This window comes from Eleutherodactylus coqui, chromosome 1 (assembly GCF_035609145.1).
Source record: "Eleutherodactylus coqui strain aEleCoq1 chromosome 1, aEleCoq1.hap1, whole genome shotgun sequence".
In the NCBI taxonomy this organism is placed as follows: Eukaryota; Metazoa; Chordata; class Amphibia; order Anura; family Eleutherodactylidae; genus Eleutherodactylus; species Eleutherodactylus coqui.
Window position 1 is genome coordinate 531,790,709 of NC_089837.1, and position 135,231 is coordinate 531,925,939.

The 135,231-nt window shown below is 47.9% G+C and overlaps 3 protein-coding genes across 4 annotated transcripts; 1 reads left to right on the plus strand and 2 right to left on the minus strand.

The window, feature by feature from the left end:
- Positions 1-22,297: 22,297 nt before the first annotated feature.
- CHRNA10 (cholinergic receptor nicotinic alpha 10 subunit) lies at positions 22,298-76,278 on the minus strand. Its single transcript, XM_066588517.1, has 5 exons — positions 76,088-76,278; positions 46,059-46,204; positions 43,917-44,071; positions 38,840-39,372; positions 22,298-25,142 (listed from the first exon to the last, which is right to left on the minus strand). The coding sequence occupies exons 1-5, from the start codon at positions 76,131-76,133 to the stop codon at positions 24,508-24,510; spliced, it is 1,515 nt and encodes a 504-aa protein (XP_066444614.1). The 5' UTR covers positions 76,134-76,278; the 3' UTR covers positions 22,298-24,507.
- Positions 76,279-108,353: 32,075 nt separating this feature from the next.
- Positions 108,354-127,967, minus strand: PGAP2 (post-GPI attachment to proteins 2). Of its 2 annotated transcripts, XM_066588519.1 has the most exons (6): positions 127,893-127,967; positions 127,449-127,629; positions 125,761-126,001; positions 125,585-125,691; positions 122,993-123,101; positions 108,354-115,492 (listed from the first exon to the last, which is right to left on the minus strand). In XM_066588519.1, exons 2-6 carry the CDS (start codon positions 127,620-127,622, stop codon positions 115,362-115,364), a joined length of 762 nt encoding a protein of 253 aa, XP_066444616.1. In that variant the 5' UTR covers positions 127,623-127,629; positions 127,893-127,967; the 3' UTR covers positions 108,354-115,361. The 2 variants fall into 2 exon arrangements, with proteins under 2 accessions (XP_066444616.1, XP_066444615.1); XM_066588518.1 differs by having other exon boundaries at positions 125,585-126,001.
- A 94-nt stretch (positions 127,968-128,061) lies between these two features.
- On the plus strand, positions 128,062-135,016 carry TAF10 (TATA-box binding protein associated factor 10). Its single transcript, XM_066588520.1, has 5 exons — positions 128,062-128,303; positions 132,281-132,438; positions 133,467-133,531; positions 134,236-134,350; positions 134,725-135,016. The coding sequence occupies exons 1-5, from the start codon at positions 128,120-128,122 to the stop codon at positions 134,812-134,814; spliced, it is 612 nt and encodes a 203-aa protein (XP_066444617.1). The 5' UTR covers positions 128,062-128,119; the 3' UTR covers positions 134,815-135,016.
- The last annotated feature ends 215 nt before the right edge of the window (positions 135,017-135,231 follow it).

Consider the following 135,231-nt stretch of genomic DNA (forward strand, 5'->3'; position numbering starts at 1 on the left):
ATGGTATATATTAAAAAGAAAACCCTGGCTTGGCACGTCCTGAACTTTGAACTCTGGGCACAGAGTAGTGGAGCAGGCATGGCCCCCATCTGCACTGGGGACCCCCCCCAAAAAAAAACTTTAGGTAGTTTGGTTATATGCCGGTTGGCTCAGTCTTTATCTTCGTATGTTTTGGTTAGTTATTTATGCTATTGTTTAATTTTCTTTGTGTGGTTTCAGGGGGTTCGGCTGCACCTGTAGTTTTAGTTTTCTGTAGTGATATACTCTTTCAAGTGTTTTTGTTATATATTGAGTATGAGAGGGTGTATGAGTGTACAGTGGGGGGGGGGGGGGTGGGTTGGGCGTCATCTTGCTATATACAGTTGTGTTATTGTTAATGTTTGGTATTGTTGTTGTGTTTTATACTTTTCTAATAAAAGATCTACAGGATGTAACTGAGGATCAGTACAGGATAAGTAATGTATGTACACAGTGACTCCATCAGCAGCAGAATAGTGAGTGCAGCTCTGGAGTATAATACAGGATGTAACTCAGGGTCACTACAGGGTAGGTAATGTATGTACACAGTGACTCCACCAGCAGAATAGTGAGTGCAGCTCCGGAGTATAATACAGGATGTAACTCAGGAGCAGTACAGGATAAGTAATGTATGTACACAGTGACTCCACCAGCAGAATAGTGAGTGCAGCTCTGGAGTATAATACAACATGTGACTCAGGATCAGTACAGGATAAGTAATGTATATACACAGTGACTCCACCAGCAGAATAGTGAGTGCAGCGCTGGAGTATAATACAGGATGTAACTCAGGAGCAGTACAGGATAAGTAATGTATGTACACAGTGACTCCAGCAGCAGAATAGTGAGTGCAGCTCTGGAGTATAATACTGGATGTAACTCAGGATCAGTACAGGATAAGTAATGCATGTACACAGTGACTCCACCAGCAGAATAGTGAGTGCAGCTCTGCAGTATAATACAGGATGTAACTCAGGAGCAGTACAGGATAAGTAATGTGTGTACACAGTGACTCCACCAGCAGAATAGTGAGTGCAGCTCTGGAGTATAATACAGGATGTAACTCAGGGTCTGTACAGGATAAGTAATGTATGTACACAGTGACTCCACCAGCAGAATAGTGAGTGCAGCTCTGGAGTATAATACTGGATGTAACTCAGGATCAGTACAGGATAAGTAATGCATGTACACAGTGACTCCACCAGCAGAATAGTGAGTGCAGCTCTGGAGTATAATACAGGATGTAACTCAGGGTCTGTACAGGATAAGTAATGTATGTACACAGTGACTCCACCAGCAGAATAGTGAGTGCAGCGCTGGAGTATAATACAGGATGTAACTCAGGAGCAGTACAGGATAAGTAATGTATGTACACAGTGACTCCACCAGCAGAATAGTGAGTGCAGCTCTGGAGTATAATACTGGATGTAACTCAGGATCAGTACAGGATAAGTAATGCATGTACACAGTGACTCCACCAGCAGAATAGTGAGTGCAGCTCTGGAGTATAATACAGGATGTAACTCAGGAGCAGTACAGGATAAGTAATGTATGTACACAGTGACTCCACCAGCAGAATAGTGAGCACAGCTCTGGAGTATAATACAGGATGTAACTCAGGATCAGTACAGGATAAGTAATGTATGTACACAGTGACTGCACCAGCAGAATAGTGAGTGCAGCTCTGCAGTATAATACAGGATGTAACTCAGGATCAGTACAGGATAAGTAATGTATGTACACTGTGACTCCACCAGCAGAATAGTGAGCACAGCTCTGGAGTATAATACAGGATGTCACTCAGGATCAGTACAGGATAAGTAATGTATGTACACAGTGACTCCACCAGCAGAATAGTGAGTGCAGCTCTGGAGTATAATACAGGATGTAACTCAGGAGCAGTACAGGATAAGTAATGTATGTACACAGTGACTCCACCAGCAGAATAGTGAGTGCAGCTCTGGAGTAGGGTGCATGCTGATGAAGCTCTGCAAGTTCCACAAAGTGGTCTGAGAAGTCTGTTTTGGCTTGTTTGGATCCCAGGAAAAGTGCACCTTTCTGGGTTTCTCTGGAAATGGAGTCTCACACCTCTTCCCCCTGGGGCCAATCGGGGGGAGGGTAGTGATGGCAGTGGCGGCATCAGCAACTTTGGAAAAAACTTTGACACTGGTGCCAGGGAATCCAGTGATGTCAGCAGCATGTAAGAAGGCAGGAGCTACTGGTGAAGGTAAGAAGAGACTTGGACCTGGTTGTGGCTGCAGCAGTGTGGCTCCGTTTGTCAGCTCAGCGGCTTCCGACTGCGCAGGGAGCGAGATTGTGACCGCAGCCAGACCCGCAGGAGAGCAGGTGAGCCACAGACACTGGTAAGCACGGGGAAGTGAAGTGACAAAAAGGAGGAGGAATCCGTGATTGAGCTGGCCTCCAGGCTGGCTAAGAATGTCACGGACTATAACTTTGCAGGGAAAATGTTGGTTGTACAAAAGGGGAAGCTGCGCGATGCCAAGATGGTCATGGAGCAAAAAGCTTCCAAAGACAAATAGGCAGAAGCCAGGAGGGCTATGAAAAAGTGCAAGGACTGCATTAAGATGTGGGAAGCAGTGAGGGCAAAGATCCAGGAGGAGAGCGGGCCCTTCAAGGAAAAGATACTAAATGACAACCGGTTTGCAAGATGGCAGCAAGGTGCAGTGGCCAGGAGCAAACCAAATCATCAGGTGTTGGTGAAGCCTCTGATGAAGAGGTCTACGAGGATGTGCAGGAGACTTTGGTGGAGCAGCCCATATGTTCTGAAAAGCTAGCAACAACACAGAGTGGCACTACAAGTCCCAGAGACCTGCTGCCTAGGAGATTAAACTGCCACCTACCTCGGGGGAATCTGAGGTGGAGGGAAGAACAGGAAGGCTGCAGATACAGAAGACCCCACAGCCGGAAGCCTCCGTGCATATGGGGGGCTTTAAGTTGGGCAATGAGTTGTCAGAGGAGGATGTGGGGATAAAGAAAAGAAACCGGAGAAGCTGCAGGAAAAGCTCGTCTTTGTTTCAGTTCCTGGGAGCTCTGGTCTGGCTGCAAAGTCGGATCAGAGTTCTGACCCCAAGAACCCTTCTGACTTGGGCTCTGAGGTGGGGCTGGGGAGAAAAGGGCCGAGCTGGTCAGCCCCCCTGTCCCTGTGTTAATTAGTAATGGGAGCAGGGAGGTCAGTAAAGGCCAGTGCAGCTGGAGGTCGTGGGAACGGCAAGGGTGGCAGCGGTGCCACTAATGCAGCAAGTGGTGCCTGTGATGCGGAGGGGGCTGCAGACCTAAAATCTCGGGTCTCCCATAATCAGGGAGCAAGTCAGGCCGGATCCCGCGCCTCCAGTGATGCGGAGGCAAAAAAGGAAAAATAAAAACAAAAACAAGAACACAAGCAAAAATCCAGAGCAATTACCATGCACCTCCGGAGAGGCCAGGACCCATGAATCACATGATCAAGCAAAAGACAGTAGTGGATGTGAGGGACCGTGCTGAGGGTACTCGTTCCTCTGTAGCGGCACCTAGGTACTCCTGGCAGATGTGATGCCACACAAGTGGATGCAGGTTTGGCTGGAGGCTCAGGAGATAAGGTGGTTACGCCAGAGGGGTCGCAGGTTCCAGTCACCCCTCCAGCCACAACAACACTTGGTAGGAGTTATGCCAGTGTCGCCGCTGGAGGGAGGGGGTCCTCCTTGACTCTGGGCTCTAGGGAGGGCATTTTGCAACAGCGCCTCCTGGGGGCTTTACGGAAGGGGGAGAGTTCGATTACAGTTGGAGGAAGAGAGGTGGACCTATCTCTCTGGGTAGAGAGACACAGGTTAGGGGCCTTAAGAGAGCAAAGGGGGAGAACATATGGTTCCTACCAACACCCGGGCAGGACACAGGTCGTAGGAATGTGGTCCGTCTTTGTTGAAAGGGCAATTATACATGCCCCCCAAGGGCGAGGGTAGTGGAGCTTCTGCCGAAGATGGGCTTCAGGGCGGTTGACATCTTTGCCCTGATCCATCCCTTTGGCACGTCTGAGTTTGACATCAGCTTCGTTCGCCCAGAGGGTCTAGAACTCTTCTGGGGGAATTACGAGCTGATGAAAAGCGAGCCCGGCTGGCGAGACTTTGCCATCCAGGTGGTGTCTCGTCAGAACGTGGCCATTTTGACCTATAATGAATTGGTTTCTTGCTTTGACATTATGACGTGGCTCAGTCGGTACGGAGAGGTGACGGAGATGCCCAAGAACAACAGTGATGAGCACGGCATATGGTCCGGGGCCTGGACATTCATGGTCAAGCTGAAGCGTTCAGGTAACTCAGTGGCACACATACCTTCTGCAGCCTTCCTCGGCAGGTATTGTATCTTGGCCTTTTACCAGGGGCAGCCGAAGCTCTGCCACAGGTGCGGCGACCCCTGACACTTGAGCGCCGCTTGTAAGACCTTGAAGTGCGCTCTGTGTGGGGGTCTGGGTCATCTAGCCGCCTCCTGTGCGGAGATTAGGTGTAACCTGTGTGGTGATCTCGGTCATCCATTTAGACGCTGTCCGCATTCCTTTGCCAATGCGGTCTTAGCCCCTAAGGATGGGGGTCATGATGTAGCCTCCGGGGGCGCTGAGCCTTCTTCTCATGGAGGCATAGTTCCTTCCTGGGTGGAGGCTCTTCGGGAGCCTGGAAACAAGGACGATGGGGTCGGGCAATCCCTTGCTTATGGACACAGTTGTGTCTAAAAAAAAGAAGCAAGGGGCTTTCCTCTGACCCCGAGGAATGGGGTGTGAGGAAGAAAGCCATCCAATTTAATCACTCATGATGGCGGCACCCACTTCGCTGACGCTGGCATCGATTAATGTTGCCAGCATTAAGTCAGATACGGCTAGATTTGCGGCCTTTGATTTTCTGGGCCACATTGAAGCCAACATTTTAGTTTTACAGGAGACCAGGCTGTCTGATTTGGCAGCCATACATAAGGCAAAAAGGGAGTGGAGGTCAGGCCCTTCCTACTGGCCTCTTGCGGCCGAGCCGTATAGCGGAGTGGCGGTACTTTTTACCGCAGCGGTTGAATGCCGATGAGTTATTGAATTAGAAATGGGAAGGTGCCTGATCTTAGATGTCCTCATGAAGGGACAAGAATTAAGACTTGTTAACATCTATGGTCCCCAGTCAAAAAAGGACAGGAAGAGTCTCTTTATGAGGATTAAGCCGTACCTTTTTACTAGCCGCCAAGTTGTCTTTGGAGGTGACTTTAATGCAGTCACAAGAGCCCGCGATAGGGGAGGCTCTGGAGACAGGCGGTTGACTTTTGTTAGCGTCGCACTTAATAGTATAGCTAGCGAAGCTCGCCTGGTGGATGTCCACATCCGGCACACCCCAGGCCACGAGGGGTTCACCTATTATAGAGGTCAGAGCAGGTCTAGAATAGACAGGTTTTATTTGAAGGAGGAAGCCATCTCTTCACCAGTGTCCGTTGTTGAGGTGGAATTCTCCGACCAGTCTAATATTGTTTTCTCTGAATGTTGCAGAATTCGTCACTCCTGGAGGAAGCAGAGATAAGACAGTCCTTTGAGGATTTTCTGCAGAGCCAGGTATCATTACTGGATCTCTGTAACAGTAAGTCAGAGTGGTGGGAGATGTTCAAGAGGAGGGCGGCGAGGTTCTTCCGTGAGCACTCCAACCTCAGATGCCTGGACAGGTACGCCTGTACAATGGCCTGAGGAGGAAACTTGAACATCTTGTCTTGACTGGAAATAAATGCGAGGAGATCTCCAGAGTGAAATGTTTCCTCAAGACGCCTCCTTGATTTTGAGAGGAATTTTGGGAAGTTCCGCTTGCTCGACCCTTACAGTGTCCGGTAGGCAGTGGAGCAGGGTAGGGCTGGTCACTGGGAGGTGTATTTGCTGTCCTTGTATCAGGCCTAAGCATTTGATCGGGTTAATCATGAGTACCTCTGGTCAGTCCTACTGAGATACAGCCTCCCAGTGGGGTTTGTCATTTGGCTGCAAACACTGTATGCAGGGGCTGAGACTTTCCCACTGGTGAACGGTTGGCTTGGCCACCCTTTTGGGGTGGGGTCTGGTGTCCATCAGGGCTGTCTTCTAAGTCCCCTGTTGTATATGTTTACAATAAATGGCTTCCTTAGGAGGGTTGATCTTGGACCTATAGCAGGGGATGGGATGAACCAGGCGGTGTCGGGGGTTTCTCTGAGGGTGGTAGCGTACGCCGATGATGTCACACTCTTCATGTCCTCGAGAGAGGAGGCAGAGTTTGTTGTGTCGGAAGTGGACCGCTTCTCGGAGGCATCTGGGTCCAGGGTCAACTGCGATAAGTGTGAGAGTCTCTGGTTAGGAAGGGGGGATCCTATGTTTATTTACCCTTCCGGTGCCCCATACTTCAGCAAAAGTTCTAGGTAATTGGGTAGCAAAATTGGGTAGACAGGCTGGATGGTGCCACTCAGAAGGTGAATCAGTGGAAGGGTTGGTCTTTGACCCTTCGGGAAAGAGTTAGCCTGATCAAAACATACCTGCTCCCGTTATTCATGTACCTGGGCAGCGTATGCATTTTGTCAGAGCCTCTCTGGACCTGGGTCTACAACCTGTTCTTCCTAATGTTGTGGGGGAACAGGTTGAACCTGATCAGGAGAGATGTTACATACCGCACAAGGAGACTAGGGGGGTTATCTATGGTCAACCCCGTGGTTTTTCTTGTAGACAGCTTTTTTAAGATCAACATAGGCAACCTCTGGCAAGAGAGGGCTCCTCCGTGGGTCTACTCCTGCAGGGGATGGTTTCGGCTCTTCTTCCAGGAATGGGAGGCAGGAGGGCGAGTGAAGGACCTTCACACGCAGCATGGATATCTCCTGGCTTATACTACCTTGGCTCTGAATGTGATAGGAGGCAACTCGATGAAAGGGTCCTGTTGACCAATTTCCAGAAGCCCCTGGCGCTCAAGCACTGCCCAAGTCGGGACCTGGAGGGAGGGTTACGTTTACTGAATTCAACCCGGGTCCCCTTGAAGTTTTGGGACTTGGCTTGGCGCTGCTTTCATGGGAGAATGTATGTAAGGGGTAACTTGAAGAGCAGGCCTCTGATTGACAGGGGTTGCCCCCGTCAGGAGTGCAGCGACGTGCTGGAAAAAGCATGGAGCATTTCCTGCTTCAGTGCCCCTTTAATGAACTCTCTGGTGCCCCTTATTGTCAGAGTACAACTTGCTGCGGTTGTGTGTCCCCTCACAGTAAACTGATGATGAGCCTCGTTCATCGCAGCGTGAGGCCCGTATTTAATGATGATGGGTAAGACTAGCGAGTGCCACGGCTCTGATCACCAAAGAGACAAGTCTTCTGCCTTCTTGCTCCAGTGATGTTGGATGTAGAGCAGACGAATGTTACATCAATGATGGATGGAGGAGCTGAAGGCAGAGGGATCAGGGTAATAAATGAGTGACTGGCTTGGGACGGTCTCCGAGAATCACCTTAGTGCCTCCCCAGAGTTATAAAGCCCCTCTGTGGCTCCACTAAGTGACAGTAATTAGGGTACAATACAGGATGACATTATTCTCCTCTCCACGTCTGCTCCCGCTGTGATCTTAGTGTTCTTGAGCTGCGGCCACCATTAAGGGCTCATGTCCACGGGGAAAAGAAGAATTAAAATCCGCAGCGGATTTTAACTCTTCTCCCGCGCGCGGATCCGCACCCCATAGGGATGCATTGACCACCCGCGGGTAGATAAATACCCGCGGATCGTCAATAAAAGGCATTTAAAAAAAAATGGAGCATGAAAAAATCTGGACCATGCTCCATTTTCGTGTGGGTCTTCCGCGGGGACGGCTCCCGCGGGCTTCTATTGAAGCCTATGGAAGCCGTCCGGATCCGCGGGACACAAAAATCACATTTTACTCACACGCTCCGGTTCTTCTCTCCGGCGCCGCGCCATCCTCTCTCAGCCGCGGCCGGATCATTTTGCTTCGGCCCGGCGCATGCGCGGGGCACGTCACCGACGTCATCGTGCACATCCGCCGAGCCGAAGAATGAAGATCCGGCCGCGACGAGAGAAGATGACGCCGCCGCGAAGAGAAGAAGCTGAGCGGATGGGAGGTGAGTTTATTCTCATTTATTCTTATTTTCAGCGCTCACGTCCGCAGGGCAGGAGGGACCCGCTGCAGATTCTACATGTAGAATCCGTAGCGGGCCCGATTTTCCCCGTGGACATGAGGCCTAAGGGTTAGTGATCACCACACATGCAGGGAGTTGTAGTCCTGCCGATGCTGGAGGCCGCGGCTTCACACGTTGCGGTAAGCTGCGCTCCACGCGCTCTTCAGTTCTACTCAACGTCTAACGTCCATTTCCTGCGTTGTTACAAAACCTTCCTGTCATAATGGAAATCTCTGTGTTTAATTATTTACATCTGAGCTTAAAACTTGTCACCTCCAGAGTCCACGTGAAGCAGCTCCAGGCGGCCGCTCATGAAATATAGATGGACACTCATTAGTGGGGGGTTTGGGCGCGTCACGGACAGCGTACGCCACAACTGCTCCGCGGCCCTGCTATGATGGACAAAAATGCAAGTGCTGTAAATGGAGTTCATCGTGGTGTGTGCGCCAAAGACGGGACCGCCTAATGGTCGGTATTTATATCTGCTGCAGAGGAGAACACCGTGTCCTCCACCTGTCCTCGATTCAGCGGGACGGTCCCAGAATAATGGGGGGGGGGGGGGGGGGTGCAGAGAGGTAGTAAAATGTAAAACACACCTTATAGCCACCGCTTTGACTCCCCTGCAGGCTCCCAGCAGCTCACTTCTGGTAAACGCTGCAGCTAACCACCGTCTTCAGCCGTACCAATGCTGGGAGCAGCCTGCAGCGATCATGTGATCTCACTTCCAGAATGGGGAGCAAAAGAGGCGAATATAAGCTGCTTTTTTATTTTACTGCATAAAAGGGATATTTTTACTGAGCAGGGGCATTATTACTGTGAGGGGGACAATAAAAGGGCACTATTACTGTGAGGGCATTAGTGAGGGGCACTATTACTGTGAGGGCATCAGTGAGGGGCACTATTACTGTGAGCGGGTCACTGAGGGGCACTATTACTGTGATGGGGTCCCTGAGGGGCACTATTACTGTGAGGGCATCAGTGAGGGGTACTATTACTGTGAGCGGGTCACTGAGGGGCACTATTACTGTGAGGGGGTCACTGAGGGGCACTATTACTGTGAGGGGGTCACTGAGGGGCACTATTACTGTGAGGGGGTCTTTGAGGGGCACTACTACTATAGGGAACACTGCGGGGCACTAATACTGTGAGGGGGTCACTAAGGAGTGCTATTATTGTGAGGGATTCACTGAGGGGTCCTAATACTATGAGGGGGTCACTGGGGGCCCTAGTACTGTGAGGGGGTCACTGAGGGGCACTATTACTGTGAGGGGGTCACTGAGGGGCATTATTACTGTGAGGAGGTCACTGAGGAGCACTATTACTGTGAGGGGGTCAATGAGGGGCACTAATACTATGAGGGTGTCACTGAGGGGCACTAATACTATGAGGGTGTCACTGAGGGGCACTATTACTGTGAGGGGGTCACTGAGGGGCTCTATTACTGTGAGGAGGTCATTTAAGGGCACTAATACTATGAGGGTGTCACTGAGGGGCACTATTACTGTGAGGGGGTCACTGAGGGGCTCTATTACTGTGAGGAGGTCATTTAAGGGCACTATTACTGTGAGGAGGTCACTGAGGAGTACTATTACTGTGAGGAGGTCACTGAGGGGCACTACTACTATAGGGAACACTGCGGGGCACTAATACTATGAGGGGGTCACTGAGGGGTACTATTACTGTGAGGAGGTCATTTAAGGGCACTATTACTGGGAGGGGGTCACTGAGGGGCATTATTACTGTGAGGAGGTCACTGAGGGGTACTATTACTGTGAGGGGGTCACTGAGGGGCACTACTACTATATGGAACACTGAGGGGCACTAATACTATGAGGGGGTCACTGAGGGGCACTAATACTATAAGGGGGTCACTGAGGGGCACTATTACTGTGAGGGGGTCAATGAGGGGCATTACTACTATGAGGGTGTCACTGAGGGGCACTAATACTATGAGGGTGTCACTGAGGGGCACTATTACTGTAAGGGGGTCACTCAGGGGTACTATTACTGTGAGGGGTCAATGAGGGGCACTACTAATATAGGGGTCACTGAGGGGCACTATTACTGTGAGGGGGTCCCTGAGGGGCACTATTACTGTGAGGGGGTCAATGAGAGGCATTACTAGTATAGGGGACACTGAGGGGCACTAATACTATGAGGGGGTCACTGAGGGGTATTATTACTGTGAGGAGGTCATTTAAGGGCACTATTACTGTAAGGGACACTATTACTGTAAGGGGGTAACTGAGGGGCACTACTACTATATGGAACACTGAGGGGCATTACTAGTATAGGGGACACTGAGGGGCACTAATACTATGAGGGGGTCACTGAGGGGCACTATTACTGTGAGGGGGGGTCACTGAGGGGTACTATTACTGTGAGGAGGTCATTTAAGGGCACTATTACTGTAAGGGGGTAACTGAGGGGCACTACTACTATATGGAACACTAAGGGGCACTAATACTATGAGGGGGTCACTGAGGGGCACTATTACTGTGAGGGAGGGGGGTCACTGAGGGGTACTATTACTGTGAGGAGGTCATTTAAGGGCACTATTACTGTGAGGGGGTCACTGAGGGGCATTATTACTGTGAGGAGGTCACTGAGGAGTACTATTACTGTGAGGGGGTCACTGAGGGGCACTACTACTATAGGAAACACTGAGGGGCACTAATACTGTGAGGGGGTCACTGAGGGGCATTATTACTGTGAGGAGGTCACTGAGGGGTACTATTACTGTGAGGGGGTCACTGAGGGGCACTACTACTATAGGGAACACTGAGGGGCACTAATATTTAGAGGGGGTCACTGAGGGACACTATTACTGTGAGGGGGTCAATGAGGGGCACTACTAATATAGGGGTCACTGAGGGGCACTATTACTTTGAGGAGGTCACTTAGGTGCACTATGACTGTGAGGGGGTCACCGAGGGGCACTATTACTGTGAGGGGGTCACTGAGGGGCACTACTAATATGGGGGTCACTGAGGGGCACTATTACTGTGAGGGGGTCACTGAGGGGCACTATTATTGTGAGGAGGTCTCTGAGGGGCACTACTGCTATAGGGAACATTGGGGCACTATTACTGTGATGTGGTCCCTGAGGGGCACTATTACTGTGATGGGGTCACTGAGGGGCACTATTACTGTAAGGAGGTCACTGAGGGGCACTATTACTGTGAGGAGGTCACTGAGGGGCACTATTACTGTGAGGGGGTCAATGAGGGGCACTACTAATATGGGGGTCACTGAGGGGCACTATTACTGTGAGGGGGTCACTGAGGGGTACTATTACTGTGAGGGGGTCACTGAGGGGCACTATTACTGTGAGGGGGTCACTGAGGGGCACTACTAATATGGGGGTCACTGAGGGGCACTATTACTGTGAGGGGGTCACTGAGGGGTACTATTACTGTGAGGGGGTCACCTAAGGGCACTATTACTGTGAGGGGGTCACTGAGGAGCACTATTACTGTGAGGAGGTCACTGACGGCCACTATTACTGTGCAGAGATAACTAAGGAGCACTACTACTATAGAGAACATTGAGGGGCACTAATACTGTGACAAGGTCACTAAGGGGCAACTATAACTGTTAGGAGATAACTGAGGGGCACTATTATTGTAAGGAGGTCACTGAGGGGCACTATTACTGTGAGGGGGTCACTAAGGGATACTGCTATGGTGAGAAGGTCACTGAGGGGCACTATTAATGTGAGGAGATCAATAAGGAGCATTATTATTGCGAGGGAGTCACTGAGGGCACAATCACTGTGAGAGGGTCACTGAAGGGCACTATTACTTTGAAGGGGTCACTAAGAGGCACTATTTCTGGGAGGGAGTCACTGAGGGGTACTATTACTGTGAGGGGGACACTGAGGGGCACTATTACTGTGAGGGGGTCACTGAGGGCACAATCACTGTGAGAGGGTCACTGAAGGGCACTATTACTTTGAAGGGGTTACTAAGGGGCACTTTTACTGTAAGGAGGTCACTGAGGGGCACTAATACTATGAGGGTGTCACTGAGGGGCACTATTACTGTGAGGGGGTCACTGAGGGGCTCTATTACTGTGAGGAGGTCATTTAAGGGCACTATTACTGTGAGGAGGTCACTGAGGGGTACTATTACTGTGAGGGGGTCACTGAGGGGCACTACTACTATATGGAACACTGAGGGGCACTAATACTATGAGGGGGTCACTGAGGGGCACTAATACTATAAGGGGGTCACTGAGGGGCACTATTACTGTGAGGGGGTCAATGAGGGGCATTACTACTATGAGGGTGTCACTGAGGGGCACTAATACTATGAGGGTGTCACTGAGGGGCACTATTACTGTAAGGGGGTCACTCAGGGGTACTATTACTGTGAGGGGTCAATGAGGGGCACTACTAATATAGGGGTCACTGAGGGGCACTATTACTGTGAGGGGGTCCCTGAGGGGCACTATTACTGTGAGGGGGTCAATGAGAGGCATTACTAGTATAGGGGACACTGAGGGGCACTAATACTATGAGGGGGTCACTGAGGGGCACTATTACTGTGAGGGGGGTCACTGAGGGGTATTATTACTGTGAGGAGGTCATTTAAGGGCACTATTACTGTAAGGGACACTATTACTGTAAGGGGGTAACTGAGGGGCACTACTACTATATGGAACACTGAGGGGCATTACTAGTATAGGGGACACTGAGGGGCACTAATACTATGAGGGGGTCACTGAGGGGCACTATTACTGTGAGGGGGGGTCACTGAGGGGTACTATTACTGTGAGGAGGTCATTTAAGGGCACTATTACTGTAAGGGGGTAACTGAGGGGCACTACTACTATATGGAACACTAAGGGGCACTAATACTATGAGGGGGTCACTGAGGGGCACTATTACTGTGAGGGAGGGGGGTCACTGAGGGGTACTATTACTGTGAGGAGGTCATTTAAGGGCACTATTACTGTGAGGGGGTCACTGAGGGGCATTATTACTGTGAGGAGGTCACTGAGGAGTACTATTACTGTGAGGAGGTCACTGAGGGGCACTACTACTATAGGAAACACTGAGGGGCACTAATACTATGAGGGGGTCACTGAGGGGTACTATTACTGTGAGGAGGTCATTTAAGGGCACTATTACTGGGAGGGGGTCACTGAGGGGCATTATTACTGTGAGGAGGTCACTGAGGGGTACTATTACTGTGAGGGGGTCACTGAGGGGCACTACTACTATATGGAACACTGAGGGGCACTAATACTATGAGGGGGTCACTGAGGGGCACTAATACTATGAGGGGGTCACTGAGGGGCACTATTACTGTGAGGGGGTCAATGAGGGGCATTACTACTATGAGGGTGTCACTGAGGGGCACTAATACTATGAGGGTGTCACTGAGGGGCACTATTACTGTAAGGGGGTCACTGAGGGGTACTATTACTGTGAGGGGTCAATGAGGGGCACTACTAATATAGGGGTCACTGAGGGGCACTATTACTGTGAGGGGGTCCCTGAGGGGCACTATTACTGTGAGGGGGTCAATGAGAGGCATTACTAGTATAGGGGACACTGAGGGGCACTAATACTATGAGGGGGTCACTGAGGGGCACTATTACTGTGAGGGGGGTCACTGAGGGGTATTATTACTGTGAGGAGGTCATTTAAGGGCACTATTACTGTAAGGGACACTATTACTGTAAGGGGGTAACTGAGAGGCACTACTACTATATGGAACACTGAGGGGCATTACTAGTATAGGGGACACTGAGGGGCACTAATACTATGAGGGGGTCACTGAGGGGCACTATTACTGTGAGGGGGGGTCACTGAGGGGTACTATTACTGTGAGGAGGTCATTTAAGGGCACTATTACTGTAAGGGGGTAACTGAGGGGCACTACTACTATATGGAACACTAAGGGGCACTAATACTATGAGGGGGTCACTGAGGGGCACTATTACTGTGAGGGAGGGGGGTCACTGAGGGGTACTATTACTGTGAGGAGGTCATTTAAGGGCACTATTACTGTGAGGGGGTCACTGAGGGGCATTATTACTGTGAGGAGGTCACTGAGGAGTACTATTACTGTGAGGAGGTCACTGAGGGGCACTACTACTATAGGAAACACTGAGGGGCACTAATACTGTGAGGGGGTCACTGAGGGGCATTATTACTGTGAGGAGGTCACTGAGGGGTACTATTACTGTGAGGGGGTCACTGAGGGGCACTACTACTATAGGGAACACTGAGGGGCACTAATATTTAGAGGGGGTCACTGAGGGACACTATTACTGTGAGGGGGTCAATGAGGGGCACTACTAATATAGGGGTCACTGAGGGGCACTATTACTTTGAGGAGGTCACTTAGGTGCACTATGACTGTGAGGGGGTCACCGAGGGGCACTATTACTGTGAGGGGGTCACTGAGGGGCACTACTAATATGGGGGTCACTGAGGGGCACTATTACTGTGAGGGGGTCACTGAGGGGCATTATTACTGTGAGGAGGTCACTGAGGAGTACTATTACTGTGAGGAGGTCACTGAGGGGCACTACTACTATAGGAAACACTGAGGGGCACTAATACTGTGAGGGGGTCACTGAGGGGCATTATTACTGTGAGGAGGTCACTGAGGGGTACTATTACTGTGAGGGGGTCACTGAGGGGCACTACTACTATAGGGAACACTGAGGGGCACTAATATTTAGAGGGGGTCACTGAGGGACACTATTACTGTGAGGGGGTCAATGAGGGGCACTACTAATATAGGGGTCACTGAGGGGCACTATTACTTTGAGGAGGTCACTTAGGTGCACTATGACTGTGAGGGGGTCACCGAGGGGCACTATTACTGTGAGGGGGTCACTGAGGGGCACTACTAATATGGGGGTCACTGAGGGGCACTATTACTGTGAGGGGGTCACTGAGGGGCACTATTATTGTGAGGAGGTCTCTGAGGGGCACTACTGCTATAGGGAACATTGGGGCACTATTACTGTGATGTGGTCCCTGAGGGGCACTATTACTGTGATGGGGTCACTGAGGGGCACTATTACTGTAAGGAGGTCACTGAGGGGCACTATTACTGTGAGGAGGTCACTGAGGGGCACTATTACTGTGAGGGGGTCACTGAGGGGCACTATTACTGTGAGGGGGTCACTGAGGGGCACTATTACTGTGAGGGGGTCACTAAGGGATACTGCTATGGTGAGAAGGTCACTGAGGGGCACTATTAATGTGAGGAGATCAATAAGGAGCATTATTATTGCGAGGGAGTCACTGAGGGCACAATCACTGTGAGAGGGTCACTGAAGGGCACTATTACTTTGAAGGGGTCACTAAGAGGCACTATTTCTGGGAGGGAGTCACTGAGGGGCATTATTACTGTGAGGAGGTCACTGAGGAGTACTATTACTGTGAGGGGGTCACTGAGGGGCACTACTACTATAGGAAACACTGAGGGGCACTAATACTGTGACAAGGTCACTAAGGGGCAACTATAACTGTTAGGAGATAACTGAGGGGCACTATTATTGTAAGGAGGTCACTGAGGGGCACTATTACTGTGAGGGGGTCACTAAGGGATACTGCTATGGTGAGAAGGTCACTGAGGGGCACTATTAATGTGAGGAGATCAATAAGGAGCATTATTATTGCGAGGGAGTCACTGAGGGCACAATCACTGTGAGAGGGTCACTGAAGGGCACTATTACTTTGAAGGGGTCACTAAGAGGCACTATTTCTGGGAGGGAGTCACTGAGGGGTACTATTACTGTGAGGGGGACACTGAGGGGCACTATTACTGTGAGGGGGTCACTGAGGGCACAATCACTGTGAGAGGGTCACTGAAGGGCACTATTACTTTGAAGGGGTTACTAAGGGGCACTTTTACTGTAAGGAGGTCACTGAGGGGCACTAATACTATGAGGGTGTCACTGAGGGGCACTATTACTGTGAGGGGGTCACTGAGGGGCTCTATTACTGTGAGGAGGTCATTTAAGGGCACTATTACTGTGAGGAGGTCACTGAGGGGTACTATTACTGTGAGGGGGTCACTGAGGGGCACTACTACTATATGGAACACTGAGGGGCACTAATACTATGAGGGGGTCACTGAGGGGCACTAATACTATAAGGGGGTCACTGAGGGGCACTATTACTGTGAGGGGGTCAATGAGGGGCATTACTACTATGAGGGTGTCACTGAGGGGCACTAATACTATGAGGGTGTCACTGAGGGGCACTATTACTGTAAGGGGGTCACTCAGGGGTACTATTACTGTGAGGGGTCAATGAGGGGCACTACTAATATAGGGGTCACTGAGGGGCACTATTACTGTGAGGGGGTCCCTGAGGGGCACTATTACTGTGAGGGGGTCAATGAGAGGCATTACTAGTATAGGGGACACTGAGGGGCACTAATACTATGAGGGGGTCACTGAGGGGCACTATTACTGTGAGGGGGGTCACTGAGGGGTATTATTACTGTGAGGAGGTCATTTAAGGGCACTATTACTGTAAGGGACACTATTACTGTAAGGGGGTAACTGAGGGGCACTACTACTATATGGAACACTGAGGGGCATTACTAGTATAGGGGACACTGAGGGGCACTAATACTATGAGGGGGTCACTGAGGGGCACTATTACTGTGAGGGGGGGGTCACTGAGGGGTACTATTACTGTGAGGAGGTCATTTAAGGGCACTATTACTGTAAGGGGGTAACTGAGGGGCACTACTACTATATGGAACACTAAGGGGCACTAATACTATGAGGGGGTCACTGAGGGGCACTATTACTGTGAGGGAGGGGGGTCACTGAGGGGTACTATTACTGTGAGGAGGTCATTTAAGGGCACTATTACTGTGAGGGGGTCACTGAGGGGCATTATTACTGTGAGGAGGTCACTGAGGAGTACTATTACTGTGAGGAGGTCACTGAGGGGCACTACTACTATAGGAAACACTGAGGGGCACTAATACTATGAGGGGGTCACTGAGGGGTACTATTACTGTGAGGAGGTCATTTAAGGGCACTATTACTGGGAGGGGGTCACTGAGGGGCATTATTACTGTGAGGAGGTCACTGAGGGGTACTATTACTGTGAGGGGGTCACTGAGGGGCACTACTACTATATGGAACACTGAGGGGCACTAATACTATGAGGGGGTCACTGAGGGGCACTAATACTATGAGGGGGTCACTGAGGGGCACTATTACTGTGAGGGGGTCAATGAGGGGCATTACTACTATGAGGGTGTCACTGAGGGGCACTAATACTATGAGGGTGTCACTGAGGGGCACTATTACTGTAAGGGGGTCACTGAGGGGTACTATTACTGTGAGGGGTCAATGAGGGGCACTACTAATATAGGGGTCACTGAGGGGCACTATTACTGTGAGGGGGTCCCTGAGGGGCACTATTACTGTGAGGGGGTCAATGAGAGGCATTACTAGTATAGGGGACACTGAGGGGCACTAATACTATGAGGGGGTCACTGAGGGGCACTATTACTGTGAGGGGGGTCACTGAGGGGTATTATTACTGTGAGGAGGTCATTTAAGGGCACTATTACTGTAAGGGACACTATTACTGTAAGGGGGTAACTGAGAGGCACTACTACTATATGGAACACTGAGGGGCATTACTAGTATAGGGGACACTGAGGGGCACTAATACTATGAGGGGGTCACTGAGGGGCACTATTACTGTGAGGGGGGGTCACTGAGGGGTACTATTACTGTGAGGAGGTCATTTAAGGGCACTATTACTGTAAGGGGGTAACTGAGGGGCACTACTACTATATGGAACACTAAGGGGCACTAATACTATGAGGGGGTCACTGAGGGGCACTATTACTGTGAGGGAGGGGGGTCACTGAGGGGTACTATTACTGTGAGGAGGTCATTTAAGGGCACTATTACTGTGAGGGGGTCACTGAGGGGCATTATTACTGTGAGGAGGTCACTGAGGAGTACTATTACTGTGAGGAGGTCACTGAGGGGCACTACTACTATAGGAAACACTGAGGGGCACTAATACTGTGAGGGGGTCACTGAGGGGCATTATTACTGTGAGGAGGTCACTGAGGGGTACTATTACTGTGAGGGGGTCACTGAGGGGCACTACTACTATAGGGAACACTGAGGGGCACTAATATTTAGAGGGGGTCACTGAGGGACACTATTACTGTGAGGGGGTCAATGAGGGGCACTACTAATATAGGGGTCACTGAGGGGCACTATTACTTTGAGGAGGTCACTTAGGTGCACTATGACTGTGAGGGGGTCACCGAGGGGCACTATTACTGTGAGGGGGTCACTGAGGGGCACTACTAATATGGGGGTCACTGAGGGGCACTATTACTGTGAGGGGGTCACTGAGGGGCATTATTACTGTGAGGAGGTCACTGAGGAGTACTATTACTGTGAGGAGGTCACTGAGGGGCACTACTACTATAGGAAACACTGAGGGGCACTAATACTGTGAGGGGGTCACTGAGGGGCATTATTACTGTGAGGAGGTCACTGAGGGGTACTATTACTGTGAGGGGGTCACTGAGGGGCACTACTACTATAGGGAACACTGAGGGGCACTAATATTTAGAGGGGGTCACTGAGGGACACTATTACTGTGAGGGGGTCAATGAGGGGCACTACTAATATAGGGGTCACTGAGGGGCACTATTACTTTGAGGAGGTCACTTAGGTGCACTATGACTGTGAGGGGGTCACCGAGGGGCACTATTACTGTGAGGGGGTCACTGAGGGGCACTACTAATATGGGGGTCACTGAGGGGCACTATTACTGTGAGGGGGTCACTGAGGGGCACTATTATTGTGAGGAGGTCTCTGAGGGGCACTACTGCTATAGGGAACATTGGGGCACTATTACTGTGATGTGGTCCCTGAGGGGCACTATTACTGTGATGGGGTCACTGAGGGGCACTATTACTGTAAGGAGGTCACTGAGGGGCACTATTACTGTGAGGAGGTCACTGAGGGGCACTATTACTGTGAGGGGGTCACTGAGGGGCACTATTACTGTGAGGGGGTCACTGAGGGGCACTATTACTGTGAGGGGGTCACTAAGGGATACTGCTATGGTGAGAAGGTCACTGAGGGGCACTATTAATGTGAGGAGATCAATAAGGAGCATTATTATTGCGAGGGAGTCACTGAGGGCACAATCACTGTGAGAGGGTCACTGAAGGGCACTATTACTTTGAAGGGGTCACTAAGAGGCACTATTTCTGGGAGGGAGTCACTGAGGGGTACTATTACTGTGAGGGGGACACTGAGGGGCACTATTACTGTGAGGGGGTCACTGAAGGGCACTATTACTTTGAAGGGGTTACTAAGGGGCACTTTTACTGTAAGGAGGTCACTAATGGATACTACTATTGTGAGGGGCACTATTACGGTGAAGGAACACAAAGGGATTGGTTTAGTGAAAAAGCAGTGTGGCCTGGAAAAATCCTTGGCAAGATATATGGTGGTATACAACCGTGGGAGCTCCTTCATACATTCATCATGGCGAGCAGCAGCATGGAATTAAGGCATTCAGAGGTAGCAATAGTACCCAGATCCTGGTGATGAGGGCACCCAAGCCCCATCCACCATATAGGGAGACCCCATTATTATACATACCTTTTATTAAATTACTTAAAAGAAAAGAACAAAACACACACAGACAATCACAAGAGGAGTTATGATGTAAATAGACACCTATAACTAGTAATCAGAAGGATGTTCGAAACGTAAATTTTACGCTCGACTTGTAGAGCAAAAACACTTGCCACTCGTGTAATGTGAACAATGACAGATTAGAGTCATACGATAAGACTCTGTTGATGTAAATCATTGGTCATAGTCCAAGTGAAGGTGATTCAGTCTAATAGGAGGACGAATCCCATACTTGGTCAGGTATAACACCGTGCGTCAAAGGATGGAAATGACTAACACGTGAAAAAATTAGCTCATCAAGAGCGCGTCACCCAACGCGTTTCCCCCACCTAGTGGGTTCTTCAGGGGTTACAGTACGCTAATCCCAACTGATGTGTCAGGTCGTGGCCAAAGTCTACTTATGGAGACCACATAGACGTCCCGAATATAGAAGGCACGCTAGTGGTCGCCAAAAAATGGTCTGTTTGCGTCCATTTACGGATGCTAGGCACCGAAAAGATAAAGGTGCGTTGTAGGTAAAAACAGACCAAAAAAAAAAAAAATAATAATAATTGACCCTAAGCGTGACAAAAAAAAAAAAAATAAAAAAAAAAAAATTATTTTTTTTTTTTTTGTCACGCTTAGGGTCAATTATTATTATTATTTTTTTTTTTGGTCTGTTTTTACCTACAACGCACCTTTATCTTTTCGGTGCCTAGCATCCGTAAATGGACGCAAACAGACCATTTTTTGGCGACCACTAGCGTGCCTTCTATATTCGGGACGTCTATGTGGTCTCCATAAGTAGACTTTGGCCACGACCTGACACATCAGTTGGGATTAGCGTACTGTAACCCCTGAAGAACCCACTAGGTGGGGGAAACGCGTTGGGTGACGCGCTCTTGATGAGCTAATTTTTTCACGTGTTAGTCATTTCCATCCTTTGACGCACGGTGTTATACCTGACCAAGTATGGGATTCGTCCTCCTATTAGACTGAATCACCTTCACTTGGACTATGACCAATGATTTACATCAACAGAGTCTTATCGTATGACTCTAATCTGTCATTGTTCACATTACACGAGTGGCAAGTGTTTTTGCTCTACAAGTCGAGCGTAAAATTTACGTTTCGAACATCCTTCTGATTACTAGTTATAGGTGTCTATTTACATCATAACTCCTCTTGTGATTGTTTGTGTGTGTTTTGTTCTTTTCTTTTAAGTAATTTAATAAAAGGTATTTTTTAATTTTATCAGTTTGGAAGGTCCTAGTGGTAAACTTTCCATAGGTCTAACTGGGACCCTATTGCCCTTGTAAACTTGTTCCATTATTATACATGGCACATGTCAGGTACGGGCTTGTTACACATTTTGCATTGGGGTCCGGGAGTTTTGCACCTACGATGGCAGCTGAAATATATCCTCCCACCCCCACCCTTGCCTGCTAAACAGCCTATATGCATCTCCAGCTCCTGATCCTATAATAGGGACAAACAGCAGCCATATACCGTCCATACATTTAGGGTGCTTCCACACGGGCGTCAACGATATGGATGCGAGAAAATCGCAGCAATATTCCAGCTGTGCGATGTCGCTGCGTTTTCTCGCTGCAATATCGTGATTTTGCGTTGCTACAAAGTCGTGCAACTTTATAGCGCTCTTTTGCCGGGATTTCCGAGGTGTTGGTGGGGGCTTGAAATATAAGCCCTACCCCAAAAATAAGCCCGTGTGCATCTAAGAAAACAAAAACTAATTCTACATCACCTATCAGGCGCTGTCATCTCCAGCGTGCGTCTCCCCTGAAGATCCAGGACACTTTTCTGTAGACAGCATGCAGCCTAACGAATGAATGAATGGCTGTGATTGGTTCATCTAGCACTGGCTCTGACTAGCTGAGCCAGCACTCAAGAACCAATCACAGCCAGCGGTTCCTGGAGGCTGGGATTTTAATCCTCCAATCCCGGAAGGGCTGCTTGCTGTCTACAGAAAAGTGTCCCGGAGCTTCAAGAAAGACGTGCGCCAGAGATGACAGCGCCTGACAGGTGATGTAGAATTTGTTTTTTGGATGCACATAGGGCTTATTTTTAGAGTAGGATTTCCTACTGCCAAAGTTGCACCGCACCAAACCGAAACATGGCTTGTGGTGTAGAACCCATGGGAAAGCAAGGGCTTCACATACATGCGATCTGTCGCATTGCAACAAAATTGTGGGAGAAAATGGCCGGTGTGGAAGCGGCCTTGTATTAACAAACCCGCACATTATTGGACCTATTTTGGTCCCACCTGACTGACCAGGAGGAGAACAGTGAAAAGTATCCTGGTGGTCAGCAGAAGTATAATACGTTATGTCAGAAATGTGGACGATATACCGTACATTGTTAGTATTTAATGCGTCCAAAAACTTCATTGTGTGGAAAGGTGGAAGAGGATAGACTCTGCAGGCTCTGCAGGTAGGGCTGGCGACGCACAATGGAAGGACACAAGCCGTCGCTCACATATCGGAGCCTTGAACTATGTTTTTTTATTATTTCATATCACTATGAAGTCGTCCGATCACATGACTGCCTCATAACATGCACATTTATATGGTCAGAATGGCATGAAATACAGCAAATGGTCCAGAAGGACGAATGATCAGCGATGATCTGAAGCTATTCTAGATGTTTTCAAACGAACAACCAAGTCATGGAATGAGTAGACACCAAAATGGTGCAACGAACTGAGATCCTTCTCAATGTACAGTGTATCCTGGGTGGTAATTAGTATTACTTATCTTTATACTCCAGGAGATGAGGGGGTTAAAGCCCTGGGCAATGACAATAGCTGATCTAGAATGAATGATAGAGACTTGAGATGCCCAAACACAATAGATGAAAGTCATCTGATTTTACCACGCCGATATTTTGTTCCTGTGGGAGATAAGATACTGCCGGAAGAGTCTGGAGGAAGACAGAGGGATTCAGAGTAGGACAGAAGAGTCTGGAGGAAGACACAGGGGTTCAGAGAAGGACAGAAGAGTCTGGAGGAATACAGAAGGGTTCAGAGGAGGACAAAAGAGTCCAGTGGAGGGCAGAGGGGACCATACGTGGAGAGAGGGGTCTGGAAAAGGATAGAAGAGTCTAGAGGGGGACAGAGGGGTTGAAAGGAGGAAAGAGAAGTCTGAAGGAGGAGAGAAGGCTATGGAGGAGTAGAGAGATGTTTGGAGAGAAGTGAGGAGTCTCGAGGAGGAGTGAGGAGGGGGACAGAGAAGTCTGAGGGAGGACATAGGGCTCTGAAGGAAAGAAAAGCATCTGGAAGAGGACAGAGGAATCTGGGGGAGGACAGAAGGGTCTGGAGGAGGAAACAGAGGTCTTGTGGAGGACAAAGAGGTCTGGAGCAGGAAAAGAGGTCTTGTGGAGGACAAAGTTCTTGAGGAGGACAAGGGGGTCTGGAGGGTGAGAGGGGAGTCCTCAAGACAAGTATGTAGGGGGAGAGAGGAGTCGGAAAGACAGGAGGAGAGTCTGGAGGGGAAGAGAGAAGTCTGGATGTGGAGAGAAGAGTTGGAAGAAGGACAGGGATGTCTTGAGGGGGACAAAGGGGTCCAGAGCAACACTAAGAAGTCTGAAGAAGCATAGAAGGGTCTGGAGAGGGGAGAGAGAGGTTTGGAGGGAAGCGAAGAGTCAGAAAGAAGTATGGAGGGGGAGAGAGAAGTGTGGAGGAGAAGAGAAAAGTGTGGAGAGGGAGAGGGGAGTCTAGAGGGGAGACTAAGATGTCTTGTGGCGGACAAGGGAGTCTGGAGAAGAACAGAAAGGTCTAGTGAAGGAAAGAGGAGCCTCAAGAGGGACATAGGGGTCTGGAGGGGGTAGAGAACGGTCTAGATCATTGTTCCTCAACTCCAGTCCTCAGGGACCGCCAACAGGTCATGTTTTCGGAATTTCCTCAGTATTGCACAGGTGATGTAATTATTGTGGGTGCCTCAGACATTGCACAGGTGTTCTTGCCATAGGATATCCTGAAAACATGACCTATTGGGGGTCCCTGAGGACTGGAGTTGGGGACCCCTGGTCTGGATAGTAAGAATGAGTTTGGCAGAAGCCTCTTGTTGATTCCTCATGATAATGAAGGAGTAAGGAGGAGTATAGGTCAGCTGAACATGCATTAATATGACAGCTATCTAAACTGTTTGGGCAGCTTGAGACAACTAGTCAAACCCTTCAAGTTCCACAATGACTGAAGAATGTGCGGTTGGCTAAACCTTTCTATGGATGATGCATCCAAGATGGCCATAATGAGTATTTGTTCCAGGAGAACAATACAATAATGATCTAAAGATCTTCTAAACAACACGACAAGACACAATATAACCGATATACTGACAGTGACTTAGGTTCCATTGTCCATCCCTCTCTTTTCTATAAACAGTTCCAGTAAGATAACTTGGTGAGACGTTGGAGGCAGCAAGATCCATCCATTCTGCAATAGACCCCAACAACCAACGAAGACATAAAGTAACCTGCCCTTCAGCTCAAGAACTGTTTGCTTGCCTGAGTCTTTTCTATAGACAAGGTATCTCCCATGGCTTTAGCTATGATTAGCCTCCGTCCAAGAGAACATTATGGTCTGATTGAAAGGGCAATGGTCTGAAGCTGGATCTAATTGTAGAGACCTAGCCAGGCATGTGTCGATCCACAGTGATGGCTGGAGAACTCTTAACCATCTTAGATTGCTTTGCCCATAATTAACACACTCATGAAAAACACCATGATGAAGAAAACCCACATGAAGAACCGGTCCATGACCTTGGCCACTTTCTTCCATTCCCCAGTCCGTTTCTGCGCTGCTTTTTGCTCTCTAAAGCAGTTGGCCATATATTCAATGTTTTTAAGAAGGCGTTCGTTGTGGCACAGACAATGGATCTTGCTGCACTCTCCGCACCCGGGACTTTTCCCAACCCCACACTGATCAGAACCGTTCTCACACTTTCCAGACTCCTTCCAGGCACTGTGGTCATCGCTTGAAGCGTTTTCCTTGCCCCAGTCCAAGTCTTCCTTTGTAGCTGTGTTCTTGAGGCCGCTTTCTTTACAGTTTTTCAGTATGGCTGCGGGGTCCTCCCGTTTGGCTTGTCCGTTCATGACCTGTACTTTGGGTGGTTTCTCAGCCTCAGGAGTCGGTCTTCTGCAGCTTTCTCCCACCTCATAGACAAAGAATATCCTTGACATGTATTGCAAGATGAATTTCTTTGCCCACTTTGGGACGGGTTTTGCTTCTGGACCACAGTGGTGAATATTCATGATGAAGATCGTCAGGGCTGTTGAGGCCGTGATCATCGTCATGGTGGCGATATAATACTTCCCTACGGAGGGAAAAGAAGAAATTATGTAATTAGAAAGATGTAATTACTGGACAAAGTACAAAGATACCCAAGAAGTTACACATAAAAGACATTGATAAATACGATATATTGCAAAATATCTTTTGTTATAATATATGAATGTCCCTTGTATCAGGACACAACAAAACCCATATGTACAAGGATATAACTACTATAATACTGCCCCCTATGTACAAGAATATAACTACTATAATACTGCCTCCTATGTACAAGAATATAACTACTATAATACTGCCTCCTATGTACAAGAATATAACTACTATAATACTGCCCCCTATGTACAAGAATATAACTACTATAATACTGCCTCCTATGTACAGGAATATAACTACTATAATACTGCCCCCTATGTACAAGGATATAACTACTATAATACTGCTCCTATGTACAAGAATATAACTACTATAATACTGCCCCCTATGTACAAGAATATAACTACTGTAATACTGCTCCTATGTACAAGAATATAACTACTATAATACTGCCCCCTATGTACAAGAATATAACTACTATAATACTACCCCCTATGTACAAGGATATAACTACTATAATACTGCCCCCTATGTACAAGAATATAACTACTATAATACTGCCCCCTATGTACAAGAATATAACTACTATAATACTGCCCCCTATGTACAAGAATATAACTACTATAATACTGCCCCCTATGTACAAGAATATAACTACTATAATACTGCCTACTATGTACAAGAATATAACTAGTATAATACTACCCCCTATGTACAAGAATATAACTACTATAATACTGCTCCTATGTACAAGAATATAACTACTATAATACTGCTCCTGTGTACAAGAATATAACTACTATAATACTGCCCTCCATGTACAACAATATAACTACTATAATAATGCCCCCTATGTACAAGAATATCACTACTATAATACTGCCCCTTATGTACAAGAATATAACTACTATAATACTGCCCCCTATGTACAAGGATATAACTACTATAATACTGCCCCCTATGTACAGGAATAGAACTACTATAATACTGCCCCCTATGTACAAGAATATAACTACTATAATACTGCCCCTATGTACAAGAATATAACTACTATAATACTGCCCCCTATGTACAAGAATATAACTACTATAATACTGCCCCCTATGTACAAGAATATAACTACTATAATACTACCTCCTATATACAAGAATATAACTACTATAATACTGCCCCCTATGTACAAGAATATAACTACTATAATACTGTCTCCTATGTACAGGAATAGAACTACTATAATACTGCTCCTATGTACAGGAATAGAACTACTATAATACTGCCCCCTATGTACAAGAATATAAGTATTATAATACTGCCCTATGTACAAGAATATAACTACTATAATACTTCCCCCTATGTACAAGAATATAACTACTATAATGCTGCCCATATGTACAAGAATATAACTACTATAAAACTGCCCCTATGTACAAGAATATAGCTACTATAATACTGCCCCCTATGTACAAGAATATAACTACTATGATACTGCCCCCTATGTACAAGAATATAACTACTATAATACTGCCCCTATGTACAAGACTATAACTACTATAATACTGCCCCCTATGTACAAGAATATAACTACTATAAGACTGCCCCTATGTACAAGAATATAACTACTATAATGCTGCCCCCTATGTACAAGAATATTACTACTATAATACTGCCCCCTATGTACAAGAATATAACTACTATAATACTGCCCCCTATGTACAGGAATATAACTACTATAATACTGCCTCTGTGTACAAGAATATAACTACTATAATACTTCCCCCTATGTACAAGAATATAACTACTATAATGCTGCCCATATGTACAAGAATATAACTACTATAATACTGCCCCTATGTACAAGAATATAACTACTATAATACTGCTCCCTATGTACAAGAATATAACTACTATAATACTGCCTCCTATGTACAAGAATATAACTACTATAATACTGCCCCCTATGTACAAGAATATAACTACTATAATATTGCCCCCTTTGTACAAGAATATAACTACTATAATACTGCCCCCTATGTATAAGAATATAACTACTATAATACTGCCCCTATGTACAAGAATATAACTACTATAATACTGCCCCCTATGTACAAGAATATAATTACTATAATGCTGTCCCTATGTACAAGAATATAACTACTACAATACTGCCCCCTATGTACAAGAATATAACTAATATAATACTGCCCCCTATGTACAAGAATTTAATTACTATAATACTGCCCCTATGTACAAGAATATAACTACTATAATACTGCTCCTATGTACAAGAATATAACTACTATAATACTGCCCCCTATGTACAGGAATATAACTACTATAATACTGCCTCCTATGTACAAGAATATAACTACTATAATGCTACCTCCTATGTAGAAGAATAACTACTATAATACTGCCCCCTATGTACAAGGATATAACTACTATAATACTGCTCCCTATGTACAAGAATATAACTACTATAAAACTGCCCCCTATGTACAAGAATATAACTACTATAATACTGCTCCTATGTACAAGAATATAACTACTATAGTACTGCTCCCTATGTACTAGAATATAAATACTATAATACTGCCCCCTATGTGCTAGAATATAACTACTATAATACTGCCCCCTATGTACAAGAATATAACTACTATAATACTGCCCCCTCTGTACAGGAATAGAACTACTATAATACTGCCTCCTATGTAGAAGAATAACTACTATAATACTGCCCCCTATGTACAAGGATATAACTACTATAATACTGCTCCCTATGTACAAGAATATAACTACTATAAAACTGCCCCCTATGTACAAGAATATAACTACTATAATACTGCTCCTATGTACAAGAATATAACTACTATAATACTGCTCCCTATGTACTAGAATATAACTACTATAATACTGCCCCCTATGTACAAGAATATAACTACTATAATACTGCCCCCTATGTACAGGAATAGAACTACTATAATACTGCCCCCTATGTACAAGAATATAAGTATTATAATACTGCCCCTATGTACAAGAATATAAGTATTATAATACTGCCCCTATGTACAAGAATATAACTACTATAATGCTGCCCATATGTACAAGAATATAACTACTATAATACTGCCCCCTATGTACGAGAATATAAGTATTATAATACTGCCCCTATGTACAAGAATATAACTACTATAATGCTGCCCATATGTACAAGAATATAACTACTATAATACTGCTCCTATGTACAAGAATATAACTACTATAATACTGCCCCCTATGTACAAGAATATAACTACTATAATACTGCTCCTATGTACAAGAATATAACTACTATAATACTGCCCCCTATGTACAGGAATATAACTACTATAATACTGCCTCCTATGTACAAGAATATAACTACTATAATGCTACCTCCTATGTAGAAGAATAACTACTATAATACTGCCCCCTATGTACAAGGATATAACTACTATAATACTGCTCCCTATGTACAAGAATATAACTACTATAAAACTGCCCCCTATGTACAAGAATATAACTACTATAATACTGCTCCTATGTACAAGAATATAACTACTATAGTACTGCTCCCTATGTACTAGAATATAAATACTATAATACTGCCCCCTATGTGCTAGAATATAACTACTATAATACTGCCCCCTATGTACAAGAATATAACTACTATAATACTGCCCCCTCTGTACAGGAATAGAACTACTATAATACTGCCTCCTATGTAGAAGAATAACTACTATAATACTGCCCCCTATGTACAAGGATATAACTACTATAATACTGCTCCCTATGTACAAGAATATAACTACTATAAAACTGCCCCCTATGTACAAGAATATAACTACTATAATACTGCTCCTATGTACAAGAATATAACTACTATAATACTGCTCCCTATGTACTAGAATATAACTACTATAATACTGCCCCCTATGTACAAGAATATAACTACTATAATACTGCCCCCTATGTACAGGAATAGAACTACTATAATACTGCCCCCTATGTACAAGAATATAAGTATTATAATACTGCCCCTATGTACAAGAATATAAGTATTATAATACTGCCCCTATGTACAAGAATATAACTACTATAATGCTGCCCATATGTACAAGAATATAACTACTATAATACTGCCCCCTATGTACGAGAATATAAGTATTATAATACTGCCCCTATGTACAAGAATATAACTACTATAATGCTGCCCATATGTACAAGAATATAACTACTATAATACTGCTCCTATGTACAAGAATATAACTACTATAATACTGCCCCCTATGTACAAGAATATAACTACTATAATACTGCTCCTATGTACAAGAATATAACTACTATAATACTGCCCCTATGTACAAGAATATAGCTACTATAATACTGCCCCCTATGTACAAGAATATAACTACTATAATACTGCCCCCTATGTACAAGAATATAACTACTATAATACTGCCCCTATGTACAAGAATATAACTACTATAATGATGCCCATATGTACAAGAATATAACTACTATAATACTGCCCCTATGTACAAGAATATAACTACTATAATACTGCCCCCTATGTACAAGAATATAACTACTATAATACTGCCCCTATGTACAAGAATATAACTACTATAATACTGCCCCTATGTACAAGAATATAACTACTATAATACTGCCCCCTATGTACAAGAATATAACTACTATAATACTGCCCCTATGTACAAGAATATAACTACTATAATATTGCCCCCTTTGTACAAGAATATAACTACTATAATACTGCTCCCTATGTACTAGAATATAACTACTATAATACTGCCCCCTATGTACAAGAATATAACTACTATAATACTGCCCCCTATGTACAGGAATAGAACTACTATAATACTGCCCCCTATGTACAAGAATATAAGTATTATAATACTGCCCCTATGTACAAGAATATAAGTATTATAATACTGCCCCTATGTACAAGAATATAACTACTATAATGCTGCCCATATGTACAAGAATATAACTACTATAATACTGCCCCCTATGTACGAGAATATAAGTATTATAATACTGCCCCTATGTACAAGAATATAACTACTATAATGCTGCCCATATGTACAAGAATATAACTACTATAATACTGCTCCTATGTACAAGAATATAACTACTATAATACTGCCCCCTATGTACAAGAATATAACTACTATAATACTGCTCCTATGTACAAGAATATAACTACTATAATACTGCCCCTATGTACAAGAATATAGCTACTATAATACTGCCCCCTATGTACAAGAATATAACTACTATAATACTGCCCCCTATGTACAAGAATATAACTACTATAATACTGCCCCTATGTACAAGAATATAACTACTATAATGATGCCCATATGTACAAGAATATAACTACTATAATACTGCCCCTATGTACAAGAATATAACTACTATAATACTGCCCCCTATGTACAAGAATATAACTACTATAATACTGCCCCTATGTACAAGAATATAACTACTATAATACTGCCCCTATGTACAAGAATATAACTACTATAATACTGCCCCCTATGTACAAGAATATAACTACTATAATACTGCCCCTATGTACAAGAATATAACTACTATAATATTGCCCCCTTTGTACAAGAATATAACTACTATAATACTGCTCCCTATGTACTAGAATATAACTACTATAATACTGCCCCCTATGTACAAGAATATAACTACTATAATACTGCCCCCTATGTACAGGAATAGAACTACTATAATACTGCCCCCTATGTACAAGAATATAAGTATTATAATACTGCCCCTATGTACAAGAATATAAGTATTATAATACTGCCCCTATGTACAAGAATATAACTACTATAATGCTGCCCATATGTACAAGAATATAACTACTATAATACTGCCCCCTATGTACGAGAATATAAGTATTATAATACTGCCCCTATGTACAAGAATATAACTACTATAATGCTGCCCATATGTACAAGAATATAACTACTATAATACTGCTCCTATGTACAAGAATATAACTACTATAATACTGCCCCCTATGTACAAGAATATAACTGCTATAATACTGCTCCTATGTACAAGAATATAACTACTATAATACTGCCCCCTATGTACAGGAATATAACTACTATAATACTGCCTCCTATGTACAAGAATATAACTACTATAATGCTACCTCCTATGTAGAAGAATAACTACTATAATACTGCCCCCTATGTACAAGGATATAACTACTATAATACTGCTCCCTATGTACAAGAATATAACTACTATAAAACTGCCCCCTATGTACAAGAATATAACTACTATAATACTGCTCCTATGTACAAGAATATAACTACTATAGTACTGCTCCCTATGTACTAGAATATAAATACTATAATACTGCCCCCTATGTGCTAGAATATAACTACTATAATACTGCCCCCTATGTACAAGAATATAACTACTATAATACTGCCCCCTCTGTACAGGAATAGAACTACTATAATACTGCCTCCTATGTAGAAGAATAACTACTATAATACTGCCCCCTATGTACAAGGATATAACTACTATAATACTGCTCCCTATGTACAAGAATATAACTACTATAAAACTGCCCCCTATGTACAAGAATATAACTACTATAATACTGCTCCTATGTACAAGAATATAACTACTATAATACTGCTCCCTATGTACTAGAATATAACTACTATAATACTGCCCCCTATGTACAAGAATATAACTACTATAATACTGCCCCCTATGTACAGGAATAGAACTACTATAATACTGCCCCCTATGTACAAGAATATAAGTATTATAATACTGCCCCTATGTACAAGAATATAAGTATTATAATACTGCCCCTATGTACAAGAATATAACTACTATAATGCTGCCCATATGTACAAGAATATAACTACTATAATACTGCCCCCTATGTACGAGAATATAAGTATTATAATACTGCCCCTATGTACAAGAATATAACTACTATAATGCTGCCCATATGTACAAGAATATAACTACTATAATACTGCTCCTATGTACAAGAATATAACTACTATAATACTGCCCCCTATGTACAAGAATATAACTACTATAATACTGCTCCTATGTACAAGAATATAACTACTATAATACTGCCCCTATGTACAAGAATATAACTACTATAATACTGCTCCCTATGTACAAGAATATAACTACTATAATACTGCCCCCTATGTACAAGAATATAACTACTATAATACTGCCCCTATGTACAAGAATATAACTACTATAATGATGCCCATATGTACAAGAATATAACTACTATAATACTGCCCCTATGTACAAGAATATAACTACTATAATACTGCCCCCTATGTACAAGAATATAACTACTATAATACTGCCCCTATGTACAAGAATATAACTACTATAATACTGCCCCTATGTACAAGAATATAACTACTATAATACTGCCCCCTATGTACAAGAATATAACTACTATAATACTGCCCCTATGTACAAGAATATAACTACTATAATATTGCCCCCTTTGTACAAGAATATAACTACTATAATACTGCCCCCTATGTACAAGAATATAATTACTATAATGCTGTCCCTATGTACAAGAATATAACTACTCTAATACTGCTCCTATGTACAAGAATATAACTACTATAATGCTGCCCATATGTACAAGAATATAACTACTATAATACTGCCCCTATGTACAAGAATATAACTACTATAATACTGCCCCCTATGTACAAGAATATAACTACTATAATATTGCCCCCTTTGTACAAGAATATAACTACTATAATACTGCCCCCTATGTATAAGAATATAACTACTATAATACTGCCCCTATGTACAAGAATATAACTACTATAATACTGCCCCCTATGTACAAGAATATAATTACTATAATGCTGTCCCTATGTACAAGAATATAACTACTACAATACTGCCCCCTATGTACAAGAATATAACTAATATAATACTGCCCCCTATGTACAAGAATTTAATTACTATAATACTGCCCTTAGTACAAGAATATAACTACTATAATACTGCTCCTATGTACAAGAATATAACTACTATAATACTGCCCCCTATGTACAGGAATATAACTACTATAATACTGCCTCCTATGTACAAGAATATAACTACTATAATGCTACCTCCTATGTAGAAGAATAACTACTATAATACTGCCCCCTATGTACAAGGATATAACTACTATAATACTGCTCCCTATGTACAAGAATATAACTACTATAAAACTGCCCCCTATGTACAAGAATATAACTACTATAATACTGCTCCTATGTACAAGAATATAACTACTATAGTACTGCTCCCTATGTACTAGAATATAAATACTATAATACTGCCCCCTATGTGCTAGAATATAACTACTATAATACTGCCCCCTATGTACAAGAATATAACTACTATAATACTGCCCCCTCTGTACAGGAATAGAACTACTATAATACTGCCTCCTATGTAGAAGAATAACTACTATAATACTGCCCCCTATGTACAAGGATATAACTACTATAATACTGCTCCCTATGTACAAGAATATAACTACTATAAAACTGCCCCCTATGTACAAGAATATAACTACTATAATACTGCTCCTATGTACAAGAATATAACTACTATAATACTGCTCCCTATGTACTAGAATATAACTACTATAATACTGCCCCCTATGTACAAGAATATAACTACTATAATACTGCCCCCTATGTACAGGAATAGAACTACTATAATACTGCCCCCTATGTACAAGAATATAAGTATTATAATACTGCCCCTATGTACAAGAATATAAGTATTATAATACTGCCCCTATGTACAAGAATATAACTACTATAATGCTGCCCATATGTACAAGAATATAACTACTATAATACTGCCCCCTATGTACGAGAATATAAGTATTATAATACTGCCCCTATGTACAAGAATATAACTACTATAATGCTGCCCATATGTACAAGAATATAACTACTATAATACTGCTCCTATGTACAAGAATATAACTACTATAATACTGCCCCCTATGTACAAGAATATAACTACTATAATACTGCCCCTATGTACAAGAATATAACTACTATAATGATGCCAATATGTACAAGAATATAACTACTATAATACTGCCCCTATGTACAAGAATATAACTACTATAATACTGCCCCCTATGTACAAGAATATAACTACTATAATACTGCCCCTATGTACAAGAATATAACTACTATAATACTGCCCCTATGTACAAGAATATAACTACTATAATACTGCCCCCTATGTACAAGAATATAACTACTATAATACTGCCCCTATGTACAAGAATATAACTACTATAATATTGCCCCCTTTGTACAAGAATATAACTACTATAATACTGCCCCCTATGTACAAGAATATAATTACTATAATGCTGTCCCTATGTACAAGAATATAACTACTCTAATACTGCTCCTATGTACAAGAATATAACTACTATAATGCTGCCCATATGTACAAGAATATAACTACTATAATACTGCCCCTATGTACAAGAATATAACTACTATAATACTGCCCCCTATGTACAAGAATATAACTACTATAATATTGCCCCCTTTGTACAAGAATATAACTACTATAATACTGCCCCCTATGTATAAGAATATAACTACTATAATACTGCCCCTATGTACAAGAATATAACTACTATAATACTGCCCCCTATGTACAAGAATATAATTACTATAATGCTGTCCCTATGTACAAGAATATAACTACTACAATACTGCCCCCTATGTACAAGAATATAACTAATATAATACTGCCCCCTATGTACAAGAATTTAATTACTATAATACTGCCCTTAGTACAAGAATATAACTACTATAATACTGCTCCTATGTACAAGAATATAACTACTATAATACTGCCCCCTATGTACAGGAATATAACTACTATAATACTGCCTCCTATGTACAAGAATATAACTACTATAATGCTACCTCCTATGTAGAAGAATAACTACTATAATACTGCCCCCTATGTACAAGAATATAACTACTATAATACTGCCCCTATGTACAAGAATATAACTACTATAATATTGCCCCCTTTGTACAAGAATATAACTACTATAATACTGCCCCCTATGTACAAGAATATAATTACTATAATGCTGTCCCTATGTACAAGAATATAACTACTATAATACTGCCTCCTATGTACAAGAATATAACTACTATAATACTGCCCCTATGTACAAGAATATAACTACTATAATACTGCCTCCTATGTACAAGAATATAACTACTATAATGCTGTCCCCTATGTACAGGAATATAACTACTGTAATACTGCCCCCTATGTACAAGAATATAACTACTATAATACTGCCTCCTATGTACAAGAATATAACTACTATAATGCTACCTCCTATGTAGAAGAATAACTACTATAATACTGCCCCCTATGTACAAGGATATAACTACTATAATACTGCTCCCTATGTACAAGAATATAACTACTATAAAACTGCCCCCTATGTACAAGAATATAACTACTATAATACTGCTCCTATGTACAAGAATATAACTACTATAGTACTGCTCCCTATGTACTAGAATATAAATACTATAATACTGCCCCCTATGTGCTAGAATATAACTACTATAATACTGCCCCCTATGTACAAGAATATAACTACTATAATACTGCCCCCTCTGTACAGGAATAGAACTACTATAATACTGCCCCCTATGTACAAGAATATAACTACTATAATGCTGCCTCCTATGTAGAAGAATAACTACTATAATACTGCCTCCTATGTACAAGAATATAACTACTATAATACTGCCTCCTATGTACAAGAATATAACTACTATAATACTGCCTCCTATGTACAAGAATATAACTACTATAATACTGCCTCCTATGTACAAGAATATAACTACTATAATACTGCCCCCTATGTACAGGAATATAACTACTGTAATACTGCCCCTATGTACAAGAATATAACTACTATAATACTGCCCTCTAATGTACAAGAATATAACTACTATAATACTGCCCCCTATGTACAAGAATATAACTACTATAATACTGCCCCTATGTACAAGAATATAACTACTATAATACTGCTCCTATGTACAAGAATATAACTACTATAATACTGCCTCCTATGTACAAGAATATAACTACTATAATGCTGCCTCCTATGTAGAAGAATAACTACTATAATACTGCCCCCTATGTACAAGGATATAACTAATATAATACTGCTCCCTATGTACAAGAATATAACTACTATAAAACTGCCCCCTATGTACAAGAATATAACTACTATAATACTGCCCCCTATGTACAAGAATATAACTACTATAATACTGCGCCCTATGTACAAGGATATAACTACTATAATACTGCTCCCTATGTACAAGAATATAACTACTATAATACTGCTCCTATGTACAAGAATATAACTACTATAATACTGCTCCTATGTACAAGAATATAAATACTATAATACTGCCCCTATGTACAAGAATATAACTACTATAATACTGCCCCCTATGTACAAGAATATAACTACTATAATACTGCCCCCTATGTACAAGAATATAACTACTATAATACTGCCCCCTATGTACAGGAATATAACTACTATAATACTGCCTCTGTGTACAAGAATATAACTACTATAATACTGCCCCCTATGTACAAGAATATAACTACTATAATACTGACCCTTATGTACAAGAATATAACTACTATAATACTGCCCCCTATGTACAAGAATCTACCTACTATAATACTGCCCCCATGTACAAGAATATAACTACTATAATACTGCCCCCATGTACAAGAATATAACTACTATAATACTGCCCCTATGTACAAGTATATAACTACTATAATACTGCCTCCTATGTACAAGAATATAACTACTATAATACTGCCCCCATGTACAAGAATATAACTACTATAATACTGACCCTTATGTACAAGTATATAACTACTATAATACTGCCCCCATGTACAAGAATATAACTACTATAATACGGTCTCCTATGTACAAGGACATAACTACAGCACTATCTTAGAGCTCACACATAATATTGCCTTACAATACTCTACTTACTATTCTCACACAACTTATTTAGAGTACTATAAAAGGCACAAATCATACTGCTATACTGTGCTTACATGAAAAATTTTACACTGAAAACTTAACAGTACCTTTTTTAAATAATATCGTACAATCCCAAATAGCACTAGCGTAATTTTTTCTTTATTGCCTACTTAATACCTCCTTACAGTACTACCCTGAGGCCAAAAGGGAAGAAGGTGGATCCAGGAAACTACAGGCCTGTGAGCCTGACTTCTATACCGGGAAAGATCTTTGAACAAATTATTAAACAGCATGTATGCAAGTACTTGGATGAGAATGGAGTAATTAACCAGAGTCAGCATGGGTTTGTAACAATCAAGTTATGCCAGATGAATCTAATTTCCTTCTATGACAGAATCACTGACCGGGTTGATCAGGGAAATGCGGTGGATATAGTATATCTTGACTTTTTAGTAAAGCATTTGACAAAGTATCTCATACCATACTTATTGAAAAAATGACCAAATCTGGGATTGACAAGGCAACTGTTAGGTGGATTCACAAGTGGCTGAGTGATCGTACTCAAAGAGTGGTCATAAATGGCTGCACATCCAAGTGGAAGAATGTATCAAGTGCGGACCACAAGGTTCTGTCCTAGGCCCAGTGCTGGTCAACATTGTTATAAATGATCTGGAGGAGGGAATTGAGGGGAAAGTGATCAAATTTGCTGACGACACAAAGCTAGGAGGGATAGCTAACACTAGGGAAGAGAGAGAGAGGATTCAAAAAGATCTAGAAAAGCTTGCACAGTGGGCGGCGACTAACAGAATTGTATTTAATAAGGAGAAATGCAAAGTCCTACATCTGGGCAAGAAAAATGAAGAAAACACATACAGAATGGGAGGAATTGGGCTAAGCAGCACATGTGAAAAAGACTTGGGTATACTAATAGATCACAGACTGAACATGAGTCAACAATGTGATGCAGCAGCCAAAAAGGCAAACACAATTCTGGGATGTAATAAGAGAAGCATATAGTCTAGATCACGTGAGGTCATTATCCCCCTCTACTCTTCCTTAGTCAGACCTCATCTGGAATACTGGGTCCAGTTCTGGGCACCCCACTTTAAAAAAGACATAGGCAAACTGGAGCAAGTTCAGAGAAGAGTTACCAAGATGATGAGCGGTCTGCAAATCATGTCCTATGAGGAACGGTTAAAGGATTCTATGAGTACCAGATTGTGCCCAAATACTTCTGTTTTGTCGGTGACTTGTGCATTTTGTCTTATGTCCCTCCTTGGTCTCGTTTTCGTATCTGAAACCCAGTTTTCCTTATGGTGCTGGATGTATCAAGGCTGCACAAATGGCACACTGGGCAGATGTTGTTTTGTATTTCGGTCTTCACTAATTTAGTCGCCCCCTATTTCCAACATCATCATTGATGTAGAGTGTGGCACTTTTATACTCACCGATAAGTGGCACATTTTCGGATGGTGGCATACTCTCAGCCACAAGCAGCTGAAACACAGTAAGGGCCAACAGCACAGTGACACCCAAGGACACCTTCTCCCCAGAGTCGGCTGGAAGGTAGAACCCCAGCGGTGCTAGGAAGGAGATCATCACACAAGGAAGGAGAAGGTTGAAGATGTAGAAGGAAGCCCTCCTCTTCAGCATCAGAGTGTATGTGACGTCGGGGTATGGCTCCGAGCAGCAGCCGTAGGTGATCACATTCTTCTTTGCCGGCATTCCCAGCACCTCCCACTCAACGTTCTCCACAAAGTCCGTCAGATCTCCGGTGTCCAGATGGTTCAGGATGTCAATCTGGTTACCGTTATACGTCCAGGAGCCAAAGGTTAGACGACATTGCTGACCATCAAAGGGGAAGAAGGAGACGTCCACTTTACAAGAGCTTTTGGTGATGGCCGGAGAGTCCCACATGATCTGCCCGTCATATCTGATCACCACGTTGGTCTCCATTGAGCCGGTGAACTGATCGTCCGCACTGGAAAACAAGGGAAGAGCATGATAATTCCTAGCATAGGATTAGTTTACTTAAGGTGACCAAATTTTCCCAGGGTCATAGCAGGACAATAGGGGTGTGGTCAGGGGCGGGGCTTATCATGAAATATGATTTTACATCCATCATTATAAAAAGTACAGGGCCGGTTCAAAATAGGCAGAGAGAAAATTCCCCATCCATAAATCTATCAAAATCCGCAGCTGATTTCCTACTACATGGCGCTCCCGCTCACCTCCTCTGAAGGCCTCCCGCTGTCAGTACTCCCCGGCTTGAGGTATGCTGTCATGTGTAGTAATAGTGTCCCCTATATCAGCCCCACTACTAATAGTGACCCCACAGTATCCCCAGTAGTAATAGTGTTCCCCATATTGGCCCCAGTATTAATAGTGACCCCCACAGTGGCACCAGTAGTTAAAGTGTCTCTTATATCAGCCCCAGTAGTAATAGTGACCCCCACAGTATCCCCAGTAGTAGCCGTGTCCCCTATATTGGGCCCAGTAGTAATAGTGACCCCCACAGTGGCCTCAGTAGTAATAGTGACCCCACAGTGGCCTCAGTAGTAATAGTGTCCCCTATATTGGCCCCAGTAGTAAGTCTCCCCTATATCATTCCCAGTAGTAGCAGTGACCCTCATAGTGGCATCAGTAGTAATAGTGTCCTCTATATCGGCCCCAGTAGTTATAGTGTCCCCCACAGTGTCCCCAGTAGTAATAGGGTCCCCTATATAGTTCCCAGTAGTAATAGTGACCCCCACAGTGGCCCCAGTAGTAATAGTGTCCCCCACAGAGGACTCCGTAGTAATAGTGTCCCCTGTATCGGCCCAAGTAGTAATCCTTTAATTAATAGTGTCCCTTTATTGGCCCCAGCAGTAACAGTGACCCCCACAGTAGCCCCAGTAGTAATAGAGCCCCCTGAGACTGATATACTTACCTCCTCTGTTCTGCTGTGGGTGGTAGTGTGTGAGCCGGGACGCTTCCTCCATTCTCCTCTCTTCCTGCAGAACCAATGAGGAGGGGACAGGGGAGAAGGATCATGGGTGCACACACTGACATCAGTGTGTGCGTCCCGCAGCAGCACCACAGAGTGATTACCAGCTGGGGATCTGCGGCTCCTCGGCTAGTAATCGCCTTGATGGTGATCAGATGTTCAGAAAGTGGGATAGATGTCCCAAAAGCTGGATAAATGGCTGTCCCACTTGGGACTCTGGGCAAAGCACGACACAGGGTGCCAAAATGGGACTGTCATGCCTACATCAGGATGTCTGGTCACCTTAGTTTACTGATCGTGTGGGACCTCCTGTCCCATGCTCAAGAGCGGTAGTCATAATTCTGCTGGTTTGGCAAAAACTTCCCATTCTGCAGTGGTAAGGTGTGCGATATCACCAGGTCCGTACCTACAGAGCTCTCTGATGTTTTACATAGAAGGTTCTAGATGCGTCTGGAGAAATGTTTACAAAACACCCAAGAAATTGTCATAAATCCTTCTACTGTCCAGACTTTCATCTTAGGACCTATAGGAAGCCTCATCACATGCAGGACCATTAGAAGGGCTACACGTGGCATACCAGGAGGAGACCACCGCTATCCAGGAGGAGCAGTCAGAGAATACAATAGGCTGGAAGACGTCTCTAAGAAGCTAGACTTTCATCTGGGGACCCATCGGAAGCCTCACTACTACTGAGGTCACAGTGACCTTTGGAGAGAGGGGCACATAGGACGTCTACATGCCAGGCGGAGACCATTAGAACGAGGGGCACATGACATCTACGTGTGGGGGAATTAGGAGGAGACCTCTGCTGTCCAGGAGGAACAGCTGGGAAACACAAGATTCTGAAAGACGTCTCTAAGAAGCCAGAACTTTCTGGGACCTACAGAAGGAGGTGACCAATAAAAGGGCATACAATATGTCTAAATGGGGGGCATGCCAGGAGGAGACCACCACTGTCCAGGATAAACAGCCTGAGAGGAGAAGATGCCTGAACCTACAGGAAGCTCTCAGCAGGTCACGGTGCAGAAGGTCTATACGTCAGCTGGAAAAATCACAACCATTCATAGCTGCATAAAAACGCTGCCCCCCAAAAAATAGGACAAACGCGACCAAGAAAAGAAAAGATAGGTCTTGCCCTATCTGTCGACCGATATATGCTGGCGGCTCCCATAGACTTCTATGAGACCTGCAAAAAAAGGAGGGAGTTTAGCAGCGTCCAGCACAGCGAGAAGCTTACAGGTGCCTCTAATCAGAGTCCTTCCCAGACCGAAGACACAAGATGCTGGAAGACATCTCTAGGAAGCCCAGTCTTCAGGACCTCCAGGAGTCTCTCCCCCACCACTGCAGGAGCCGACCAGCAGAGAGAGGGGCACACGGGGCATCTACATGGGGGGTGCCAGGAAGAGACCACCACTGTCCAGAGGAAGGACAAGGGAAGACTAAAGATTACCCATGAGCACCAGGGACATAACAGGACTTCTGGAACAAAGTAAACAAGGCAGAGATGGAGGTAGGTGGCTACAGGACAGAAGAACCTGAAACCTGCAGTGTAAAGCATGGCGGTGGAGAGTTTTGCATATAGCCACATGACCAGCAGGACAGTGACTGCAGCTCTGGGTGTGACTGGAGTGTAGAGGGTTTTATAGTCACTCAGTGCTATAAATGTTCCTAAGACCTGGGGTTGGGGTCAGCTGCAGTCAGAGACCCCCGTACCGCGGCAGTGACCCCTCGCCGGGGGTGTGTGAGCTTTGTTATTAGATGTAATGCTGTAATTCGGTCGCAGTCACCTCTGCTGCAGAACATGAGCCGCCTCAGCCGGCAGCTGCGCCTGCGATTGTGTTACACCTTCTCACCGAGCCCTGAAATCCCTGCAGCCCTGAGCCATGACACGCGGCGCAGCCCTCCCGGGTCACTGCAGGTCTCTGCATCCATCAGCTGCCGACAGGCACAAGAGGGGCTTAAAGGGGCAGGCCTCTGAAATAGAAGAATATTAGTACCTGTCCCTGGGAAAGCTGAGTGACTCCGAACAGGGCGGCCGGCGCAGAACGCTGACGACTCACCGCCCAGCTTCTGGTTACATCACTGCGGGTCGGTGCTGTAATCTGCTGCGTCTAAGTTATACCTGTTTCTGGAAAAGCCGGGTGATAACTAACATGTCCCAGCTTTCCCGGACTCCTGAATGACAAGTGCGCCTGTGGGGTTGGGTCCAGAAGTGTTAGGAAAGCGATGGCGTTTTCGCCGCCTCACCGGACGTGGAGTTTCCTCCCCTGAGATGCTTCGCCTTTTCTTGTCCTCCGAGTTTGGGGCGCTTTCAGCGTTCAGTGATGGCGGCCATTCAAAACGATTCCATTTCTTCGCCTTCAGACGCTGCCGGAGCGGGTGCTGGGGGGAGCTCTGCTTTACCAAGGAGAGGGTTCTGCGGTCGTCCACGTTAGTTCCCTCCGCGCCCGTCACGGTCCGCTGGGGCTCTCCAGGCGTTTGCTGATGCATCATTATTTTTCCCGCTGCTCAGTGATACAAGTTTTGCGCTCTTTTGCACCGCTGGAGTCTTTCTGTTTCTCTTAGACACAATGGCGCTGGAACTGGTCGCCCGCTGTTATACCATCCGTGCGGAGGAACGGCGAGTTGTGCGTTCGGACACGTTAGTTGGAGCTCCAGCGTTGTATTCAGCTGACTGTGCAGCCTGTTGGTCGGAACGATTCCTGACATCCTCCTCCGACCCCTTTCAGTGAGGAGCTGTTTCCGTCTGCAGGATCCCATCTCGCTGGATGTTTTCCTCAATCGCGCCATTCTCTGTATACTCTCCACACCGTTACATGAGAAGCCCCCCGTGGTTGGCAGTGAGCCCCTGGCTAGTCCAGCACTGATGACCGGCCTCGTTGGAAGTCGCTCCGATCGCTGGATCTTCCATCCAATGTGGATTCACACTGAAACTGATCCGCGGAAAACTAGTCACGTGATTTTTATGCTCCGGGGTCACGGGGAGAATTACCATACAGGGAAGCGCCAATCGTCAAAGGGGCGTGGCTTTGATAAAGGGGCCATTCCGTGTATAATGAAATAATGAGATCTTCCGCCATGGCGGATCATGGAACTGCTGAGCAGTCATTGGCTGATTACTTCTGAGCAGTCATTGGCTGATTACTTCTGAGCAGTCATTGGCTGATTACTTCTGAGCCTGTCACCATGGAGGAGGGTGTAATAAATGGCAGAATTCCTAAAGGTTGATGTGAGATTCTTGTTGCCCCCCTCGGGTTAAAGCCGGAGTCTTCACATCCATCACATACTGATACTTTGTATCCATTGTGGCGGTCACATGTTGTATCTGCATCCGAATACTTCTGGACCCGACTGTATGCGACAATCACACTCGCTATTCAGGACCACCCAGAGCGGTAATGGCGGCCATATTGCTTGTCATCCGGCCTTCCCAGACATAGATATAACTTCGAGACGACTCAAGGACCGATATATACTGGGGACGAAGAATGGCCGGCAGCCGGCGAGTGCTGATGAGCCTCAACCTCCATCCGACCTACTTGTTATATAGGACTATATCAGGTCTCCATACATAACTGCTAGGTATACGGATGGTATCGAGTCCATCATAATCGTCCTTGTTCCAGCGCAGGTAGGCGTCAAACCACACCTGGCGGATCCACAGGTACGCCATCAGGATCTGATTCCGCTCGTCCTATGGAAGAGAGAAGAGTCAGAGACACATCTCATGCGAAAGACAGCCACAACCGCGGACGTGATGAGTCTGCTACTCTAGTCACAACCAGAGCTGCATCCAAAAACTGGTGTTGTCCTGCGTGGTATTCATCAGCAATATATTAGCAGAACCATTACAGACATCCCATAATGAACCACTGAGGGCAAACGTAGAGCTGAAGGGGCCGCAGTGCAGTGATGAATTTGGGGACCCTTGTGCAGGAGGGGGCTGTGTTCTTCCTGTATGGTCTGTATGCCTTTGTGTTCTGCCCTGTGATGTGTTATATTCTGCAGCAGTCGGCTGTGAGCATACATCTACAGCTGCAAAGGTAAACGCAGCTCTGGATGTGACTGGAGTATGAGAATAATAAGAAAACACCCCCCTCAACATTGAGATTGCAGCACCAAGACGGAAAGGCGAAAGGTTGAAGATGTCGCTAAGATATGCAAATGTACAAATTTTCAAGCGCTTAGCTCCAGTCAGTGGCATGTGGGCGGGGCTTCAGTGGACTGGCGGGTTGGTACGATGCCTCCTGGTTGTCAATTTGCCAGTCCTTGCCACTGAGAGAGATGGAATCCTTGAGCTGTTGGAACTTGGACTATACTTCTGGCCAAGATGTCTCGCGGAGTGCACAGAGGCGATCCTCCGCACGGACGGCGGGCGGCGAGCAGTGGCTGCACAAACCATCAGAAGGCGCTTGTACAGCATTGGCCAACGAGCTGGATGTCCAGCGGCAGGGGATCCACTGACGGTGCAGAGCAGGACGGCCATGCGGCAGGGGATCCACTGACGGTGCAGAGCAGGACGGCCGTGCGGCTGGGGATCCACTGACGGTGCAGAGCAGGACGGCCGTGCGGCAGGGGATCCACTGACGGTGCAGAGCAGGACGGCCGTGCGGCAGGGGATCCACTGACGGTGCAGAGCAGGACGGCCGTGCGGCAGGGGATCCACTGACGGTGCAGAGCAGGACGGCCGTGCGGCAGGGGATCCACTGACGGTGCAGAGCAGGACGGCCGTGCGGCAGGGGATCCACTGACGGTGCAGAGCAGGACGGCCGTGCGGGCTGGGATGGAGGTCCGTCCTCTTCAGCGATAAGTCCCGCTTATGTCTCGGAGATCTGGAGACCACATGGGCAGCGCCTTGAAGACGCCTTTACGGGGGAGCGTCACCCCAGTCCTTCTCCCGGGAGTGTGGATGGGCATAATGGACCGGACCCCTCTAGTCCTCGTTCCAGGCGCACTAACAGCTCAGCGTTGTGGTGATTTGGTCGTGATACCAGCGGTAGCGCCATTTCTTCAAAGTGTTTCAGCAGCCGATTTCCAATACAACAACGCCAGGTCACATGTTGTTTTTGCGACTGTGAGCAGCCTGCGTGGCCCAAACGTGGCACCGCGGCGGGCAGCGTCTTCGGACTCGTCTCCCATCGCACACATCTGTGACGTCATTGGTCAACAACTGCACAGGGAGCCGCCAGCTTCCTGATGATTCGCGCGCCCAAGGGCATTCAGCATGGCACGACATTCCTCAGACTCGCATCAAGGACCTCAGTGATATCGCGCCAAGGCCGGTATTCCTGCGTGCGGCGCTCATACTCCATACGGAAAACATCGAGATGTGTAGAATTTCTTGTTTCCATTTCCCCTCATTTGCATATCATTAGCATATCTATCCATCCTACAATTTCCATAATTCCAAATTTCCTTCTTGGTGTAATTTCAATGTTAAAGAGTGCAGGTAACAGCAGCAGCTCGATTCCAGCTCTGGCTGTGACCACAGTGCAAACGTATGATGCAAACCTGAAATTGTGGCAGCAGCTCTGGGTGTGACTAGAGTATAAGACATGACATAACAGTAGAAATGTCATACTTGTTATTGTCATAGTCCTGTACTATTGTATAGTACGCAGCACATAAGGGGCAACATTCATAGAGAGGGTACGTGAGGGATAACGCTGTCGTGGGCATACCATGTCGATGATCTGTGACAGGGTGACCTGCAGCGTCACATTCATAGCCTTGTCCATGTCTTCCACCGGCCGTAGAGCATTGGAGTAGTTGGCAAACAAATCGTTCATTAGTTTGTAGGCAAATTTCCCCTGAGCCCCCAGAACTCCTGAAATGAGAGAAAACACTCAGTAAGTGGAAGACAGCGAGCTGAGGATGCCCACCGGGTCCAATATGACTACACGGTACCATGCTGTACACTGAAGCCTGGCACCAACAGACAACCAGCCTCCCAAGCCGCAATGTGACTTAAAGAAGGCAAGTGCAGGCCAATTAATGACATGGAAAGAAAGTGAGAATAACCCGGGGTACATATAACACCCTGAGAATACCCAGGGGCATATATAACACCGTGAGAAATACCCTGGGGCATATATAACACCATGAGAATAACTTGGGGAATATAACATCGTGAGAATAACCTGGGGCATATATAACACCGTGAGAATAACCCGGGGTACATATAACACCCTGAGAATACCCAGGGGCATATATAACACCGTGAGAATAACATGGAGCATATACACCATGAGAATACCCCGGGGTACATATAACCCTGTGAGAATAACTTGGGGCATATATAACACCGTGAGAATAACCCAGGGGATATATATATCACCCTGAGATTAACATGGGGCATATATAACACCGTGAGAATAACATGGGGCATATATAACACCGTGAGAATAACCCGGGGCATATAACACCCTGAGAATACCCCGGGGTACATATAACACCCTGAGAATACCCCGGGGCATATATAACACCGTGAGAATAACTTGGGGCATATAACACCGTGAGAATAACTTGGGGGCGGCAGTGACGTTAGTAAACAAAAAGAAAAAAAACTGGGGGCTCCACTGACGTTATAAGACCACCTGCACACAGCCTGGGTCGGATTCTGCATGTGGGATCCTGCAGCGGAATCCATCTCTGACCTCAACCGGCGACCCCACGTACTTTCTCTTTCCAGTATTGCGGATAACTGCAGGAACTCGCTGGGCCAATGACACGGGCACCCACAGCCTATACGCAATGTCAATGTCAGCGTTTTAAATCGCTTGCGGAAATTGCTAGGTGCCCATGTGAGCAGACATGCGAATGTTCTATTTTTTCAATGCGTGTGGAATGTAGCGGATCCGTGACGATCACGAATTCCACAATGTAAATCCAGTCGTGTGTAGCCAGTCTAACATTGTGAGAATAAACTGGGGGCACCAGTGACATTATAGCACTGTGGGAACCACTAATAATATAACATGGTAACACTGTAACATAGTGTGGAAGCAGCGGAGGTAATTGCTGAACCACTCGCCAAAATATGTGAAAAATCCTGGAGAACAGGAGAAGTCACAGAAGATTGGAAAAGGGCAAATGTTGTCCCTATCTTCAAGAAAGGGAAGAAGGTGGATCCAGAAAACTACAGGCCTGTGAGCCTGACTTCTATACCGGGAATGATCTTTGAACAGTTTATTAAACCGCATGCATGCAAGTACTTGGATGAGAATGGAGTAATTAACCAGAGCCAGCATGGGTTTGTAACAAACAAGTCATGTCAGACTAATCTAATTTCCTTCTATGACAGAATCACTGACCGGGCTGATCAGGGAGATGCGGTGGATATAGTATATCTTGACCTTAGTAAAGCATCTGACAAAGTATCTCATACCAGACTTATTGAAAAAATGACCAAATATGGGATTGACAAGGCAACTGTTAGGTGGATTCACAACTGGCTGAGTGATCGTACTCAAAGAGTGGTCATAAATGGCTGCACATCCAAGTGGGAGAATGTATCAAGTGGGGACCACAAGGCTCTGTCCTAGGCCCAGTGTTGGTCAACATTTTATAAATGATCTGGAGGAGGGAATTGATGGGAAACTGATCACATTTGCTGACGACACAAAGCTAGGAGGGATAGATAACACTAGGGAAGAGAGAGGAAGAGTATTCAAAAAGATCTAGAAAAGCTTGCACAGTGGTCGGCGACTAACAGAATGGTATTTAACAAGGAGAAATGCAAAGTCCTACATCTGGGCAAGAAAAATTAAAAAAGCACATACAGAATGGGAGGAATTGGGCTAAGCAGCAGCACATGTGAAAAGACTTGTGTATACTAATAGATCACAGACTGAACATGAGTCAACAATGTGATGCAGCAGCTAAAAAGGCAAACACAATTCTGGGATGTATTAAGAGAAGCATAGAGTCTAGATCACGTGAGGTCATTATCCCCTCTACTCTTCCTTAGTCAGACCTCATCTGGAATACTGCGTCCAGTTCTGGGCACCCCACTTTAAAAAAGACATAGACAATCTGGAGCAAGTTCAGAGAAGAGTTACCAAGATGGTGAGCGGTCTGCAAATCATGTCCTATGAGGAACGGTTAAAGGATCTGGGAATGTTTAGCAGAAGAGAAGGCTGAGAGAAGACTTAATAGCGGTCTACAAATATCTGAAGGGCTGTCACAGTGCAGAGGGATCAGCCCTATTCTCATCTGTACAAGGAAAGACTAGAAGCAATGGGATGAAACTGAGAGGGAGGAGACACAGATTAGATATTAGACAGTGAGGGGGATCAATGAGTGGAACAGGTTACCACGGGAGGTGGGGAGTTCTCCTTCAATGGAAGTCTTCAAACAAAGGCTGGACAGACATTTGTGACATTCTATGTAAGGCCGAAAAAATACACACTTACATCCAGTTCAGCCTATTACCCCCCCAATGTCGATGCAGGGGAAGGCAAAAAAAAACCAATTGAGGTAGAAGATAATTTTCCCTATTTAAGGGGAAACAAACTTCCTTCCCGACTGCCATCTGGCAATCAGAATAATCCCTGGTATTATAACACTGTGGGAATAGAGTAAGGATAACCTGGGGGCTCCTCTGGTGGGAAAACACTAAGGGGTCTGAGTGAGAATAAACTGAGGACATTACTAACATAACACAATAGACACTCTGTGCCTCCCGTCGAGCGGGGGAGGGTTAGCCCTACCACACTTCTATTACTACTATCTGGCTAGCCAGCTGGTGTATGCGGGGTGGTGGCTATCCTCGTCAGACTACAACCCGGCAGTGAGTCTGGAGTGGAGAATGGTGGACCCTGCTCCGAACCTACGGGGGCTGCTGCTGAGCGGCCCCTCATCTTCGACTGCTCCCCTGCCCACTCCCATGCTGGTAACATTGGAAATCTGGCATCGGGTCACAAGACTGTCCACTGAGGGGGAGACTGCGCGATCCCCACACACTCCTCTCTGGAATAACCCCAAACTGCCACACTTCCAGCGCCTTCTGGAGGCGTTGGGGTGTCAATGTCCTCTCGGATATAGTCAGCGAGGGTACGCTCTGCACCTTTCTACAGCTACGAATAGCCCATGGCCTGCCTGAAAACTCCAACTTTAGATATTACCAGCTGCGAGACGCGGCCAGGGCTCCGTTTGGAGGTCTGTCTATCCCACTATCCATGACACGGCTGGAGGGCCTGGCGCAGATGTGCAATCTTGTCAAACCGCTGTCGAGCTTCTACGCCCATATAGCGCAACATCTGGCCCCGCTGGGAGAGAGGGCCATGCGGAGATGGGAGGGGGATATCCCTGACCTGACCGAAGGGGAGGATGAGGATATACTAGGTGGATCCGGTCCCCCCCTGGTTAGTGCGAGAGACAAACTCATCCAAGTCAAGTTCCTACACCGTATATATTACACTCCTTCTAAATTGTGTACTATGGGGCTGCTCTCTACTGCAACGTGCCCGCGATGCCTGGCTGCGGATGGGACGGTCATGCACGTGTTCTGGGAATGTGCAGTCCTGCAGGACTACTGGAGAGACGTGCTTGTCTTCATGGAAACGCATCTGGGGGCACCGAGGATCATGCATCCTGGAACGTGCCTATTTGGGCTTGTTGGAGACCTGCCGGTGGCCGCAGCAACACGTACACTGTACAAGCTGCTACTTTTCTATGCCAAAAAAGTCATTTTACTTAACTGGAAGCACCCTGGGAGGCCGACCAGGAATGCATGGGTTCGGGTGGTCAACGCCGAAATCCCGATGTACAAACTGACATACATGGCCAGGGGGTGCCCTGAAACGTTTGATAAGATTTGGGGTGGTTGGATGAGTTGCTCTGCGACGGTGTCGGGAGAGCCTAGTTAGGTGATAGAGAGGGAGTGAGGGACACAATGAAGGACATCTGTTCAACTTGTTCCCCAAGTTAAAACCCTATTCTTAGAACCGTTTTTCTGTTTTCACAATTTTCCATAAAAGAGTCGCGCCAGAGGGTTGGGGGGGGGGGGGGGTCTCCCTTTAAATTTCCTTTATTTCTTTTCTCATTTTTCTCTTTTCCTGGTTGATTATAGCTAATTCATCTCAAGGTTAAATTGTTGTTTAGCAATAACTGATAAAGTTTAAGTTTAAAAAAAAAAAAAAAAAGCTCAGGCCCGGCACTATGTATCAAGAAGAAATGAGCGTGTATATACAGGTAACGCCTACTCTTATCCTGTTTTATCATGCAATGTACTGCCCACTGAATCTGACGCCTGTGGTGTCCGCTGCCTATGCTTGTATGTTGGTTAATCAACTTCTGGCTAAATAAAGTTCCTTTTAAACATAACACAATAGACAGAGTGAGAATAATCTGGAGTCACCATTGACTTTGTAAGACTGTGGGGACCAAGTCAGAAGAATTGGGTTTGGGGGGCGGCAGCACTGGCCGTGTAACACTGTGGAGCTACAGTGACATTTATCGGAGGTCAACACTGACATTGTAACACTATGAGAACACAGTGACAATATCCCGGGGGCACCACTGACATTTTAACGTGGCGGTAAAAGCGTGAGAATAACCTGAAATTCTCAGTGACTTTGTAACACTATGGAAACAGTGAGAATTGAGCCAGAGTCATCAAAAACTTTGTAAGACAGGGAAAAGGGTGAGAAGAAATAGGGGGCACCTTGACATTACAGCACTGTGGAAGTAGATTGAGGATAACTCTAGGGCAGCAGACATTTAAGGAACAGGGTGAGGATAATCTGGGGGTGATCACTTACATCATGACACTATAAGGACCGAGTGGGGATAAAGGGGGGATATAACTGTATGGGAAGGGCAGCGCTGACATTGTAACACTTTGGGGACAGCATGAGAATGACCTGGGGGCACCACTGACATTAAAAGACTGTGAAAATGATCTGGGGGCACCACTGACATTAAAAGACTGTGAAAATGATCTGGGGGCACCACTGACATTATAAGACTGTGAGAATGACCTGGGGGCACCACTGACATTATAAGACTGTGAAAATGATCTGGGGGCACCACTGACATTATAAGACTGTGAGAATGACCTGGGGGCACCACTGACATTAAAAGACTGTGAAAATGATCTGGGGGCACCACTGACATTATAAGACTGTGAGAATGACCTGGGGGCACCACTGACATTATAAGACTGTGAGAATGACCTGGGGGAACCACTGACATTATAAGACTGTGAGAATGACCTGGGGGCACCACTGACATTAAAAGACTGTGAAAATGATCTGGGGGCACCACTGACATTATAAGACTGTGAGAATGACCTGGGGGCACCACGGACATTATAAGACTGTGAAAATGATCTGGGGGCACCACTGACATTATAAGACTGTGAGAATGACCTGCGGGCACCACTGACATTATAAGACTGTGAGAAAGACCTGGGAGCACCAATGACATTATAAGACTGTGAGAATGACCTGTGAGCACCACTGACAATATAAGACTGTGAGAATGACCTGTGAGCACCACTGACATTATAAGACTGTGAGAATGACCTGGGGGCACCACTGACATTATAAGACTGTGAGAAAGACCTGGGGGCACTACTGACATTATAAGACTGTGAGAATGACTGGGGCACCACTGGCATTATAAGACTGTGAGAAAGACCTGGGGGCACTACTGACATTATAAGACTGTGAGAATGACTGGGGCACCACTGACATTATAAGACTGTGAGAATGACTGGGGCACCACTGGCATTATAAGACTGTGAGAAAGACCTGGGGGCACTACTGACATTATAAGACTGTGAGAATGACTGGGGCACCACTGACATTATAAGACTGTGAGAATCACTGGGGGACCACTGACATTATAAGACTGTGAGAAAGACCTGGGGGCACCACTGACATTAAAAGACTGTGAAAATGACCTGTGAGCACTACTGACATTATAAGACTGTGAGAAAGACCTGGGGGCACCACTGGCATTATAAGACTGTGAAAATGACCTGGGGGCACCACTGACATTAAAAGACTGTGAGAAAGACCTGTGAGCACCACTGACATTATAAGACTGTGAGAATGACTGGGGGCACTACTGACATTATAAGACTGTGAGAATGACCTGGGGGAACCACTAACCTTATAAGACTGTGAGAATGACCTGGGAGCACCACTTACATTATAAGACTGTGAGAATGGCCTGGGGGAACCACTAACCTTATAAGACTGTGAGAATGACCTGGGAGCACCACTGACATTATAAGACTGTGAGAAAGACCTGTGAGCACCACTGACATTATAAGACTGTGAGAAAGACCTGGGAGCACCACTGACATTATAAGACTGTAAGAAAGACCTGTGAGCACCACTGCCATTATAAGACTGTAAGAAAGACCTGGGAGCACCACTGACATTATAAGACTGTGAGAAAGACCTGGGAGCACCACTGACATTATAAGACTGTGAGAAAGACCTGGGAGCACCACTGCCATCATAAGACTGTAAGAAAGACCTGGGAGCACCACTGACATTATAAGACTGTGAGAATGACCTGGGGGCACCACTGACATTATAAGACTGAGAATGACCTAGGGGCACCACTGACATTATAAGACTGTGAGAATGACCTAGGGGCACCACTGACATTATAAGACTGTGAGAATGACCAGGGGGCACCACTTACATTATAAGACTGTGAGAACGGCTTGGGGGCACCACTAACCTTATAAGGCTGTGAGAATGACCTGGGGGCACCACTGACATTATTAGACTGTGAGAATCACTGGGGGACCATTGACATCATAAGACTGTGAGAATGACCTGGGGGCACCACTGACATTAGAAGGCTATGAAAATGTCCTGGGGGCACCACTGACATAACAGTATGGGAACAGAATAATGATAACCTGGAGTCATCGCTGACTTTGCAGGACTTTGGAAATGAGTGAGAATGACTGGGGGACCACTGGCATTATAACACTGTGAGAATAGCCTCAAGTAATTACTGACATCAGGTAATCACTGACCAGAGATTGGAGCTGCAGGAAGATCATTTGCATATTCCCTGTGCATTCCGGTAAGAGTGAAGAGTCACTGTAAGCGGGACGATTGCTGGGATTAGCTGGGTCCAGCTGCTCACAGGACATCACCAGACCAGAGATTGGAGCTGCAGAAGATCATTTGCATATTGCCATTGAAGTTGTACACTTAGTAGTATCTTATAGGTTATGTATCTTCACTACAAGTTTGAAAACAAGAAATGATGAGGACAGCGCCTTGGTATCGCATAGAGTCTTGAGAGCGGTATTAGCGGATCCTCCCTTAATCCACCAAAGTGGAGAGCCGTATGTAAAGAAGAGAACCCCCCATCCGAGGTGGGGGTGAAGAAATTAGAATAACAGGAGAAAGGATTACAATGCATTCAGATTGTTAAAGTCAAGGGAATCAGAGGTTACTCACTCAGAGAGGGGAAGACAGACAGCTGAATATACATTCCCCTCTAGGAATCCAGGTCCGCCTATCACAAGGATGATGTATGGAGTCCACGTCTGCTTTAAGGGGATGACGTATCCAGGAATTTAATGTAGACAGGTATACAAATCATAAAATACAGGCCTCTGAATGGGGCCCCGAAAAGCAACGCGTTTCGGCTCTTAATAGTGGAGCCTTTTTCAAGCATAAGCATAAAGAGATCGAGAATCACTTATGACACTGCAAAAAAGGACCTTGCAACTATCTGCAGAGACTTTGAAAACCTCGGTAGGAAGGCGAAGGAACTAGGAGCTCAAGTGGTCTTCTCATCCATCCTCCCAGTGGATGGCCAGGGAATAAGAAGATGGTAAAGGATTCTAGAGGTGAGCAACTGGCTACGTTGATGGTACCATCAGCAAAGATTTGGATTCCTAGACCATGGCGTAAATTACATATATGATGGACTGCTTGCTAGAGACAGGTTGCACCTTACAGACGGGTAAGCATATATTTGGTGGCGCCTCGCTTCACTCATTAGGAGAGCTTTAAACTAGAACAATATGGGAAGGGAAGTGAAAGGCAAAAATATACAGCTAATATATACATTTGAGACCCTCGTTATTAGAAGTGGGAAGAAAGAACAAAGACAGAAAATTCAGAAGGCAAGTAGAGGTGCAAGAGACCCCGATCACAAACTAACATGTTTCTACACAAATGCCCAGAGCTGGGAAACAAACAAGGAGAATTGGAGCTCCGAACACAGGAAGAGAAATATGATGTCATCGGCATCACGGAAACTTGGAGGGATGATACACATGATTGGATACAAGGCTTGAAGGTTACAATGTATTTATAGGAAACAGACCTAATAAAAGGGGAGGAGGGGTTGTGTTGTATGTTAGGGAAACATTCATCTCCACCGAGATTCAAGCTTCAGAGCCTGGAGTTCTGTAGAAACTGTTTGGGTAAGAATACAAGGAGAGAACAACAGAAAGGACACCATTGTAGGCATTTACTATAGGCCACCTGGACAAGCAGATGATATGGAGGAACTCTGTCTACATCAGATGGCCAAGGTCTCAAAGAAGCACAACATAGTGATCATGGGGGATTTTACCCATCCAGACATTTGTTGGGAATCTCTCCGGTAAAAGTAATGGATCCAACAGATTCTTATCCGCTCTTGGTGACAACTTTATCTTCCAGAAGGCAGAAGAGAAAACAAGGGGATCTGCTATCTTGGACCTAATTCTTACCAACCAGGAGGGAATGGTTGAGGGAGTAAGGGTGGCCGGGACCATAGGAGGCAGTGATCATGATATCCATGGATGTTGGATAACAACGGGAGGAAGACATGAGAAGACTCAGACCTCAAGGGTGGATTTCAGAAAGGCAGATTTCAATGAACTCAGAAAGAGGAAGAATCCAATGGCCGAATGTTCTTAAGGACAGAAATGTCCAAGAAGGTTGTGAAATATTGTGAAATGAGATTCTCAAGGCACAATCGTTACCAATCCCTAAGGGCACCTGCACACCGGCGGAAATCCTGCTGCGGGATTTCCGCCGCTCAAAGCCTGCATAGGATTCTGTTAACAAACGCAATCCTATGCAGACGGCCGCGGTTTGGCCGTGCGAAAACTCGCACGGCAAACAAACCGTGGCATGTCCTATTTCTGTGCGGGGCTTGCAGACTCGCTGCCGGATCCAACCCGCCCGTCTGCAGGCGGCCTAAAAGAAGGAAAAATGGGAAGCATTTAAAGAGACTAGGATGGATGAACACAGAACTTGTACACATGTTAAAGAGGAAGAAAAATATGTTTATCAAATGGAAAGAGGGGGGGGGGGGTCTCTAAAGAAGGATATAATGGGGTCTGCAGAAACTGTAGGGCAAGTGACAGAAAAGCTAAAGCTGATAATGAACTGAGGCTTGTAAGAGAGGCCAAAAGCAATAAAAAAAAAAGGTTTGGGGGTCAAAAGCAGAAGAAAAGTCAAAGATGCTATAGGATGCTTACAAGATGAAAATGGTGAATTGGTTAAGAATGATGCTGAGAAGGCTGAACTATTAAATTCCTATTTTGTATCGGTTTTCTCTCGGAAAGTAGATGTAACATCAGCTGATCTTCCCTGTGCTACTGGGGGAATAAAAGAATGCAGGCTATCTGTAAGCAGAGAGATGGTGAGGGAACACTTAGCTAACTTACATGAATTCCAAAAATTTTGGAGAACAGGAGAAGTCCCAGAAGATTGGAAAAGGGCAAATGTTGTCCCTATCTTCAAAAAAGGGAAGAAGGTGGATCCAGGAAACTACAGGCCTGTGAGCCTGAATTCTATCCCAAGAAAGATCTTTGAGCAAATCATTAAACAGCATGTATGCAAGTACTTGGATAAGAATAGAGTAATTAACCAGAGCCAGCATGGGTTTGTAACAAACAAGTCATGCCAGACTGATCTAATTTCCTTCTATGACAGAATCACAGACTGGGTTGATCAGGGAAATGCGGTGGATATAGTATATCTTGGCTTTAGTAAAGGATTTGACAAAGTATCTCATACCATACTTATTGAAAAAATAACCAAATCTGGGATTGACAAGGCAACTGTTAGGGGGATTCACAACTGGCTGAGTGATCGTACTCAAAGAGTGGTCATAAATGGCTGCACATCCAAGTGGAAGAATGTATCAAGTGGGGACTACAAGGCTCTGTCCCAGGCCCAGTGTTGGTCAACATTTTTATAAATGATCTGGAGGAGGGAATTGATGGGAAACTGATCAAATTTTCTGATGACACAAAGCTAGGAGGGATAGCTAACACTAGGGAAGAGAGAGGATTCAAAAAGATCTAGAAAAGCTTGCACAGTGGGCAGCGACTAACAGAATGGTATCTAACAAGGAGAAATGCAAAGTCCTACATCTGGGCAAGAAAAATGAAGAAAGCAGCACATACAGAATGGGAGGAATTGGGCTAAGCAGCAGCACATGTGAAAAAGACTTGGGTACACTAATAGATCACAGACTGAACATGAGTCAACAATGTGATGCAGCAGCCAAAAGGCAATCACAATTCTGGGATGTATTAAGAGAAGCGTAGAGTCTAGATCACGTGAGGTCATTATCCCCCTCTACTCTTCCTTAGGCCTCATGTCCGCGGGGAAAATCAGGCCCGCCGGTGATTCTTCATGCAGAATCCCGCAGTGGGTCCCTCCTTTCCCGCGGACATGAGGCCCAAAAAGAAGATTAACTTACCTGTCTGGACGCTGCGGATCTTCCCTCCGTCACGGCCGGATCTTCTTTCTTCGGCCCGGCAGCGTGCCGCGCGCATGCGCCGGGCACTCCATTTTTTTTTTAACTCCTGCTCTCCCATGGCGGAGAGCAGAAATTCAGGTGCGGATCCGAACGGCTTCATTAGGCTTCAATAGAAGCCTGCGGGAGCCGTCCCCGTGGGTGACCCGCACTAAAAATAGAGCATGCCTCGGGTGTTTTTCCACACACGCAATCCGCGCCTCAGGGGAAAATGACATCCACAGGTATTTAACTACCTGCGGGTGTCCAATGCATCCTTATGGGGCACGGATCCGCGTGCGGGAGAAACGCTGCAGATTTTAAATTACATTTTAGCCGTGGACATGAGGCCTTAGTCAGACCTCATCTGGAATACTGGGTCCAGTTCTGGGATGTATTAACCCTTTCCAATCCATTTATTTTTTCTCACCCATTCTCCCCAGCTCCAAATAAATTGGAGCTGGGAGAATGGGTGAGAAAAAATACATTTTCCCTGCACCCTCCTGATCTGACAGAGTTCAGGAGGGTGCAGGGAGGGACCTGCTTACCTGACCGGCGTCTTGTGCATTCTCCTTCTGCCTCCCGGCTCGGCGATCATGTGACCGCTGGGGTCAGGTGACTCCTGGCGGTCACATGATCGCCGGGTCGGGAGACAGAAGGAGAATGCACAAGACGCTGGTCAGGTAAGCAGGTCCTTCCACGGTGCAGGCTCCCGGCTCGGCGTTCATGTGACAGCCGGGGGTCAGGTAACACCGGCGGTCACATGATCGCCGGCCGGAATCTATGCATTGCATAGCGCTAATTGAGCGCTATGTAATGTATAAAGAAGTGGGCAGAAAGGGTTAAAAACCCTTTCTGCCTTCTCCTCGGGGGTCCTCGATGACGACCAGTAAAGGAGTGCATCTGCACCCGATGTGCCTGACGATCGGGTGCAGATCCACTCCTGCACTGCAGTGTCGGGCCTGCCCCGACATCGGAGCTGTGGAGGAAAATGATGATGTCGGGGCAGGCCCAACATTGGACTGGAAAGGGTTAAGAGAAGCATAGAGTCTAGATCACGTGAGGTCATTATCCCCTCTACTACTCCTTAGTCAGACCTCATCTGGAATACTGGGTCCAGTTCTGGACACCCCACTTTAAAAAAAACATAGACAAACTGGAGCAAGTTCAGAGAAGAGTTACCAAGATGGTGAGCGGTCTGCAAATCATGTCCTATGAGGAACGGTTAAAGGATCTGGGAATGTTTAGCAGAAGAGAAGGCTGAGAGGAGACTTAATAGCCGTCTACAAATATCTGAAGGGCTGTCACAGTGCTGAGGGATCAGCCCTATTCTCATCTGCACAAGGAAAGACTAGAAGCAATGGGATGAAACTGAAAGGGAGGAGACACAGATTAGATATTGGACAGTGAGAGGGATCAATGAGTGGAACAGGTTACGAATTCTGCATTGAGCAAGGTGTTGGACCCGACAACACTGGAGGTCCCTTCCAACGCTACCATTCTATGATCTATGACGTGACTCTGAAGACAGTGTGAGGCCTCGTTCAGACAGGAGTCATTTTCGGCTATCTGCATGAAAATCGCGTATTCACTGGAGCAGCATATTGTTTAAAAAAAGCACAGCTGCTCCAAGAGAAGATTGCGATCTCCTGCCGCAGCAAGGACAGCGGTGTTGGGTGATTCCTTCAGCCCAGCAGGGATACGAAGGTGTCACATCCAGGACCTCCACATCTTCTCAATGCCGCCGGCCCCATTGCAGACAGTAGGAGAAGATCTCGATCTGACAGCCGCGGTGGGGATGAATAGAATTCCCAAAGGATGCGAGGCTGTTTCCATGTGAAAACGCCTTCCATCCAAGGGTTTTCTGAAGGATGATGAGAGCGATATTGTGCTGTGAATCACGGACGGATATCACTCGTCAGTGTGAAGGAGCCCAGAGAGATGAAGCCCCGAGGGGCTTCGAGATTTCCCCATAGCACAGAGAGAGAGAGCGGGGCTATGCGGGATTAAACCACAGCCCTGCTGTCTGTCTCCCTGCTATGGGTTAATCCCCCATAGCCCCGCTCTCTTTCTCCCTGCTCTGGGGGTCCTCAAGGGATATCTGTATAGTGGAGAGAGAGGGGGCGGGGCTACAGGGGATCCTCAAGGGATATCCCCATAGCACAGAGACAGAACAGGGATAGAGAGAGAAGGCAGGGCTAGAGGGCTTCTCCTAGGGATTCCCCCATAGCAAGTTCAAAGGAGGCTAAGCAAGAAAGGCGAGACTAGAAGGCGGATCCCTCTAACTCCACCCCCTCTCTCTCCCTGCTATGGGAAAATCTCTTGGGGAGCCCAATGCTAGAGAGAAAGGTGGAGGTAGTCCCCTACTGCCCCCTGCTGCTGGGGAATTCCTCAGATGCAGGGTTGGAGGAATGCCCCACTGCTTACAGCGGGACATTTAACACTTGCTGCCCAGAAGCACATTTTAAATTGCCCGCTGTTAACTCCTGTTAGTCCCCGTGGAAGATGAACAGAAGCCTCAGGGCTTCCCTTCATCCTAGTGGGGACTAATAGCAGTTGACAGTGGGACATTTAAAATGTGCTTCTGGGTGTAGCGGCCCTACTGCAATCCCCCTTATGACTAATCTTTTTTTTGGAGCATCGGACACAGCTAAACTCCAGCTCCCATAGGGGTCTATGGAGGCTCCTGCGCATCACGCACCACAGATAGGTCGGGTCCCGTCTCTTCTCGCAGCATGGACCTTAGATGCGGGCACTGCAGTCACGCATGTTCTATCTTTGGAAGGTGCAAGTTTTTTGCGCATCTAAAACGCCTTCATTTGAATGTTTCTATAGATGCGATTTTTTTTCACGCACCTAATATGCATGAAGACCAGAACGAGGCCTGAGAATGACCTGGGGCATCCCGGGCAATGTACCACTATAGGAACGGACATTACCTGACCACCGTTCTTGCTCTAATGATTGGCAGACACTACCGTATTTCGGACAGCACAGGCGGGCGAGGAGAACGGGCACATTAACACTTGTGAACACGGACAGAAGGTCCACGCGAGAAAACTCATGGCCTGTCCTACGAGGGCACAGCTATGCGTGTCAGCGGCATCATACGTGTACATCGGGCGTATGCTGTCCAGTGAGCGTTGTGTCCGAGCCTCCTGGGAGTAAGTCGCTCTCACAGCTTGTGCCCTGGAGCCTCCTGGGAGTAAGTCACTCTCACAGCTCGTGCCCCGGAGACTCCTGGGAGTAAGTCACTCTCACAGCTCGTGCCCCGGAGCCTCCTGGGAGTAAGTCGCTCTCTCAGCTCGTGCCCCAAAGCCTCCTGGGAGTAAGTCGCTCTCTAAGCTCGTGCCCCGGAGCCTCCTGGGAGTAAGTCGCTCTCTCAGCTTGTGCCCCGGAGCCTCCTGGGAGTAAGTCGCTCTCACAGCTCGTGCCCCGGAGCCTCCTGGGAGTAAGTCGCTCTTACAGCTCGTGTGCTGGAGCCAACTGGGAGTAAGTCGCTCTCACAGCTCGTGCCCCAGAGTCCCCTGGGAGTAAGTCGCTCTCACAGCTCGTGCCCCGGAGCCCCCTGGGAGTAGGTCGCGCTCACAGCTTGTGACCCGGAGCCCCCTGGGAGTAGGTCGCGCTCACAGCTCGTGCCCCGGAACCCCCTGGGAGTAAGTCGCTCTCACAGCCAGTGCCCCGGAGCCTTCTGGGAGTAGGTCGCACTCACAGTTCGTGCCCCGGAGCCTCCTGGGAGTAAGTCGCTCTCCCAGCTCGTGCCCCGGAGCCTCCTGGGAGTAAGTCGCTCTCCCAGCTCGTGCCCCGGAGCCTCCTGGGAGTAAGTCGCTCTCACAGCTCGTGCCCCGGAGCCTCCTGGGAGTAAGTCGCTCTCCCAGCTCGTGCCCCGGAGCCCCCTGGGAGTAAGTCGCTCTCACAGCTCATGCCCCGGAGCCCCCTGGGAGTAAGTCGCTCTTACAGATCGTGCCCCGGAGCCCCCTGGGTGTAGTTCGCTCTCACAGCTAGTGCGCCGGAACCCCCTGGGAGTAAGTCGCTCTTAGAGCTCATGTCCTGGAGCCTCCTGGGAGTAAGTCGCTCTCACAGCTCGTGCCCCGAAGCTCCCTGGGAGTAAGTCGCTCTCACAGCTCGTTCCCCGGAGCCCCCTGGGAGTAGGTCGCTCTCACAGCTCGTGCCCCGGAGCCTCCTGGGAGTAGGTCGCTCTCACAGCTCGTTCCCCGGAGCCTCCTGGGAGTAGGTCGCTCTCACAGCTCGTGCCCCGGAGCCTCCTGGGTGTAAGTCACTCTTACAGCTCGTGCCCCGGAGCCTCCTGGGAGTAAGTCGCTCTTACAGCTCGTTCCCCAGAGCCTCCTGGGAGTAAGTCGCTCTCACAGCTCGTGCCCCGGAGCCCCCTGGGAGTAAGTCGATCTCACAGCTCGTGCCCCGGAGCCCTCAAGAGCTGAGTCCTTCCATGCTGTATTATAACCAGCTGATCAGCAGTGGCTCTGTGTTCACACCTCTGCTTGCTGTCTGTGAACATTCCTTACAAGTACCTACCTTGTCCTAGTCACAGAAGGCTGGGGTCAGCCCGTTTAGCACACAGACATGATACACTGCAGCAGACCCTCAGCTCCCATTCACTTAGGCTGCTTTCACACGGGCGATTGCCATTTTGCCGCGAGAAAATTGCGTCTTTGCTCCCGCGGTTTTTGTGCGTAAGCGATGCTTTTTTAAGAATAATCTCACCTTGTACCGCTGCCGCCTGCGATAGAATGGCGCGTTATTTATCGCAAAAGTCAATGGGTCTTTCTAATGTTAAAATCGCAGATCGCAGAACGATAGAGCGCCGCGGTTGTTTGTTCTCTCTACATGAGTGAAGACATCGCGGATGAGAAGGAAACCCGCGCAGATCATTGGTTTCTGTTTTATTTCGCATCGGGCGAAAATTGCGTGATTTTCTCGCCCGCGTGAAACCCCCCTGAGGCCTTTCAGACGGGCTACAAGACCGTGTGATTTTCCGGTTTTGTGACGGCGCTACAAGCGCAGGTTTGTGAGGCCGCGCTTTTAACATTAGAAACTCCTATTAACTTACTTGCAATAAAATTGCGCTACAAATTCACAGCGGCGACGCGACGCGCGATGTTCAACAGGAAAAAGCATCATGGACGCTACCAAATCGCGGGGACAAAGCTGTGGTGTCGCAGCGATCTTGTAGCGGCGCTGGCGCCCGTGTGAAAGAGGCCTAACAGCAAGAAGAGATATGGACAAATAACACTTGGCGGCCGGGTGCTTCCGTTACATGTGGCAACATGGCGGCCGTCAGCAGACGCGGCCATCTTGTAGGATTAGTACAGTGTAGTTACGGAGACGCTGCTCTCCCATAATCCTCGCTGATTACCATCAATATCAGAGACACAAAATCCAATTAAAAGGAAATTAATTGAAGGAAGAGAAGATAACGATCCGGCAAATCCAAGATCAGAAAGCATCGGCAACATCGCTTAAAGGGGCCGCGCCACTTCTTGGTGCCACTACCCCCGGTAAGGGGCTGCTACCATGTTGCTGCAACCCAAGGAGGGGCTGTTTAACCCCTTAGTGACATGGTATGTTGGGCTGAAATAAGGCAATGTACATGTAGTTCAGCCTGTTTCCACCCCCCACTTGTTGATCCAGAGTAAGGGCTCCTGTCCACGGACGATAATCCGGCCGCGAGTAACGCAGTGCATGCTTTCCATAGCGTGTATAATGTATTGTAAACCTTTTATTACAGTGTTAATCATCCAGCATAAATAAGATGAGAATGTTTGTATTTTGGAATGGTTACATTTTGTACGTCCCTGTAGGAGACTTGAACCTGCGATCCTCTGATTGCTCTGATAATACCTGCAGGACTTCTGTACTGCACTGCATTATCGCTAATCCTAGTGATCACAGCTTGGCAGACCCAGTTGCTGTGCCAACCCATCGACGCTGCACAATTACATGGCGGATACAGCGCCCTCCCTCTGTGAAGCCTTCACATGCCACGATCATGTTAGGGGTTAACAGCGGGGGTCAGTGTCCTCACTGATTTCTGCTGTTGCACCGAGAGGCGGGCTGTCAGTCCCAGACGGCTCGGTTTCTGAGCCCATGCCATCCATAGGGCATAAATGGATGCCCGTTTGTGGCAAACTGCTTTCCACCCAAGACATACATTTACGTCCCCGGGTGGGCAGTTCAGTCCTCATCTTAATCCTCACAATTTTAAGATCTCTGCTTGCTGTAAGTGAATGAGATTATGTACAGAAGCTGAAATCCTGTCCTGCTCCAACAGCAGAGGTGTTGTTAACGAGACTCCATCTTTTTGTCCCCGTCACTGAGGGCACCATAGAGCCGGTCACACTGATTACAGAGATATGTCTGCTGTGGGGATCTGTGCAGTAATTTAGGAGAAACTTGCATTTTATCAGTAGCAGCAGATGCATAGAGTACAGGAAGTAGTCCTGGATATTTAAGAGCTGCCGGCTAGCTCCACCCACCCTACCCTCCAGCCAATGATGGACTGCTGTCTGCCCAGTACCCCGTATACTGAGACAGCTGCCAGTCATTGGCTGGAGGGCGGGTGAGTGTAAATAGCCTGCAGCTCATGAATATCCTCCATGCATCTGTTCCCATTAATAAAATGCAAGTTTCTCCTAAACTCCTGCACAGGTACGGCGCCCTCCGTGAGAGGTGCAAAAACCTGGTGACGGGACTCTTTAAGGAGGTCACAATGAAGCCTTCCATTGCAGATCTTGATGCAACTTTATGGTGAATCCACAACAAATTCTTGAATTCCAACCTAACGGTCATCCCTAAGGCCTACAGGGACCCTCTCTGTCCCAAGAACTGCAGGCCTATCTCATTGCTAAACATCGATGCAACATTTTTACATCAATTTTAGCGGCCCGTCTGAACCAGTTTCTTCCAAGCCGCATCCATAAAGACCAGGTGGGACCAGGTGGGGTTCATCCAGGTAGACAGGCCTGGATAACGTAAGAAAGGTGCTAAATATTATTGACTACTCCAAAGATATAAAATCCCTGTCACGTTATTAGCCCTGGACATTGAGGAGGCTGTGGACTCCCCTCCGGGGACTATTTATTCTTCATCTTGCAGCGAATGGGCTTTGATGGCGCCTCCACACATGCCATCAGGGCCCTCTATGCCACCCCTCCACTCTACTAAAGCTTCCTTCAAGCAAAGAGACTCCTATCTCAATTAGGAGGACAAGGCTGTCCCCTCTCACCAGTGCTATTGGCGTTGGTGATAGAACCTCTTGCACTAACTATCTGCCAAAATCCCAATATAAAGGAGTTACAGTGGGGGGGGTACAAATTGGGTTAATTCGCAGACGATTTGCTGCTCACATTAACCCGGCCGTTGGCTTCCCTACCCAACCTGATGGGACTACTGGACAGATGGGCGTCTCTTACGGGGCTTAAAATAAACTCGGACAAGTGCGACATGGCTTACATAAACTCTCCGCCCCCTAACAAAACTGATCGACTTAAATTTGGTTTCCAGCATCAACCCCAATATATTCCCTGCCTGGGAATCAACCTAACTACTTCATTAGCCAACCTATATAAATGGAACTACCCCCCTCTGATACAAAAACTGGCATCAGAACTGACTAGATGGGATGGGATCTATTATCATGGGGTGGGATCTATTATCATGGGATGGGATCTGTTATCATGGGGCAGGATCTATTATCATGGGATGAGATCTGTTATCATGGGATGGGATCTATTATCATGGGATGAGATCTGTTATCATGGGATGGGATCTGTTATCATGCGATGGGATCTATTATTATGGGATGGGATCTATTATCATGGGATGGGATCTATTATCATGGGATGGAATCTATTATCATGGGATGGGATCTGTTATCATGGAATGGGATCTGTTATCATGGAATGGGATCTCTTATCATGGGGTGGGATCTCTTATGGGGTGGGATCTCTTATGGGGTGGGATCTCTTATCATGGGGTGGGATCTCTTATCATGGGGTGGGATCTCTTATCATGGGGTGGGATCTATTATCATGGGGTGGGATCTGTTATCATGGGGTGGGATCTGTTATCATGGGATGGAATCTATTATCATGGGATGGAATCTATTATCATGGGATGGGATCTGTTATCATGGGATGGGATCTATTATCCTGGGATGGGATCTGTTATCATGCGATGGGATCTGTTATCATGGAATGGGCTCTGTTATTATGGGATGGGATCTCTTATCATGGGGTGGGATCTATTATCATGGGATGGGATCTCTTATCATGGGGCGGGATCTATTATGATGGGATGGGATCTGTTATCATGGGATGGGATCTGTTATCATGGGATGAGATCTGTTATCATGGGATGAGATCTATTATCATGGGATGAGATCTATTATCATGGGATGGAATCTATTATCATGGGATGGAATCTATTATCATGGGATGGGATCTGTTATCATGGGATGGGATCTATTATCATGGGATGGGATCTGTTATCATGGGATGGGATCTATTATCATGGGATGGGATCTGTTATCTTGGAATGAGATCTGTTATCATGGGATGGGATCTATTATCATGGGATGGGATCTATTATCATGGGATGGGATCTATTATCATGGGATGGGATCTGTTATCATGGGATGGGATCTGTTATCATGGGATGGGATCTGTTATCATGGGATGGGATCTGTTATCATGGGATGGGATCTATTATCATGGGGTTAGATCTATTATCATGGGATGGGATCTGTTATCGTGGGTGGGGAGCATCCATGCAGTGAAGATGAACCTACTACCTCGTATATTATACCTGTTCCGGACACTCCCCACCCCGTCCCGCGCCCAGTCCTAGCAAACCTACAGCGACGCATATTTCAGTTTATCCGGGCTTCAAAACACCCCAGAATTAAGAATACCCTCATGCACTGTCATAAAGGTAAGGGTGGTCTCTCCGTACCTAGTTTGTGGGGATATTATGTGGCAGCACAGTCGGCCCAATGGATAACGACATTAGGGGGGTTAGAGCCCCACTGTGGGTAGAAATAGTCATCCAGATAACCCCACAGACCTTCCCTAACCTGATGTGGTCAGATAACCCCATGAGCCCAAATCTAATGGATAAGAGTCCGCTCCCTTATTACTCCTTGAGAATATGGAGAAACATCTGGTTTGAGTATAAACTACCTGCTAGACCCTCTAGGATGCTTCCTATCATCCCGAATGGGAGATTTCCACCGAGCCAGGATCTGGTTCATTTCCAATGCTGGAAGATTACTGACCTGACAGACCTTCACCATTTTGTAACGGGGTCCCATCTGTTAACCATAGACCAACTTCAGGCTAAAGTTAATCCCCCCGCAGTGGAAATCTACCGAGTCAACCAGATTTTCCATTTTCTGCATTCGCTGAACTTACCACAGGCAATTCCCGAGAGGATAATGCTTAAAAGACTGCAAAAACAACTCCTTGAGAAAGGGAACCCTGTCTACTAAATAATCCTAATACAGAGGGTAAGCTTCCTTCATGCAAAAGTGGGAAACAGAGTTGCAAATCCACATCTTAGAGGAAAGATGGCACCACTGCTGTGAAACTATTACTAAAGGGGAGTCATCAGGTCCCCCTAATGGAGACATCCATCAAGATCCTACATCGATCACACCTGGTACCAGTCAGGATTAATACATTTTTCCCCTCAGTTTCGCCCTTGTGTTTCAGAGGATGTACAGAGCTGGGATGCCACGTACTATATGGTGGAGGTGCCCGGTGGTAGCCAGACTCTGGTCCCAGGTTCACAGGCTATTGCATAAGATGTTTATAGATACCAGAATCACCAACACTGTTCCTACTGGGAGACCGTCCTCCAGGAGAAGTATCAAGCCCACAAGTTAATCCAACATACATGCATGGCGACCAGGATCCATATAGCAGCTAGATGGAAGCGGCCCACCCTGTCATTTAGTGAAGTGCGGGACCGGATCTCACAAATCGCCTTGTACGAGAGGCTACACGCCATACAATCGGACACCCTAGTGAAATATGGTGAGCAGTGCGGACCCTGGCTCCAGTTAAGAGACATCCCAGGCCTTAGGAATAGTGATTGACTGAAAAAAGTGAAGACCGATGTTTTAGTTTATTTGGTTCGTTAACATTTTATTCCATATTCAGGATTATTTGACACCGCAAAATCTGCTGAGAACGAGAAAATGTCTGTCAGTTGTATTCACAATGGTAATGGGTAGACTACTGTTATTCCTTAGACCCATCATAGCGCCCCCTGCGTGGGGTGATGTGAAGGCATGAATGACACGTCTCAATTTTGATATTTTAATAAAAACTGTTGAAACTAAAAAAAAAACTCCCTAATGGCAATCAGACTGTTCCTGGATCAACCTCTAATAGTTCCTACCTGTCTGTAGACCCGGATCACCAACCCGCTGGTCACCTAATGTCTATATCCTGTAATATCCTTCCACTCTAGAAAGACATCTAGTCCCTCTTACACTCCTCTATGGATCCTGCCATCACCACTTCCTCAGGCAGAGAGTTCCACAGTCTCACTGCTCTTACAGTAAAGAACCCCCTTCTGTGTTGGTGATGAAACCTGCTTTCCTCTAGACGTAACAGATGTCCTCTTGTTACCGTTGCAGTCCTGGGTATAAACAGATCTTGGCAGAGATCCTTGTATCGTCCCCTCATGTACTTATACATGGTTATTTGGTCGCCCCTTAGCCATCTTTTTTCCGGGGTAAATAGTCCCAGTTTTGGTGCCTCTCTGGGTATTCCAGTCCCTTCATTCCATGTATTAGTTTAGTTGCCCTTCTTTGAACCCCCTCAAGCACTGTGACATCTTTCCTGAGCACCGGTGACCAGAACTGTACGCAGTATTCCATGTGAGGCCTGACAAGTGCCTTATATAGTGGGAGGATAATGTTCTTATCCTTCGCCCCTATACCTCTTTTAATGCACCCCAAGACTTTATTAGCTTTTGCAGCAGCTGACTGGCATTGGTTACTCGAGTTAAGTCTACAGTCCACTAGTACCCCCAGGTCCTTTCCCCAGCAGTACCCCATTTAGTGTATATTGGTGACATCCATTTCCCCAGCCCATGTGCAGAACCACATGTGTAGCCAGCGAGCAACACATCTGAATCTCTGCCCCCTTGTGAAGATCCTGCCACACTGCCTAGTGGGCAGCCCAGCAGTCCCTTGTATTACACATGGGTTGGGGGGGGGGGGGGGTGAACTGGTGGGAGGTCTCTACCACTACCCTCCTCATTGTATGACATCTAGCTGGAGAGCAGCGATTGACCCCCCCCCCCCCCCACACACACCCGCCGCTCCATAGAAGAGTTCCTTTATTGTTATTATTTGTTTATTATTCTCTTAAGTTTGCCAAAACTTTTCTTCAATCTGTTAAACTGATTTCCTGATGCGTTTAAAAGTCTACAAAGCCAAACAGACAGAGCGCTCATGGGTAGTGATGGCAGGGGAGTGGCTTCATGGGGAGTGACGGCAGGGGAGTGGCTTCATGGGGAGAGTTGGCAGGGGAGTGGCTTCATGGGGAGTGGCAGGAGGGGAGTGGCTTAGTGGGGAGTGGCTTCATGGGGAGTGGAAGGAGGGAAGTGGCTTCGTGGGGAGTGACAGCAGGGGAGTTGCTTCATGGGGAGTGATGGCAGGGGATTGGCTTCATGGGGAGTGAAGGCAGGGGAGTGATGGCAGGGGAGTGGCTTCATGGAGAATGATGGCAGGGGAGTGGCTTCATGGGGAGTGACGGCAGGGAAGTGGCTTCATGGGGAGTGACAGCAGGGGAGTGGTTTCATGGGGATTGATGGCAGGGGAGTGGCTTCATGGGGAGTGACAGCAGGGGAGTGGCTTCATGGAGAATGATGGCAGGGGAGTGGCTTCATGGGGAGTGACAGCAGGGAAGTGGCTTCATGGGGAATGACAGCTGGGGAGTGGCTTCATGGGGAGTGAGAGCAGGGGTGTGGCTTTATGGGGAATGATGGCAGGGGAGTGGCCTCATGGGGAGTGACGGCAGTCGAGTGGTTTTATGGGGAGTGATAGCAGGGGAGTAGCTTCATGGGGAGTGATGGCAGGGGAGTGGCTTCATTGGGAATGAGTGCAGGGGAGTGGCTTCATGGGGAGTGAGGGCAGGGGAGTAGCTTCATGGGGAATGATGGCAGGGGAGTCGCTTCATGGGGAATGATGGCAGGGGAGTCGCTTCATGGGGAATGATGGCAGGGGAGTCGCTTCATGGGGAATGATGGAAGGGAAGTGGCTTCATGGGGAGTGATGGCAGGGGAGTGGCTTCATTGGGAATAAGTGCAAGGGAGTGTCTTCATGGAGAGTGATGGCAGGGGAGTAGTTTCATGGGGAATGATGGCAGGGGAGTGGCTTCATGGGGAGTGACAGCAGGGGAGTGGCTTCATGGAGAATGATGGCAGGGGAGTGGCTTCATGGGGAGTGACAGCAGGGAAGTGGCTTCATGGGGAATGACAGCTGGGGAGTGGCTTCATGGGGAGTGAGAGCAGGGGTGTGGCTTTATGGGGAATGATGGCAGGGGAGTGGCCTCAGGGGGGGTGATGGCATCGAAGTGGCCTCATGGGGAGTGACGGCAGTCGAGTGGTTTTATGGGGAGTGATAGCAGGGGAGTAGCTTCATGGGGAGTGATGGCAGGGGAGTGGCTTCATTGGGAATGAGTGCAGGGGAGTGGCTTCATGGGGAGTGAGGGCAGGGGAGTAGCTTCATGGGGAATGATGGCAGGGGAGTCGCTTCATGGGGAGTGATGGAAGGGAAGTGGCTTCATGGGGAGTGATGGCAGGGAAGTGGCTTCATGGGGAGTGATGGCAGGGGAGTGGCTTCATTGGGAATAAGTGCAAGGGAGTGTCTTCATGGAGAGTGATGGCAGGGGAGTAGTTTCATGGGGAATGATGGCAGGGGAGTGGCTTCATGGGGAATGATGGCAAGGGAGTGGCTTCATGGGGAATGATGGCAAGGGAGTGGCTTCATGGGGAATGATGGCAAGGGAGTGGCTTCATGGGGAATGATGGCAAGGGAGTGGCTTCATGGGCAGTGATGGCAGGGAAGTGGCTTCATGGGCAGTGATGGCAGGGAAGTGGCTTCATGGGCAGTGATGGCAGGGAAGTGGCCTCATGGGGAGTGATGGCAGGGTAGTGGCTTCATGGGGAGTGATGGCAGGGAAGTGGCCTCATTGGTAATGAGTGCAGGGGAGTGGCTTCATGGGGAGTAATACCAGGGAAGTGGCTTCATGGGGAGTGATGGCAGGGGAGTGGCTTTATGGGGAGTGACACCAGGGAAGTGCCTTCATGGGTATTGACGACAGGGGAGGGGCTTCATGGGGAATGATGGCAGGGCTGTGGCTTAATGGCGAATGACGGCAGGGGAGTGGCTTCATGGGTAGTGATGGCAGGGGAGGGCCTTCATGGAAAGTAACAGATAACCTAATGTCTATATCCTGTAATATCCTTCCCCCCTACAGAGACATCTAGTCATCTTTTATACTCCTCTATGGATCCTGCCATCACCACTTCCTCAGGCAGAGAGTTCCACAGTCTCACTGCTCTTACAGTAAAGAACCCCCTTCTGTGTTGGTGATGAAACCTGCTTTCCTCTAGACGTAACAGATGTCCTCTTGTTACCGTCGCAGTCCTGGGTATAAACAGATCATTGGAGAGATCCTTGTATCATCCCCTCATGTATTTATACATAGTTATTTGGTCGCCTCTTAGTTGTCTTTTTTCCGGGGTGAATAATCTCAGTTTTGGTGCCTCTCTGGGTATTCCAGTCCCTTCATTCCATGTATTAGTTTAGTTGCCCTTCTTTGAATCCCCTCAAGCACTGTAACATCTTTCCTGAGCGCCGGTGACCAGAACTGTACGCAGTATTCCATGTGAGGCCTGACAAGTGCCTTATATAGTGGGAGGATAATGTTCTCGTCCCTCCCCCCTATACCTCTTTTAATGAACCCCAAGACTTTACTAGCTTTTGCGGCAGCTGACTGGCATTGATTACTCCAGTTTAGTCTACAGTCCACTAGTACCCCCAGGTCTTTTCCCTAGCAGTACCCTATTTAGTGTATATTGGTGACACACGTTCCTCCTGCCCATGTGCATTGCCTTACATTTATCCACATTGAACTTCACCATTTCCCCCCCCCCCCCCCCCCCAGCCCCCGGCTTATCTCGGTCCGTTTGTAGCCGCACATTGTCCTCCGTTGCTTTGATTATATTGCATAATTTTGTATCATCTGCAGATATTGATATTTTACTGTGCAGACCCTCTATCAGGTCGTTGGTAAATATATTGAACAGAATGGGGCCCAATACAGAACCCTGTGGCCCCTGCTAGCAATGGGGACCCAATCAGAGTATGAACCATTTATTACCCCCCTCTGCTTTCTATCTCTGAGCCAGTTCTTTACCCAATTACACATATTTTCACCCAATCCGAGCTTCTCATTTTGTATATCAGCCTATTATGCGGCACGATGTCGAATGCTTTAGAGAAGTCCAGATATACGAGATCAATAGACTCTCCTAGGTCCAGCCTAGAGCTTACTTCATTGTATAAGCTGATCAGATTGGTCTGACATGATCGACCCTTCATGAATCCATGCTGGTGAAGAGTTATTCCCTTGTTCTCCTTGAGGTGCTCATCGATGGCGTCTCTCAGAAACCCTTCGAATATTTTTCCCGCTACTGAAGTGAGACTTACCAGCCTGTAGTTACCAGGCTCAGTTTTGGTCCCCTTTTTGTAAATTGGAACCACGTTGGCAATGCGCCAATCCAATGGTACAACACCGGTCTTGATAGTATCCACAAATATTAGATATAGCGGCCTAGCTATCACATCACTTGGTTTGTTTAGTACCATTGGGTGTATTCCATCTGGGCCTGGCGATTGATTGATTTTTAATCTTCTTTAACCAATTCCGCACCTCCTCCTGCGTTAGGTATGAGATATTTTGTGAGAGGTTCATTTAGTGATGGCAGGGGAGGGGCTTCATGGAAAGTAACAGCAGGGGAGTGGCTTCATGGGTAGTGATGGCAGGGGAGGGGCTTCATGTGAAGTGACAGCAGGGGAGTGGCTTCATGTGAAGTGACAGCAGGGGAGTGGCTTCATGGGTAGTGATGGCAAGGGAATGGTTTCATGGGGAGTGATGGCAGGTGAGTGGCTTTATGTGAAGTGACAGCAGGGTGTAACTTCATGGGTAGTGACAGCAGGGGAGGGGCTTCATGGGGAGTGATGGCAGGGGAGGGGCTTCATGTGAAGTGACAGCAGGGTGTAACTTCATGGGTAGTGACAGCAGGGGAGGGGCTTCATGGGTAGTGACAGCAGGGGAGGGGCTTCATGGGTAGTGATGGCAGGGGAGTGGAGTGGCTTTAGATAAAGTGGCTGCAGGATGATTTAGGCCATGAGCCGCTCTTGCTGCTTGCAGTCTCAGCTGCTATTCATGTAGCAGTAACTTACATTAGATGTTACGAAGTCTCAGCCATCTCTACTGACAGCAGTGGGAATAACAGCTTAGGCTTTAAGGTGGACCTGAGTTTTCATCACATTTTGTACAACCCTCCAGCTTCTCCTCAGCCTCATCTGCTGCTGTTTGCACCGTTACATGTCTGTTACCTCTGATTTTTAGGTGGTCTTCCCCATTTTTCTGTTGCTCTGCTGTTTGCAGTCTACTAATAGGAAGGGGGCGTATAGAAAGCCTAGCATTCTGCCAGTAGTTCACTGCCCTGACTTCCTTGCCCTTGCTTCCCATGTTGCATTGTACTGTCTCTAGTCCAATCAGCCGCCCCTCTGGTGAGTAAATCCAATATAATGTGTCCACAGACGTTGTGATAGCAGGAGAGGCAGAGACTGTGGATATTATCACAGTGTCTGCAGATCTGTCAGCCTGCACAGGAGCTGCCTTTAACTATAGAGACCTCCCTATCTCCTTACTACTTCAGAAGCTCTGTACCTAACAACAAACAGTGGATTGTAGAGAAGCTAGAAAGGAGACTCCTAGTGGCGGCCACTTAAACCAGTTTTACAGTGCTAGAGCCACAACTTGTTAATGCAAGTATATTGCAGGAATGATGTGTATGTCGCCCGCTTGTTACGTAATATGTAGTGAAAGAGCCCAATGAGTTCTGTTGGGCCGCTCACACCTGTGGGGTTTTTCATGCACGTATTACGCACGTTACAGCAAATCCTATTTCGGCGCATAATACACACCCTTATAGGCTTTGGGGATTTAACATACATGTTCATGTGTACTTGCTGTGTACTGCGTATGTTATGTGTGTAATACGCCCATCAGAGCCCTAACACAAGCCAGTGGATGAACAGAGGTGGACTGAGCAGTTAGTGCCCATTTAAAGGGGCGGTCCACCAAGAGATAAACCTTGTGTAGTGAGGGGTTCTGTGACTTTCTTCCAGTCATCTAGTGTTTCGATGCTGCAGAGATTTGCTTGCTGTCAGTGAATGGAAACACTCCTGTTCAGAAGGTTATATGGCAGCAGATCCCCCCCGCACACTATATGTTACTATAGGGCTTGGTTAGCTCGGGTCGTCCCCCGTACTGTCTCGGCGCTGTGCAATGGGCTTGTCTGTAGGGCGAGCCTCCCGCCCTCGCTGCCGTCAGCCTGATTATATAATAAGCCTTATATAGTACAGATATACGTAAGTGCCGCCAGATCTGGGTCAGCGCTCTCTCCTACATGGATGCTGTCAATAAATGATTAGCTCAGCGCCGCTCTGTGCCGGGGGGACGCAGGAGGGCTCCTGGTTTGCAGATATTCCCGCCGGGGGAAGAACGATAGGTGGGGATCCACATCATCTGCAGAGGGCACCGCAGCACCGAGTATTTCAGCAAATAACCGTGGGGAATAGAATGTCAGAACCCAAGTGAAGACTGACACGGGGAGCGAGTAATGGGCCACTCAGGGTCTCCTATGGACAAATAACGGTGGTTGTGTAGCGGTTGAGCGTTACGTGTTGAATGCCCCCCCCCCCACCCCCTCCGGTCCTAAATGTTTAATGCCGCTGGTTTACATTGCCAGGATCACCTCTCCCAGACTCACTTACAGATCAAGACAACGCTCGCAGTTATCAGGCGGCGATGGAGGGCGGCCGCCGCGCTCGATTAAATTACAACTAATTCAGAGATGTAGGGGTGATTGCAGGAACCCAGAGACACCCGAGCCGCCGGGAGAGTCTTCAAGGGGGGATCTGTTACAGGTGACAACACACACATATACCCCCGGGGGGCAAGAAATACCACCACCACCTGTAGAGTGAGCGTGTGAAGTATACGAGACCCGACAGATACAGGACGGGCACCCGCAAGGAAAGGGTTAATGCCACTTAACGGGGATCCTGGACCCTTAAAGGGTCAGATACCCCCAAATTATAACAGTGCTGGGGCGTAATAAGAGGAGCCGCTGATATCAGTCACCTCTATGATAGAAACCGATAACAGATTACAGATACTATAGATGTGACCTGCAGTCGTATGTAACAACAAATATAATGTAGATGTGACCTGCAGTCCTATGTAACACCACAGATAATGTAGTGGATGTGACCTGCAGTCCTATGCAACACCACAGATGAGGTAGTAGATGTGACCTGCAGTCCTACGTAACACCACAGATAATGTAGATGTGACCTGCAGTCCTATGTAACACCCCAGATAATGTAGTAGATGTGACCTGCAGTCCTATGTAACACCTCAGATAGTGCAGATATGACCTGCAGTCCTATGCAACACCACAGATGAGGTAGTAGATGTGACCTGCAGTCCTACGTAATACCACAGATAATGTAGTAGATGTGACCTGCAGTCCTATGTACTACCACATATAATGTAGATGTGACCTGCAGTCCTATGTAACACCACAGATAATGTGGTAGATGTGACCTGCAGTCCTATGTAACACCTCAGATAGTGCAGATATGACCTGCAGTCCTATGCAACACAACAGATAATGTAGATGTGACCTGCAGTCCCATGTAACACCACAGATAATGTAGTAGATGTGACTGGCAGTCCTATGTAACGCCACAGATAATGTAGTAGATGTGACCTGCAGTCCTATGTAACACCACAGATAAAGTAGATGTGACATGCAGTTCTATGTAACACCACAGATAATGTAGTAGATGTGACCTGCAGTCCTATGTAACACCACAGATAATGTGGTATATGTGACCTGCAGTCCTATGTAACACCTCAAATAGTGCAGATATGACCTGCAGTCCTATGCAACACAACAGATAATGTAGATGTGACCTGCAGTCCCATGTAACACCACAGATAATGTAGTAGATGTGACTGGCAGTCCTATGTAACGCCACAGATAATGTAGTAGATGTGACCTGCAGTCCTATGTAACACCACAGATAAAGTAGATGTGACATGCAGTTCTATGTAACACCACAGATAATGTAGATGTGACCTGCAGTCCTATGTAACACCTCAGATTGTGTACTAGATGTGACCTGCAGTCCTATGTAACACCACAGATAATGTAGATATAACCTGCAGTCCTATGTAACACAGATAATGTAAATGTGACCTGCAGTCCTATGTAACACCACAGATAATATTGTACATGTGACCTGCAGTCCTATGTAACACCTCAGATGGTGTACTAGAAGTGGCTGGCAGTCCTATGTAGCACCACAGATAATGTAGCAGATGTGACCTGCAGTCCTATGTAACACCACAGATAATGTAGATGTGACCTGCAGTCCTATGTAACACCACAGATAATATAGTAGATCTGACCTGCAGTCCTATGTAACACCACAGTTAATGTAGTACATGTGACCTGCAGTCCTATGTAATACCTCAGATAAGGTAGATGTGACTTGCAGTCCCATGTAACATCACACAGCTCGACTATACCAGGAGTGTTGCCGGTGAATTTTAGGGGTCTCTTATGAGACTGCACTCACCTGGCAGGAGGAGGAGACAGCAGCTGAGCAGGGACAGCAGTCTCATGGTGAGTGGTGGGGAGATGCTGCTGCAGCTGGGGGTTCAGGCCATAGAGGGGTCAGGGTGTCCGGGTGCTGGGTGACCCCAGAGTCTCCGCCGTCCCCTGTGCACGCCGGCTCTGCAGCATCGCTCTCACTGCGAGGTGTCAGTGTGGAGGAGTCTGGAGTGGAGTCTTCTCACCTCCTCTCATCCCTCCCTCTCTGTCACTCTGCACTCCTCCTCACTCTCTCCATACAGCAGTCCTGGGGTCTCCCAGGAGAAGCCCCCTCCCATGTATTACACTGACCCCGCATGCTCAGCAGTAACTTTAGGCAGTCTCTTCCTCCTCTAGTCACTGGGTGCAGTCTCTTCCTAAAACAGTCTCTTCTTAAACAGTTGCTTCTTCCTATGCAGTCTCTTCCTCCTGTGAAGTCAGTTTGCAGTCTCTTTCTACTGTGCATTTGGTGTGTGCAGTCTTTTCCTTTTTCGCAGTCACTTTGCAGTCTCTTTCTTTTTTGTGGCCTCTTTTTCTTGTGCATTTTGTCTATGCAGTCTCTTCCACATAAGTATTCTCTTTCTTCTGTATAGTCAATTTGCAGTCTCTTTGTCCTGTGCGGTCTCTATCTCCTGTGCAGTCACTGTGCGCAGTCTCTTCCTCTTGTGTTGTCACTGTTTGCAGTCTTTCTTTCTGTCCAGTTGCTGTGTGCAGTCTATTCCTTTTGGACAGTCGTTGTGTGCAGTCTCTTTTTCCTGCACATTTGGTGGTGCAGTCTCTTCCTGCTCTGCGGTCTTCCTTCAGTGTAATCAGTTTTCAGTCTCCTCCACCTGTGAAGTCACTGTCTGCAGTCTGCTGCTCCTGTATAGTCAGTGTGCAGTCTTCTTCTTCTTCCTGTGCAGCCACTACATGCAGTCTCCTCCTGCTGTGTTGTCACTGTGCAGTCGCTGTGTACAGTCTCTTCATCCTGTGCAGTCTCTTCCTCCTGCACAGTCGCTGTGTACAGTCTCTTCATCCTATGCAGTCTCTTCCTCCTGCGCAGTCACGGTGTACAGTCTCTTCATCCTATGCAGTCTCTTCCTCCTGCACAGTCGCTGTGTACAGTCTCTTCATTCTGTGCAATCTCTTTCTCGTGCGCAGTCGCTGTGTACAGTCTTTTTATCCTGTGCAGTCTCTTCCTCATGTGCAGTCGCTGTGTAGTCTCTTCATCCTATGCAGTCTCTATCTCATGCACAGTCGCTGTGTACAGTCTCTTCATCCTGTGCAGTCTCTTCCTCCTGCGCAGTCGCTGTGTACAGTCTTTTCATCCTGTGCAGTCTCTTCCTCCTGCGCAGTCGCTGTGTACCGTCTCTTCATACTGTGCAGTTGCTGTGCAGTCTCTTCCTCATGTGCAGTCGCTGTGTAGTCTCTTCATCCTATGCAGTCTCTTCCTCCTGCGCAGTCGCTGTGTACACTCTCTTCATCCTGTGAAGTCTCTTCCTCCTGCGCAGTCGCTCTGTACTGTCTCGTCCTCTTGCGCAGTCACTGTGTGCAGTCTCTACCTCCTACTCAATCGTTGTGCACAGTCCTCATTCTGCGCAGTCTCTTCCTCCTGCACAGTCGGTGTGAAGTCTTTATCCTGTGCAGTCACTGTGTGCAGTCTCTTACTCCTGGGCAGATGCTGTGCACAGTCTTTTCCTCCTGCACAGTCGCTGTGCACAGTCTCCTACTCCTGCTTAGTCACTGTGCACAAGTCTCTTCCTCCTGCCCAATCCCTGTGTACAGTCTCTTCCTCCTGTGCAGTCACTGTGCACAGACTCTTCCTCCTGCCCAATCCCTGTGCACAGTCTCTTCCTCCTGCGCAGTTGCTGTGTACAGTCTCTTTCTCCTGGGCAGATGCTGTGCGCAGTCTCTTCCTCCTGCGTAGTCACTGTGCACAGTCTCTTCCTCCTGCGCAGTCACTGTGCGCAGTCTCTTCCTCCTGCGCAGTCACTGTGCGCAGTCTCTTCCTCCTGCGCAGTCACTGTGCGCAGTCTCTTCCTCCTGCGCAGTCACTGTGCGCAGTCTCTTTCTCCTGCGCAGTCGATGTGTGCAGTCTGCTACTTCTAGTTAGTCACTGTGCACAGTCTCTTCCTCCTGCCCAATCCCTGTGCACTGTCTCTTCCTCCTGCCCAATCCCTGTGCACAGTCTCTTCCTCCTGCCCAATCCCTGTGCACAGTCTCTTCCTCCTGCCCAATCCCTGTGCACAGTCTCTTCCTCCTGCCCAATCCCTGTGTACAGTCTCTTTCTCCTGCCCAATCCCTGTGTACAGTCTCTTTCTCCTGGGCAAATGCTGTGCGCAGTCTCTTCCTCTTGCGCAGTCACTGTGCGCAGTCTCTTCCTCCTGCGCAGTCACTGTGCGCAGTCTCTTCCTCCTGCGCCGTCACTGTGCGCAGTCTCTTCCTCCTGTGCAGTCACTGTGCGCAGTCTCTTCCTCCTGCGCAGTCACTGTGCACAGTCTCTTCCTCCTGCCCAATCCCTGTGCACAGTCTCTTCCTCCTGCCCAATCCCTGTGCACAGTCTCTTCCTCCTGCCCAATCCCTGTGTACAGTCTCTTTCTCCTGCCCAATCCCTGTGTACAGTCTCTTTCTCCTGGGCAAATGCTGTGCGCAGTCTCTTCCTCTTGCGCAGGCACTGTGCGCAGTCTCTTCCTCCTGCGCAGTCACTGTGCGCAGTCTCTTCCTCCTGCGCCGTCACTGTGCGCAGTCTCTTCCTCCTGCGCAGTCACTGTGCGCAGTCTCTTCCTCCTGCGCAGTCACTGTGCGCAGTCTGCTACTTCTAGTTAGTCACTGTGCACAGTCTCTTCCTCCTGCGCAGTCACTGTGCACAGTCTCTTCCTCCTGCGCAGTCACTGTGCACAGTCTCTTCCTCCTGCGCAGTCACTGTGCACAGTCTCTTCCTCCTGCCCAATCACTGTGCACAGTCTCTTCCTCCTGCCCAATCACTGTGCACAGTCTCTTCCTCCTGCCCAATCACTGTGCACAGTCTCTTCCACCTGTGCAGTCACTGTGCGCAGTCTCTTCCTCCTGCGCAGTCACTGTGCGCAGTCTCTTTCTCCTGCGCAGTCGATGTGCGCAGTCTCTTTCTCCTGTGCAGTCGATGTGTGCAGTCTGCTACTTCTAGTTAGTCACTGTGCACAGTCTCTTCCTTCTGCCCAATCACTGTGCACAGTCTCTTCCTCCTGCCCAATCACCGTGCAGTCTCTTCCTCCTGCCCAATCACCGTGCACAGTCTCTTCCTCCTGCCCAATCACCTGTGATAGACATGATGATTATTTATAAAATGTCTATCGATTAATTTAACCCAAATATATTTTGCTGTTGTAATGACTCTAAGCTCTGAGGAGTTTAAAGGACACACACAGTCTAATCATAGTATTTGCTAGACAATGGATGTCTGATGTAAATGTTAGTTAAGTACATAGAAGTTACACAAGAGACCTCTAAGAGTTAAGGGCTATAGTGTCATGTGTATATCCTGTGTTCAATACTGTGTGTTTATCTAGGCCCCCTTCCACTCCTCAAACACAAGCTAGTTAAACAAATGATTTGTCAACTACACAGAATTCCTTAAGGCTGTCTGCATGCTAAAGAAGACAAAGTCCATACTATGGCGGACGTGAGGAAGGGTGGGTAGGGAGGCGGGAGACTCTGTATAATCTAGCGAATAAGAATATATATATGTTACTGATGTAATCTGTTAAACGCCCATAAAGGGCGGTTGTCATGTGTTATAATAAAAGGCTTGAGCCTCTACACATTGTAGAGACTCTCCCAGTTTTAGACCAGCATTGGTGTCTGACCTGGTTCGATGATGTCTGCACAATTCGGAAGCGGCAAAATACCCCAAAGCCTGCTGGAGAAATCATAATCCAGATCAGTGGCGTCCCTGGGTGGGCGAGTGGATCTGTGAGGTCACAGCCTGGAACGTACAGAGATCGGCAGATGGCACGCAGAACTCAGGGGCCCGAAAATCTACAGAACACGGTAAGATTGCTTTATGTAAATCTACCGATGTGAGCTGGGTTCTGACTGCTTTTCTGCCTGTTCCTGATCCAGACTGGACCTTCACTGAAAGACAGGTAATAACTCTAGTTCTGTCCACTCGGAAAAATCACCATGTTACCTGTCTAGGGGTATTTTGTACGCTGTGTCTGCTATGTCTGAGACGGTTAAAAATTGTGTATGCAAGACCAAGAGACAAATTCTGTGAGGGTTAATGTGTCGGGAGGGCGGACTCGGCTGTTTACGTCTGAGGGAACACGCCAGTGACACTTTCTCCTAGGTAAAACTAGTGTGAGGTTAGGAAGATTTATGATACGTATACTTACCTTTATGATTGAGCGTGTTATGTTCTCATATGTGGAAAGGTATAGCCGTGCTTTGTGACGGCTGATTTCTCCAGAATATTGTTGAGGTTTTGGTCATTGAAAATAATCGTCAGTCTCTGTGTATAGCTAAATGTCCTGTCTAGATCGTGTACAAGGAGTGCTCTTGGGGATTACTAGACGGTGGGTTGTTAAAAAAGGTAGATGAGATATATATATATACCTTGAGCCGTTGTGGGTATTCTCCAGTAATCCCGTCTGTTTGGTACTATAGAAAGAATGTGCAGTGTTTATTGTTGGGGGGAGGGCTGCTGATAAGAGTGAACTGAAAGCTTTTTCCAATTAACCCTTTCTGTTTACTTTGTCGTTCCCTGTGTTTTGTAGAATTAATGTGCATTGTAATCTGAGTGGGAAAGAGAGGTTATATGGGAAGGATTTGAAGAAAGCAGATTTTACAAGAGAAACACTACTGTGTCTTCGAATAGAATGAATAGGAACTTCGAATAGAATAGAGTTGAGCAAAGTGAGCAAGGGCAAAGGTCATAGAGCTTGTGATCTGGTTGCTGATGGGAAAGGATCAGGAAAAGTTGCAGAAAGAAATGTTAGGTCATGGACAGGTAAGATAGACTGTAGAAAGTTTACAGAAGATGAGCAGGAAGCCTAGCAGAAAGAAAGGCGTTTTTAGATTGCTAGGAGGAGGTATAACGTAGTTAAGAGATTGAAGAGGGGAAAGCATGTAGGGGGGGGGTATGTGTATTGCTTATGAACAATGTAATGCCTTTGTGTTGACTACAGCCCCTCCCTGTAATGGCGGCCGTGCTTGCAATGTTTACAATCTAACATAGTGTGACTCTGCAGTAAAGGTAGTGAGGCCTGCCCCCACCCTGAAGTTACTTCCCCCCATGTGCTCACTTTCAGGGTGTGTGATGTTACTTCCGGTCCCTCCCCATCCGGGACAGGACCTGGCCCCGCCCCTTCCTCCTCCAGCGGCCATCTTGCCTCACCTGGAAGTGCTGCTACTCCTGGGCCCGCCCATTCCTCCAGCGGCCATCTTGCCTCACCTGGAAGTGCTGCTACTCCTGGGCCCGCCCATTCCTCCAGCGGCCATTTTGCCTCACCTGGGAGATCTGTAGCCCCGCCCCTTTCTGCCTCTGGCGGCCATTTTGCTGCATTTGGGAGGCCTATATTCCCCAATGCCACTGTATCCAGTGCTAACATCATGATTGTCTGAAGTAAGGTTTTGTTTGACCGGACTTTTTTGCACTCCAAGATGTGGCCACTTTGGATGTGTGATAAGTTCAGGGAAACAAACCTTTGTGGAGATGCAGCTTGGGACATAGTAGATGACTAAGCTGGTTTATAGTGCATGGAAGATTGGAGTTGATGCATGGGGGACAGAGGCCGGGAATACATGACAGGGGACGCTCTCTCATGTTCCCAGGGGCTCTGTTTTCCACTGCCCGCTTCTCCAATGGATACTCAGACAGATGATGTTATGGAAGGCTCCTACAGATGAAATAATTTCCCTATAGTCACCCAGCAAACTTTTTCATGCAATTTGGTGAAGTAATTTTACTTTTTATGTGAAGAAAGAGGGACTGAATTGCCCAGAGTAGGATGTTAATTCATGCGTATTCTTTAGTTTTTCTTTAAGTCTTTGGTATATTCTAGTGTCAGTTTACACTGAAGCTATAATTATATTCCGACAGGAGAGTAAAAGCTAAACGCTGGCCATACCCTGAAATACTATTACACTGGGTGACGTAAAATTTGAATCGTGTGGCGCCCCCTTGTGTTAAAAAATGCTAACTGCGACCTGAAGGAAAAAAAAAAAAATTTTTGTAAGGAGATTTTCGCTCAGACTTCGCTGTATACAATGTCACCTTGACCTACAAAGTGCTTGTTTTTGTGCCTCTTGGTTTACTAGTTTGAACGCAATGACTCTTTTTCCATTGAGTATTCCTGTTCAAAAGGGGGGAGGCATAGGTGATATGGGTCATAGATGATCTAGGTGTTGTAGATCAGCGATTGGGTTTGGAAAAAAATAAATAAATAAATAAATGGAATAAGATAACAAGATTCCGAGCCATGTGAAATAGAACATCAGCATGATTATTTAGTACTAATACAGTAAGAAACTGCAGATATGCAAACAGTAACCAGAACCTCTGTTGATAATGCATATGTTGAGCTTTTTGCAGATGGTACCAGGGTGAGGATTGATGACTCCACATCAGATATGCAGTGGTCACACAACAAGATGTCCTAGAAGCAGGAGTTCTGCCTCCGCATGTCTCAGTACAAGAAGCGGAATTGAAGGCCCTCACTGAGGCGAGTAGAGTGGCGAGAGGTAAGACCGGCAACCCTTTACACTGACTCCTGGTATGCATTTGGCACAGCTCATGATTACGGCCCAATATGGAAGGCCAGACAGTTTTTACCTTAGCAGGACAACCAATTGAGAATGGTGCAGCGGTACAGAGTCGCATGGAGGCCCTGCTTCTACCTGACAAAGTTGAGAGTTCGCACCGAGTCCTACACTGGAGAGGCGAGAGACGACACCCTTGCTGACAGCGCAGCAAAGGCAGCGGCCCTCAAGCCGTGGAAGAAAGAAGAAAGATACTGACAGCATGAGTCAGTGGTAAAAAACTTTGGACATTGACAAAAATTTGGACTTTGATATGCTAAAGACTTTTACAGTTACAAGCCAGCAAGGAAGGAAAGAATAAATGGACTAATATGGGAGCAGCAGAAACAGGACAGCGTGTGGTGAACAGTCAACAGCACTTGCCCACCACAGTTCCTATATCCCATGATGGCCCAGCTGATGGACGGAAAGACCCACCTAGTAAACCAGCAATGACGACGACGCTTGAAAGAGGTTGGGCGACTTCTGGGTTCTCTGTAGCTGCTGCATCATTTGTCCAGTTTAGCATGATCTATGCCATAGGTAAGACAGGGCAGAAGTAAATTTGCCACATCACACTTGCCTGGACCACGCTACCCATTTCAGGGATTGCAAATTGACTACGTTCAGCTCCCCACTTGTTGGGAAGTATGACTACGTGCTTGTTGTTGTTGATGTCTTTGCAGGTTGGAGGCTGACCCTGTTACCAAGGCAAACAAGTAGGTAACCGCAAAGAAGCTCATGAACAAGGTAAACTGTGAATATGGGGTACCAGAAGTGATTCAGAGTCAGACAGAGGTATAAACTTCGCAGGTGAATGTAACATGTCATGTCTGCTCTGGGTGTATCCCAGGCCTTTTACATACTGTACCACCTTTAGTGTAGTGGAAAGGTGGAGAGACGTAGTGGCACGCTAAAAAGTAAGATACTTAAAAATGACGCCACTTTGGAAAGACTGTCATTCAATAGCCTTATACAGTGTTAGATATGAACCCAGGGGAGGGATCATACATTATCTCCCTACGAGATTGTTTGGGCTAGCCCCAAGGCTAGGTCGTTACTATCCTCAGTAGTTACAATTACAATCTGATGTGTTGACTGAGTATGTGATTTCCGTTGTTAAAGAACTAACCAAAGCCTATGCACAGGTGTTCTCTTCCAGACTCAGAGGTAGACACTGGGACACATATCTTGCAGCCTGGGGATTGGGTGTGCATCAAGAAGTTCCCCAGGAAGCACCCTCCTGAGCCCCGATTTGATGGCCCCTACCAGGTGCTTCTGACTACTGCCACAGCTGTGAAACTAGCCGAAAGACTTACATGGATCCATGCTTCATACTGTAAGAAAGCTTCAGATCCGGGAGACCAGTCTTAATTGTGCCAAAGACATTACTCTGGTTAGGGCTAGTGAGAGAGGAGGGTGGCAACTGGAATCCTTAGTCGGAAGAATATGAGGGTATGGTTACCTTCTAGTATAACTCGTCCAATGCTCAAGTAGCCGCATATTCCTTCGACTATTGTACTGTGGTCCCGTGTCTAGGCGCAAGATCCCACCGCAGGCCAGATTTAGCTCAGTCCAGCTGGTTATATGACTTATATACCCGGGGAATACAATATGTTTGCGCCACTGATAACGTCTGGGGAGAAGACTGCCGTTATTGGGGATTAGTGGGATGGAACGCAGGAACAGACTAGTCCTATAAACCGCGAAGTGCCTTAAATAAGAAAGATAAGAGCGGGAAATCCCTAATTAGTCGTATAACCCTCCTTGAGAATAATAAGGACAGCAGGTATTGGAAGGCTGAACTTAGTATGCTGCTTGGTTTTAATGCGGTTGTTACATTAACCATGGGAGATCCAAGCCCGGGGGACGGAGGGACTTAAAGTCTGGGGACATACCGGTACGGGAAGACAGATCCCTTAGGGAAGTTTAAAATAAGGGGTATGGTAGATGCAGCCGAATGGAAGCCTTCACTTAGTCCCGTGCCCATAATTAACCCCCTCCGCCGTAAGATAAAGACCTTGACGAACATGATGATCATAGCCGACCCTACCTTTTGTGGACACCTTGACAGTAGCGACTGGCTACTCTGACCAGAATCTCTGGTTGGAGTTGATGAGGTACAATGCTAACAGGAGCAACAAGTCTAACTGTTGCGTGCGCGGTAGTGCCCGACTACACTCGGGGATGGTCCCCCTAAATCTCCCTGTAGATGCTGAAGAGTGGTTTATTAGTCTCTTCACGAACATTTCCGCTAATTACACTGTCCGTGAGAAATGGAAGAAGGAATACTCTATAACTACTTAAGTGTTTTGCACCGGAGAGAGTATTACTGACTACCCTGGAAACTACACCTGCCAGGCAATTAGGCAGGGTGGAGGGAGATTTTTGGGGAACTCAGCAATATTTCCCTTGTTTAAAAAAGATGAAGAGCCAATTCCGATAATGCCAACCACATACGCTACCAAAGAAAAGGAGAAATGTACTAGTACTGTGCCTGCCCCGATCTCCTAAGATGGATTGTCAGTGGAATTCCCATTTGCCAAGGGATAGTGCAGAAGACCTTAGGTTCCGGCGAGGGCACACCCTGTGGGGTGTTAACTTGTACAGATAGAGGGTATGGATGCCTGGAAATGAGCCCAGGGAATCCATGGCCTCCCTCTGAGGTAAGGTAGGGATCCCCCCCCTCCTAGGAGTAGGGACTTACGGGCAGTGGGAAAACCCTGACGCAAGGGTGAGGCGACTTGGACGTGTTCACCATTAGGACTATCTCCAGGAGGGACATTGGTGTGGGTGAAGATTAGGGAGTCCCACGCCGCGCGTACCTTTGCACACTACTAGTATTGTAACATTATACTAGAGCGAGAAGAGAGACCCCTGGTGGTAGTTTTGATCTACACGTATACATTGACGTCATAGGATAGCCAAGGGGGGTACCTGACAAGTTTTAAAAATTAGAGACCAAGTTAAAACTAGATTCGAGTCCATTTTCCTGGTCATTATGGTAAATAAACGTTGATTGGATTAATTATGTTTATTATAATTAGCAGTGGTTTATAAATTATACTAGAGACGCCTTATAGGGACTAGTCGACCAATAGGACCTACCTCGACTATGACTTTTTCAAAATAGAATGGCCTTAGATATGACTTTAGCTAAAAAGGGGAGTGTCTGAAAGATGATAGGGGAGACTTGTCATACCTACATCCTAGACGACACGTGACCCGCGGGTAAAGACGCACTTGCCATTAAGAAGCTGACCGCCCTAACTAAAAAGAGCTAACTTTTGGGACCAGCACTCGCATGGATGAGCGGGTGGTAAAGGATCCTGGCACAGACGGGCGTCGCTGTTGTATGTGAACTGATTATCTTTTCTGTTCTAGTCTGCTGTGTTATCCCCTGTGTCAGAGAGACCTGTGAAACTGATGCTGGAAAAGCCGCTCCCACCATGAGTTTGCTGGATGCATCCCCAGAAGGAGTGGACAAGTCCTACACCCCCTTGAAGACTCTAAAACGAACCTTCAACGCGCTCCAGTTATAGGCTCATGCGCAGAAAACTGTAAATATTAGATAGAGAATTAGAGGATAGACATTTTAAGGGGGGATTGTGATAGACATGATGATTATTTATAAAATGTCTATCGATTAATATAACCCAAATATATTTTGCTGTTGTAATGACTCTAAGCTCTGAGGAGTTTAAAGGACACACACACAATCTAATCATAGTATTTGCTAGACAATGGATGTCTGATGTAATGTTAGTTAAGTACATAGAAGTTACACAAGAGACCTCTAAGAGTTAAGGGCTATAGTGTCATGTGTATATCCTGTGTTCAATACTGTGTGTTTATCTAGGCCCCCTTCCACTCCTCACACAAGCTAGTTAAACAAATGATTTGTCAACTAGACAGAATTCCTTAAGGCTGTCTGCATGCTAAAGAAGACAAAGTCCATACTATGGCGGACGTGAGGAAGGGTGGGTAGGGAGGCGGGAGACTCTGTATAATCTAGCGAATAAGAATATATATATATGTTACTGATGTAATCTGTTAAACGCCCATAAAGGGCGGTTGTCATGTGTTATAATAAAAGGCTTGAGCCTCTACACATTGTAGAGACTCTCCCAGTTTTAGACCAGCATTGGTGTCTGACCTGGTTCGATGATGTCTGCACAATTCGGAAGTGGCAAAATACCCCAAAGCCTGCTGGAGAAATCATAATCCAGATCACACCGTGCACAGTCTCTTCCTCCTGCCCAATCACTGTGCACAGTCTCTACCTCCTGCCCAATCACCGTGTACAGTCTCTTCCTCCTGCCCAATCACTGTGTACAGTCTCTTTCCCCTGGGCAAATGCTGTGCGCAGTCTCTTCCTCTTGCGTAGTCACTGTGCGCAGTCTCTTCCTCCTGCGCAGTCACTGTGCGCAGTCTCTTTCTCCTGCGCAGTCAATGTGCGCAGTCTCTTTCTCCTGTGCAGTCGATGTGTGCAGTCTGCTACTTCTAGTTAGTCAGTGCACAGTCTCTTCCTCCTGCGCAGTCACTGTGCACAGTCTCTTCCTCCTGCGCAGTCACTGTGCACAGTCTCTTCCTCCTGCGCAGTCACTGTGCACAGTCTCTTCCTCCTGCGCAGTCACTGTGCACAGTCTCTTCCTCCTGCCCAATCACTGTGCACAGTCTCTTCCTCCTGCCCAATCACTGTGCACAGTCTCTTCCTCCTGCCCAATCACTGTGCACAGTCTCTTCCTCCTGCCCAATCACTGTGCACAGTCTCTTTCTCCTGCGCAGTCGCTGTGCACAGTCTCTTTCTCCTGCGCAGTCGCTGTGCACAGTCTCTTTCTCCTGCGCAGTCGCTGTGCACAGTCTCTTTCTCCTGTGCAGTCGCTGTGCACAGTCTCTTTCTCCTGTGCAGTCGCTGTGCACAGTCTCTTTCTCCTGTGCAGTCGCTGTGCACAGTCTCTTTCTCCTGTGCAGTCGCTGTGCACAGTCTCTTTCTCCTGTGCAGTCGCTGTGCACAGTCTCTTTCTCCTGTGCAGTCGCTGTGCACAGTCTCTTTCTCCTGTGCAGTCGCTGTGACACAGTCTCTTTCTCCTGTGCAGTCGCTGTGCACAGTCTCCTACTTCTAGTTAGTCATTGTGCACAGTCTCTTCCTCCTGCCCAATCCGTGTGCAGTCTCTCTAATCCCTGCGCAGTCTCTTCCTTCTGCCCAATCCCTGTGTACAATCTCTTCCTCCTGCGCAGTCGCCGTGCACAGTATCTTGCTTCTGGGCAGTCGCTGTGTAGTCTCCTACTTCTAATTAGTCACTGTGCAGTCTCTTCCTCCTGCACAATTCCTGTGCACAGTCTCTTTCTTCTGCCCAATTCCTGTGCACAGCCCCTTCCTCCTGCGCACTCGTGATATACAGTCTCTCCCTCATGCGCAGTCGTGGTGTACAGTCTCTTCCTCCTGCGCAGTCGTGGTGTAGTCTCTTCCTCCTGTGAAGTTGCTGTGTACAGTCTCTTCCTCCTGTGCAGTCGTGGTGTACAGTCTCTTCATCCTACGCGGACACTGTGAACAGTCTCTTCCTCCCGCGTAGTCGCTGTGCGCAGTCTCTTTCTCCCGCGCAGTCGCTGTGCGCAGTCTCTTTCTCCCGCGCAGTCGCTGTGCGCAGTCTCTTTCTCCCGCGCAGTCGCTGTGCGCAGTCTCTTTCTCCCGCGCAGTCGCTGTGCGCAGTCTCTTCCTCCCGCGCAGTCGCTGTGCGCAGTCTCTTCCTCCCGCGCAGTCGCTGTGCGCAGTCTCTTCCTCCCGCGCAGTCGCTGTGCGCAGTCTCTTCCTCCCGCGCAGTCGCTGTGCGCAGTCTCTTTCTCCCGCGCAGTCGCTGTGCGCAGTCTCTTTCTCCCGCGCAGTCGCTGTGCGCAGTCTCTTTCTCCCGCGCAGTCGCTGTGCGCAGTCTCTTTCTCCCGCGCAGTCGCTGTGCGCAGTCTCTTTCTCCCGCGCAGTCGCTGTGCGCAGTCTCTTCCTCCCGCGCAGTCGCTGTGCGCAGTCTCTTCCTCCCGCGCAGTCGCTGTGCGCAGTCTCTTTCTCCCGCGCAGTCGCTGTGCGCAGTCTCTTTCTCCCGCGCAGTCGCTGTGCGCAGTCTCTTTCTCCCGCGCAGTCGCTGTGCGCAGTCTCTTTCTCCCGCGCAGTCGCTGTGCGCAGTCTCTTTCTCCCGCGCAGTCGCTGTGCGCAGTCTCTTTCTCCCGCGCAGTCGCTGTGCGCAGTCTCTTTCTCCCGCGCAGTCGCTGTGCGCAGTCTCTTCCCCCTGCGCAGTCGCTGTGCGCAGTCTCTTCCCCCTGCGCAGTCGCTGTGCGCAGTCTCTGTGCGCAGTCTCTTCCCCCTGCGCAGTCACTGTGCGCAGTCTCTTCCCCCTGCGCAGTCACTGTGCGCAGTCTCTTCCCCCTGCGCAGTCACTGTGCGCAGTCTCTTCCCCCTGCGCAGTCACTGTGCGCAGTCTCTTCCCCCTGCGCAGTCACTGTGCGCAGTCTCTTCCCCCTGCGCAGTCACTGTGCGCAGTCTCTACCTCCTGCGCAGTCGCTGTGCGCAGTCTCTACCTCCTGCGCAGTCGCTGTGCGCAGTCTCTACCTCCTGCGCAGTCGCTGTGCGCAGTCTCTACCTCCTGCGCAGTCGCTGTGCGCAGTCTCTACCTCCTGCGCAGTCGCTGTGCGCAGTCTCTACCTCCTGCGCAGTCGCTGTGCGCAGTCTCTACCTCCTGCGCAGTCGCTGTGCGCAGTCTCTACCTCCTGCGCAGTCGCTGTGCGCAGTCTCTACCTCCTGCGCAGTCGCTGTGCGCAGTCTCTACCTCCTGCGCAGTCGCTGTGCGCAGTCTCTACCTCCTGCGCAGTCGCTGTGCGCAGTCTCTACCTCCTGCGCAGTCGCTGTGCGCAGTCTCTACCTCCTGCGAAGTCACTGTGCGCAGTCTCTACCTCCTGCGAAGTCACTGTGCGCAGTCTCTACCTCCTGCGCAGTCACTGTGCGCAGTCTCTACCTCCTGCGCAGTCACTATGCGCAGTCTCTTCCTCCTGCGCAGTCACTATGCGCAGACTCTTCCTCCTGCGCAGTCACTATGCGCAGACTCTTCCTCCTGCGCAGTCACTGTGCGCAGTCTCTTCCTCCTGCGCAGTCACTGTGCGCAGTCTCTTCCTCCTGCGCAGTCACTGTGCGCAGTCTCTTTCTCCTGCGCAGTCGATGTGTGCAGTCTGCTACTTATAGTTAGTCACTGTGCACAGTCTCTTCCTCCTGCGCAGTCACTGTGCACAGTCTCTTCCTCCTGCCCAATCACTGTGCACAGTCTCTTCCTCCTGCCCAATCACTGTGCACAGTCTCTTCCTCCTGCCCAATCACCGTGCACAGTCTCTTCCTCCTGCCCAATCACCGTGCACAGTCTCTTCCTCCTGCCCAATCACCGTGCACAGTCTCTTCCTCCTGCCCAATCACCGTGCACAGTCTCTTCCTCCTGCCCAATCACTGTGCACAGTCTCTTCCTCCTGCCCAATCACTGTGTACAGTCTCTTTCTCCTGGGCAAATGCTGTGCGCAGTCTCTTCCTCTTGCGTAGTCACTGTGCGCAGTCTCTTCCTCCTGCGCAGTCACTGTGCGCAGTCTCTTTCTCCTGCGCAGTCGATGTGCGCAGCCTCTTTCTCCTGCGCAGTCGATGTGCGCAGTCTCTTTCTCCTGTGCAGTCGATGTGTACAGTCTCTTCATCCTGCGCAGTGGCTGTGTACAGTCTCTTCATCCTGCGCAGTGGCTGTGTACAGTCTCTTCATCCTGCGCAGTGGCTGTGTACAGTCTCTTCATCCTGCGCAGTGGCTGTGTACAGTCTCTTCATCCTGCGCAGTGGCTGTGTACAGTCTCTTCATCATGCGCAGTGGCTGTGTACAGTCTCTTCATCCTGCACAGTGGCTGTGTACAGTCTCTTCATCCTGCACAGTTGGTGTATACAGTCTCTTCATCCTGCACAGTCGCTGTGTACAGTCTCTTCATCCTGCACAGTCGCTGTGTACAAACTCTTCCTCCTTCGCAGTTGCTGTTTACAGTCTCTTCAACCAGTGCATTTTCCCAGCTATTTCTGCTCCAGCCTTCTGCCTTCAGTTTCTGGTACAGGAAGCAGCCGTCTGACATCCTTCCAGCTATAGTGAATCTCCGGGGGCTGACTGGTCACAAATAGTTTTGGAAAACAAGGAATGCTGGGAAGTGTGACATCAGCGAATCAGTGAGGAGGAAGCCGCGGGTGTCTCCTACTTGTGTTGGTAGAACAGCCCAACCCTTTGGTTGTAGCCAAAGGATTAGTGAAGAGGACCTGTATCGGTGGGTTGCAGACAAGCTGAGAGTGTCACAGGTGAGGGCGACCCCATCCCAAAGAGACATCAGAGGAGAGCATGCGGAGAGATGCTGGGGAGTGTGACAGCCCAGAAGTGGCGAGTAGTAGGTAAGTGGAAACTCCTGCGCTTAGGGAGGCCGAAAATACAGCAATGACCAGACGTAATAGAGGAGGCTGCAGTAAGAGCACCTCCTGGGGGTCATTACAAGGTAGTCGGGAGTAATGGAGACTCCATGGGGACAGTAATCAGGAGAAAATATTTATTTTGACAAAAAAAGAACAGAAAAGGGCGCAGCGCGTTTCGGAACTCTAAATGCTCTTTTCTCAAGCACAGGCACTGGAGCAGACCCCAGCAGGTCTCCATTACTCTCGACTACCTTGTAATGACCCCCCAAGAGGTGCACTTACTGCAGCCTCCTCTATTACGTCTACTTGTGTTGCTGTTACAAAACCAGCACCTGCAGCTTCTGAATCAGTAGTACCTGCCTGACACAGCAGAGGGCACCAGAATCATGCGCAGGAGACAGAGGATCGGTAGTGAAGTGTCAGAGCTGCCCGGCGCCACCGCTCACAAGTGGAGAACAAAGGAACTCAGGACAGACTGTCAACAGCACCGCCGTTGGGAGAGGCAGTCATGTGTCCTCCTTGCAGCAATCCTCATAGAAGGGCACCTGGTGTAAGCTAAAGCTGCATCCTGCATCACACTGGTGATGAAAAACTGCAGGAAGAGGGAGGTAATACCGAGAGTTTATAACACATGCCCTCACACAGACCCGGCCCCGTGGTGGATTAAGGGGACCAAAAGCCCAGGGATGTTCACAGCACATCCGTTGTATGAAATACCCTAGTAGTCCCAATCTGATTGCCCTTAATGATCTGTTTATACCTAGCAGATTTGGTGCAGATTTTACATGGATCTGCATCAAACTCTGAACCACTGGTGCTAGAATGTACCCTCGGGGCGAGCTCACATGGTGGATTACATTTGGGAATTTTCCACATTGAGTATGTCAGCAGAAATCCGTGGCTACTCTACCAGGAATATGCATACAGATTTAGGGCTCATGCCCACGGGCGTATGCATACAATGCCACGGGCCTCCCACACCCATGGCTTTCATCTGATTAAAACACATCTACTCCCTGGCGCTCATCTGGTTATTAGTAATTATTAGGAAATTATAGTACGAGCATTTCTGGTGGCGCAATGCACCGCATAGCTCTGCTACATGGTAAATCCATTATGATCCCCACACATCACACACACAGCTCTGCTACATGGTAAATCTATTATGATCCCCACACATCACACACACAGCTCTGCTACATGGTAAATCCATTATGATCCCCACACATCACACACACAGCTCTGCTACATGGTAAATCCATTATGATCCCCACACATCACACACACAGTTCTGCTACATGGTAAATCCATTATGATCCCCACACATCACACACACAGCTCTGCTACATGGTAAATCCATTATGATCCCCACACATCACACACAGCTCTGCTACATGGTAAATCCATTATGATCCCCACATATCACACACACACAGCTCTACTCCATTCATCCTGGCCCCCCACATCTCATACACACAGCTACATTACATCCATCCTGACCCCCAAACATCACACACACAGATCTGCTCCATCCATCCTGACCCCACACATCACACACACAGCTCTACTCCATCCATCCTGACCCCCACACATCACACACACACACAGCTACACTACATCTATTCTGCCCCCCACACATCATACACACAGCTGTACTCTATTACTCTACCCATCCTGCTCCCCACACATCACACACACACACAGCTACACTACATCTATTCTGCCCCCCACACATCATACACACAGCTGTACTCTATTACTCTACCCATCCTGCTCCCCACACATCACACACACAGCTACACTACATCCATCCTGCTCCCCACACATCACACACACAACTACACTACATCCATCCTGACCCCCACACATCACACACAGCTCTACTCCATCCATCCTGATCCCCCACACACAGCTCTACTACATCCATCCTGACCCCCACACATCATACACACAGTTCTACTCCATCCATCCTGACTCCCACACATCACACACGCAGCTCTACTCCATCCATCCTGATCCCAACACATCATACACACAGCTCTACTCCATCCATCCTGACCCCCCACACATCACACACGCAGCTCTACTCCATCCATCCTGACCCCCACACATCACACACACACAGCTACATTACATCCATCCTGATCCCCACACATCACACACACACAGCTCTACTCCATCCATCCTGACCCCCACACATCACACACAGCTCTACTCCATCCATCCTGACCCCCACACATCACACACAGCTCTACTCCATCCATCCTGACCCCCACACAACACACACACAGCTCTACTCCATCCATCCTGACCCCCACACATCACACACAGCTCTACTCCATCCATCCTGACCCCCACACATCACACACACAGCTCTATTCCATCCATCCTGACCCCCACACATCACAAACGCAGCTCTACTACAGCCATCCTGACCCCCACACATCACACACGCAGCTCTACTCCATCCATCCTGACCCCCACACATCACACACACAGCTCTACTGCATCCATCCTGACCCCACACATCACACACACAGCTCTACTCCATCCATCCTGACCCCCACACATCACACACACAGCTACACTCCATCCATCCTGACCCCCACACATCACACACACAGCTCTACTGCATCCATCCTGACCCCACACATCACACACACAGCTCTACTCCATCCATCCTGACCCCCACACATCACACACAGCTCTACTCCATCCATCCTGATCCCCACACATCACACACACAGCTCTACTCCATCCATCCTGACCCCCACACATCACACACGCAGCTCTACTCCATCCATCCTGACCCCCACACATCACACACACAGCTCTACTCCATCCATCCTGACCCCCACACATCACACACACAGCTCTACTCCATCCATCCTGATCCCCCACACATCACACACACAGCTCTACTCCATCCATCCTGACCCCCACACATCACACACACAGCTCTACTCCATCCATCCTGATCCCCCACACATCACACACACAGCTCTACTCCATCCATCCTGACCCCCACACATCACACGCACAGCTCTACTACATCCATCCTGACCCCCACACATCACACGCACAGCTCTACTCCATCCATCCTGACCCCCACACATCACACGCACAGCTCTACTCCATCCATCCTGACCCCCACACATCACACGCACAGCTCTACTCCATCCATCCTGATCCCCACACATCACACACGCAGCTCTACTCCATCCATCCTGATCCCCACACATCACACACGCAGCTCTACTCCATCCATCCTGATCCCCACACATCACACACGCAGCTTTACTCCATCCGTCCTGACCCCCACACATCACACACGCAGCTCTACTCCATCCTGACCCCCCCCCCCCGCCCCACATCACACACACAGCTCTACTCCATCCATCCTGACCCCCCACACATCACACACGCAGCTCTACTCCATCCATCCTGACCCCTCCCCCCACATCACACACGCAGCTCTACTCCATCCATCCTGACCCCCACACATCACACACGCAGCTCTACTCCATCCATCCTGACCCCCACACATCACACACGCAGCTCTACTCCATCCATCCTGACCCCCACACATCACACACGCAGCTCTACTCCATCCATCCTGATCCCCACACATCACACACAAAGCTCTACTACATCCATCCTGACCCCCCACGCATCACACACACACAGCTCTACTACATCCATCCTGACCCCCACACATCACACACACACACACACAGCTCTACTCCATCCATCCTGACCCCCACACATCACACACACACACACAGCTCTACTCCATCCATCCAGACCCCCACACATCACACACACACACAAAGCTCTACTCCATCCATCCTGACCCCCACACATCACACACGCAGCTCTACTCCATCCATCCTGATCCCCACACATCACACACAAAGCTCTACTCCATCCATCCTGACCCCCCACACATCACACACACAGCTCTACTCCATCCATCCTGACCCCCACGCATCACACACACAGCTCTACTCCATCCATCCTGACCCCCACACATCACACACGCAGCTCTACTCCATCCATCCTGACCCCCACACATCACACACGCAGCTCTACTCCATCCATCCTGATCCCCACACATCACACACAAAGCTCTACTACATCCATCCTGACCCCCCACGCATCACACACACACAGCTCTACTACATCCATCCTGACCCCCACACATCACACACACAGACACACAGCTCTACTCCATCCATCCTGACCCCCACACATCACACACAGCTACACTACATCCATTCTGACCCCCACACATCACACACACAGCTACACTACATCCATTCTGCCCCCCACACATCACACACACAGCTACACTACATCCATCCTGACCCCCACACGTCATACACACAGCTCTACTCTATCCATCCTGCTCCCCACACATCACACACAGCTACACTACATCCATCCTGACCCCCACACATCACACACATAGCTCCACTACATCCATCCTGTCCCCCACACATCACACACACAGCTCCACTACATCCATCCTGACCCCCACACATCACACACACAGCTCTACTCCATCCATCCTGACCCCCACGCATCACACACACAGCTCTACTCCATCCATCCTGACCCCCACACATCACACACGCAGCTCTACTCCATCCATCCTGACCCCCACACATCACACACGCAGCTCTACTCCATCCATCCTGATCCCCACACATCACACACAAAGCTCTACTACATCCATCCTGACCCCCCACGCATCACACACACACAGCTCTACTACATCCATCCTGACCCCCACACATCACACACACAGACACACAGCTCTACTCCATCCATCCTGACCCCCACACATCACACACAGCTACACTACATCCATTCTGACCCCCACACATCACACACACAGCTACACTACATCCATTCTGCCCCCCACACATCACACACACAGCTACACTACATCCATCCTGACCCCCACACGTCATACACACAGCTCTACTCTATCCATCCTGCTCCCCACACATCACACACAGCTACACTACATCCATCCTGACCCCCACACATCACACACACAGCTCCACTACATCCATCCTGTCCCCCACACATCACACACACAGCTCCACTACATCCATCCTGACCCCCACACATCACACACACAGCTCCACTACATCCATCCTGACCCCCACACATCACACACACAGCTCCACTACATCCATCCTGACCCCCACACATCACACACACATCTCCACTACATCCATCCTGACCCCCACACATCACACACACAGCTCCACTACATCCATCCTGTCCCCCACACATCACACACACAGCTCCACTACATCCATCCTGACCCCCACACATCACACACACAGCTCCACTACATCCATCCTGACCCCCACACATCACACACACAGCTCCACTACATCCATCCTGACCCCCACACATCACACACACAGCTCCACTACATCCATCCTGACCCCCACACATCACACACACAGCTCCACTACATCCATCCTGACCCCCACACATCACACACACAGCTATAACATATGCATGCTGACCCAGCAAATCACACACGCAGCACATTACACACACAGCTCTGCTACATTGCACATCAATCCTGACCCCGCACATCACACACACAGCATGTGTGCTACATCCATCCTGATTCCCACACATCACACACACAGCTCCACTACATCCATTCTGATCCCCACACATCACGCATACAGCTCTACTACATCCATCCTGACCCCCACACATCACACACACAGCACTACTGCATCCATCCTGACCCCCACACATCACACACACACAGCTCTACTCCATCCATCCTGACCCCCACACATCACACACACACAGCTCTACTCCATCCATCCTGACCCCCACACATCACACACACACAGCTCTACTCCATCCATCCTGACCCCCACACATCACACACAGCACATGATACACACAGCCTTGCTACATCCTGATTCACACACACACAGCTCTGCTATTCTACACATCCACGGACTCCTGGATACAGTGATCACCCCTGGTCATGTGATTCTTGACACTACCCACACAGGTGATCACGTGACGGTGACATCATCACAGGTCCTGGTATCTGCTGTTTTTGGTTTATCCAGTATACAGTACTTTCTACCAAACTGCACAATGGCTCCTCATACAGCAATGACATCACCGCAGGTCCTTCAGCCCACCGGATCTCTGTGGCGGCGGTAGTTCGGTGTCTTCTGTCAGGACTGCTGAGTTTTGTCTGAGATAATAGCGGTTTAGTTGTATTCTCATTTTGTTATTTTTGTCCTCCCCTTTTAAGAGCCCTAACTGTGTTGCTCTTCTGTCAGTCAAGCTTTGTTTTATATATGTTGTAGGACCTTTAATGGCATCCCCAGGGGGCGGAGCATGAGAAGCACTCACATACTAACTGACAAGTGGTCGGTAGTGCTTTGATACCACATTTCCTGCCCTCTGGCCCTCACCTGATTATACCAGATCTCCTGCACCAGTGGCACTCATCTTATTATACAACCTCTCCTGCATCCATGGCCTTTTTCTGACTATAGGTCTCCTGGCCCTCACCTAAATAAATACATCTCCTGCACCCGTGGCCCTCATCTGATTATAAGCCTTCCACACCAGTAGCCCTCATCTGATTATACGACTTCGCACCCGTGGCCCTCATCTGATTATAGCACATCTCCTGCATCCGTGGCCCTCACCTGATTATACGTCTCCTGCCCCCGTGGCCCTCACCTGATCATACATCTCCTGCAGCCACAGCCCTCTTCTGACTATACTTCTCCTGCACCCGTGTCCCTCATCTGATTATACATCTCCTGCACCCGTGGCCCTCATCTAATTATATAGCATATCTCCTGCACCCGTGGCCCTCATCTAATTCTAGCACATCTCCTGCACCCGTGGCCCTCATCTAATTATAGCACATCTCCTGCACACGTGGCCCTCATCTAATTATAGCACATCTCCTGCACCCGTGGCCCTCATCTAATTATAGCACATCTCCTGCACCCGTGGCCCTCATCTAATCCTAGCACATCTCCTGCACCCGTGGCCCTCATCTAATTCTAGCACATCTCCTGCACCCGTGGCCCTCATCTAATTCTAGCACATCTCCTGCACCCGTGGCCCTCATCTAATTATAGCACATCTCCTGCACCCGTGGCCCTCATCTAATTCTAGCACATCTCCTGCACCCGTGGCCCTCATCTAATTCTAGCACATCTCCTGCACCCGTGGCCCTCATCTAATTCTAGCACATCTCCTGCACCCGTGGCCCCCATCTAATTCTAGCACATCTCCTGCACCCGTGGCCCTCATCTAATTCTAGCACATCTACTGCACCCGTGGCCCTCATCTAATTATACCACATCTCCTGCACCCGTGGCCCTCATCTAATTATAAGCCTTCCACACCAGTGGCCCTCATCTGATTATACGACTTCGCACCCGCTGCCCTCATCTGATTATAGCACATCTCCTGCCCCCGTGGCCCTCACCCGATTATACGTCTCCCGCTCCCGTTGCCCTCACCCGATTATACGTCTCCTGCCCCCGTGGCCTTCACCCGATTATGCGTCTCCTGCAGTCACAGCCCTCTTCTGACTATATTTCTCCTGCACCCGTGTCCCTCACCCGATTATACGTCTCCTGCCCCCATGGCCCTCACCCGATTATACGTCTCCTGCCCCCGTGGCTCTCACCCGATTATACGTCTCCTGCCCCCGTGGCCCTCACCCGATTATACGTCTCCTGCAGCCACAGCCCTCTTCTGACTATATTTCTCCTGCACCCGTGTCCCTCATCTGATTATACATCTCCTGCACCCGTGGCCCTCATCTGATTATATAGCATATCTCCTGCACCCGTGGCCCTCATATGATTATATAGCATATCTCCTGCACCCGTGGCCCTCATCTGATTATATAGCATATCTCCTGTGCCCGTGGCCCTCATCTGATTATAGCACATCTCCTGCACCCGTGGCCCTCATCTAATTATAGCACATCTCCTGCACCCGTGGCCCTCATCTAATTATAGCACATCTCCTGCACCCGTGGCCCTCATCTAATTATAGCACATCTCCTACACCCGTGGCCCTCATCTGATTATACGTCTTCCGCACCCGTGGCCCTCGTCTGATTATATGTCTTCCGCACCTGTGGCCCTCGTCTGATTATATGTCTTCCGCACCTGTGGCCCTCGTCTGATTATACGTCTCCTGCACCCGTGGCCCATCTAATTCTAGCATATCTACTGCACCCGTGGCCCTCATCTAATTCTAGTACATCTCCTGCACCCGTGGCCCTCATCCAATTCTAGCACATCTCCTGCACCCGTGGCCCTCATCTAATTCTAGCACATCTCCTGCACCCGTGGCCCTCATCTAATTCTAGCACATCTCCTGCACCCGTGGCCCTCATCTAATTCTAGCACATCTCCTGCACCCGTGGCCCTCATCTAATTATACCACATCTCCTGCACCCGTGGCCCTCATCTAATTATACCACATCTCCTGCACCCGTGGCCCTCATCTAATTATGAACCTTCCACACCAGTGGCCCTCATCTGATTATACGACTTCGCACCCGCTGCCCTCATCTGATTATAGCACATCTCCTGCCCCCGTGGCCCTCACCCGATTATACGTCTCCCGCTCCCGTTGCCCTCACCCGATTATACGTCTCCTGCCCCCGTGGCTCTCACCCGATTATACGTCTCCTGCCCCCGTGGCCCTCACCCGATTATGCGTCTCCTGCAGCCACAGCCCTCTTCTGACTATATTTCTCCTGCACCCGTGTCCCTCACCCGATTATACGTCTCCTGCCCCCGTGGCCCTCACCCGATTATACGTCTCCTGCCCCCGTGGCTCTCACCCGATTTTGCGTCTCCTGCCCCCGTGGCCCTCACCCGATTATACGTCTCCTGCAGCCACAGCCCTCTTCTGACTATATTTCTCCTGCACCCGTGTCCCTCATCTGATTATACATCTCCTGCACCCGTGGCCCTCATTTAAATATAACACATCTCCTGCACCCGTGGCCCTCATCTGATTATATAGCATATCTCCTGCACCCGTGGCCCTCATATGAGTATATAGCATATCTCCTGCACCCGTGGCCCTCATCTGATTATATAGCATATCTCCAGCGCCCGTGGCCCTCATCTGATTATATAGCATATCTCCAGCGCCCGTGGCCCTCATCTGATTATATAGCATATCTCCAGCGGCCGTGGCCCTCATCTAATTATAGCACATCTCCTGCACCCGTGGCCCTCATCTAATTATAGCACATCTCCTGCACCCGTGGGCCTCATCTAATTATAGCACATCTCCTGCACCCGTGGCCCTCATCTAATTATAGCACATCTCTTGCACCTGTGGCCCTCATCTAATTATAGCACATCTCCTGCACCCGTGGCCCTCATCTGATTATAAGCCTTCCACACCAGCGGCCCTCATCTGATTATACGACTTCGCACCCGCTGCCCTCATCTGATTATAGCACATCTCCTGCACCCGTGGCCCTCATCTAATTATAGCGCATCTCTTGCACCTGTGGCCCTCATCTGATTATATAGCACATCTCCTGCACCCGTAGCCCTCATCTGATTATATAGCACATCTCCTGCACCCGTGGCCCTCATCTGATTATATAGCACATCTCCTACACCCGTGGCCCTCATCTGATTATACGTCTTCCGCACCCGTGGCCCTCGTCTGATTATATGTCTTCCGCACCTGTGGCCCTCGTCTGATTATATGTCTTCCACACCTGTGGCCCTCGTCTGATTATACGTCTCCTGCACCCGTGGCCCATCTAATTCTAGCATATCTACTGCACCCGTGGCCCTCATCTAATTCTAGTACATCTCCTGCACCCGTGGCCCTCATCCAATTCTAGCACATCTCCTGCACCCGTGGCCCTCATCTAATTCTAGCACATCTCCTGCACCCGTGGCCCTCATCTAATTCTAGCACATCTCCTGCACCCGTGGCCCTCATCTAATTCTAGCAAATCTCCTGCACCCGTGGCCCTCATTTAATTATACCACATCTCCTGCACCCGTGGCCCTCATCTAATTATGAACCTTCCACACCAGTGGCCCTCATCTGATTATACGACTTCGCACCCGCTGCCCTCATCTGATTATAGCACATCTCCTGCCCCCGTGGCCCTCACCCGATTATACGTCTCCCGCTCCCGTTGCCCTCACCCGATTATACGTCTCCTGCCCCCGTGGCTCTCACCCGATTATACGTCTCCTGCCCCCGTGGCCCTCACCCGATTATGCGTCTCCTGCAGCCACAGCCCTCTTCTGACTATATTTCTCCTGCACCCGTGTCCCTCACCCGATTATACGTCTCCTGCCCCCGTGGCCCTCACCCGATTATACGTCTCCTGCAGCCACAGCCCTCTTCTGACTATATTTCTCCTGCACCCGTGTCCCTCATCTGATTATACATCTCCTGCACCCGTGGCCCTCATTTAAATATAGCACATCTCCTGCACCCGTGGCCCTCATCTGATTATATAGCATATCTCCTGCACCCGTGGCCCTCATCTGATTATATAGCATATCTCCTGTGCCCGTGGCCCTCATCTGATTATAGCACATCTCCTGCACCCGTGGCCCTCATCTAATTATAGCACATCTCCTGCACCCGTGGCCCTCATCTAATTATAGCACATCTCCTGCACCCATGGCCCTCATCTAATTCTAGCACATCTCCTGCACCCGTGGCCCTCATCTAATTCTAGCACATCTCCTGCACCCGTGGCCCTCATTTAATTATACCACATCTCCTGCACCCGTGGCCCTCATCTAATTATGAACCTTCCACACCAGTGGCCCTCATCTGATTATACGACTTCGCACCCGCTGCCCTCATCTGATTATAGCACATCTCCTGCCCCCGTGGCCCTCACCCGATTATACGTCTCCCGCTCCCGTTGCCCTCACCCGATTATACGTTTCCTGCCCCCGTGGCTCTCACCTGATTATACGTCTCCTGCCCCCGTGGCCCTCACCCGATTATGCGTCTCCTGCAGCCACAGCCCTCTTCTGACTATATTTCTCCTGCACCCGTGTCCCTCACCCGATTATACGTCTCCTGCCCCCGTGGCCCTCACCCGATTATACGTCTCCTGCCCCCGTGGCTCTCACCCGATTATACGTCTCCTGCCCCCGTGGCCCTCACCCGATTATACGTCTCCTGCAGCCACAGCCCTCTTCTGATTATATTTCTCCTGCACCCGTGTCCCTCATCTGATTATACATCTCCTGCACCCGTGGCCCTCATTTAAATATAGCACATCTCCTGCACCCGTGGCCCTCATATGATTATATAGCATATCTCCTGCACCCGTGGCCCTCATCTGATTATATAGCATATCTCCAGCGCCCGTGGCCCTCATCTGATTATATAGCATATCTCCAGCGCCCGTGGCCCTCATCTAATTATAGCACATCTCCTGCACCCGTGGCCCTCATCTAATTATAGCACATCTCCTGCACCCGTGGCCCTCATCTAATTATAGCACATCTCCTGCACCCGTGGCCCTCATCTAATTATAGCACATCTCTTGCACCTGTGGCCCTCATCTGATTATATAGCACATCTCCTGCACCCGTAGCCCTCATCTGATTATATAGCACATCTCCTGCACCCGTGGCCCTCAACTGATTATATAGGTCATCTCCTACACCCGTGGCCCTCATCTGATTATACGTCTTCCGCACCCGTGGCCCTCGTCTGATTATACGTCTCCTGCACCCGTGGCCCTCACCTAATTATACCAGATCTCCTGCACCCGTGGCCCTCATCTAATTATAGCACATCTCCTGCACCCATGGCCCTCATCTGATTATACATCTCCTGCACCCGTGGCCCTCATCTGATTATATAGCATATCTCCTTCACCCGTGGCCCTCATCTGATTATATAGCATATCTCCTTCACCCGTGGCCCTCATCTGATTATATAGCATATCTCCTGCACCCGTGGCCCATGTATAATTATAGCATATCTCCTGCACCCGTGGCCCTCATCTAATTATAGCATATCTCCTGCACCCGTGACCCTCATCTAATTATAGCATATCTCCTGCACCCGTGGCCCTCATCTGATTATATAGCACATCTCCTGCACCCGTGGCCCTCATCTGATTATATAGCACATCTCCTGCACCCGTAGCCCTCATCTGATTATATAGCACATCTCCTGCACCCGTGGCCCTCAACTGATTATATAGGTCATCTCCTACACCCGTGGCCCTCAACTGATGATATAGCACATCTCCTACACCCGTGGCCCTCATCTGATTATACGTCTTCCGCACCCGTGGCCCTCGTCTGATTATACGTCTTCCGCACCCGTGGCCCTCGTCTGATTATACGTCTTCCGCACCCGTGGCCCTCACCTAATTATACCAGATCTCCTGCACCCGTGGCCCTCACCTGATTATAGCACATCTCCTGCACCCGTGGCCCTCACCTGATTATAGCACATCTCCTGCACCCGTGGCCCTCATCTAATTATAGCACATCTCCTGCACCCGTGGCCCTCATCTAATTATAGCACATCTCCTGCACCCGTGGCCCTCATCTAATTATAGCACATCTCCTGCACCCGTGGCCCTCATCTAATTATAGCACATCTCCTGCACCCGTGGCCCTCATCTGATTATATAGCACATCTCCTGCACCCGTAGCCCTCATCTGATTATATAGCACATCTCCTGCACCCGTGGCCCTCATCTGATTATACGTCTTCCGCACCCGTGGCCCTCGTCTGATTATACGTCTTCCGCACCCGTGGCCCTCGTCTGATTATACCAGATCTCCTGCACCCGTGGCCCTCATCTAATTATAGCACATCTCCTGCACCCATGGCCCTCATCTGATTATACATCTCCTGCACCCGTGGCCCTCATCTGATTATATAGCATATCTCCTTCACCCGTGGCCCTCATCTGATTATATAGCATATCTCCTGCACCCGTGGCCCATGTCTAATTATAGCATATCTCCTGCACCCGTGGCCCTCATCTAATTATAGCATATCTTCTGCACCCGTGGCCCTCATCTAATTATAGCATATCTCCTGCACCCGTGGCCCTCATCTAATTATAGCATGTCTTCTGCACCCGTGGCCCTCATCTAATTATAGCATATCTCCTGCACCCGTGGCCCTCATCTGATTATACGACTTCGCACCCGTTGCCCTCATCTGATTATAGCACATCTCCTGCCCCCGTGGCCCTCACCCGATTATACATCTCCTGCCCCCGTGGCCCTCACCCGATTATACGTCTCCTGCCCCCGTGGCCCTCACCCGATTATACGTCTCCTGCCCCCGTGGCCCTCACCCGATTATACGTCTCCTGCCCCCGTGGCCCACACACGATTATACGCAGCCACAGCCCTCTTCTGACTATACTTCTCCTGCACCTGTGGCCCTCATCTAATTATAGCACATCTCCTGCACCCGTGGCCCTCATCTGATTATAGCACATCTCCTGCACCCGTGGCCCTCACCTGTTTATACATCTCCTGCACCCGTGGCCCTTATCTGATTATACATCTCTTGCACCCGTGGCCTTCATCTGATCATACGTCTCTTGCACCCGTGGCCCTCATCTGATCATACGTCTCTTGTACCCGTGGCCCTCATCTGATCATGCCGTATCTCCTGCAGCCATCGTCCTCACCACCATAATCTTTTCATGTATATCATCACACCTTTCCCACATGGGTACTCAGTCCTGACCCATATCTGGAACCAGCTGCTGATCTCTGGGGGCGCACCGGCAGGGGAGGGGGTCTGCTCATCGCCGGGGGAGGGGGTCCGCTCATCTCCGGGGGTGCACCGGCAAGGAGAGGGTCTGCTCATCTCCGGGGGGGCAACAGTGGGGAGGGGTCTGCTCATCTCCGGGGGGGGGGACACCAGTGGAGAGGGGTCTGCTCATCTCTGCATCTCCGGGGGGGCAACAGTGGGGAGGGGTCTGCTCATCTCCGGGGGGGGGGGGGGGGCACCAGTGGAGAGGGGTCTGCTCATCTCTGCATCTCCGGGGGGCATAAGTGGGGAGAAGTCTGCCCATCTCCGGGGGTGCACCAATGGGTGGTGGGTAACAATCACTTTGCTGATAAATTTCTCCCCCTCTCCTTAGCGCCCGAGAGCTATCCCAGCGATAATGGGCTCAGTGAATAGCGGCAGAGCGGGCAGGGGTTGTTCTGGGGCGCCCACCTCCATGGACAGTGAACAGGTCGTCATTCATAGATGAAGCGCTGCCTGTTCACACGCACCGATCGTCGTTTGATTCTTATACCTGCAGAAACTGAACAATGAGTGAAGGAATGATTGATTGTCGCCGGCGGAGTTTACACTTAATGATTATCACTCAGATCTGTGCAATCCAGCCACAAACTGAATCTGTGTAAAAGGGCCTTTACTGGGGGCTGCCAGAGGTGGAAGGAGACTCGCTGGGAACGTACTGGGATTATACGCTGACATGCCCAGAGTCCTGGGATAGCGGTATGTAAACTGATGATGAAGTGGCGCTACCTGCTGTGACGCTCGGGCCGCCCGCCCCTCGAAGCGTTAATCCCCCCACCCTATATTTTTAATTAAAAAGCCAGAACAAAAATTCCCCAGACCGGTATCTGGTACCGCTGCGCCCGTGAACGCCCGATCCATCAGCGGGACGCGACATTCATCCGGCAAAGTTACATTTTTCTGATAATACAATTACACAAACACCAGAATTGCGTTTTTTTTGGTCACCGCGCCTCCAAGGAGAAATTTAATAAAAAGCGATCAGAAAAGTTGTACGAACCCCATAAGTGTGCCGATAGAAATGGCAGGCCGTCCCGCCAAACACGAGCCGCGCACAACCGCGCCAGCGGGAAAACAAAAAGGGTGCGGCGCTCAGAAGACGGCGGCAGCAAATAACACCTCTGTGGAAACAGCAGTAGAGCAGCAAAAAAACGGCAAACATTTGGTATCGCCGTAATCGTGCCGGCGCCCAGAGGAGGGCGGTCAGAGCAGAGGGCACGCCGCAGAAACACGACCCCAACGATGGCGGAAATGTTCTTCAGTATATTAAATAGTAACTGAAAAATACAGCCTGTAACAACAACGTGCAGACGGCGGCCGCGGCGGATACCGAAGAGGCGGGATTGGCTTTTTTTAAAGAGGGGTCGTTCTGAAGGGGTTAATGGTTCCACGCTTCTTCTCCGCTCAGTCCCCGGCGGCCCCGATCCTTGCGGGGTTGATTTTTGTACGTTTACTAACATTTTGGTTGCGGCCACAGATTATAATCCTCCACAACGGTCAGGCACGTCGCATCCTACGGCCTTCAGCTGCCACCTAGTGGCTGTGAGCAGACCTGCACTCTATAAGGAGGCCGCACAGGTCACACAGTCTCGTACTTTACCTCCAGCCCGCCCTCCAGTCACATCCAGATCTGCATCACACGGTCACTGGCGCAATCCGTGAACCCGGACTGAAGCCGCAGACGCCCGATGGAAGGCAAGACGACTGCGGGGTCAGACTACACAGCTTGTTGTCTGTTACCATGGAAACAAACATCTGCACAGGAGCTCTAATGACACAAATGACAGGGATTTTTAACCCCTTCCTGCCCCCAGAGCGTAAATGTATGTCCTGGCTGGGAAGGGCTTCCCACAAAGCGAGGTAGACTTACATTCTATGGATGGAGCGGGCTCAGGTGTACTGGGCCGCCTGCAGGGGGAGCCGTCTGTGACCGACAGAAGGTGAGAACACCGATCCCTGCTGTTAACCCCTTACCTGCCACAATCAATGCTGATTGCGGTATGTAAAGAATTCCCAGGGGGCGAAATCACAGTCTACCACGGCCTGGAGGGAAACAATGTCCCCCCCCCCCCCCGCCCCATTGATCCAGAGGGAGCAAAAAGAACTAAGTAGCTTTTTAAACTATGGCGTAAAAACATCCGCAGAGCGTGAAGAGAGGAGAAAGGTCATACAACCAGTGGCCGGCCCTTATGCAGCCGCCCCCCTCCTCATCTGCGGCGGTGGCATCCTGGTACTCGGACCCCGGGTCATCCATGCCCTCAGTGTACCAATGCAAGCAGGCCTTCCTCCGGGACCCAGCGGTGGACTGCGCAGAGAGCTCCTGGATGGTCACACGGTCACCCATGAAGGTGGCAGACATCTGCGGACGTCACATGTTCAGATGATGTCGGGGGTCCATGCCACAAAGTATCTGCCGCTCTTCTGCACCTCTCCTCCAGAGTACAGCAGTACTGCGGTGTATTATAGCAATCAGAGGCGCAGCGATAAAAGTGGAAAACTAATAATGGAAATAGTGAAGAATAAAAACCGGGACGTTCAACGCAGCGACGGAAAAAGAGGGAGAAGGGGCCAAAGAAAAGGGCCAAAGAAAAGGGCCAAAGAAAAGGGCCAAAGAAAAGGGCCCTTATGGTACAAAAACAGAGAAACCGTAAGAACCCATAACCGCGGCCGCGGCGGAGCCGCTCAGCTATGCTGCGTAATGAAACCCTGCAGCATTGATGTTTTTTCCCCCCGTTGTCCAAAAACAATAACTGTTCTACAATGTATCCTACGGACCCAACATGTGGCCAATAATCTCCAGCCGCCGCGCAAATGACGCCCCTCGTGCGGCCGCAGCCGCGCAGAAATACAGTTATGGCTTCTGCAAGGTGCAGATGAAAATTGCCCAATCGTGTCCTCGTGGCCAAAATAGGCCGTCACTGAGGGGTTAAACAAAACCTATTTTGGGGTGGGGCCGAATTAAATGTAAATGAATCGTGAAGGCGGAGCTACAATTTAAAGCTACAGCGTCCCTTTTGTTCTTTACATGATCAAACACAAACAGAGCACCTCCAAGGGGCAGGTAGGAGAGCCCTGAGCGCTGTGCAGGTGGAGCTGGCCGCCCCTGCTGATCAGCGCCCCCTACAGCACATAATCTTATCCAGAACTGGCTCTTATCATTCATTAGCAGTCACATGACTCAAAACCAAATAAATAAATCTTTAATAAAACATTTTTCAAAAAATAGAAATCTGTAAATAGTTCTGCTGCGCAGTTAGCACCGTCCAGCGCCGGTCAGTAGGTGGCGCCACCGAGCCATCGCTCACACTAACCAACCATCAAAGCCTATCCAGTAAGTGTAGAGTTCATGCCACAGAGGGCAATAAGGTACCGCAGTCTGCAGGCATAACCAGCCCACTAGAGGGCGGTGTGGTACTATGTAGCCCCCAGGTACAACCAGCCCACTAGAGGGCAGTGTGGTACTATGTAGTCTGCAGGTATAACCAGTCCACTAGAGGGCGGTGTGGTACTATGTAGTCCCCAGGTATAGCCAGTCCACTGGAGGACGGTGTGGTACCATGTAGTCCGCAGGTATAACCAGTCCACTAGGGGGCGGTGTGGTACTATGTAGTCCCCAGGTATAGCCAGTCCACTGGAGGACGGTGTGGTACCATGTAGTCCGCAGGTATAACCAGTCCACTAGGGGGCGGTGTGGTACTATGTAGTCCCCAGGTACAACCAGCCCACTAGAGGGTGGTGTGGTACCATGTAGTCCGCAGGTATAACCAGTTCACTAGAGGGCGGTGTGGTACTATGTAGTCCCCAGGTATAACCAGTCCACTAGAGGGCGGTGTGGTACCATGTAGTCCGCAGGTATAACCAGTTCACTAGAGGGCGGTGTGGTACTATGTAGTCCCCAGGTATAACCAGTTCACTAGAGGGCGGTGTGGTACTATGTAGTCCCCAGGTATAGCCAGACCACTAGGGGGCGGTGTGGTACCATGTAGTCCGCAGGTATAACCAGCCCACTAGAGGGCGGTGTGGTACTATGTAGTCCCCAGGTATAACCAGTCCACTAGAGGGCGGTGTGGTACTATGTAGTCCCCAGGTATAACCAGTCCACTAGAGGGCGGTGTGGTACTATGTAGTCCCCAGGTATAACCAGTCCACTAGAGGGCAGTGTGGTACTATGTAGTCCCCAGGTATAATCAGCCCACTAGAGGGCGGTGTGGTACTATGTAGTCCCCAGGTATAACCAGTCCACTAGAGGGCGGTGTGGTACTATGTACTCTGCAGGTATTACCAGCCCACTAGAGAGTGGTGTGGTACCATGAAGCCCCCAGGTATAACCAGCCCACTAGAGGGCAGTGTGGTACTATGTTGTCCCCAGGTATAACCAACCCACTAGAGGGCGGTGTGGTACTATGTAGTCCACAGGTACAACCAGACCACTAGGGGGCGATGTGGTACTATGTAGTCCACAGGTACAACCAGACCACTAGGGGGCGGTGTGGTACTATGTAGTCCGCAGGTACAACCAGACCACTAGGGGGCGGTGTGGTACTATGTAGACCCCAGGTATAACCAGTCCACTAGAGGGCGGTGTGGTACTATGTAGTCCACAGGTACAACCAGTCCACTAGGGGGCGGTGTGGTACTATGTAGTCCGCAGGTATAACCAGTCCACTAGAGGGCGGTGAGGTACTATGTAGTCCCCAGGTGTAGCCAGTCCACTAGAGGGTGGTGTGGTACCATGTAGTCCGCAGGTATAACCAGTCCACTAGAGGGCGGTGTGGTACCATGTAGTCCGCAGGTATAACCAGTCCACTAGAGGGTGGTGTGGTACCATGTAGTCCGCAGGTATAACCAGTTCACTAGAGGGCGGTGTGGTACTATGTAGTGTGCAGGTATAACCAGCCCACTAGAGGGCGGTGTGGTACTATGTAGTCCCCAGGTATAGCCAGTCCACTTGAGGGTGGTGTGGTAACATGAAGCCCCCAGGTACAACCAGCCCACTAGAGGGCAGTGTGGTACTATGTAGTCCGCAGGTATAACCAGTCCACTAGAGGGCGGTGTGGTACTATGTAGTCCCCAGGTATAACCAGTCCACTAGAGGGCGGTGTGATACTATGTGCTCTGCAGGTATTACCAGCCCACTAGAGGGTGGTGTGGTACCATGAAGCCCCCAGGTATAACCAGCCCACTAGAGGGCAGTGTGGTACTATGTTGTCCCCAGGTATAACCAACCCACTAGAGGGCGGTGTGGTACTATGTTGTCCCCAGGTATAACCAACCCACTAGAGGGCGGTGTGGTACTATGTAGTCCCCAGGTATAACCAGTCCACTAGAGGGCGGTGTGGTACCATGTAGTCCGCAGGTATAACCAGTTCACTAGAGGGCGGTGTGGTACTATGTAGTCCCCAGGTATAACCAGTTCACTAGAGGGCGGTGTGGTACTATGTAGTCCCCAGGTATAGCCAGACCACTAGGGGGCGGTGTGGTACCATGTAGTCCGCAGGTATAACCAGCCCACTAGAGGGCGGTGTGGTACTATGTAGTCCCCAGGTATAACCAGTCCACTAGAGGGCGGTGTGGTACTATGTAGTCCCCAGGTATAACCAGTCCACTAGAGGGCGGTGTGGTACTATGTAGTCCCCAGGTATAACCAGTCCACTAGAGGGCAGTGTGGTACTATGTAGTCCCCAGGTATAATCAGCCCACTAGAGGGCGGTGTGGTACTATGTAGTCCCCAGGTATAACCAGTCCACTAGAGGGCGGTGTGGTACTATGTACTCTGCAGGTATTACCAGCCCACTAGAGAGTGGTGTGGTACCATGAAGCCCCCAGGTATAACCAGCCCACTAGAGGGCAGTGTGGTACTATGTTGTCCCCAGGTATAACCAACCCACTAGAGGGCGGTGTGGTACTATGTAGTCCACAGGTACAACCAGACCACTAGGGGGCGATGTGGTACTATGTAGTCCACAGGTACAACCAGACCACTAGGGGGCGGTGTGGTACTATGTAGTCCGCAGGTACAACCAGACCACTAGGGGGCGGTGTGGTACTATGTAGACCCCAGGTATAACCAGTCCACTAGAGGGCGGTGTGGTACTATGTAGTCCACAGGTACAACCAGTCCACTAGGGGGCGGTGTGGTACTATGTAGTCCGCAGGTATAACCAGTCCACTAGAGGGCGGTGAGGTACTATGTAGTCCCCAGGTGTAGCCAGTCCACTAGAGGGTGGTGTGGTACCATGTAGTCCGCAGGTATAACCAGTCCACTAGAGGGCGGTGTGGTACCATGTAGTCCGCAGGTATAACCAGTCCACTAGAGGGTGGTGTGGTACCATGTAGTCCGCAGGTATAACCAGTTCACTAGAGGGCGGTGTGGTACTATGTAGTGTGCAGGTATAACCAGCCCACTAGAGGGCGGTGTGGTACTATGTAGTCCCCAGGTATAGCCAGTCCACTTGAGGGTGGTGTGGTAACATGAAGCCCCCAGGTACAACCAGCCCACTAGAGGGCAGTGTGGTACTATGTAGTCCGCAGGTATAACCAGTCCACTAGAGGGCGGTGTGGTACTATGTAGTCCCCAGGTATAACCAGTCCACTAGAGGGCGGTGTGATACTATGTGCTCTGCAGGTATTACCAGCCCACTAGAGGGTGGTGTGGTACCATGAAGCCCCCAGGTATAACCAGCCCACTAGAGGGCAGTGTGGTACTATGTTGTCCCCAGGTATAACCAACCCACTAGAGGGCGGTGTGGTACTATGTTGTCCCCAGGTATAACCAACCCACTAGAGGGCGGTGTGGTACTATGTAGTCCACAGGTACAACCAGACCACTAGGGGGCGATGTGGTACTATGTAGTCCGCAGGTACAACCAGACCACTAGGGGGCGGTGTGGTACTATGTAGTCTGCAGGTACAACCAGACCACTAGGGGGCGGTGTGGTACTTTGTAGTCCGCAGGTATAACCAGTCCACTAGGGGCCGGTGTAGTACTATGTAGTCCGCAGGTACAACCAGACCACTAGGGGGCGATGTGGTACTATGTAGTCCGCAGGTACAACCAGACCACTAGGGGGCGGTGTGGTACTATGTAGTCTGCAGGTACAACCAGACCACTAGGGGGCGGTGTGGTACTATGTAGACCCCAGGTATAACCAGTCCACTAGGGGGCGGTGTGGTACTATGTAGTCCGCAGGTATAACCAGTCCACTAGAGGGCGGTGAGGTACTAAGTAGTCCCCAGGTGTAGCCAGTCCACTAGAGGGTGGTGTGGTACCATGTAGTCCGCAGGTATAACCAGTCCACTAGAGGGCGGTGTGGTACCATGTAGTCCGCAGGTATAACCAGTCCACTAGAGGGCGGTGTGGTACCATGTAGTCCGCAGGTATAACCAGTCCACTTGAGGGTGGTGTGGTAACATGAAGCCCCCAGGTACAACCAGCCCACTCGAGGGCGGTGTGGTACTATGTATTCCGCAGGTACAACCAGCCCACTAGAGGGCAGTGTGGTACTATGTAGTCCGCAGGTATAACCAGCCCGCTAGAGGGCAGTGTGGTACTATGTAGTCCCCAGGTATAACCAGTTCACTAGAGGGCAGTGTGGTACTATGTACTCTGCAGGTATTACCAGCCCACTAGAGAGTGGTGTGGTACCATGAAGCCCCCAGGTATAACCAGCCCACTAGAGGGCGGTGTGGTACTATGTAGTCCACAGGTACAACCAGACCACTAGGGGGGCGATGTGGTACTATGTAGTCCACAGGTACAACCAGACCACTAGGGGGCGGTGTGGTACTATGTAGTCCGCAGGTACAACCAGACCACTAAGGGGCGGTGTGGTACCATGTAGTCCGCAGGTACAACCAGACCACTAGGGGGCGGTATGGTACTAGGTATTCCACAGGTATAACCAGTCCACTAGAGGGTGGTGTGGTACTAGGTATTCCACAGGTATAACCAGTCCACTAGAGGGCAGTGTGGTACTTTGTAGTCCGCAGGTATAACCAGTCCACTAGAGGGCAGTGTGGTACTATGTAGTCCCCAGGTATAGCCAGACCACTAGGGGGCGGTGTGGTACTATGTATTCCGCAGGTATAACCAGTCCACTAGAGGGCGGTGTGGTACTATGTAGTCCGCAGGTATAACCAGTCCACTAGAGGGCGGTGAGGTACTAAGTAGTCCCCAGGTGTAGCCAGTCCACTAGAGGGTGGTGTGGTACCATGTAGTCCGCAGGTATAACCAGTCCACTAGAGGGCGGTGTGGTACCATGTAGTCCGCAGGTATAACCAGTCCACTAGAGGGCGGTGTGGTACCATGTAGTCCGCAGGTATAACCAGTCCACTAGAGGGTGGTGTGGTACCATGTAGTCCGCAGGTATAACCAGTTCACTAGAGGGCGGTGTGGTACTATGTAGTCCCCAGGTATAGCCAGTCCACTTGAGGGTGGTGTGGTAACATGAAGCCCCCAGGTACAACCAGCCCACTAGAGGGCAGTGTGGTACTATGTAGTCCGCAGGTATAACCAGTCCACTAGAGGGCGGTGTGGTACTATGTACTCTGCAGGTATTACCAGCCCACTAGAGAGTGGTGTGGTACCATGAAGCCCCCAGGTATAACCAGCCCACTAGAGGGCGGTGTGGTACTATGTAGTCCACAGGTACAACCAGACCACTAGGGGGCGATGTGGTACTATGTAGTCCACAGGTACAACCAGACCACTAGGGGGCGGTGTGGTACTATGTAGTCCACAGGTACAACCAGACCACTAAGGGGCGGTGTGGTACCATGTAGTCCGCAGGTACAACCAGACCACTAGGGGGCGGTGTGGTACTAGGTATTCCACAGGTATAACCAGTCCCCTCGAGGGGAGTGTGGTACTATGTATTCCGCAGGTGTAACCAGTCCACTAGAGGGCAGTGTGGTACTATGTATTCCGCAGGTATAACCAGTCCACTAGAGGGCGGTGTGGTACTTTGTAGTCCGCAGGTATAACCAGTCCACTAGAGGGCAGTGTGGTACTATGTAGTCCCCAGGTATAGCCAGACCACTAGGGGGCGGTGTGGTACTATGTATTCCGCAGGTATAACCAGTCCACTAGAGGGCGGTGTGGTACTATGTAGTCCGCAGGTATAACCAGTCCACTAGAGGGCAGTGTGGTACTATGTAGTCCCCAGGTATAGCCAGACCACTAGGGGGCGGTGTGGTACTATGTATTCCGCAGGTATAACCAGTCCACTAGAGGGCGGTGTGGTACTATGTAGTCCGCAGGTATAACCAGTCCACTAGAGGGCGGTGAGGTACTAAGTAGTCCCCAGGTGTAGCCAGTCCACTAGAGGGTGGTGTGGTACCATGTAGTCCGCAGGTATAACCAGTCCACTAGAGGGCGGTGTGGTACCATGTAGTCCGCAGGTATAACCAGTCCACTAGAGGGCGGTGTGGTACCATGTAGTCCGCAGGTATAACCAGTCCACTAGAGGGTGGTGTGGTACTAGGTATTCCACAGGTATAACCAGTCCACTAGAGGGCAGTGTGGTACTATGTAGTCCCCAGGTATAGCCAGACCACTAGGGGGCGGTGTGGTACCATGTAGTCCGCAGGTATAACCAGTCCACTAGAGGGTGGTGTGGTACTATGTAGTCTGCAGGTATAACCAGTCCACTAGAGGGCGGTGTGGTACTATGTAGTCTGCAGGTATAACCAGCCCACTAGAGGGTGGTGTGGTACTATGTAAGCCCCAGGTATAATCAGCCCACTAGAGGGCGGTGTGGTACTTTGTAGTCCGCAGGTATAACCAGTCCACTAGAGGGCAGTGTGGTACCATGTAGCCCCCAGGTACAACCAGCCCACTAGTGGGCAGTGTGGTACTATGTAGTCCCCAGGTATAACCAGTCCACTAGAGGGCAGACTACTTAAAATAATTACAACCAATATCCACACCAGCGGGAATATTAAACTACAAATCCGATACTTGGCGCCTACAAACTACAGCAACTCTGGCAAGAGAGCCGCCATCTCATCCCAAGAAGCAGAGAGGACAGCGTCACTTCTGGCTCTGGAGCCGCTGTCACAGGGAGGAGGGGAGCGGTGCCTGCCTCGGCTGGCTCATGGCTCACAACTTGGTCCGTGGCGTTGTAACCGCACAGCCGCAGGCGGTATAGAGGCACCCAATAGGAGAAGAGGAAAAATTGAGCTACCGATCCTATTAGATGCGTTTGTCTTCCTCTAAGGAGCAGACCAGGAGCTCCTTACTGCCGAAGTCCCACCAAGCCGTCATATGGAAGCCCATATTGGACAAGACGACCAGGTACTCAAAGAAGGCGAAAACCGTGTAAACTGCAGGAGAGAGGAGAAGATACAAGATCATAGGGGGCAGTATTATAGTAGTTATATTCTTGTACATAGGGGGCAGTATTATAGTAGTTATATTCTTGTACATAGGGAGCAGTATTATAGTAGTTATATTCTTGTACATAGGGGGCAGTATTATAGTAGTTATATTCTTGTACATAGGGAGCAGTATTATAGTAGTTATATTCTTGTACATAGGGGGCAGTATTATAGTAGTTATATTCTTGTACATAGGGGCAGTATTATAGTAGTTATATTCTTGTACATAGGGGCAGTATTATAGTAGTTATATCCTTGTACATAGGAGCAGTACTATAGTAGTTATATTCTTGTACATAGGGGGCAGTATTATAGTAGTTATATTCTTGTACATAGGGGGCAGTATTATAGTAGTTATATTCTTGTACATAGAGGGCAGTATTATAGTAGTTATATTCTTGTACATAGGGGGCAGTATTATAGTAGTTATATTCTTGTACATAGGGGGCAGTATTATAGTAGATATATTCTTGTACATAGGGGGCAGTATTATAGTAGTTATATTCTTGTACATAGGGGGCAGTATTATAGTAGTTATATTCTTGTACATAGGGGGCAGTATTATAGTAGATATATTCTTGTACATAGGAGCAGTATTATAGTAGTTATATTCTTGTACATAGGAGCAGTATTATAGTAGTTATATTCTTGTACATAGGGAGCAGTATTATAGTAGTTATATTCTTGTACATTGGGGGCAGTATTATAGTAGTTATATTCTTGTACATAGGGGGCAGTATTATAGTAGTTATATTCTTGTACATAGGGGCAGTATTATAGTAGTTATATTCTTGTACATAGGGGGCAGTATTATAGTAGTTATATTCTTGTACATAGGGGCAGTATTATAGTAGTTATATTCTTGTACATAGGGGGCGGTATTATAGTAGTTATATTCTTGTACATAGGGGGCGGTATTATAGTAGTTATATTCTTGTACATAGGGGGCAGTATTATAGTAGTTATATTCTTGTACATAGGAGCAGTATTATAGTAGTTATATTCTTGTACATAGGGAGCAGTATTATAGTAGTTATATTCTTGTACATAGGAGCAGTATTATAGTAGTTATATTCTTGTACATAGGGGGCAGTATTATAGTAGTTATATTCTGTTATATAGCGGGGAGTATTATAGTAGTTATATTCTTGTACATAGGGAGCAGTATTATAGTAGTTATATTCTTGTACATAGGGGGCGGTATTATAGTAGTTATATTCTTGTACATAGGGGGCAGTATTATAGTAGTTATATTCTTGTACATAGGGGACCAGTACTATAGTAGTTATATTCTTGTACATAGGGGGCAGTATTATAGTAGTTATATTCTTGTACATAGAGGGCAGTATTATAGTAGTTATATTCTTGTACATAGGGGGCAGTATTATAGTAGTTATATTCTTGTACATAGGAGGCAGTATTATAGTAGTTATATTCTTGTACATAGGAGCAGTATTATAGTAGTTATATTCTTGTACATAGGGAGCAGTATTATAGTAGTTATATTCTTGTACATAGGGAGCAGTATTATAGTAGTTATATTCTTGTACATAGGAGCAGTATTATAGTAGTTATATTCTTGTACATAGGGGGCAGTATTATAGTAGTTATATTCTTGTATATAGGGGGCAGTATTATAGTAGTTATATTCTTGTACATAGGGAGCAGTATTATAGTAGTTATATTCTTGTATATAGGGGGCAGTATTATAGTAGTTATATTCTTGTACATAGGGAGCAGTATTATAGTAGTTATATTCTTGTACATAGGAGCAGTATTATAGTAGTTATATTCTTGTACATAGGGAGCAGTATTATAGTAGTTATATTCTTGTACATAGGAGGTAGTATTATAGTAGTTATATTTTTGTACATAGGGAGCAGTATTATAGTAGTTATATTCTTGTACATAGGGGGCAGTATTATAGTAGTTATATTCTTGTACATAGGGGCAGTATTATAGTAGTTATATTCTTGTACATAGGAGGCAGTATTATAGTAGTTATATTCTTGTACATAGGAAGCAGTATTATAGTAGTTATATTCTTGTACATTGAGAGCAGTATTATAGTAGTTATATTCTTGTACATAGGAGGCAGTATTATAGTAGTTATATTCTTGTACATAGGAGGCAGTATTATAGTAGTTATATTCTTGTACATAGGGGCAGTATTATAGTAGTTATATTCTTGTACATAGGGGGCAGTATTATAGTAGTTATATTCTTGTACATAGGGGGCAGTATTATAGTAGTTATATTCTTGTACATAGGGGGCAGTATAATAGTAGTTATATTCTTGTACATGGAGGCAGTATTATAGTAGTTATATTCTTGTACATGGAGGCAGTATTATAGTAGTTATATTCTTGTACATAGGGGGAAGTATTATAGCAGTTATATTCTTGTACATAGGGGGCAGTATTATAGTAGTTATATACTTGTACATAGGGGGCAGTATTATAGTAGTTATATACTTGTACATAGGAGCAGTATTATAGTAGTTATATTCTTGTACATAGGGGGCAGTATTATAGTAGTTATATTCTTGTACATAGGGGGCAGTATTATAGTAGTTATATACTTGTACATAGGAGCAGTATTATAGTAGTTATATACTTGTACATAGGGGGCAGTATTATAGTAGTTATATTCTTGTACATAGGTGGCAGTAATATAGCAGTTATATTCTTGTACATAGGGGGCAGTATTATAGTAGTTATATACTTGTACATAGGAGCAGTATTATAGTAGTTATATTCTTGTACATAGGGGGCAGTATTATAGTAGTTATATTCTTGTACATAGGTGGCAGTATTATAGCAGTTATATTCTTGTACATAGGGGGCAGTATTATAGTAGTTATATACTTGTACATAGGGGGCAGTATTATAGTAGTTATATTCTTGAACATAGGGAGCAGTATTATAGTAGTTATATTCTTGTATATGGAGAGCAGTATTATAGTAGTTATATTCTTGCACATAGGGGCAGTATTAGAGTAGTTATATTCTTGTACATAGGGGGCAGTATTATAATAGTTATAATACTGCCTCCTATGTACAAGAATATAACTATTATAATACTGCCCCCTATGTACAAGAATATAACTACTATAATACTGCCCCCTATGTACAAGAATATAACTACTACAATACTGCCTCCTATGTACAAGAATATAACTGCTATAATACTTCCCCCTATGTACAAGAATATAACTACTATAATACTGCCCCCTATGTACAAGAATATAACTACTATAATACTGCTCCTATGTACAAGAATATAACTACTATAATACTGCCTCCTATGTACAAGAATATAACTACTATAATACTGCCCCCTATGTACAAGAATATAACTACTATAATACTGCCCCCTATGTACAAGAATATAACTACTATAATACTGCCCCCTATGTACAAGAATATAACTACTACAATACTGCCTCCTATGTACAAGAATATAACTGCTATAATACTGCCCCCTATGTACAAGAATATAACTACTACAATACTGCCTCCTATGTACAAGAATATAACTACTATAATACTGCCCCCTATGTACAAGAATATCACTACTATAATACTGCCTCCTATGTACAAGAATATAACTACTATAATACTGCTCCTATGTACAAGAATATAACTACTATAATACTGCCCCCTATGTACAAGAATATAACAACCCTAACACTGCCCCCTATGTACCAGAATATAACTACTATAATACTGTCTCCATGTACAAGAATATAACTACTATAATACTGCTCCCTATGTACAAGAATATAACTACTATAATACTGTCCCCTATGTACAAGAATATAACTACTATACTACTGCCCCCTATGTACAAGAATATAACCACTATACTACTGCCCCCTATGTACAAGAATATAACTACTATACTACTGCCCCCTATGTACAAGAATATAACTACTATAATACTGCCCCCTATGTGCAAGAATATAACTACTATAATACTGCCCCCTATGTACAAGAATATAACTACTATACTACTGCCCCCTATGTACAAGAATATAACTACTATAATACTGCCCCCTATGTGCAAGAATATAACTACTATAATACTGCCCCCTATGTGCAAGAATATAACTACTATAATACTTCCCCCTATGTACAAGAATATAACTACTATAATACTGCCTCCTATGTACAAGAATATAACTACTATAATACTGCTCCTATGTACAAGAATATAACTACTATAATACTGCCCCCTATGTACAAGAATATAACAACCCTAACACTGCCCCCTATGTACCAGAATATAACTACTATAATACTGTCTCCATGTACAAGAATATAACTACTATACTACTGCCCCCTATGTACAAGAATATAACTACTATAATACTGCCCCCTATGTGCAAGAATATAACTACTATAATACTGCCCCCTATGTACAAGAATATAACTACTATAATACTGCCTCCTATGTACAAGAATATAGTAGTTATATTCTTGTACATAGGGGGCAGTATTATAGTAGTTATATTCTTGCACATAGGGGCAGTATTAGAGTAGTTATATTCTTGTACATAGGGGGCATTATTATAATAGTTATATTCTTGTACATAGGGGGCAGTATTATAATAGTTATATTCTTGTACATAGGGGGCAGTATTATAATAGTTATATTCTTGTACATAGGAGGCAGTATTATAGTAGTTATATTCTTGTACATAGGGGGCAGTATTATAGTAGTTATATTCTTGTATATGGAGAGCAGTATTATAGTAGTTATATTCTTGCACATAGGGGCAGTATTAGAGTAGTTATATTCTTGTACATGGGGGGCAGTATTAGAGTAGTTATATTCTTGTATATGGAGAGCAGTATTATAGTAGTTATATTCTTGTACATAGGGGGCAGTATTATAGTAGTTATATTCTTGTACATAGGAGGCAGTATTATAGTAGTTATATTCTTGTACATAGGGGGCAGTATTATAGTAGTTATATTCTTGTACATAGGGGGCAGTATTATAGTAGTTATATTCTTGTACATAGGGGGCAGTATTATAGTAGTTATATTCTTGTATATGGAGAGCAGTATTATAGTAGTTATATTCTTGTACATAGGAGCAGTATTATAGTAGTTATATTCTTGCACATAGGGGCAGTATTAGAGTAGTTATATTCTTGTACATAGGGGGCATTATTATAATAGTTATATTCTTGTACATAGGGGGCAGTATTATAATAGTTATATTCTTGTACATAGGGGGCAGTATTATAGTAGTTATATTCTTGTATATGGAGAGCAGTATTATAGTAGTTATATTCTTGTACATAGGGGCAGTATTAGAGTAGTTATATTCTTGTACATGGGGGGCAGTATTAGAGTAGTTATATTCTTGTATATGGAGAGCAGTATTATAGTAGTTATATTCTTGTACATAGGGGGCAGTATTATAGTAGTTATATTCTTGTACATAGGAGGCAGTATTATAGTAGTTATATTCTTGTACATAGGGGGCAGTATTATAGTAGTTATATTCTTGTACATAGGGGGCAGTATTATAGTAGTTATATTCTTGTACATAGGGGGCAGTATTATAGTAGTTATATTCTTGTATATGGAGAGCAGTATTATAGTAGTTATATTCTTGTACATAGGAGCAGTATTATAGTAGTTATATTCTTGCACATAGGGGCAGTATTAGAGTAGTTATATTCTTGTACATAGGGGGCATTATTATAATAGTTATATTCTTGTACATAGGGGGCAGTATTATAATAGTTATATTCTTGTACATAGGAGGCAGTATTATAGTAGTTATATTCTTGTACATAGGGGGCAGTATTATAGTAGTTATATTCTTGTATATGGAGAGCAGTATTATAGTAGTTATATTCTTGCACATAGGGGCAGTATTAGAGTAGTTATATTCTTGTACATGGGGGGCAGTATTAGAGTAGTTATATTCTTGTATATGGAGAGCAGTATTATAGTAGTTATATTCTTGTACATAGGGGGCAGTATTATAGTAGTTATATTCTTGTACATAGGAGGCAGTATTATAGTAGTTATATTCTTGTACATAGGGGGCAGTATTATAGTAGTTATATTCTTGTACATAGGGGGCAGTATTATAGTAGTTATATTCTTGTACATAGGAGGCAGTATTATAGTAGTTATATTCTTGTGCATAGGGGGCAGTATTATAGTAGTTATATTCTTGTACATAGGGAGCAGTATTATAGTAGCTATATTCTTGTACATAGGGAGCAGTATTATAGTAGTTATATTCTTGTACATAGGGGGCAGTATTATAGTAGTTATATTCTTGTACATAGGGAGCAGTATTATAGTAGTTATATTCTTGTACATAGGGAGCAGTATTATAGTAGTTATATTCTTGTACATAGGGGGCAGTATTATAGTAGTTATATTCTTGTACATAGGGAGCAGTATTATAGTAGTTATATTCTTGTACATAGGGAGCAGTATTATAGTAGTTATATTCTTGTACATAGGGGGCAGTATTATAGTAGTTATATTCTTGTACATAGGGAGCAGTATTATAGTAGTTATATTCTTGTACATAGGGGGCAGTATTATAGTAGTTATATTCTTGTACATAGGAGGCAGTATTATAGTAGTTATATTCTTGTACATAGGGGGCAGTATTATAGTAGTTATATTCTTGTACATAGGGGGCAGTATTATAGTAGTTAGATTCTTGTACATAGGGGGCAGTATTATAGTAGTTAGATTCTTGTACATAGGGGGCAGTATTATAGTAGTTATATTCTTGTACATAGGAGGCAGTATTATAGTAGTTATATTCTTGTACATAGGAGCAGTATTATAGTAGTTATATTCTTGTACATAAGGGGCAGTATTATAGTAGTTATATTCTTGTACATAGGAGCAGTATTATAGTAGTTAGATTCTTGTACATAGGGGGCAGTATTATAGTAGTTATATTCTTGTACATAGGGGGCAGTATTATAGTAGTTATATTCTTGTACATAGGAGCAGTATTATAGTAGTTATATTCTTGTACATAAGGGGCAGTATTATAGTAGTTATATTCTTGTACATAGGGGGCAGTATTATAGTAGTTATATTCTTGTACATAGGGGGCAGTATTATAGTAGTTATATTCTTGTACATAGGGAGCAGTATTATAGTAGTTATATTCTTGTACATAGGGGGCAGTATTATAGTAGTTATATTCTTGTACATAAGAGGCAGTATTATAGTAGTTATATTCTTGTACATAGGAGGCAGTATTATAGTAGTTATATTCTTGTACATAGGGGCAGTATTATAGTAGTTATATTCTTGTACATAGGAGCAGTATTATAGTAGTTATATTGTACATAGGGGGCAGTATTATAGTAGTTAGATTCTTGTACATAGGGGGCAGTATTATAGTAGTTGTTGTTATGTATGAGTGTTAAGTGTGGTTTCTTACCTCCGTGTTCGCAGTATATAGTATGACGGCAGTAAAACATGAGGGAGATCAGGAATGTTGTCAGGTTAAAGAAGAAGAGCCTTTTCTTCCAGGCGTAGGAGCGTCGTTCCTAGGACAGAAGGATATTAGATCAGTAATTATCGGGCATTCGGCTCCTTTCCGTTATCTTCAGCACTATGAGGATATGAAGAAGATAATCTTTCTTCATTTAGCCCCTTCCCGGTTTTGAAGCTAAATAAGTGCATAGTCCTCTGCCCGGTATCTGCTGTATGATAATGGGTTCTATTTCCAGGGTTCCACTTAAATATTCTGGTTTCCATCTTAGCGTGTAGTTCACCAACCATACTGTAGGTGGCATCATAGCAGTTGCCACACCTGATACTGTGTTAGTTACAGCCATGGCCAGCAAGTCTCAGTTATATCGTACATTTTACTCCAGTCACATCCAAAGCTGCAGTCAAAGCAGTTCTGGTGGTTTAGTATCTGTACGGTGAAGATCCTGCTGCAGTGCATATGGGAGATGTAGTGCCTTATCTATATACAGTGCCTGGTATAAGAATTACCTCTCCCACCACCCTATGTAGCGGAGTGCAGTGCATTATGGGATCTCAGGTATGGACAAACAAAGATGGCGGCCCGGCTTCTCTGACTACCTGGTGCCTCTGTATTAGTATACGTTACACTTCACCTGCTTTGACTAACCGCTTGATTGGGCCTGCATGGGGCGGGATCGGGAATATACGGCGGGTACCAGCTGTCGACAACCAACACCCGCCGGCAACAGTCGTGATCAGGACTGATGCTAATCGTGGCCGCTAACCCTTGCCACTATCAATTCTGATAACAGCATTTAAATGCCCTGATGGGAGTTTGGGGGTCCCAACGGCCCACACTGAGATTGCAATGTGATGTCCGGTTGCCATGGCAGCCCAGTATTTTCTAAAGGCCCCCGGGCTACCATGTGTTTCTGCGCATTAGATCAGGCATGTGGCTCATGCTAATACAACGCCGGCAGAAATACCATACATTGAAATACTGAAGTACTGCAGTATATTGTGTAGGTAATCAGACCACCACAAGTTCAAGTCTCGTACGGGAAAAATACAGCTCTTTATTATTATAAAAATAGAGGATACAAGTTAAAATAAACTTTTTTTTTTTTGTATTCTTAAAAAAAAAAAAAACAGAGAAAGAACCCTAAAACACGTGCGGTTGGGTCACGTCTGAAAAAGTCTTAATTTATCAAATACCTGATTTATTACCAGCGATTGGGAAAAAAAACAGCCAACGCCAGAACAGCAGAGGTCCCCCTGACTAAAGAAAAAACGTAATAAAAAGCAATGAAAAATCAGCAGGGACTCCAAAATGATAGCAATAGAGACTACGGGACGTCCCACAGAAACCGAGCCGCGCACAACTGTGTCCGCGGGAAAATAACGTGATGGCGGTCAGAAGACGGCGGCAGAAAACACGCAGCTTTTTTAAAAAACCAACTATAAATTTGGTCTTGCTGTAATCGTAGCAACCTGCGGAGGGCGCTCATCGGGTCACTTTATTCCAGGGTGAAGGCTGTAAACACCCCCACCACCCCTCCCCCGCCACACAGAAGATGGTGGAATTGTGTTTTTTTCTATTTCACTCCACTTAGAAACGGTTAAAAGTTTTCCAACAGATTATATGGAGTCACTGAAAATACAACTCGTCCGGCAGACCACCGCCCCTCGGACCGCCGCCCCCTCGGACCGCCGCCGCCCCCTCGGACCGCCGCCCCCTCGGACCGCCGCCCCCTCGGACCACGACGGGTAAAAAAAAGGCCGCGTCCGTAAAGGGATTCTGTCATTTAAAAAATAAATTCTACCCTTCCCTACTCCGCCCCCGTCAGTCTTCTTACCGCACCTTCGCCTCGCCGATCTTCTCGTCTCTCCCGCAGCCCGCCGGATCCTCTTCTTCCTGTGACGTTGCAGCATTCTCCTTCCGGCAGGTCGGTGTACCCGGTCACTAGTGACGTAGTGTTCCCTGCCTAGCAGGGAGTGCTGAGCTATCGCGGAGGCTGCGTATGCGCGCTCTCTCTGCAATATACCAACACTCACAGCGGGACGGCGCGCATGCTCAGTCTCGGCAGTAGATCGGCATTCCCTTCTGGGCTGTGAACACTACGTCACTAGTGACCGGCTGCACCGACCTGCCGGAGGGAGAATGCCGGCAATGAGGTGACCCGGGGGACTGCAGGAGAAGATGGCTGAGAAGACTGACGGGGAGGAATAGCTAAGTATTCTTTTTTTTTTTTTAATGACAAACCCCCTCCAAAGTGCTGCCCACATGAGCAGTGCCGGCCAATCAGAGCAGCATGTAGTGTCTTAGACCACCAATACATGCTATACACAGCGTGCGTCAGGTAGCCACAGAAGCGGTGCCACCATCTTGGTTTGCCCAGGATTGGAGGTTCGCTTTTAAAGGGCAGCTGGCAGAATTGTGATTTCAGCTCTGGATGTGACTGCATTTTAAGACAAGAGTTAAGCGCAAGATGATGACAGCAGCTCTGGGTGTGACTGGAGTATACGGTAGGACTAGGAGGCGTTCCCTGGTACTTACCTCGGCACTTACAGAGTATTTCCTCAATACTCTCCAGATCCTGATGGTGAGCGACATGTAGCCGAGCGAGAAGAACATGAAGAAGATGAAAGCCAGCTTATGGATGTCTGCAGAGAGGGACGTAAAGTGTGAGCGGAGGCGTGCGGGGTGCAGGGGGTTAATGACAGCCTGCTCACCGTGGTTCTCGTTGGAGGAGATGAACGTCAGCAGGAGAAGACACAGAACCTCGAAGACGTTGAGCAGGAAGTTGATGCGAATCCTCCAGAACGAGCCGCCGCCTCCCTGGTAGAAGTTAAGGTACGCTACCGCTACCAGCAGGCGGGGGGCAGAGTGGAGGCCAATGCAGAACCGCCAGACGTACCTCTGTGGGGTGACTCCGCCTATGGCTGCGCTGATGGATGGCAGGTAGTTAGGAACCTGTATGGGGATTCGTGACGTCAGTGACCCGACACGGCTGCATACCCACAATGCACTGCGCCCAGACCCTTACACACTTCTCACGCTCAACAGGGGCGCTGCATAACTAAAGCGGTCATCAAGTGTATGGCTAGCCGCGGACCGCAACGCATAGTCAAAGGCGGGGCTACATATGAGGATCCACCCATCCCGACGGCCCGCTGCACCCGGGGAACGTTCGCACGGCGGACAGGATGCGACTACTAAATCCCCCTAGATAAAGCGCTCAGTCTGCTCGCGGCTTTCAGGCGCAGTTTGAGGATCTATCGCTGCTTACGAGGGAAAAAAGACGAATAAGATGAAAAAATTAGGAACGGCGTCAAAAGCCGCGTCATCAAGAAGGGGAACCAACGGGAGAGCGGCGGCAGGCGTATAAACCGTGTGAGCACACCGCGAGGACCGGCGCCGCACTCACTCAGCCCTCACCCCGCACCCACTCACACCGCACTCACTTGGCCCTCACCCCGCACCCACTCACATCGCACCGCACTCACTCGGCCCTCACCGCACTCACCCCGCACCGCACTCACTCACCCCGCACCGCACTCACTCACCCCGCACCGCACTCACTCACCCCCCACCGCACTCACTCACCCCGCACCGCACTCACTCACCCCGCACCGCACTCACTCACCCCGCACCGCACTCACTCACCCCCCACCGCACTCACTCACCCCCCACCGCACTCACTCACCCCCCACCGCACTCACTCACCCCGCACCGCACTCAATCACCCCGCACCGCACTCACCCCGCACTCACCCCCCTCCGCACTCACCCCCCCCCCCCCCACCGCACTCACTCACCCCGCACCGCACTCACTCACCACCGCACTCACTCACCCCGCACCGCACTCACCCCCCACTGCACTCACTCACCCCGCGCCGCACCGCACTCACTTACTCACCCCGCACCGCGCTCACTCACCCACACCGCACTCGCTCACCCACACCGCCCTCGCTCACTCACCCCGCCCCGCACTCACTCACCCACACCGCACTCACTCACTCACCCGGCGCTCGCTCACTCACCCCGCGCTCGCTCACCCCGCCCTCGCTCACCCCGCGCTCGCTCACCCCGCCCACTCACTCACCCCGCACTGCGCTCACCCCGCGCTCGCTCACCCCGCCCTCGCTCACCCCGCCCTCGCTCACCCCGCCCTCGCTCACCCCGCCCTCGCTCACCCCGCACCGCGCTCACCCCCGCCCACTCACTCACCCCCGCCCACTCACTCACCCCGCACCGCACTCACCCCCGCCCACTCACTCACCCCGCCCACTCACTCACCCCCGCCCACTCACTCACCCCCGCCCACTCACTCACCCCCGCCCACTCACTCACCCTGCCCTCGCTCACCCCGCCCTCGCTCACCCCGCGCTCACTCACCCTGCGCTCACTCACACCCTCACCCTGCAGTGCGTCGCCGTCGTCTCTTCAAAATTGAAAATCAACGACCAAATGACACAGAAGATGAACCCGCAGAGCGGCAGGCAGACCGTGCCAACCGCGAACACGGTGAACTTCAGGCTGAAGAGGGCCCCGCCCCCTCGATCAGGGGGCATCGTCAGCGGGAGATGAGGCATCCTGGACCTGCAAAAGTGGGGAAAAGGCGGTTAGTAGAACAGCTTCCACCCCGCCCACCGCGCCGCTGTGTGTGGTGGAAACATCCCAGCGCGGCTCGCTCTACGCGTAACTAGGAGCCAAGGGGGTGGCTACTACAGCAAAGTGGGTGCGAGGGGGCACCTGTGGGCAAGAAGGGCTCTGGTAATCCGAGGATGGCAGTAGCAGTGTAACAGAGAGCATACAGCGGTTATAACGCGCGGCAGACCGGCGGGGAGCCTTGCAGCCGTTACCTGGGTGCACCGCGAGAACCCGTCTCCTCAGCAATCGATGTATGTATAGAAAAAAATAGAAACCCTGACCACTTCCGGGTGTAGCAATATGGCCGCCTTCAATAACTTTATTTTCCAAGAGACATGCAGATCCTTGCGTGCTTGGCTTCCTGACGTCAGCGCGTTCTCATCATCACGTGGTGCAGGCATTTCCGCCCTAGACCGGAAGTTGACGGTGACAAAATAAAATGAGCGCAACGGAGCCGGTGCTGGAGTCTCCGGGATCAGGACAGCCGGCGGCGCTCGGGGCAGTGAACGAGAGCAAGCCAAGCCCGGCCAACATCCCCAAGCCGGGGCCTGCCGCCACCACAGCCGCCGCCGTGACGGGAGCGGGTCTACCCGGAAGAGACCCGGGGGAGCGACGGGCGAGCGGTGAGACTGACTGAGGGAAAGGATGATGAGGGCGGGAGTGATCGCGGTCTGTACACAGTGACTCCACCAGCAGAATAGTGAGTGCAGCTCTGGAGTATAACACAGGATGTAACTCAGGAGCAGTACGGGATAAGTAATGTATGTACACAGTGACTCCACCAGCAGAATAGTGAGTGCAGCTCTGGAGTATAATACAGGATGTGACTCAGGATCAGTACAGGATAAGTAATGTATGTACACAGTGACTCCACCAGCAGAATAGTGAGTGCAGCTCTGGGGTATAATACAGGATGTAACTCAGGGTCAGTACAGGATAAGTAATGTATGTACACAGTGACTCCACCAGCAGAATAGTGAGTGCAGCTCTGGAGTATAATACAGGATGTAACTCAGGAGCAGTACAGGATAAATAATGTATGTACACAGTGACTCCACCAGCAGAATAGTGAGTGCAGCTCTGGAGTATAATACAGGATGTAACTCAGGAGCAGTACAGGATAAATAATGTATGTACACAGTGACTCCACCAGCAGAATACTGAGTGCAGCTCTGGAGTATAATACAGGATGTAATTCAGGATCAGTACAGGATAAGTAATGTATGTACACAGTGACCACCAGCAGAATAGTGAGTGCAGCTCTGGAGTATAATATAGGATGTAACTCAGGATCAGTACAGGATAAGTAATGTATGTACACAGTGACTCCACCAGCAGAATAGTGAGTGCAGCTCTGGAGTATAATATAGGATGTAACTCAGGATCAGTACAGGATAAGTAATGTATGTGCACAGTGACTCCACCAGCAGAATAGTGAGTGCAGCTCTGGGCTATAATACAGGATGTAACTCAGGATCAGTACAGGATAAGTAATGTATGTACACAGTGACTCCACCAGCAGAATAGTGAGTGCAGCTCTGGGGTATAATACAGGATGTAACTCAGGAGCAGTACAGGATAAGTAATGTATGTACACAGTGACTCCACCAGCAGAATAGTGAGTGCAGCTCTGGAGTATAATACAGGATGTGACTCAGGATCAGTACAGGATAAGTAATGTATGTACACAGTGACTCCACCAGCAGAATAGTGAGTGCAGCTCTGGAGTATAATACAGGATGTAACTCAGGATCAGTACAGGATAAGTAATGTATGTACACAGTGACTCCACCAGCAGAATACTGAGTGCAGCTCTGGAGTATAATACAGGATGTAATTCAGGATCAGTACAGGATAAGTAATGTATGTACACAGTGACCACCAGCAGAATAGTGAGTGCAGCTCTGGAGTATAATATAGGATGTAACTCAGGATCAGTACAGGATAAGTAATGTATGTACACAGTGACTCCACCAGCAGAATAGTGAGTGCAGCTCTGGAGTATAATATAGGATGTAACTCAGGATCAGTACAGGATAAGTAATGTATGTACACAGTGACTCCACCAGCAGAATAGTGAGTGCAGCTCTGGGCTATAATACAGGATGTAACTCAGGATCAGTACAGGATAAGTAATGTATGTACACAGTGACTCCACCAGCAGAATAGTGAGTGCAGCTCTGGGGTATAATACAGGATGTAACTCAGGAGCAGTACAGGATAAGTAATGTATGTACACAGTGACTCCACCAGCAGAATAGTGAGTGCAGCTCTGGAGTATAATACAGGATGTAACTCAGGATCAGTACAGGATAAGTAATGTATGTACACAGTCCACCAGCAGAATAGTGAGTGCAGCTCTGGAGTATAATACAGGATGTCACTCAGGATCAGTACAGGATAAGTAATGTATATACACAGTGACTCCACCAGCAGAATAGTGAGTGCAGCTCTGGAGTATAATACAGGATGTAACTCAGGATCAGTACAGGATAAGTAATGTATGTATATAGTGACTCCACCAGCAGAATAGTGAGTGCAGCTCTGGGGTATAATACAGGATGTAACTCAGGATCAGTACAGGATATGTATGTACACAGTGACCCCACCAGCAGAATAGTGAGTGCAGCTCTGCAGTATAATACAGGATGTAACTCAGGATCAGTACAGGATAAGTAATGTATGTACACAGTGACTCCACCAGCAGAATAGTGAGTGCAGCTCTGGAGTATAATACAGGATGTAACTCAGGATCAGTACAGGATAAGTAATGTATGTACACAGTGACTCCATCACCAGCAGAACAGTGAGTGCAGCTCTGGGGTATAATACAGGATGTAACTCAGGATCAGTACAGGATAAGTAATGTATGTACACAGTGACTCCACCAGCAGAATAGTGAGTGCAGCTCTGGGGCATTAATACAGGATGCAACTCGGGGTCAGTACAGGATAAGTAATGTATGTACACAGTGACTTCAGCAGCAGATTAGTGAGTGCAGCTCTGGGGTATAATACAGGATGTAACTCGGGATCAGTACAGGATATGTATGTACACAGTGACTTCACCAGCAGAATAGTGAGTGCAGCTCTGCAGTATAATACAGGATGTAACTCAGGGTCAGTACAGGATATGTATGTACACAGTGACTCCACCAGCAGAATAGTGAGTGCAGCTCTGGAGTATAATACAGGATGTAACTCAGGGTCAGTACAGGATATGTATGTACACAGTGACTCCACCAGCAGAATAGTGAGTGCAGCTCTGGAGTATAATACAGGATGTAACTCGGGGTCAATACAGGATAAGTAATGTATGTACACAGTGACTCCACCAGTAGCAGTATAGTGAGTGCAGCTCTGCAGTATAATACAGGTTGTAACTCAGGAGCAGTACAGGATAAGTAATGTATGTACACAGTGACTCCACCAGCAGAATAGTGAGTGCAGCTCTGGGGCATTAATACAGGATGCAACTCGGGGTCAGTACAGGATAAGTAATGTATGTACACAGTGACTTCAGCAGCAGATTAGTGAGTGCAGCTCTGGGGTATAATACAGGATGTAACTCAGGATCAGTACAGGATATGTATGTACACAGTGACTTCACCAGCAGAATAGTGAGTGCAGCTCTGCAGTATAATACAGGATGTAACTCAGGATCAGTACAGGATAAGTAATGTATGTACACAGTGACTCCACCAGCAGAACAGTGAGTTCAGCTCTGGAGTATAATACAGGATGTAACTCAGGGTCAGTACAGGATATGTATGTACACAGTGACTCCACCAGCAGAATAGTGAGTGCAGCTCTGGAGTATAATACAGGATGTAACTCGGGGTCAATACAGGATAAGTAATGTATGTACACAGTGACTCCACCAGTAGCAGTATAGTGAGTGCAGCTCTGCAGTATAATACAGGTTGTAACTCAGGAGCAGTACAGGATAAGTAATGTATGTACATAGTGACTCCACCAGCAGAATAGTGAGTGCAGCTCTGGGGCATTAATACAGGATGCAACTCGGGGTCAGTACAGGATAAGTAATGTATGTACACAGTGACTTCAGCAGCAGATTAGTGAGTGCAGCTCTGGGGTATAATACAGGATGTAACTCAGGATCAGTACAGGATATGTATGTACACAGTGACTTCACCAGCAGAATAGTGAGTGCAGCTCTGCAGTATAATACAGGATGTAACTCAGGATCAGTACAGGATAAGTAATGTATGTACACAGTGACTCCACCAGCAGAACAGTGAGTTCAGCTCTGGAGTATAATACAGGATGTAACTCAGGGTCAGTACAGGATATGTATGTACACAGTGACTCCACCAGCAGAATAGTGAGTGCAGCTCTGGAGTATAATACAGGATGTAACTCAGGATCAGTACAGGATAAGTAATGTATGTACACAGTGACTCCTCCAGCAGAATAGTGAGTGCAGCTCTGGAGTATAATACTGGATGTCTGTAAGAAGGGGCTTTGCTGTTATTGAGGTGTCTGATTGGATGGTGTCGGTGAAGGAGGGGCCTGCAGTAATATATGATCTGCACAGGTTTTTCTGCTCTCATTAGTCGGCGACTCTTCTGTCTTCGCAGTGCCAGTGTCGGCAGCGTTGGCCGCGGCTCCTGCTGAAAGTTCCCTTTCCAATGGCGTGTACCTGCCGCCAGGTGTGACCAATGGAGACATCAAGCCGGTCATCTCCAGCACCCCCCTGGTGGATTTCTTGATGCAGCTGGAGGATTATACACCTACTGTAAGTGACTTGCTGAGACTTGTAGTCCAGCACTTTCCTTCTATCGTGACTGTGGCGCCGGCATCACACATCTGCTGTAAACAGGCGCCGTGCCGTCTCTGGGCGCTCGCTGTTGTGGCCGTTCTGTCGGTCTCATCGTGGCTTCTGTCCACCATCTTTACTGTAGAAGTCACAGAATAGTCGTCCCAGCATGCTCTGCTCCGTCGCCGTATCAGAAATTGTCTATAAGACGCTATGGGGCTATTACTACCCCCGAAACGGCCGTCGCCGGCCTCGTCTTTACTCATAGTGTTCCCGACCCTCCGTGAGCCTTCAGACAAATGTGCGGCGGGTTCAGCCTGACGAAGGTTTATGACGTTAATTCATAAGGCTGTCGGTCCGGGGCGGCTGCACCCCTCCTGACAAGCCCTGCCCACTTGACATAAGTGATGGAGTCGAAACGGGAAGAAGAAGAAAAGTGGCTATTTTTTTATTTTTATTTTTTGCAGCTATCCAGTTGTGCAAAAATTGGGGGCGTCCCCAGAAGCCGTCATAAAGCCGGTTATAAATGTGCCGCCGTGGGTTATGGAGGCGATACGGAGGGCCCAGGGGTGATGGCCGAGCGCAGGAAACCGCCACGCCTAACTCCTAGGCTAGTTTCACACGGGCGATCGCGCTGTGCCGCGAGTAAATTGCGCAATAACCCGGGGTTTTTCCCAGATTTTGAGCATCAGGGGTTTTTCTCTTCTTCCTTTTGTCTGTTTTCATGATTTTGCTGATTTATATGTATTTTAGTTTTAAAGTCTATCGGACTTTCTAATGTTAAACGCGTCGCACGAAAATCTCAAGTTTGTGTGATGGGATAAAAAGGAGGCTGTGTAGGCGAACCCGGGAGACGGAGCGTGCCGCCACACGAGGGAAGACCTCGCAAATGTGAAGAAATATGTCTCTCCATTACTCTCGCATCGTGTGACAATTGCGCTGTGTTTATCACCCGTGTGACGCCTCCCCTGAGCTGCTGGGATCCAGTCTTTCTTCTTCTCTGACAGATTCCGGATGCCGTCACCGGATATTACCTGAACCGCGCCGGATTTGAAGCCTCGGACCCCCGGATGTGAGTACCCATTTCTCAGATACGTAGCAGTCTGTGACCGGCGCGGCTCGCAGCGCATGACTATGCAGAAGCGATATAAGTGGCGCCAACCCTGAAGTGGCTGATGGCACAGAATAATAGCTTGTGTTCACCTAAGGCTCTGAATGTAGCGCTAGTTATTCCTTGGTTACTAAATGTCACCACAGGAGCTTACACTCCAAAACAACGCACTCTATCATGACAAGTGGGGGAGGGGCGCACATGATATTCCTGCATGAGCCAAGATGAGCACTGCAAAGGAAACTCTGGGGGAGGTTGGCTGGGGCTGGCCGCCGAGGGGGCGGGGGCTGGCCGCCGAGGGGGCGGGGGCTGGCCGCCGAGGGGGCGGGGGCTGGCCGCCGAGGGGGCGGGGGCTGGCCGCCGAGGGGGCGGGGGTTGGCCGGGCTGGGGCTGGCCGCCGAGGGGGCAGGGGCTGGCCGGGCTGGGGCGGGGGTTGGCCGCCGAGGGGGCGGGGGTTGGCTGGGCCTGGCCGCCGAGGGGGCGGGGGTTGGCCGGGCGGGGGCTGGCCGCTGAGGTGGTTGACTGGCTGTAAAGTGCCCCCTCTGCTCTGCGGCGCTGGGGATTTGTGGCACTCGGGGAAGAGTAGCACTGCTCGGTGTGATCCTGTGAGGACTTCTGGACAGCAGCGCTGCCGTCTCACCGCCGCCTCCTGCTTTTCTCCTCAGCATCCGCCTGATCTCGCTGGCCGCTCAGAAGTTTATATCGGACATCGCTAACGACGCTTTGCAGCACTGCAAGATGAGGGGCACCGCGTCCGGGAGCTCCCGCAGCAAGAGCAAGGTGGGTTATGGCGCCGGGGGGGGGGGGGGGGGGGTCATCGCCTTTGTATTTTCCATTCTCGTAGTTTCCACTTGTTTCATTGATTTCCCATCTTCAGTCGGGTATCGAAGAATTCTCCATCTTTGCAATACATGTTGGTTTTTAGCCTCCTCACTGTCTCCCAGATCTCTGCATCCTGTATGTGAATGGAGGCATTGTTCTGTACCCCCTGTGACTGAACGCTTTGTGAGCCTCTGGACGTAAACAAGAATGTTTCCATTCATTAACGGCAAGCAGAGATCTTAAAAATGGGGAGGGAATGAGGTCCGAAGTCTGTTACAAATGTGCTGTTCTGCGAGGCCTCCCAGTAAATGTGCCGCCTTCCTCCTCCACAGGACAAGAAGTACACCCTGACCATGGAGGACCTGACCCCGGCGCTGTCAGAATATGGCATCAACGTGAAGAAGCCGCATTACTTCACCTAGTGCGGCGTAATGTGGACTGCTGACTGCCGCCCAGGCTGCGGACGGGCTGTCTGGCCAGATGCCCTGGCCCAGGACTCTCGGGGCCTCCGCCGTTACACCTCGGGCTGCCATGTTTAGTGGAGGGAGGGCATGTGCTGTATATAGTGTCTGTGATGTGTGTCGGCTCCTACTGGATGCTGAAATATATAGATGTTTTCATAAACGGCCGCCGGTCACTTCTGTTCTTCACTGGTGGACGCACGCACGGACGGACCCTCTGGGTGATTGGGCAGCTTCAAAGATAAAATTTCCCAGCATTCCCTACTGTCTTGGCGTCTGAGCAATGCCAGGGGCCCCGTATATTACACAGGGTCAGTGGAACCGTCGTTAAGGTGGGCGGCCGGGTCCAAGAAGGCTCTTCCTATAATACCTGCTTGC

What these genes read in the sequence shown, in the direction of transcription:
- PGAP2 (XM_066588518.1), bottom strand. Translation starts at nt 127,622, where the DNA reads ATGCCTCATCTCCCGCTGACGATGCCCCCTGATCGAGGGGGCGGGGCC. An exon ending in AATACTCTGTAAGTGCCGAG is followed by an intron (nt 123,102 to 125,584) that starts GTAAGTACCAGG and finishes CTTCTGTCCTAG; the next exon opens with GAACGACGCTCCTACGCCTG. An exon ending in TATATACTGCGAACACGGAG is followed by an intron (nt 115,493 to 122,992) that starts GTAAGAAACCAC and finishes TCTCTCCTGCAG; the next exon opens with TTTACACGGTTTTCGCCTTC.
- CHRNA10 (XM_066588517.1), bottom strand. Translation starts at nt 76,133, where the DNA reads ATGAGACTGCTGTCCCTGCTCAGCTGCTGTCTCCTCCTCCTGCCAG. An exon ending in CTGTCTCCTCCTCCTGCCAG is followed by an intron (nt 46,205 to 76,087) that starts GTGAGTGCAGTC and finishes CTCTCATTTCAG; the next exon opens with GAGTTCTGGGGGCTCAGGGG. An exon ending in GATATAGTCCTATATAACAA is followed by an intron (nt 39,373 to 43,916) that starts GTAGGTCGGATG and finishes CTTGTTTTCCAG; the next exon opens with TGCGGACGATCAGTTCACCG.
- TAF10 (XM_066588520.1), top strand. Translation starts at nt 128,120, where the DNA reads ATGAGCGCAACGGAGCCGGTGCTGGAGTCTCCGGGATCAGGACAGCCG. An exon ending in GAAGCCTCGGACCCCCGGAT is followed by an intron (nt 133,532 to 134,235) that starts GTGAGTACCCAT and finishes TTTTCTCCTCAG; the next exon opens with CATCCGCCTGATCTCGCTGG. An exon ending in GCTCCCGCAGCAAGAGCAAG is followed by an intron (nt 134,351 to 134,724) that starts GTGGGTTATGGC and finishes CCTCCTCCACAG; the next exon opens with GACAAGAAGTACACCCTGAC.